The sequence below is a fragment of the Lithobates pipiens genome, unplaced genomic scaffold (assembly GCF_037356315.1).
Source record: "Lithobates pipiens isolate NorthernLeopardFrog02 unplaced genomic scaffold, aLitPip1_a1.2 Scaffold_18, whole genome shotgun sequence".
In the NCBI taxonomy this organism is placed as follows: Eukaryota; Metazoa; Chordata; class Amphibia; order Anura; family Ranidae; genus Lithobates; species Lithobates pipiens.
In genome coordinates, this window is record NW_027507758.1 from 261529759 (window position 1) to 261673937 (window position 144179).

Genomic DNA, 144179 nt, shown 5'->3' on the forward strand with positions numbered 1-144179 from the left:
GAAATTAATACAAACATACAATGCAATATTAAAAGAACAAACTTACCTTCATATATTCCTTCTGCAGGACCCGAATAATGGCAGAACAGGTCTCTGGAATAATGATCCCCAGAGCCTGGGGGGAGATGCCTGTCGAGAACTTGAGGTCCTGAAGGCTTCTCCCTGTCGCCAAGTAGCGCAACGTGGCGACGAGCCTCTGCTCTGGAGTGATGGCTTGCCGCATGCAGGTATCCTGCCTGCTGATATAAGGGGTCAGCAAAGCCAGCAGACGGTGAAAAACGGGGTCCGTCATCCTGAGATAATTCCTGAAATCATCAGGATTATTCTCACGGATCTCACAGAGTAAAGGCATATGCGAGAATTGGTCACGCTGGCGCAACCAATTCTTTGTCCATGAACTCCTCCTCACCCTGTTCACAGACTGGGCTCGGGTCAAAGTATTAACCCCAACACCAAGCCCCCATATAGCACGAACTCGTTCCCGAGTACGTCCACACTCCATGGCTTTGAAACGGTCGGCTGGACAGACAAGCTCAACTGAACGCACTGAAGAACAGCCAGACCTATGAAGAACGACCTGAAACCCAGAAACGAGCGGACCAGAAGCGCCTAATAACAGGTACAACTGATCCACACCGAAAGACAGATACAAACCTCACAGGTAGACTGCGCCGCAGCGAACGGACAAATTAAGCTGAAGTCTGAAAAGCGCGAATCGTCTCTAACCAAACTTCTACTAACGCAAAGTCAGCAGAAGGAGCCCAAAGGGTGCTTTGCTGTGTCTTGGACTTCCTAGTTCTAGTCCCGACGTACGTGACGTACGTCATCACGCACGGTTTCAGCGGACTGTTCGTTCGTCGTGTGTGGCCAAGTCCGTCCATGCTAATTTTGAGCGGACTGTCCGCTGAAACTGTTTGACGGACAAAGTTGAGCGAACAGTCCCCGCGTGTGTACGCGGCCTAAGGGATGCATTTTCTGTTTCGGTGTCTGTGTGTGACTGTAAGGGATGCCCATCAATGCCACTTCACCAATGCCAATCAATGCAGCCTCACCTGTCCCCAACAAATTCAGGCAGTTTCACCAGCGCCCATCAAAGGCAGCCTCACCTGTGTCCATCAAATGCAGGCAACCCCATCAGCACCCATCAAACGCAGTCTCACCAGCGCCCATCAAACGTAGCCTCACCTGTACCCATCAAATACAGCCTCACTCACCTTTGCCCATTAATGGCAATTCACCTGTGCCCATCAAACGCAGTGACACCCATGCCCATTAATGCTCCTTTACCTGTGCCCCTCAAATAGTTTCATATGTGCCCATCAAGTAGTCTCACCTGAATCCATCAAATACAGTCTCAGCTGTGCCAATCAATGCTGCTTCACCACTGCCAATGCAGCCTCACGGGGGGGGGGGGGCTCGGTACATACTTGGCATTTTGGCAAATCAGTGAATATAAATACATATACACACATAACATTTGCAAATTGCATGTCATTGTCAATATATACAATATCATTATTATCTAAGAGAGCAACAGTGTTTACTCACCACACACTAGGTGATGGTATTGGGCTCAGCAAACTTGTATCTAAGGACATGAACCTGTCTAAAATTCATGTGTACGCCTGTACCTGCCTCTGTCTGTGCCTCTTCCAGGCTCTGCCAGGCGCCATGCTATGCTCTCCACTCCAGTGTGACACGGCCAGTCCAGGAGAGCATCTTCGGGGTAGGGGGGAGGGGGTTTGTAGTCATTGGACAGACACGTCAGAGCGGAGAGCGTGGGATGGGCTGGTGCTGCTGGATACATGTCACTGTTACTCAGAACTACTCAGAACTATCTCCGCTCTGAGTCAGAGCGCAGAGCGGAGAGCGGGCTGGGGGTAGGATGGCCGCTGGAATGTGCTGGACAGTGTGAACACATATTATGTCACTGATGTGTCAGTGCGGAGACCGGGGGGGTGGGGCGTAGACCGGGGACCTGGGGCGCTGCTTCACACATGTCAGAGGCTCAGAGCGGCTGTCTGATGTATAGTGCAAGCTCTATGGACAGTGCGGGAGTAGGATAACCAGCGGCCGGCCGCCCTAGGTGGCAGTGCGCCCTAGGCGGCTGCCTAGTCTGCCTAGTGGTAGCACCGGCCCTGTATACATGCAGCGTTACCCCCACAGCAGCTACTGGATAGGATGGATTCTGACTAGCGGGCTTGTGGAATGGCTTTAGAGGAAACTGTTCTTTACTATGCATACCTCCCAACATTTGAACTTCAGCATGAGGGACACTTGAGGGAAGGAATGACCTGCACCGTGGCAAAGTGTAGGTGTGGCCAAAGTCTTACCAGTGGGAGGAGCTTTAGGGACGTGGTTAAACAAAGTCCAGGCTTCATTGTACCTAAAAAAATTATTTGATTGCTTTTTCTGAGCCTATACCTTAAAGAATAACCTCATTAAAATAGTCAGGGACTGCATAGCAACCAGCAACTGTTGAGACAAGGAAGACTTTGGTGAGAAGTATATAATGTACAGTACTGTGTTGGGAGTGCTGCAGCCAGTGTTGGGTTTAAGATGCACAATGCTAACTGCAGGGGTCCAGTGTATGTAATGTTAAGGATCAGGAGTATGTAACGCGCAGAGGATTGTAGTCAGTGATGGGTTTAGGAGTACATGACACACAGAGCAGAGTCCAGGAGTGTTATCCGCAGAATAAAGGGAACAGGAGTGTTATTCACAGAATGTAGGGGTCAGGAGAATGCAATGCACAGAATGTAGGGAATAGGAGTATGCAATGCACAGAATGCAGTGGACAGGAGTATGTAATTCACAGAATGCAGGGAACAGGAGTGTTATCCACAGAATGCAGGGGTCAAGAGTATGCAATACACAGAATGCAGGGGGCAGGAGTATGTATTGCACATAATGCAGGGGACAGGAGTGTGTAATGTACAGAATGCAGGGGACAGGCATGTTTAATGCACAGAAAGAGTCATGTGTACAAAGCAAAAAGAGTGCAGGAGTCAGGGGTGTGTAATGCACAGTGTAGGGGTAAGAAGAGTACAGTAATCCTAAAGCTCCAAGCTCAAGCCCATCCTCAACAAAAAAAAGGACGTCAGTAATCTGGACTCTTGCAAAAGATTTACTTATTCATAAGCTTGTAATCGCATTAAAAAAAAAAAATCTGCTTATGTGGGTTGTAGATAATAAGGGGGCGCTATTAAAATAAGCCTAATTAATAATAATTGTCACAAATAAAGTGCACTAGTGCTTAATAATACACCGTAATATCTCAATGATTTTTAAACCTAATATTGTGCATAATTAAAATGGAAGTAAACCCTTCCAAACAACTTTGACCTACAGGTAAGCCTAGATTAAGGCTTACCTGTAGGTCCAAGTAATATCTCCTAAACCTATATGGTTTAGGAGATATTTGCCCGAAAATGGGCACCGCTGTCTACGGCGCATGCGCCGTAGACAGCGGCGCGCAGGCGCACTAAATGCGGCAAGTCCAAGAATGGATTTGCCAAATTTGTCTACTCCCGTGCGCATGCGCGGGAGTGACGTCATCGCGGCTCCGGCGAATGGCAGCGTCGGAGCTCCGAGACGCGACTCCCGTGCGCATGCGCGGGAGTGACGTCATCGCGGCTTCTCCGCTGTCATTCGTCGGAGCTGCGAGAGACGCCACAACCAAGATGGATGCGGCGGACTACAGGTGACAGCGGCGACTTCGCTGGCTCCTGTGTCAGGTAAGTGACACATAATGAGCTACTATGCGATGCATAGTAGTCCATTATGCTTTACCTTTGCAGGGAAAAAAAGAGGAAGTAAACCCATCAGGGTTTACTTCCTCTTTAAATATATAAAGCAATAATAAATAGTCCAGTATTATATTAGATTAATATCAACAAAATAAATAAACTCAGAAAGTATCCATATTATTGAAGAAAGTTGAACTGAAGTGAGTAGATTCTATGCACCATAACCATTTGGAAGTAATACACAAGCAAATGCATCACCCGGTGGATAATGGTAAGTAGCCTACTCATCAACTCACTATGACCCCTTTAGTTAAAAAGAGTAAGACAGGTCAGGGGAAGCTTTGGCAGATTGAGGAACTGCCACCTTTGGTGGGGAAATTCTGCTTGGATGTACCAGGAGTGTTACTTCAATCTGCAGTTGCTCAGGAAAAAATGTAGGGAGAACGGGACCATGGCATAATAACGTTTTATTTAAAAAATGACATAAAAAACTAAATGGCCAAATGTCCTCTTACTTTAAAAAGTGCCTTGCCTCGGCACTAGAGGTAATGAGCGTGTCTGACCGGGTGGGTTGTGAACTAGCAGTTCCGCTTCCGCTGCTTGTATCAGCATGCGTTCCACCCCCTGGGCTTCGGAAACTGGATATTCGGACCATTAACATGATGACGTTGTCAGAAACTCTGCTCATGTTTCATCTATGGGATAGTGTTTCTGTTTTTTGGTAAAATTATTTTTTTAACTTTGAAGTTGTTTTGTGCCTATTTTTACAGTTATGTGTGAATATAAACGGGCTAGTTATACCTGCTTAGAAATGTGTGAAATGGAAATGAACACTAATAGGGTGTATACAGATAAGTGAAATACAAAGAAGAATTGGTGCAAACTAGGGATGGCCCGAGCATGAGTTTGGGCCGAACTTTGGCTGTTCGGACGTTCTCCGAACAACCAAATTATCGGTTAGTTTGAACGTTTGTTCGGCCTGCTGAATGACCACAATGCACTGCGCAGCCGTACAGTGCAATTGAAAGCCATGATTGGCTGAAGCAATGAAAGCTTTGCCTAATCAGGGCACAGAGCACTATCAGAGCCATGATTGGATGGTGTCATGATGACTGTATCTAATCATGGCTCATTGCTCTTAATCCCACCCCACAATATGAAATTATTCTTTCCATAGCGGCCATTTATAGTGTGATGGGGCGTGGAGAGATAAAACGAGGCTCTGTTCAGTGCTTTTAGACAGTTAATGTGCTATAGTGTGCTATTTTGATTCTATTGTCAATGTAGAACATTAGTTTAATGTGAATCTAGGGATAATTCAGTGTGAGTATAGTGCCACTATTCATCTTTACATTAGTGTGAATGTAGGGGTAGTTCAATCATTGTGAGTGTAATGCGGCCCTTCATCTTTAAATTTGTGTGAATGTAGGGATTGTTCAGTCAGTGTGAATGTAGTGCGACCACCATTTATCTTTACATTAGTGTGAATGTAGGGATAGTTCAGTCAGTGTGAGAGTAGTGACCGTTTAACACAATATATTTTATTGCTTTACTGCAAGTTTAATGCAGTACATTTCTGTGCGTCACTGCACATTTAACAGAGTATATTTCAGTTGCGTCACTGCAAGTTTAACGCCATACAGTTCAGTGCGTAACTGCAAGTTTAACACCATATATTTACAGTATTTGCATTACTGCAAGTTTAACGCCATATATTTCAATGGATTACTGCAAGTTTAACGCCAAATAGTTCTGTGTTACTGCAGGTTTAACGCCATATATTTAATTACATTACTGGAAGATTGACACATTATTTCATTGCATTACTGCAAGTTTAACGCCATATAGTCCTGTGTTTAAGCCATATATTTCATTGCGTTACTGCAAGTTTAATAACATATAGTTCTGTGCATTACTACATGTTTGACACAGTATATTGCAGTATATTATAGTGTATCCGTGGAGTGTGTCTTTATAGTGAATTCTCAAATTAAAGTGCACCAAACACCACTTTCCATTGTTTAAAGTGCATACACGTACACATTTAGACATTTATATTACATTTTGTTAATAAGCACCCCCCCATCATGTCTGGGAGGACAGCAAGGAGAGGCAGATGTTCCTATGGAACTGTAATGGGGCCATCAGCGTATGTGTCCACAGGAATAGGTGGACATGGTCAGTCCCCAGGCAGGGCATTATTTCCTGTTTAGTGATGTTGCCCGTGCTATCCAGCCACAGCATGCAGATGAGGTGTTGGACTGGCTTACTAAACTGTCCTCATTCTCCGTCACCCAAGCAGAGATTAGTGTGCAGTCCCCTGCAGCTGCCAGAGTGGCTAAACCTGCCTCCTTGGCTACAGCTATTCCTGCCATAGCCTCAGCATCAGGCATGGAGGAGTCAGCAGAGTTATTTGAACACAGCTTCAGCCATTTGCTCCTTGACAATACACAGCCATTACTTGATTCAGATGTTGGTTCTGAGGTTGAGTAAGGCAGGAACATGAGCCTACAGAGAGGAGAGAACACTGGTACACAAGTTGGCATTCATGTTCCCCCAGCTGCAGCATTTTGCCAAGTTGTCTAAAGTGGTAATGAGGATGGAGGAGATGATGATGATGAGGTCACTGACTCGACTTAGGTGCGGATAGAGCAGAGGAGGAAAGTGAGGGTGAGGCACAACCCCAATGAGACAGCCATCATGGAAGAGTAGACAACAGCCACACTATTTCATCACTTTGTGGAGCTTTTATCTCCTGGCCCACTTCCCACAGCTCAGCTGTCTGGGCCTTTTTTTTAGTACATGTGCAGCCGATCTCACTGTTGCTATTTGCAAACTTTGTCTCAAGCACATCAAGCATGGCAAAAGCACCAACCATTTGAGTACCACATGCTTGACAAGGTATTTAAACTCCCACCACTCTGCCTGTTGGCAAGAGCACCTAAAAGCCACACAAAAGGGTCACAAATCTGTCCCTCCTTACTAACCTCCCGCTATACCTACTAGCAGCTTCCACTGACAGGGATGATGGTATAGCGCAGGGTGTCCCAATTCCTTACAGCACATCTGCCAGCAGCACACCACCAGCTCTAGACCATAGCCGGAAATTTCTCTGCCCCATCTGCTGCAACGGAAAAAAAATACAGTCCCTGCCACCCACATGCCTAGCGTCTAAATGCAAGCTTGTAAAAACTGCTGGCTCTACAACTTCTGCCTTTCCGCCCGTTGATTCTGCCCCTTCTGTGAATTTTCTGAATCTGCTGTACCACAATGGCAGGTTCCCAGTCACTATTTCTTTTCACGTAAGGCCATTCCAGCTCTCTACCATCACGTGGAAAGCAACGTTGTAGCATCGTTGGGCAAGGCAGTCAGCCGCAAAGTCCACGTTACTGCTGACATGTGGTCCAGTAAGCATAGGCAGGGACTATATATTTCATCCTCAGCCCACTGGGTAACTGCATGCAACTCGGAAGGATGCAGGACATTGCTCAGTGCTGCAGCTTGTTGTACCCCCACATCTCCATACAGCTGGCGATGATGCCAGATTTGTCAGCTCTACCCCCCCCTCCTCTATGCCCACCTCTGCTGAATTGTCCTATGAACCTCAAGTACTCCCTAAGTGTTCAAAGAGCTATTCAATGAGTGAGGCTAAAAGGCACCATGCAATGCTTCAGCTGGTGTGTCTAGGGGACAGGAACCACGCCGGAGCAGAGATTCTTGCAGCTCTGAAGGGAGAGGCCCAGAGGAGGTACATTCCACACCAGTCGGAGCTATGAATGATGTTGTGTGATTGTCGTGGATATTCCACTACACACTTGCGCTAATAAGCGCTCTTCCACCATAATGGTATAATGCAGCCTTTTGATCCCATGTCCTCCCTGGTTCCCCATTCCCCAGTAAACAGATATTACCACATTCTTACGTCCTCATCTCAGCATCACTGCCTTTTTTAGCAGCCCCCCTTGCTATTATTTCCAACATCACAAAAGCTATGACAAACAGGAAGACAGCCAACAACAGCCAATAACTCCCTCAATACATAATGACATCACAGGAAATTACCATATGACATGACCAAATAAAGACATGACTTTCTACACAGGAAATACAACAACCAATGAACAATGACTACAGGAGTCTAAATTGGCGTGTCTGGGGGGGGGGGGGGGGCATCATGCACATCTCCAGCCACCTGCCTCTGATCACAGGAAGCCAGAGACTATGAACACCTCCCCCGACCACAACGATTCACAAGAATCCCGTTCTTATCGGTTGTGAATCCAGAGAACGACAATTCTACTGTCCTTGTGGATGAGAGATTATCGGCAGGTGTACACTCATGGGGCCACAAATATGTTGATCAGGCATACAATGGTGACACGAGCGCACACTCGTTAAACCGATAATGTCTGTGCATCGCACAGGGGCCCTTAGCTGGCGGACATGTCCCCACTCCACAAACACTTCTCTACATCCCCAAGGAGCTTTTCACTACCAAAAGGATCTCAACTAGAGTCAGTCTGCCCCAATCAGCTCTTTAGAGTGGGCCAAGGAAGCGCTAACACTGGGAGACTCATATGACAATACATTAAAGTACATCTTCATAAAATTTCCACAACAGCCCCTCCTCTTTGTCATGTGATCCCATGTGTCCCTCGATGAAACTTGATCTTCTTCTTACACCTGGAAATTAATCAGTTCTTACAGTCCATATGAGTCCATAAAAAGGAAAACACAGCTAGACATGTAGACTCTGTTCTTCAGGAGAGATGACATGGTGAGCGGTAGTAATCGCCAGTCGGTCTGGGATCCTCTGTGCCTTGTACGTGGGTTGAGCTTTGGGGTGTCTCATCGACGAAGATGTGGTCATCTGCTCGGGCCCTGGTCACGTGCCCAATCAGGCAACAGGAGCACCTCATCATGGCATATAGAAGGAATAGAAACAAAAACAAGATGAGTAAATATACCCCTACTTCCTTCAACTATGATCCACTGCAAAATAAAAAATGAAATCCCCAACAATTCCCAAATCCTTAAAAGGATTCCAGCCTTCACTAGCTATAACTCTGGCTTGGCCTTGCAGGGATCTAAGCCTTATCCATATGGGCCTGAACTTTGTCACTAGTATCCCCGATCCAGGTATAACAATCTTTACTTATGAATTCCCAGAAACCCCCCTTGGATTGTGGGAACTTCCTTGTAGCTTCAACAGTTACATGAAACATCCCATCCTCAATGGATGAGAAATTGTTCAATCGTTTCATAAGCTTAAGCCCCCATCATGTACAAGCAATTCCCTTCCAGCTGTCCCTGCCATTCTTACCTTCTCTCGTGCTATCAGATCCTCCCGATTGGCCAAGACATAAGATGCTGGGACGAGTTTCACCAACACACATGAACTTGTATTAGGGAGAATTACCTTATAAGCTGTAGATCTGCATTAACACCAAATTAAAGTTGACGCACACTTGTGGGCTACCTAATTATCCTGATACCAAAGCTAGCAAGAACCAGAGCCATTGTTAAAATTATAATGAATTTTACCCTCCAGAAATGTATCATTAAGTTCTATTGACCAGTCTGTTTGGATTTTACTAGTTTCTCAAAACTCCTCACACCAATATAAACATCACCTATATCATGTACCGCTGTCATCGCTGGGGCACTAGAGCTCAGTGGAAACTTAGAGTAGACCCAACCATGTGTCCTGTTAACTTTCTTAGCTAATTTGGAAAATACACATTAAAAATATAAATAAAGATACTCCTTATCCTTGTTGTCCCGTTCTTCAAGCTTCTTTACAACAACCCAGTCACCTGCCACAAACTTGTTTAGAATTAGAGCGGTTAGTATTATTGGTTTGAAAATTTGTCATTCTCACCACTATCACCCCCCCCCCCCCCCCTTTTTTTCTCCTCATTACAAACTGGAGGAAGACATGCAGGGTTTAGAATGGTGCAGTAAAAAACTGTGAAATAGCCTATGATACGTTTACCTTCTTATACACATGCTTTCTATGTACATACACTTTCAGAAACTTCTTGGACCTGAAAAGATACTTATAAACAAAAGTTATTACTCTATCCTACATATTTAACCTGCAAAGAATGTTAAACAATACAACATTCGTGTACATTGGTAAACTGTCAATGATATTCCTCAAAACCAACAACCAACTAAACCCTCTTTCACATTCTTTTCACATTCTTACTAAAATACAACAGCTGCGACACGTAAGAGGGCTGTCACGGTAGGTTCAAACATATTCTTGTTACTACATACTAACATTGAGAAGACTAAAACATGAGACAAACATTTCAATACAAATGTGGGGGAGAAATTTTATAGTTCCCAAAACAAAAATGAAAAAACAAAAACGACCATATGGAATGCTGCCTTCACTAGTCTAGTGATAAAAAATAAAATACAATGGTAAAAACACAAGAGCAGCTTGAAATATTTGCATGGACCAGGCACACAAAGTTCAAAAACAGGCCTGTATATTTTTAATCACACAAATGTGTACTACACATCCATCAATCCACTCATTACAGATTTCTGAAGCCATAGCTGAACTACTTCCAAGGTATTTTTATTCTGGGGTCTCGTACCTCCAGACATCAAAAGTACCTTCCAAAGGAATACACCTTACTGTACCCTCTGACCGTATATGCCAAACTTTAAGGGATCTCATGTCCGGAGCCCCAAACCCAGATCTCATGTAGTATGCAGCTGTCTGACTGGTGTCACCCTTGCACTAACTTTCAGAGCAGTACTGCCTAGTGACTATTTTTACAGTACTGATACCCGGCATCTCTAATTATTATTCACGGCCTCTCGGTATGCTAGCGTACTAGTCCTCAAGTTTAAAATGTTCTGTCAGACAAACTACAAAGCCCAATGAAATCCTCCACTATTCAAAACAATATTATGGCTTCTGCGGTAGGTGCCGCCGATACTGTGTTTCCAGCGCGATGCTGTCGCGCTGGTTCCCGGCAACAGGCTTCTCTAACCAGCGCAATCCCGTCGCGCTGGTTATCATGCTGGCTGCAATAGGAAAATGTAATTTTCCTATAGTAGTGAGCGAGAGAGCATCGATAATGTCGCCTCACTAATGAAGCCTGCAAGCCTTTGGGGGCATACCAGGCCCTTAGGACCGGTAGGGATTTTAAGGGGAATCCCCTACGCCAAAAAAAATGCACATAGCACATATTGCAAAGGAGGTTCTGTTCACCCATACCGTGGCCCGCCATTTACTGTTGTGGATATTCTATTACACTCTTGCGTTAATAAGTGCTCTTCCACCATAATGGTACAATGCAGCCTTTTGATCCCATGTCTCCCATGGTTCCCCATTCCCCAGTAAACAGAAATTACCACATTCTTTTTTTTTGCAAATATAAGTTTATTCAAGGTTTTCACATACATGGGGTAGATCCCCCAGGGAAAAAAAAGAAGAATAAAAAGTGACAATAAAGACAATGAAGGTCGCAGCCTCCATAATGTGCAGCATAGTAACAGGAAATGCGACTATCAACTACATAATACACCGTAAATATGGAATCGACCTCATCAGGAGTCCCCCCTCTGCCAAGGCCAGCAAGGGGGTCCACAAATATACCAAGTACAGTGAATAACTCAAGGTCTAGATCCAGAGGCCGAACTCGCGGCCACTGTAGATAGTCAGTAGGTCGCATATATAAGGAAACGGTTTGCAACGGTGCATAAACATAAGAAAAAGAAAAGAGGGGGGGAAGATGAGAAAAGCAGAAAAAGATGGGGGGGGGATGATGTAGAGGAAAGAGATAATGAAAAGAGGGGGTGGAGAATTTAAGGAAAGGGAGGATGAGGGAAGGAGGGGCAAGGAAAAGATTAGGAAAGGGTAACGGAGGAAACTCGGAGTCCCCCGCCCGAATGCCTGTCAGTCCCCCCGACTCCCCTTAGTGCCCTAAAAGGGCTCTACCTTCTGTCGAGTACACAAACACATTCCAGAGTGACCACGTTTTCCGGTAAACTTCCTGCCTATCCTGAGCAGTCAGTATCAAATCTTCCATTTTGTTAATTTCTTCCACCCTCCTCAACCACATGGCCACGGAAGGGGGAGTTTGTTGATTACCACATTCTTACGTCCTCCTCTCAGCATCACTGCCTTTCTTCTTAGCAGTCCCCCTTGCTTTTATTTCCAACATCACAAAAGCTATGACAAACAGGAAGTGATGGTAACAACAGCAAATCACTCCCTTAATACATAATGACATCAAGGAAATTACCATATAAGGACATGACCAAATAAAGACATGACTTTCTACACAGGAAATACAACAACCGATGAACAATGACTACAGGAGTCTTATGGGCAGGTCTGGGCAGGGACAGCGTGCACAATCTCCAGCCCCCTGTCTTTTATCACAGAAAGCCCGAGACTATGAACACTTCCCCCGACTACAACGATTCACAAGAATCCCGTTCTTATCATTTGTTTGTGGATCCTTATTCTACGTTGTTCCAGAGAGCAACGTATACCCGGACTATTCTACTGTCCTTGTGGATGAGAGATTATTGACATTCGTTCTGTGCATTGTACAGGAGCCCTTAGCTGGCAGACATGTCCCCACTCTGCAAACACTTCTCTACATCCCCAAGGAGCGTTTTACTACCAGACAGATCTCAACCAGCATCAGTCTGCCCCAGTCAGCTCTTTAGAGTGGTCTGCGGGAGCATTAACCCTGGGAGACTCTTATGACACTACATTAAAATACATCTTCATAAAATTTCAACAACAGTGATAATAACACAAACCTCCTGTCCGCCCTTAGACAGGGAAAGTTGACACATGTGCCATGCCTGGCACATGTTCTCAATTTGGTGGTGCAATGTTTCCTAAATAGGTACCCAGGGTTGGAAGATCTACTAGGCCAGAATAATCTGTAGCCATTTCAGGCAATCATACACAGCCAGTGCTTGGTTGGCTAAAATTCAGCAGGAATTCCACCTGCCCATAAACCGTTTGATTTGTGACATGCCCACCAGGTGGAAGTCGACTTTGGCAATGCTACAGCGGCTGCACATGCAGCAGAGGGCCATCAACGAGTACCTGTGTGAGTATAGCACAAAGACAGGCTTTTTTCCCCACACCAATGGCTGCTCATAAGGAATGCTTGCACTGTACTGAAACCATTTGAGGAGGCCACAAGGATGGTGAGCCGTGACAATGCATGCATCAGTGACACAATGCCTGTTGTGTTCCTGCTAGAGCAGACTCTGTGTCACATTATGGACAGGGCACTCGAAGCAGAGCAGCGGGACGAAGAGGGGGACTTCCTTTCCTCCCAAGACCCACTTTATGCAGAGACCATTGTTCCTATGCCACAGAACACACAAGAGGAGAGAGAGGAGGGGGATTCTGGCAGTTTTGGAGGTATTGATCAGAGAAAGACATATGTCAAACAGTGAGAGAGTGTATTCCATGATCCCTAGAATCCTTTTGAGTAGTATGTGGGTGGGAGGAGGTAGTTCCGGATACTGTAATCCTCAGTGACCCCAAGGAGTCTGCTTCTTATGCCTCTGCAAATTTGCAGTGCATGGCTTCCCTCATGTTTCAGAACCTGCGACAGGACTCCAGAATACGTGGTGTAAAGGAAAAGGATCTCTATTGGTTGGCAACCCTCCTTGACCGCCATTATAAGCACAAAGTCTCAGAACTCATCCCATCCCCCCGTCCCCACAGAGAGTGCAGAAGATGAAATCTCTTGAGGACACCTTAAAGAGGAGTTTATCAAACGCTTTTCCAGACTCTGGTAGGTTACAGTGTCGGGGAAAATGTAGTTTTGAGGCTTCTGTTGGTCAAGAGAGGAGCTGGGAGAAGGTGGCTGTATAAGTAATGCATTTTTCTATTTTTTTAGTCCTCTCCACCCAGGGCTGTCAGCTTCCACATCCCTTCGGCAGCATCTGCATCACATGGTGGACAATTATCTAGGGGTGAAAATAGAAATGGAGAGCTTTCCAGTGGACAATCCACTGGCTTACTGGGTCATGAGAAAAGACCGCTGGGCAGAATTTGCCCAGTATACTACTGAGCTGTCTGGCTGCCCTGCTTCCAGCATACTTTCCGAACAGGCATTCAATGCTGCAGGAGGTTTTGTTACTGATCATAGAATGCATCTGTCCACAGACTCCGTGGATCGTCTGACTTTTATTAAAATCAATCAGTCCTGGATTACCAGCAGCTATGAAGCCCCTGATGGCAATGTCGCAAATTATGTGTTTTTGGAATGTGGAATCTCTGCAGGATTTCTAGGCTGCCTAGTGTCGTGGATGTTGATTTAATCTGAAAGAATGTCTTTTGCTGTAGCTTTCATGGGCACAATTAACACCCAAAGACCAATGTTTCCACACCTGTTTGATAGGTGCATATCATTGCAATTTTTGACAGCAAGGCCAATTCTTGTTTTCATTAAGAGTACCTATATGGTTACAGTGTGAAGACACCACGACAAATTTCTGCACCCGTTACTTCTATCCAAAGTGTGGTAGAGACACCAGAATTGATCCAAAAAATGTCTAATCTTGTTTCCAGTGCCACATTATACAGGCTGGCTCCCCAAGCCGTTGCTTACAAAATAAAGAAAGCTTCTAGGGAAAAATTCATTTTTTGAGCTTTATAAATGCAATTATTGCTGCAGCAGCTTCTTAACACAGTACAGATTTGCCACTATACAGGTAGACTAAGGAGACCCCCGGGCACTATATTGAAAGGAATTTTTCATTTTTATGCTTTCACTTTAAGCATCAATAAATCGCTGCTCATTTAAAAATTGTGTTTTTTTTATAACTTTTTTCAGTGAAACATGTCCCCTAGGACAATACCCGGACCCCCATAATCATTGTATGTCCAATTACTTCACGTTTGGATCTCATAGACTTCAATGGGGTTCGTTGTTTTGTTCCGAACCGAACAGGGGGTCGTTCGTCCCATCCCTAGTGCAAACCTTGTCTCAAAATAAGGTGCAACTCGTAACCATGTCTGTACACTGGTGTGAAGTCATGTTAGAGCAGGAAGGGGCCATCCCCAAACTGTTTTCACAAAGTTAGGAGCATGAAATTGTCCAATATGCTGACATGGATGAGTGAGTTTGGGGTGGAGGAAATTGACTGGCTTGCACAGAGTCCTGACCTCAACCCCCATAGAACACCTTTGGGATGAATTAGAGTGGAGACTGCGAGCCAGGCATTTGTGAGGTCAGTCACTGATATGGACGAATATCAGTGACTGACCTCACAAATGCGTTTTTGGAAGAATGGTCAAACATTCCCATAGACACACTCCTAAACCTTGTGGACAGCCTTCCCAGAAGAGTTGAAGCTGTTATAACTATGAAGGGTGGGCCAACTCAGTATTGAACACTAGGAACTAAGACTGGGATGCCACTAAAGTTCATGTGCATGTAAAGGTAGGTATCCCAATACTTTTGGTAATATAGTGTATCTACAATACTAGCAGGTAACGGAGATAGGATAATTATTGCATTATGGAAGTAATGTTCTTTTTTTAACAACAAAATACTTCTCCCTAAGCAGAAGCGCGTCACTGATGCTTAGAGACTGCAATCTATATCAAACTATTTCTTGTAAAATAGCAAACAAATCTGCAATTGAATCTGCAATAATAATGAAAAGTACAATGTCACAATAACATGTTTAACTTAATCTAGACAACCCAAAGGGACTGGATATTTTATAAAGCTTCCCTATCCATTTTTGACTAGATCACTTTTCTTTATAACCCATCATCGAGTAGATGTTCATTTACCATTTAGGGCATTGATGTGTGTTATACCAGCAGTCAGTTGTTCAGACTATTCTTTGATGTTGTCAGAGCATGAGCTTATTGCTTTCAAAAGTTTTGTAAACTATCCAAGAGAATTTTTCATTATCTCGACAAAGTCCCTGGAAAGTTGTGAAGCATTGCATTAAAATTTAAATGGCAACCTCATGTAACAGAGAGATGTAAAGATACTTGAAAAACATTACCCACTCTTCAATATCTTTTTGATATGAAACAAGTTGACTACTCTTCTGTTAAGTGTTCGAATCAAAACTATTATGTATACTTATACAACGGAAAATTTAGTTGGCTATGGTATGAAAAAAAATGGTGTGGGGGTCCATACCAGACTCTTATCCGAGCATGCAGCCCAGCAGGCTGAGAAAGGGGGGGAGTGAGCACCCCCCTTCCTGAATCATACCAGGCCCTGGTCGATGATGTCACGAGGGGCAGGGTCATCAGGTGGGCCTACTTCTTAATTATTTGGGAAATGTCAAACAACTGAGATATCAGGCGGCGGGAGCCTTCACCGATGCAGAGCTCTTTTTTTGGGAGTCAGCAGCTGGTGTTTATCGTGATTGACGTTGGATCTACTTCGGAGGGGGACATTTAAAAAAAAAAGGACTTGTCAAAGCTGGTGTTGTGTTTCTATTAACTTTGACTTTTTTTTAGTGAATGAGTGCTATGTACCCCATACTCATTCGCATGTGGGGGCAGGATCTTCCAGTTTCTGATAAGTCACCCCCCACACCCCCACAACCATCGAGCCAGGGTTATCTGAATTTGAATTGTTCCTAAAAATTTGTGTGCCGTTGTTGTTCCTTACACTGCTCTAGTGTGTTCTGGACTGGTTATTTCATAGGCAGCTGTGGGGAATGACCATCATAGCCTTGGTAACTGTGTCAGAAGTTAGACTGTATGTGAACTACTGTTGTAAAATTGACCAACCTATTGTTTTGTTATATTGCCTGTTTGACAAAGCCAGCTCTAGGTGCATCTAGACAAAAGAACTCATCTTGCCAGCTGTTCCTCTGGGCAGTGTTACATATTATGTACACGTTACATTTGTATGTACCTTTAATTGTGCAAGGACCCCCTATGGATACAATTATATTGCACTATAAATGACTCTAATAAAACTGGATCTCTAAAACTCTATTTCTGGAGTTTATTTTATATATTTACTCACTATGGCACCACTGATCTAAAAGTACCAATATTGACTTAGGATAAGACGACTCTTCTGGTAATGATGGTTATATTACATGATAACTTCCGTATTATTAGAACCCTAGTGTTCATTAGGGGAAACAATAAGAGCCTGTTACTATGCCTTTTTGGCAGATTTTTTAGCTATAACATTTCATAAGTAGTGTTTCTCTTAACTGTCCTACCTTCTCTTTAAAGTCAATAATAATAGAACAGTTTCTTATCATATTCTGGTATTGACTGTATAGGATACTCCATATTAATAGTGCAGGATGTGCACTTGTTTCATGTAAATAAGTATCGCTCACCATCTGTAGTGGGTAGTAGCTATAGATAAATCTTCCTACACTATAATCTTAATATAAAGAAAGTCCTCTGCTCAAGACAATTCATAGTAAAGTTAAAATTAAAATTGTTGAAATTTAGCTGGTACATGAATATCTGTACTTCCTTTTAAGCACCAGTCTAAATAACAAATACATCATCAATGTACTTGTGTCAAAGGAAAACGTGATACAGGTACATTGATAAATATTCTTCTGAAAGGAGTTTACGTCCCTCCAAAACAAGGCTGTTGTTAGAAATCACGGAGCCCATACAGCCTACCTGATAGCTTGATATCAAAACAATATTTTCACAAAACATATTATAAAATCATTATTAACGGACACAAACTTTAAGTGTTACTAAACCCAGATCCTGCAATTACTATATCTGTTCTTCCATGTTACATAGAACATGGAAATGCAATCGTTTTAGTATAAATTATATAAATACCTTTTTTCATCAGCTGTATACAGCAGTTATTGCAATCTTGTGACTTCTATCAGTGTGTGCTGAAAGTTTGTAGGAGTTTTCATTGCTCCCACAATTGTCCTTTCAAGCTTCAAGACCCCTGATTCCCTGTCTGGACATGTCTGGACAGTGCTGATTGGCCCGGTGCTGATCACTTGCACCCTCCAAGATAAAAAACTCTCTAGCAATACAAACCAAACTGAGCAGCCTGACTCTATAGACTCTGTAAATAGTAGGTTATTTTTTGGAGTCTGTGAAGGAAGGAGATGGTCAGAGAAGACAGGATCCAACAGCCATTTTATACAATTCAGAGGATTAACCCCTTAGATTCCACATTAAGGGGTAAAACAAGCACGCTTTACTGCATATACAGACTGATTTTACTATTGCAGGTTTAGAAACACTTTAATCATTCACCTGGGGTGGCATCTTTATTGTTAATATAGTGTTCTATATTTCAATAAGCCCCCGTCCACAGACCACGTTACCCACCAGCACACATTTGTGGGGAAAAGACCCTTGTCCTCTCAACATTGGAATAAGCTGCTTTGTCTGTTCAGGTGTTTTGAAGCTGGCAGTGGGTTATAAGGGGATATTAATGAGAGTGCTAGGGTGTTAGCAAGGCAGCAGTAGGATGCCAGGTGTGATGAGGATGAGGATGTCAGGGGGTAGGGTGTTAGCAAGGTGGTATTGGGGTGCCAGGTGTGATGAAGATGACAGGAGGTAGGGTGTTAGCAAGCTGGCAGTGGTGTGCCAGGTGTGATGAAAATGATGATGACAGGGGGTAGTGTATTAGGAAGGTTGCAGTGGGGTGTCAGGTGTGATGAGGATGAAGATGACAGGGGCTAGGGTGTTAGCAAGGTGGCAGTGGGTTGCCAGGTGTGATGAAGATGGGGTGGGGTGTTAACAAGGTATCAGTGGGGTTCCAGGTGAGATGAACATGAGGATGAGGATGACAGTGGGTGGGGTGTTAGGAAGGTTGCAGTAGGCTGCCAGGGGTTATGAGGATGAGGATGGGGATGACAGGGGTGGGGTGTTTGCAAGGTTGCAGTGGGGTGCCAGGGGTGATGAACATGAGGATGACAGGGGTGGAGTGTTAGCAAGGTTGCAGTGGGGTGGCAGGTGTGCTGAACATGAGGATGAGGATGACAGAGGGTGGATTGTTAGCAAGGTATCAGTGGGGTGCCAGGTGTGACAAAGATGAGGATGACAGGGAGTGGGTGTTAGCAAGGTTACAGTTGGTTGCCAGGTGTGATGAACATGAGGATGAAGATGATGGGGGTGGGGTGTTAGCAAGGTATCAGTGGGGAGCCAGGTGTGATAAGGATGAGGATGACAGGGGGTGTGGTGTTAGCAAGGTATCAGTGGCTTGCCAGGTGTGATGAAGATGAGGATGACAGGGGGTTGGGTGTTAGCAAGGTATCAGTGGGGTGCCAGGTGTGATGAACATGAGGATGAGGATGACGGTGGGATGTTATCAAGGTTGCAGTGGGTTGCCAGGTGTGATGAACATGAGGATCACAGGTGGTGAGGTGTTAGGAAGGTTGCAGTGGAGTACCAGGTGGGATGAGGATGACAGAGGAAAAAGAGAGAGGAAAGGCACAGAGAGAGAAAGAAGGATCACAAATCTGAAAAAAAAGAAAACACATTTTTGGCACAATCTGTATTATTAATGAATTTAGAAATTGGGAAATAAATCAAAAGTTTAGAAATATCTTTTACCTCAATATGCACGTCTGCAGGCTGTAACTGATGCTGTCGAGAGATCATAAAAAAAACACTGCAGATACATGTATAGTGGTGTTATCTTGTTTATGGGAATCACTGCCTCTTGAAATCCACTACAGTCTGTGTCCTCATGCTGTTGTGGGAAGCGGATCATCCATCAATCAACATGTGACATCCCACCCATGGGGGTTATTTACTAAAGGAAAATCTACTTTGCACTGAAAATGCACTTGGAAGTAAAGTCACTGTAGATCTGAGGTGGATATGCAAGGAAAATAAAAAACTGCATTTTAGCTTGCATATGATTGGATGATAAAATCAGCAGAACTTCCCCTCATTTTAGATCTTCTCCTTAGATTTAGAGCGACTGCACTTCCAAGTGCACTTGCAGTGCAAAGTGGATTTGCCTTTCGTAAATAACCCCCACTGTGTTCTTTTTTAGTTAGTGGGCATGGAGTAGGAGGGAGGGACCAGGATGTGATTTAGGATCTGTATCTAGGATCACATTCAAATGTGTGATGTCAATATCACGTGACCTGAACAACTCAACTGAAACAGGAAGTGTCTTTCCAGCAATAGAGACCAAACTTAGCATGTGCAGCAGGACTACCCTCACTATGTCTTATCTGGACTTGTCCAGAGTGAACGTGCAAGAGGGGAGGATCTGTGCATACAGGATCAAAAAGCCCTTTTACACAATGCAGAGGATTAATCACTTAAATTCCACAGTGAGTATAACAAGTATGCTATTCTGCATATACAGGCAGACTTTATTGTTGTGGGTTTAGTAAAACTTTAACATAACTTACAAAATGTATGCTAAATCAAAAAATAAAATCTAAATTAATGGGGCAAAAAATCAGGGGTCACTCACTGTGTTCAACCACTAAAGGAAGGGGCCGGTAAATTACATATGTATGTAAGCAAAGTTGATGTCGTGCTATTCTTACCCTATTCTGGGTAGGGGGCTGTTACACCTTCCACTCTATCTAGTAACATATAAATGACTCTCAGAAGATATATATTTGAATATATGATATCTTCTATATGGTTCTATATGATTAGAAATTCATTATGGTGTAGGTATTTTATAGAAAGAACTATAGAATAAGGTGCCAAGGAAAGGACTACATTTTAAAAGTTAAAAAACCATAAACACACTTGCAGAGGTGCTAACACCCTGTAGGAGGTAGTGGGATTTTTTTTAATTATTGGAATTTTTTTAAATATACTGTAATAGCAGCAAGATAAATTCGTCTTTTGTATTCCTTTCCTTTTGTTTCCTAAGGAATGATACAATATAGAGCTTTAATAGCTATTGCTACCAGCAAAGCTCCTGTTAGTATAGTCATCCCATCACGTTCTTTTACAAATTAAATTGTAATTGCAGAAAAAAAGGTTTTGGGTCTTCAGGGGCTTTTAGCCAAAATGTGCCAGTATGTACAGCATATGGTGGACTTACCAATCAACACAATCCCCTCTAGTGCTGCGAGATCAGAACTCCTATCCATCACCAGTGCTACCATCATCTTCTTCTAGGTTCTAGCGATTTGATTGTGCCAGATTTGCAATTTCTGCCACATGTGTGTGGGCATTACTCCGTCCCAGCATGGAAACATGCTGAGTTTGTATCATATGTACATCTTAGTGTACATTTACAAAAAAAGTGTTGACAGGCAGGAAGAAACATCTGTGACAGAACAGACATACACAGTCTTTTCTGTCATAAAAAGCCAACCTGCTAGCACTTTTTAAAAAGTTAATTGGTATTGGTAAGTGTACATATTCACCAGCATACCATGGATCCCTTGCCTTGATGCACAGGACCTCACCATTAATCAGGCCCATAGAATCGCCAAAAACGCACACCTTCCTCTAGATACCCTAAACGATATCCTGGCATGGATACACTATTTTTTAATGTGAAGGAACAGATTCTGCAGATTCTGCCAAAACCACTAAACTTTTACCACCGACACCGTACACCAACATTATGCTGTTCAGTGATCTCTCCAAAGCTACCATGGAAATGCGCAGAGCCTTCACTCCAATCACCTCCATCCTTCAACAGCATAAATAAATTTTTAAATGGGGCTTCCATAACAAATTGTTGGTCGCTAACAAGCAACAAATAATACATATGCTTAAACCAAAAGATGGGTATAAAAAGTTGACCAATTGGGGGTTCTTTCCTCTCCCAACCAACGTAACAGAGCATATGGGCTCCCAGCCAAATCCACCAATCTCTTGGAACCTGGCACCGGATAAGGACAGAGAATAACCCCCACTAACACCATCGGTCCCAAACCTGAACCGGACCCAGCATGGGCAAATATATATCTTTGAACCCACCCCCTCAGGTTATTGTGTGCTACGCACACCAGTTTGTTGTTTCTTGTTGATATTGTTGCCTACTGAAATACTGTGATACATTTTCTAACATGTTATAATAATTTCCACTTGTTTACCTTATGACTAACTGCATATCTTATCCCTAATCTGTATATAGGTACTATGATTTGATACCCCTATTGCACTAAGTTGACAAGCATCTCCAGTGTGGTCTCGTACCCTCTGTTCCCATCCTTAGGTAATATCTATTGCCATGGCCATCACCAGTACCTTGCTTAATGCCAAGAGATCGAACTCCCCCTTCAAACGTCACCTCCTATGGAAGGAAACCCTACTGCATCAAGCAGAGGTGTTTTGTGTGCAAGAGACACATAAACATTACCCACATTGCTTTTTTGCTAGCGCTTTTAAAAAGAAAAGAGGGGTCATGATCTCAGTCAGCTCCTCTGTCTCTTTCATATTACACCATTGTCAGTCAGATATGGATGGCAGATACTTGATCCTCTTTGCAACAATTGAAAATCAACGCCTTACTTTAGCAAATCTTTCTGTGCCCAACACGGCTCAAAAATCTTTTTAAAAACTGATTTCCAATCAAAAGAATGCCTTCCACACTATCCTCTTTAATGAACAAAGAGGACTTATATGATCACTAGAGGTGCTTACATGGTGAAGAGCGAGTCTGCACCTTTTATTTCCCACCCCAACACTCTTATTCTTGGATTGATCTGATTCTCACAGACAAATACTTGCTCCAATCAGTTACAGAAGCAAATATAGGTGTAATTACCTGGTCTGACCAGGTAGCAATATCAATTAAACTATTCACCCATAACCAATCCCCAAGACATGCTGTCTGGTGACTAAATTCCTCCCTTCTCACCAGCCCAGCACATGAAAATAAAATCCAATCCACGTTTGAGAGCTACTTTGGAAAGAACATACCTTCAATTGATGATCATTCTATTATTTGGCATGTGCAATAAAGCTTTGCTCTGAGGCCTGTTCATAAAAATGGGGGCTCAGAAAAAGAAAAAACATTTAGCCACTACAGAGAATTTATTTAAAAAAAATATGTGACCTAGATAGCATAAACAAAGAATGCCCATTCCTCAACATATCCCTAGAGCTAAAAAATCTCATGTATCAAAATAGTGAACACCTTCACAGAAAATGTAACTACTATATTAAACGACTGAAACTCCAAATCTATGCCTCAGCCAACAAACTGGGAGCATTCATGGCCAAACAATTGAAGAGACAACTAGCCAAAAAGAAAGTCCAATTTCTCACAAATTCCCAGGGCAAACACTTAACCAAACCACTAGAATTTAGAGCCTTTTAACCAATCCCAAATCATCCCTCTTAGCTGTACAACAGGTCCTAGAAAATGATATTTCCGTCTCTCGCTATAAAATCAATAACAGTAAATAGACTATGCTAAACCTAGGTATCGACCCACAAACCAAACAAAATATCTCAGAAAGAACCCCCTTCATGTGGTCCTCTATTTGCTCACTCCCATACCTGGGAATTCGCCTGACCGTCCCAAGCAGGACATTATTAAGAGTAAATTATGATGACCTTATCATCTTAAAAGCTCATGTGCATATCCAAAGACTTGAGCCATTTTGCTGTCTCATGGGCAGGCAGAATCACTCAAGTGAAAATGTATCTGCTCCCTAGGTATACTGTATATATTTAGCACAATCCCTCTACCCTTTCTCCCACGCAATTAAAGAAATTACAAGAAATAATAAGCACATTTATATGGCAACATAAAAAACCCATGGCAACATAAAAAACCCATAAAAAACCCAGGCTCAAGAAATACACTCTCCTCACCCCTACACACCACGGCAGAATGGGAGTCCCAAACATCCAGACATACTATAGGGCAGTGATCCTGAACCAAGAGAATGGTGGTCACCTACCTCCAACAAAACATGGACCCAAATTGAAGCCACAGTTCTCAACATGGACACAAAACATCTTACTGCTGCTCTACTTAACTTCAAACTACAACACCAATACTTAAATTCAGCAAAACGGCAGCACTACGGGTATGGTCAACCTCCACACAACAAATCAAAGTCCATTCTCTATCGACTACTCATTAAAGACCTGTCCCTTACAGCCTGGATACTCAAAAGACTTAACAACCTAGGGCTACTATTCTCTACATCAGGGATGCACTCATTCTTCCACCTGCAACAGACATATGGCATGTCCTCTAAGACCTTCTTCTTGTACCTCAGAATCAGATCAATACTTTCTAAAGTGAACCTGATGGATAAAGACTCCTTACCAGTTACTCTCTTAAAATTCTATGGAAACCCCCATTCTTTTAGTCAAAGGAATCTCCCCTGCATACAACCTGTTAACCACATCTCTATGGATCAGCCGACCACCTCAATCATCTTTGGTCCCCACTCACAGATACTCCACCCCGCCTAAATGATGGCACTGGGCCGTAAACTTGCCCCTTTGCATGTCACACTGAACTTTCCATTGGAAATCCACTCAAAAACTATTTCAGAAGGGTTTATTACCCCAACAACGATGGAAATTTACCCCAAGACTTCACCTCAATGCTGGAGGGGATGTGCCAAGGATGTCCCAGTAATCCAGCGGTATATGGAAGGCCTGCCCGCAGAATCCCTATCCTAAAAGCTAACCGGTACACAAGGGTGCGCGTTAGCGCGAACGGGCGCACGCTGGTGCGCGATGGCGCAAACGGGCGCACGCGGGTGCGTGATGGTGCGAACAGACACAGGCCGGTGCACGCAGATGCACCATGTGACAGTTTTTGGCGCCCAAAAGGCTATTTAAGGGAATCTGTCACTGTGCCTCCTTGCTGTCCAGTCTACAGCGTTTCCTGTGATCCTGCTTCCTGTTACAAGTTTACTTAATTCCTGTCTACCCGGCCTGCTCCTGACGACGTCTGTTTGCTGCCTGCCTCCGACCCCGGCCTGCCTGACTACGCTTCTGCCTCTTCCTTTGGATTGATCGCTGCCCACCTGTTACCGACCCGGCCTGTACCTCGACTACCCTTCTGCCTCTGTGTGGTACCTGCTCTGCCCGCTAGTATTGATCCGGCCTGTCTGACCCTGCCTGTGTTCCTGCCTGACCTCTGAGTACCTTCCTGCCACCTGCTGTTCCAGCCTCCTGCCGTACTACAGGACACCTCCTCGCTGTCAGCTGTTTCAGAGTTCCTGCCAAGCTCAGGCATCTCCATACTTCCGCTGTTCCTGTGTTCCTGCCAAGTTTCTGTACACCACTTCGCAGCCTGCAGATCCTGCGCTCCTGCTGCACTACAGAACTCCTCCCAGCGGTCTACGGTGTTCCAGTCACAAGTTCCAGCTTGCTGTTCCTGCGTGCCTTTCTACTGCTACTTCAGAGGTCCGGACCAGTCCCACATCTGCCATCTATCAGGCACTTGTGCCCTCTGAACTCTTGAGTCACTGTCTCCTCTACCAGGGGTTCTCAAGCCAGAGGCTTACGAGAGGGCGCTCCCTGCATTCTGGGCTCCAACACCAGGTACATGACAGGATGCAACGAATTAGGAATCCTACAGTACGCCATATCTGGCCTGACATCAAAGCTGGCAAGAAGTATCTATCTTCATTTCTAATATTTGCAATGTCTCCTTCCCACTAACCCCACTGGATCTTCTCCTAGGACTCTCAATTCTCACTTGGTCTGTTCAAATCTGAATACTAATAGCCGCACGCCTAGCACTTGCAAAGAAATTGAAATCACCACAATCACCCACAATGTCAGACCTTATCAGACTATTTAATACACACTTTCAACTGGAGTTCTCCTTCGCCAAAGCCAATTTGACCACCTCTTCCGTTTACTGGGCACCTTGGATCGCTGGTCAAAGAAGCACAGCACTCTCTTATTCTCCCCCCAGTTCCATACCACTCCCGGTGGTACGTGAAGGTTCATGATTTTGTCAAGCTTCACAATCTCATTTCCAATCAAAATATAAACCTCACAGCGTAGTACAATATGCTTCCACGTCCATATAGTCCAATGTTACTGGCTTTGTTTCATTATTATTATCTTTATTATCAACCAATGATACATTCAGCAACATCACTGTAAGCCTTGTACACACGGTCGGACATTCCGACGGAAAATGTCCGATCGGACCGTGTTGTCGGATAATCCGACCATGTGTGGGCTTCATCTGACTTTTTCCGTTGGAATGTCCAACCAACCCAGTCCATTACCAGGCTCTTTGGGTCTAGTATGAATATTAAGGGGAACCCGAACCAAATTTAAAAAATGTGTGGGGGTCCCCCTTAAATCCATACCGGGCCCTTCAGGTCTGAAATGGAAATTAAGGGGAACCCTGCACCAAATTTTAAAAAAATGGTGTAGCTGCCCCCCAAAATCCATACCAGACCCTTAAGGTCTGATATGAATTTTCAGGGGAACCCTGCAGCAAAAGAGGGGGAACGAGAGACTGCACCCGCCTGAACCGTACCAGGCCACATGCCCTCAACATGGGAAGGGTGCTTTGGGGTCTGAACCCAAAGCACCTCGTCCCCATGTTGATGGGGACAAGGGCCCCATCCCCATAGCCCTTGCCCTGCGGTCGTGGGGGGTATGCGAGTAGGTGGGCCTCCCCTCCATGTGAATTGGTAATGGGGTACATTGTTCCCCTACCATTTCACAAAAGAGTGTCAAAATGGTAAAAAAGACAAGGGACAGCTTGGGACAAGTCCTTTATTGTCCTTTATAAAAAAAAAATGTCCCGCAATGTAAATTCACGCCGCCCGACGGACTGATGCTTGTTTTCTGTGACAGTTCTTATATAGCTGAGGGAGGGGCCACCCGGTGGGGGCAGAGTCACCCATTTACGTCACTGGGTGGCCCTACCCTCAGCTATATAAGAATTGTAACAGAGAAGAAATGTCAGTCGGTGGGGGCCTTCCATGGAGGCGGAACTGTAGCGCCTTTTATTTTCTTCCTTTTCCAATCCGTCGGGTGGCGTGAATTTACATCGTGGAACATTTTTATTTTTTTATTTTTTAATGAAGGACTTGTCCCTTGCTGTCTCTTTTTTTTTACCATTTTTGACACTTGTTTTTGTGAGATGGTAGAGGTACAATGTACCCTATTACCAATTTACACGGGGGCAGGATCTGGGGGATTCTGGAATCCCCGTTGTTAAAGGGGGCTTCCATAATCCGATAAGCCCCATACCCCCACACCCTCCAGGCAAGGGTTGTGAGGATGAAGCCCTTGTCCCCATCAACCCACGACACAGTTAGCTCCAAAATGGGGTGTCTGAGTGCAGGGGCAGTGCTGCCACCATACAAATGGTACTAACACCACATTTACTGTTCAAGTTTCAGTACGACTTATGTTATATCAATGTAACAGCTAATGATCTTCTACTGTACGTTTTTTATGAATAACAAGAAATGTCATTGATTTTTATTGATACTATGTGAAAATCTTAATAAAAACTATTGTTAAAAAAAATAAACTCATCATAAATGGCTAATACCCAGGGAGCATTATCAATTGGGGCTAGAGATGTGCCATTAAATGTACCTGTATTGACAATACCAGGTTATTGTCATTAAGTGTCAGTATCGATAGTGTCCTGTACTTTGGGATTTTTTTTTCCTTACAGACTTAATTTATATTTAGAAATGAATAGAAAACGTCCTTGGCTGTCTTTTCCCTTAATTATAAAACATCTGCTTTGGTTTGGAGAAAATAAGATTTCATTGCCAGGATAGAAAGACATTTTTTAATTGTAAGGGTTTTAGACCTTACAATAGTTTGCAAAGGTCTTCCAATTGAATTTCAAACTGAAATACTTAGTAGAAAGATATAATATATTACAATTTGTGATTATAGCATTGATTTGATAAATATGCCTGATAAATGTTTATATGATCAGTAAGGATTTTTTTATTCAACCTGCCTCAGTCGAGGTTTTTTTTTTTGCCATCTGATAAATCAACAATGTTTAATGGTATTAGAAAAAGTTAAGCCTAATGAGCTCTTTCTTTTCTCCAACCTTGCTAAATATATCACTGTAGCCACTAGTGGTTTTCAAATCTTTCCTTCAGCACCTCTAAAGATAATGTCACAGGGACTCATATATCATATTCAAATAAGAACTGTCGTTTTTCCACAAGCTAAAAATCAGTCTGTAACTTTTTTATTCTAATCATCCATTCCCACAGCAGGTTTTCAGAAAAGCTGCAGTAATTTGGTGGTTAGTAATCTGGCATTTTAAATGCAATTTCAGGCACATCTTTATAAATGTCCACGATGACTAAAGCCCAGAACAATTTAGTATGCAAATATCAACTTTAGCTATGAAGTCTGTCCTTTAGCATAGCCTCTTTGTTTCTCATGTCTCCCTATTGCTCAGTGAAGTTAACTACCATGTTGCTATGCCAGTATTGAGGCATGAAAGACAAGAGTCGGTGAGCTACATTCCTAGCTAATGTTGGTATTTGCCCCAAGTTTAAGTGCTCTCTGGACTCATATAATTGGAGGAACTTCACTCAATCCTCAGATTTTTTTTTTATCCCCACCTTCCTGTTGTGCAGTATTGTCCTGGATTCAGCTGCTTATCTGCCAAGCGGATCCAGCATTGTCCTGCAGCCCGAGTTCTGCACCAACGTCCTGATCCCTCTCTGTCGACAGAAGCTGACTGCCTCTTCAGGGTTCAGGCAGCCAGCACCTAATGAAGTGCACCAGCTCCACCCACCAGGCACCCAGTCCAGCAGCATCCTGGGATATGTGATGTGGTAGTCCCAGGAGGCTGAGGGAGAATATACTTGTCATTCTCACCTGGCTGAGTATGGCGATGGGTGGTGGGGCCAGACAAAATGTGTAAAACAAAAATAATCAGAAAACAATTAAAAAAGCATTCATTTGCAGTGAGGAGGGAGGAGAGAGTGAAGGGAACTGTAGATGCTTTAGGGGGGTTAAAGTCAAGCTGAATCTACATACAGCACCTTAAAGTGTTTGTTAAGCCAAAAAATAAATAAACAAAAGATCCTGTTCTTTTAAAGCATGTTAAGTGGCCGTGCTGTGTCATTTGGCCCCCTGTATCACCTTAACATACCTGACTGATCCTGCCAGTTTCTATCCTCCACTCTCTGCGCTGACTCCGATGTATCAGGGTTGCTGAGCTCTGACATTGGAGTCAGCGTACATGTCTCCGTCATCCGCTGTCTGCTCTCCTGTGTCTCTCTTTGCCCTCTTCCCCCTCGCCTCTATGAGTGTAAGCTCCCCCCTGCTTTTTTTTTCTACAGTTCCCTCTGATATAGAACAGTAAGCTCCGCAGTGCATGTCATTTATAAAAATATGCAATATAATATATAATATAATATATAGCTCATATGACTGCCTGCCGGTTTCCTCGCCTCCTCTCCTCTTCCTGGCTGATGTCAGCAGGGGTTTCTCAGCACCTCCCACTGCAGCTATTACATCAGGACAGGAGACCAGCAGGCAGTCAGCTGAGTCCCAATCGGCGATTTGAAGTAAGCTATTATACAGCATATTTTTTATAAATTACATTCACTGAGCAGCTTACTGTTCTATATCAGAATGAAGTATAGAAAAATAATTGCCTGCATTCACGTAGTGGGTCACTAATGTGCATATCACAAGTACACTAAAAATCTGCTTGTGGGGCAATAAAAATGCCTTTTTGCTACTAACTTTTTAAAGCAGAGCTTCACCCAAAAGGGGAAGTTCCGCTTTAAGGACTCATTCCCCTGCTCCTCTTGAACAATTAGCATGTTTGAGGAGCAAGAGAGGAGCAGATACCCAATTTTGACAGGTACCCTCTCCTCCCACTTCCGTTCCAACTGCCGCGGTGCTTGGAAATCAAAGTTCCCCTCCCTCCCTGACGCTGACAGGTCCCAGAAGACTGCATCCACCATTCATGATATGCAGCGTGACTGGCGCATGCGCACCTGGCTGTGAAGGCGCAAACAGTGAAGATGCCGGCACCAGGCACCAAAGACAGCGGGTGGGACAGGTGAGTAGCTGTTTTTTAAAAGTCAGCAGCTGCAGTTTTTGTAGCTGCTGACTTTTATTTTTTCCACAGGTGCCTAGTACTTTCAAATCAGTGCTTTGAAATGCTTTTTTTTATCCCACTTATCTCAACCTCCCTGGTGGTATGATTATGTCAGATTTTTTGCATCTCAAAGCGGTACAATTGTTTTGCATAGAAATTTGGCATTTTATATTGTAGGCCTGTAATTTTTAGTAATAACACTTAAATCTGTCCAAACAAGAGTCTAGTAAACACCCTGGGTATGATAAAGTTTGAAAGACAAAATCATAAATTATAATATAATAAATAATTATAAAAAATAATAATATAATAATAATAAAATTAATTTCCCCACGATTCACTATCGCTCAATTCTGCAAGTGTTCTAATTTACTATCACTGTTTTCTAGCTGGTCTAAAACCACTTTTGACATAAAGGGACACTTTTTGGTTGCTATGGACAATCTCAAGTTTCCAGGCAAAAAGAACAGTATATATAATATAAAAGTGCATGCAGGGCACTGGACAAACCACTAGGGACAAAAGGGTTGTGAAATAATTTCATACATTAATGTAATCTGTAAAATTACAGTGTACTGTATGTATTATGAATTTTCAATTTTTTAAAATTTGTCACCAAACTCCGCCCCGTGCGTCGCGACACTCGCAGGGAATGGAGCCCGGCACACAGAGGCATCAGGCAGAGGACAGAGGCCATGGACACAGCGGGGGGACATCACAGGATCCTGGGGACAAGGTAAGTACACTGCACCAGGATCCTGAAATGCAATCCCGAGTGTGGCTCGGGGTTACTGCTAATGGTACTGAAATTTAACCCTAAGCCACACTCAGGAAAACCTCCAGGGAAGTTAAAATAGGTAGAGTAAGTTGATGAGATCTTACAGTGCACCTAAATTCCATGTATGACAAGGAATGCTGTATTAACTGTATTTTCAAAAGAGTATTTTTGTTGCTGAAAATGATTGTGGGCTTGAAAATGCTTGAAAAAAAATATATAGACAAAAATATGTGGACACCTTGCTATCACACCTACACAATCTGGTTGGAAGCATGTGGACCAATGACCATGCTCCAAAATATTGAGTTTAGATATGTCCACTGAAAGGTACTGTTATGCTGCATACACACGATCGTAATTTCGGCCAGCAAAAGACAGATGAGAGCTTTTCATCGGAAAATGCGACCCTGTGTAGGCTCCATCAGAATTTAGCTGGCCGAATTCCTGCCAGCAAAATTTTGAGAGCATGTTCTCAATTTTCCCCACAGAAATTACAATCGTGGGTATGCAATTCCGACACACAAAAACTAACGCATGCTCAGGTTCAACTACAAGACGGAAGCTATTGGCTACTGGCTATTGAACTTCCCTTTTCTAGTCCCGTTGTACGTGTTGTACGTCACCGCGTTCTTGACGGTCGGAATTTGGTGTGACCGTGTGTAGGCAAGACAGCTTGAGCGGAATTCCGTCGGAAAAACCATTAGACCCTTTTCCGACCATAATTCTGATCGTGTGTACGTAACATAAAAGTGATTATAAATGAATACCTTCTAAAACAACCAATTCAGTTTAAAATAGAAATTAAAGGCAAAACATTTTTTGTGTAGAGTTAAAAAAAAAATCTAGATACCTGCTTTTCTTTTTTTTTATAAGCGATCACATTCCCTCTGTTCCCAGCTGCATAAGTGCTGGGGGGGGGGCAAAAAAATGTTGCTTTAGGTGAGTGACTTACAGAGTCCTACGTGTGGACAACGTTGCAGATTTACGCAAGCGAGTGCAGGATGCATTACAGAAAATGATGGCAGAGGATGATGTGGAGGCTTTCCTCACAGTTTTTGAGAGGGTGGCAGAGTGTGAAGGGCTACCCCCGGACCAATGGACTGAGGTCCTTGCTCCCTTTTTGAGCAGGGACCCACAGAAGGTCTATTATGATCTAAATGCTGCTGAGGCCCGGCAATATGAAACTCTGAAAACTGAGATTCTGGCCCGCCTTGACGGAACAATGGCTGTGAGATCTCAGTGCGTCCATGCTTGGCAATTTAAGGTGGACCAACCTGCAAGGTCACACGGATGTTGTTACAGCCAGAGGTTGTCACCCCAGCCCAAATCTTGGAGTGAGTCGTAGTAGGCCGCTTTGTGAGAGCCCTTCCAACCCCAATACAGCGGATTGCCGCGATAACTGATCCTAAAGATACCATTGCCTGTATCTATCTGACCCTTTTGGCAATAAAGATGACATCGAGATAATTTGGAGTACCAGTATGTGACCAATTCCTTATTTTGTTCGTTTTCCACAGTGGTGAGCCAAAGTCTGCACCTGTGATCCATCCTGCACCTGATTTTGCCTGGAGCGGTGTGCTTCTCTTTGTTCTTTACTGATCCTAAAGATTCCAATGAATTGGTGGCCCTCATGGAGCGGGGTGTAGTACCCACAGAATCCTTCTCCAAGTGACAGAAGCCCACCAACCCGGGAAAAAGTGATCCTGCCCTAAAGTGGGAGAAAAGGGAAGTAAATGCAATGGAGGTTCCTGAGGTACAAGGAGTGAAGAGGCTCAATAAGTGAAAAGCAAAGTGATTAAATAAAATATTTTCCTTTACAATCACTTTAATTACCCGTGTAGCTCTGGCCATAATATTCTATAAGGCTTGGGCTGCATGGCCAATTAAACATGTTTTCTACTTACAGATTTAAATGGATGTAAACCTGATTCAGGAAATTTGAGCTGCAGTGTTTTCTAATCTCTTATCAAATCACTATGTCCCATAGCTGTCTCCTGCTCCATTCTTCTGTTATCAGCCTGATAACTTCTGACAAGTTCTCTGTCACATATTATAAAAGCAGCCAGAGTTTTGTGTTGGGGAGGATCAGGGCCGTCTTTCCACATGGGCACGCTGGGTGGTTGCCCGGAGACCCAACTTGACTGGGGGCCCCACCAGCCCAGCATCATTCTGCCACATTATGCCAATGCTGTGCAATGGCGTCATCAGCGTGGGGCCTGATGGGGCCATGACCCCCGCAATTTTACTCTGCGTTGCACCGCAGCTGTTCAAGTGTCCACTTGCTGATTACTGAATGACTCATTCAGTGGCAGTCTGTCAGGTGACAACCGCTGTTGTTTATGGGAGTTGTACAGTAGGTGCCGCCGATATTGTGTTTCCAGCGCAATACTGTCGCGCTGCTTCCCGGCGACAGGCTTCTCTAACCAGCGCAATATCCCGTTGCGCTGGTTCTCGCACTGGCTGCAATAGGAAAATGTAATTTTCCTATAGTAGCGAGAGCGAGAGAGCGACGATAATGTCGCCTCACTCATGAAGCCTGCATGCCTTTTCAGGGGCATACCAGGCCCTTAGGTCTGGTAGGGAATTTAAGGGGAATCCCCTATGCCAAAAAAAACGGCATGGGGTCCCCCCAAAATCCATACCAGAACCCTATCCGAGCACGCAGCCCGGCCGGTCAGGAAAGGGGGTGGGGACGAGCGAGCGGCCCCCTCCTGATCCGTACCAGGCCGCGTGCCCTCAACATGGGCAGTGCTTTGGGGAAGGGGGGCTGCGTGGCCCCCACACCCCAAAGCACCTTGTCCCCATGTTGATGAGGAAAAGGGCCTCTTCCCGACAACCCTGGCCATTGGTTGTCCGGGTCTGCGGCGGGGGGCTTATCAGAATCCGAGAGCCCCCTTTAATAAGGGGGCCCCCGGATAGCGGCCCCCCACCCTATGTGAATAAGTATGGGGTACAAAGTACCCCTACCCATTCACCGCCGGCCTCTTCTTTCGACTTCAGGGGGTCTTGTCCCCCTCTTCGGTTCTTCTTGCCGGGCCACTGCTTCTTCTTTCAGCTCTTTTGCTAGCGGTGGCCCGGTCTTCTGTCGCCGCCGCCTTCCGTTCTTCTTCTTCTTCTTCTGGAGATGTTGACTCGACGCTCTCTCCGGCCGCAATGCCAGGGATGCGGTGGGCGGCAACTTATATAGGGGCAGGGTCACAGGTTGATGTCACATGGTGACCCCGCCCCTTATGATGTCACAGTCCCAGCATCCTCCGGGACTGTGACATCATAAGGGGGCGGGGTCACCACATGGCATAAATCGGTGGCCCCGCCCCTTGTCCCTATATAAGTCGCCACGCACTGCGTCCCTGGCATTGCGGCCAGAGAGAGCGTTGAGTCAACATCTCCAGAAGAAGAAGAAGGAGAAGAAGAAGAATGGAAGGCATCGGCGACAGAAGACCGGGCCACCGATAGTAAAAGAGCTGCAAGAAGAACCGAAGAGGGGGACAAGACCCCCCGAAGTCGGAAGAAGAGGGCGACGATGAAGAAGAAAGCTGGGCTCCTCCGCTAGTAAAAGAGCTAGCAGAAGATAGCGGAGGAGTCCGGTGAGAAGACCCCCAAAGACGGAAGACCCCTGGAGCTGTGCAATAAACTATTTTAACCCTTGTGTGTTGTGTTTTTTTTTTACATTTTTTTCACAGGTGAATTACGTAGGGGTACTTTGTACCCCATACTCATTCACATAGGGTGGGGGGCGATATCCGGGGGCCCCCTTATTAAAGGGGGCTCCCGGATTCCGATAAGCCCCCAGCCCGCAGACCCCGACAACCAATGGCCAGGGTTGCCTGGAAGAGGCCCTTGTCCTCATCAACATGGGGACAAGGTGCTTTGGGGTTGGGGGGCCGCTCATATGGACAGAAAGTAAAGGAAAACTTTCCCAATGAGACACAGAGGGCAAGAAAATAGTTTTAACTGTTCCTCAAGCTACACAAAATAATATAAAAGATTTGGCTATAGTTATACTTTAAGCCCTTCTTGGCAATCATCTCATTTGCAACATACTAAAAATGTGATACCAATGAGAACTGCCAACAAGCAGTTAAATCTCTTTGTAGCAAAGAGGTTCCATCTCCTGTGTAGCCCTACCTTATTACCATGAATATATATTTGACAGTAATCATTCACCCACTATGATAAAGTTTTAACATAACACAGAAAGTTTGTAGCCAAAAAAAATGTAGAATGTTTCAGAGAAATTAGGTTTGGGTGCACCCAATGTCACACATTGATGATATAGACATTTCTGACTAAAGAGTCTGAAATCTGAAGATGGTTAGTTTAAAGGCAGGAAAAATCTCATGCCATAAGTTCAGTTGTATTCAGCATTATCAGCACTACTTTTAGAGGAAGGCTGCCATCTGATCTTTACCTAACATTTTACAAAAATGTGTCATTCAGCAAAATCAAAGACTGCTAAGACACATATTTAAGAGGAGAGTGCTGGAGCTGTATTGGGGCCGTGGCATGCTGTGTCTCAATGTAAACAACTAGAAATGAAGACCTTATACTTGCTGCATAGGAGAAGCAAGACTGGGAAATGCAACCAATGCATAAATATATGAATGCAAAGAATGTGGAACAAAGAACACACCAAAACATAGCAACAAGCAACAAAGGAGAGAAAATCTTATTTGAAGTTGTTGCAGGACCAGCATTACTATGATTAAAATCCAAGGAGAGTTCACTTTTTATTTATTGTTTTTTTGAAGACAACATCACATTGTGCAGCCAGCAGCTAGATAAAACCTGGTATGAAGATTAAGCTGCTGCAAAGGCAGATATTAGAACAGTAATGAATGCAACATCAAATGCAACTGTTAATTTACTGCCTACTCATGTGAGAATAGAATGTGCTATCATTTTGTCATGGTAATAAGCTAATTCCTAAGCCATGAACAAAAGTGTAAGCATAGATAAAAGGCTAGAAAGTGAATCTAATGCTTTTAATCACACATGATTATGCACCACCTGCCTATGAATTTCTGGAAGTTTTAACAAAATAGGTAATCAGCCAAAACATCAGACAGGAAGTAGCTGTTACTTGTATGTAACGGGGGTTTGACTGGTGGTTCGTCTCGTCCCGTATGCTTCCCACTCATTAGGTGCTAAGCAAAGGTCACATAAGAGGTTCCCTCTTGGGGTGGGTTCTTGGACTATGCCAGGCATGGAGCAGGGTGACTAACCCTTGTGCTTCACCCAAGGGCATGCTCACCTGTTATCTGGGGACCAGCAGGAGCCGTGGTCATGTAAATGGTCAAACATTAAGGCGGTCTCCTAACTCCATGATGAGTCATGTATGGGCAGTACCCAGGGTGTGGCATCTCCCATCTGCATGTGGTAGGCGATCCCTATCACAGGCAGATACCAAACCCCGGTGTCGGTGGTAGATGGATTCCTCCATGGCAGCTGCTGTGCGGGCATAGTGTCTTGTGCAGGATCATTCTGGGTTGTCTTGCTATATACTTCCTATCAACTTCTCCGCCAATCCAGTGAGAGTACCTTGAGCAGGAGCCAATCAGGAAGCAGGCATTTGCTATTCATGTGGGCTATCATGGAGCAAACCTTGGCAGATTCTAGAAAACGAACTACAGCCATGGTCTCTTGGGGAGTGGCCTTCACAGTGCATGGGATAAGCGTAACTCCACGTTGGGCGCCAGTTGATTCCAAATCATGTAGAAATAAGCTAGAAATGTTTTGCATGTATGTAAGTAGGGATTCTACACTGAACACCAATGTAAGAGGGGATTTACAGTGACCGCTAATGTAATGGGGAGATTTACGCCAGTTTTGCCACAAAATATATTGGTGATCTTCAGGGGTGGAGCAACTTTAACCGGTTCCCGACCGGCGCAGGCCGATGTACGTTGGCAGAATGGCACGGCTGGGCAAATGGGCGTACATGTACCTCTCTTTAAATTTGCCACTGTGCTATCGCATGCGCACCGCTGGCCGGGACCTCCATGAGTCGGTTCACAGGTCCCGCAGACTCGATCACCATGGGGTTAACTGTGATCATCTCATGGGGGGAAGAACGGGAGATGCTAATGTGAACAAGCATCTCCCCGTTCTGCCTAGTGACAGTGTCACTAATCTCTGCTCCCTGATCGGGAGCAGAGATCAGTGACATGTCACACTTAGCCACTCCCCCCACAGTTAGAAATATGCCCCAGGACACACTTAATCCTTACCCTGCCCCCTAGTTGTTAACCCCTTCACTGCCAGTGTCATTTACACAGGAATCAGTGCATTTGGTCCCAAAAAATGTGTCAAATGTTCGATGTGTCCACCATAATGTCACAGTCACGATAAAAATCGCTGATCGCCACCATTACTAGTAAAAAAAATAATTATTAATAAAAATGCCATAAAACTATGCCCTATTTTGTAAACGCTATAACTTTTGCGCAAACCAATCAATAAACGCTTATTGTGTTTTTTTTGTTTTGGGGAAAAAAATGTAGAAAAATACATATCGGCCTAAACTGAGGAAATTTTTTTTTTTATATATATTTTTGGTGGATATTTCTTTTTTACAAAATGTAAAAAATAATGCGTTCTTTTTTCAAACTTGTTTCTCTTTTTTTGTTTATAGCACAAAAAATAAAAACCACAGGGGTGATCAAATACCACCAAAGGAAAGCTCTATTTGTGGGGAAAAAAAGAGCGTCAATTTTGTTTTGTTTTGGGAGCCACGTCACACGCGCAATTGTCAGTTAAAGCGACGCAGTGCCGAATCACAAAAAGTGCATTGGTCAGGAAGGGGGTAAAATCTCCCGGGGCTGAAGCGGTTAAGGAAAAATTTGGCCCCAAATGTGTTGAATCCATCTATTAGAACTACTTTTTTGGCAATATGGATGGTTATAATCTCTGTAGAAGATGTGGGGTTTGCAAGATAAATTATTTTAGGGGAAGGAAGTTGACTAACTTCACATCCACACAAACTGGTAAATCCTAATATATGTGCTTGTTTATCTCTTGTATCCCAACCCATGTGGCTTATTTGTTGCAGTGTACGTTTGCAATATGTGGGGCGTACCACACAGGCACTGCAGATTTTTTTTATTGAGCATATTGAAAATATTAAGAAGGGCTATAAAAGCCACAGTGTCTCAAAGCATTACGCCTTGCGACATAACAAAAATCCAGCAGGCACCATGTTTGTTGCCATTGAGCATTATATCTCAAATTAGGGGGGAAGTAATAATGGAATATAATTATAATTCATTATTAATATTAATGGAAAGAGGAATATTTCTAGATGTGAAACCAAGTGTATATACCAACTAAAAACCTATGCTCCTCTTGGTTTAAATATTGAGTGGGACATTAATTTTTTTGTTAAACAATAGCTAGTTTTGAACATTTTCCCCTTTTGATAACAGTTGTTCCTTGTATCCTTCTTGATTTTTGCTAATGCCTCATTAATCTGACTGTTTATGACATATTAGAGTTTTTTTTTAAATTTGATCTTATTTGCAATCTAATTTCTTTTTTTTTATTTGTATTAATTTTTTTTTTAAATGTTGCAAATGATGTTGTTCTGACCAAGGAGGATCGAATCCAATTTTTGTCAATATTTTTAATAAAGCAAGGTTTTATATGTATTATACTATTTTTGAAGTGTATTACAGGCAATTAATAGAGCCGTGTCAAAGTGTTACTAAAACCAGGACCGTGCATTCACTATATCTGGTCCCCCACAGTACATAGAACATAGAAATGCAATTATTTTAGCAAATATAAACTGCTAAATATCTTTTTCTCTTCAGCAGCTACAGCAGTCTTGTGACTTTTATGAGTGCCTGGTTAAAGCTTGTAGGAGAAGTTTTCATTATCCCACGATTGTCCTATGAGAATGCTGTCTGTCCGGATAGTGCTGATCACATGCACTCTCCCAAGAAAAAAAAAACTCTTTAGCAATATACTCAACTGAGCATGTTCAGCCTGTCCCCTGGCTCTGTAAATATCAGGTTATTTTTTGGAGACAGTGGAAAAAGGGGAGGGTCAGAGGAGACTGGATTGAACAGCTTTTTTTAACACAAGTTTCCACAGTGAGTATAGCAAACATGCTTTACTGCATGCTTTATTGCATATACAGAATGATTATACTGTTGTGGGTTTAGTAACACTTTAAGTGCTTGTGTTGATCCAAATAAGCCATGGATATCATTGGTTTAACTATCTGATTGGTGTTTCACTTAGCCAATGTGATCCCCCTTGGCCAGATATGTCTATTTAAACAGCTCAGTATGGGCGTGTATCCGTGCCCCTGATAATGTAATTTGTGATGAAGCCAGTAGGGCGGAACCAGATACATGCTACTGAGCATGTGTGAAGGAATGGTGGCCATCTTTAAAGCTGGAATTCTATGTTGCTGTACCATGTGATATGCTGTGTTACTTCTGGAAATTTGTAAGTGCTTGATATAATAAATTCCTTTTCATAGGTGGTTTTATGCTTTATGAGGTGTCTCTTTTATCATATGTGCATTGGGCCTGCTGAGCTAATCCCAGTGGTGCAGCGGTTCCCTACAAGTTGTGGATGTATATTTAGTGGGAATGCTTTAGCAGTCCCACTATTGTTTTTTTTTTTTTTTAACCAGAGTGAAGTTTATTGAGCATAAAAGAAAAAAGATGACATAACAATACTCAAACAAAAATTAGGCGCAACAGGCGCCGCACACCATGAAAAGGGATACAATCCATGTCCGAAGTGTCAGGTAAAGAAACACAGCGTAAACAAAAATCATGAATATGGGTAATACATGTATACACACAGTAAAGCGCCCAGACAGAGTTGGTAGAGAGGATTGTTGCCACCCCCCAATGTACATCATCTACCCAGTGCAGCTAAGGGGAGTATCCAGCCACACATCCCATATTTTATGGAACTTGACAGGGCACCCTCGGTTGGAATAAATAAGTCTTTTGTAGGGTATAGTCTGGTTAACAGCTCTCTTCCACTGCTGGAGCGTCGGGGGGTCTGGTCTGAGCCACAGTCGGGCTATCTGCATCCTAGCAGCGAAGAGAGTCTCTTGTAAGAGTATCCTAAGGTATTTACTTTCGTCCTGAAGGGGGAGGAGGCCGAGAATGCACTGGCGTGGGCAAAGTGTGAGGGGGGACCCCATATGGCCATGCAGGAATTGGATTATTTGAGCCCAGTACCTCTGAATGGGGGGACAAGTCCAGATGAGGTGATAAAACGTACTGGCTGGGTCACCGCAGCGGGGGCATGCAGGATCAAGTCCGGGTTTGTACTTAGCTAACCGTCCCGGGGTGACATAGGAGCGATGGAGTATATACAGGTGAGTCAGCCTATCCGACAACCTGGGGGAGACCTCCGTCGACACCGACAGCATCTCACCCCAGTGCTCATCTTCTATCGGTCCAATGTCAGCCTCCCATCTGGGTTTAAGACTATAAGCATGGGCCGTAGCCCGAGGAGTGAGGAGGTGTGCATAAATGGTGGAGGTGAGTTTATAAGAATCACTGCCAAGAGCCAGGCTCGCAAGGGGGGCACGCGCCAGAATCAGAGGCGTAGTACCAAACTGAGCTTGCAGTGCATGACGGACCTGCAGGTAGCGGAAAAACAGATGATTCGGGAGGCCAAACTCATCCTTAAGAGCCTGGAAAGTCTTAACACCGTGATTCGCATAAAATTGAGACAGGTATATGACCCCTTTACATATCCATATTTTGTAGTCCGGTATACCCAGCAACTCCGGGATGTCAAGGTTGTCCCAGAGAGGTGTATGTGCATGCAAGGAGGGGGCCCCAGATCTGGACTGCACCACCCGCCATAATCGGCAGTGGTGCGCAATCATAGTGTGCTTATAAGACAAGTAGGGGACAGCTCTATGCCTGCAAAAGAGTATTTGGAAGGGATGCGCAATGACATCTGTAATCAAGGCACACACCAGGAGGGAGTACCTTAGTTTGTCATACGTGTTCAAATAATAAAAGTGGGAAAGCTGGGAGGCCAAGTAGTACATCTCCAGGTCGGGGAGGGCAGCGCCGCCAAGACGAACCGGGCACTTGAGGGTCTGCCAGGCCAACTTGTGCCTGGAAGAGCCCCAAACAAAGGAGTTGAGAATCGATTCCATATCACGGAACAGTCGCGACGGTATATGAAGTGGGGCATGCCAAAAAATGTAAAGGAGTTTGGGGAGTAGAATCATTTTAACGAGACCCAGACGGCCCATGACCCCGAGGGGGAGCCTGGACCACACCTGGGTCTTCCGTTTCAAAAGGGGGTAAAGGGGCTCAAGGTTAAGGCCGACGTAGTCCGCGGGGGAGCGAGAGCAGTGTATACCAAGGTATTTAATGCGGTCCGTACACTCGAGAGGCAATAAGGTCTGCGCCCTCGTGGGGGCGGTGATATCGATGGGGAGAATTTGGGACTTGGACCAATTGATGCGGAGGCCCGAAAAAACACCAAAACGGCGAACCACCTCCAAGACCGCCGCCAGGGAGGGGCCAGCGTCCTCCAAATATAACAACATATCATCCGCATAGAGGCTGATAACCTCCGATAGCTGACCCACGCGGAGGCCACGGATACCCGGATGCGCTCTGATGGCAATCGCCAGGGGCTCCACCGCCAATGCGTACAACATGGGCGAAATGGGGCAGCCCTGTCGCGTGCCCCTCGCCAGGGAAAAGGGGCTGGAGATCTGGCCATTGACAAGAACTCGGGCAGTGGGGGCCTGGTAAAGAAGCTGTATCCAACGCACAAATTTAGGGCCAAAGCCAAAACTGTGCAAGCATTCCCACAAATACCCCCACTCCACCGAGTCGAATGCCTTGGCAGCATCCAAACTAACAACAACCCTGGAACCAATATTGTCATGAGAGGCCTGTAGGTTCATAAACAGTCGTCTTAGGTTAAAAGCAGTATTTTTCCTGGGCATGAAGCCCGTCTGATCCGTGTGTATGAGATGGAGTATTACCTTGTTAAGTCTGAGGGCGAGAATTTTGGCCAAAATTTTAACATCCAGCTGCAGAAGCGAGATGGGTCTGTATGATTCGGGGGAGAGGGGGTCCTTACCCGGCTTAGGAATGAGAACAAGCAGCGCTTCGTTCATGGAGCGAGGGAGTACGCCGGTATCGAATATGTGGGTGTATAGCAGATGGAGCTTGGGGATCAGGGCCTCCTGAAACTGGGTGTAAAACTCCCGAGGAAGGCCATCTGAGCCTGGGGCCTTAGAAGGTGGCAAGCAAGCTATCGCTTCTGCTATGCACTCCTCTGTGATGGGAGCCTCCAAAATCTCCACTTGGGAGTCCGTGAGAACCGGGAAGTCAACCGTCTGCAGCAGGGCACGCAAGTCGTCCAAGGAGCCGTCGGCTACAGAGGTATATAATTCGGCAATAAAAGCGCCGAAACTCCTGAGCCACCTCCTGTGGATCCGACAGCGTGACTCCCGCCGCAGACAAGAGCTGTACCACAACCGGAGGGCTGTGATCCAGATGTGCCATGTAGGCCAGCAGTTTCCCAGCCCTCTCTCCATATTCATAAACTCTTTGCTTGCTGAAAAAGACCTTCCTCTCCGCCCCAGCTAGGTGCAACTGATCGGTGAGTCTAGACTGTAGTCTCAGTTTAGAGGAGTTGGAGGGAGTGGGATGCGCAAGAAACGCGCTCTCCAGCTCCCCCAGCAACTCCTCGGCCTGTCGCACCGCCAGTCCCGAGGATTTCTTAAACTGATTGACACGAGTAGACATAAACATGCGGGCATGCAATTTAAAAGCTTCCCAAACCAGCCCAAACGGTGCAGAGTCCATATTAGTCCGAAAATAATGAATCCACTCCCTCTGAACGGCCTCCAGATCAGGGAGGACCGTCAGCCAGAACGGGTTCAACCTCCACAGGCGGGACACCGAAGCGGAGGGTAGACGAAACCGGGCCCAGCAAGGTGAGTGATCGGACAAGACCCTAGTCCCAATCCCAGCATCCAAAAGGCATGGAAGCAGGGTAGGGGAACACAGGATCAGGTCTATCCTGGACATTGCATCATGCGCTGGCGTGAAGCAGGAGTACTCCCTACGGGTGGGATAACTATACCTCCACACGTCTGTCAAAGCAAACTCGGCAAGAAAATTGCCGAATCTAGTCCGACCCGAGGGAGAAGAGGGACCAGGGGAACGGGTAAGTCTATCCAGGACAGGGGACACTACAGAATTAAAATCGCCCAGCCATAAAGCCGGCAGGGAGGGATGCTGCAGCATAAAATCAATTCCCTGTTGGAGGGCCTCAAACTGAAAGGGTGGGGGAATGTAGAAGGCTAACAACAAAAATTCAAGACCCCCGATCGTGACATGCAGAAATAGAAAGCGACCCCGTCTATCGGATTGTAAATCATGTAGGCGGAATTGGACAGATTTGGCCACCAGGACAGCAACACCACTAGAATTGTTAGTATAGGGAGCATGATACATCCATCCCACCCACGTTTTTTTAAGGGATAACTGCAACTGGCCCGTGACATGCGTCTCAGTCAGAACCATTACATCAGCCCGTAGCTGTTTAAGGTGGGATAGCACCGCAACCCTCTTAGATCTCTCCCGCAGGCCACGCACATTCCACGTGACTACCTTAAGGGTCGCCATAGCAAATGGAAGGCACAGTGCAGGATAATGAAACAAGTGGTAACCAGAATGACCCAGCCGCCCACCTGTGGGAGCCCCCGCGAGGGGCGGCATACAGGGTGAGAGCACCACCGCCACCCATCACAGGGGCTACCCCCATAGCACAAACACATACCAGAGGCAGCACAGGCAATACATGAGATACATGAACAGGTAGCAGAGTATCTGCCAGACATGGATTGGTAAATTCAGACAGAAAAAAAACATGGTGTGTTAGCAGCAAACAAGAACTGAAAAGAACAAAGAACAACAGAACAGTGCCTACACTGGACCGGCAGGGCAAACCAAATACACAGTAACCCGCAAAACACAGGGGAACTGAGGCCGGCCAGGGAAACATTTCTTGAAATGGCAGTGGGGAACGCGCCCGGCCACCATGGGCAGCGGGAGAGGCGTCCAGGAGCGTATAACATACGTGACCGGGCACATTCCCAGCCGGGAGTGGGGGCGAACAGAAGTCAACTGTGCAGTGCGGCCGGGTAGGAGGGTTCGGCATGGGAGAGTCTTCGCCAAACACGGTGTCCATGTTCCCGGCTGCAATAATGTTTGTGGGACGAGGGGACCCAGGGAAAGCAAAGTCAGGGCGACATGCAGCACATGCAGGGGCATGCAGAGTACAAGTAGAGGCACGCAGGCTCTGTAAAGTAGCAGGGAAGAAGGGGGGCCCAGCATGCCAGGGGAAGGTGACAAGGGATCAAAGGTACTCACGGCTAGTGGCACGGTTGACGGTTAACTGTTACGGAGAAGGAACAACTGCAGGGCCACGTAGCTGTCACACAGAGACCAACAGGGTCAGGCGGGGGCATCGTCCGGACGCTGCTCCAGCCAGGAAAGAGCAGCCGAAGGATCTTCAAAAAAGTGAGCCTTGCCATCGCGCACCACGCGGAGCCGAGCAGGGAACATCATGGCATACACTAGATGACGGATGCGGAGTTGGCGCTTGACTTCCGTGAACTGGGCCCTCTTCTTCTGAATCTCTGCGGAGAAGTCCGGGAACACCGCGATACGTTTGTCATCGTAGGGGATATTAGCCTTCTCCCTGGTGAGGCGCAGGACCGCGTCCCGATCGCGGTAATTGAGCATCTTTGCGATGAATGTTCGCGGTGGGGCGCCTGGAGGCGGAGGTCTTGAGGCTAGGCGATGGGCACGCTCAACAGTGAAGGTGGACGAGAAGGCCTCACGACCAAAGTTGGCAATTAGCAGGCGTTCAAGGAATGCGGGGGGGTCAGAGCCCTCTGCCTTCTCAGGCAACCCCACGAAGCGAAGGTTACAGCGTCGCATCCTGTTCTCGAGTTCGTCCTGTTTGCACAGGACAGCGGTGAGCTGGTGCTGCAGTCGTTCGGTGGAGATCTGGAGGGGAGGGATGTCATCCTCTAGCTGGCCCAGCCTGCGCTTCGTTTCACCGACCCTCTCCCTCAGTTTGTGCACATCCTGACGGATGAGGGAGATGTCAACCTTCACCTCCTCGATCCTGGAGGTGAGGGAGGTTCGGCAGAGGGTTACGGCCTCGAGAATGCGCGCCGTGTCGCCTGAGGGAGGATTCTCGGCGGCCGGGCCCGGAGCGGCGCCATCTTCCTCCACGAGGTCCGGAGCGTCCGCGCTGAACTTTCCCAGCTTAGCAAGGGCTCCCTGAGATTTCTTTGGCGGCGACATGAGCGCGGGTGGTTCTCCCGAGGGAGGCAGAGTAGTGTAGCGGGTAAAGGAATCTCTCGGGTCCGCAAGGATGGAAGAAAGGATGATAGGCAGCCGGAGCTCACAGAAAGAGCGTCCTACACCATGCAGCAGCAGGCCACGCCCCCCAGTCCCACTATTGTTATTTTTTTTTATTAGTGGGAATGCTTCAGCAATCCCACTATTATTATACTTTTTTATTTATTAATCATCATCATCATCATCATCTTTTTAATTTTATTATTCAGTACGTTTTTTGGCTCTGCATAACTTCTGCATACTTTCAGCTATTAAAGCCATTCAACTTTTAAAATGTTCAGCTCTTTTGGCTGATGTGTGCTCTTCTTCAACTTTGTTTCTACTGTTTATACTTTTTAAAATATTAAGCTTTTTCACACTTTTTTTAACATTGAAGTCAATGAGAGCATGCTTAAAATTCGTAAAATCCTCTCTCCCTACCAAAAGTTTCAGCTCTTTCATACTTTCACCTACAGATGCCAAACAAACTTTAAAATGTTCACAAAATGTTCAGCTATCTGGCTATATCTTTTCAGTTTGATATCTTTTACAGTTTTTGTGAAAAAGCTGTTTACGTTTAGTGATCATTTCAGGAAATTTCATTAAATTTAGGTCAGCCAGGCTTTTGTTGTCTGTTTTGTTTCCATGGTTACCAACACTTCTTACACACAGTGATGGTCAATGGGGGAGAGCACAGACACACCATGTACTGATTTATAATAGAGGAATATGATCGGCAGCTTTGATGGGGGCAATATGATGGGGACATTTTGATGCTATTGAGCACTCCCACGCATTTTCTCCAGGAAATGCATTTTCTAGTTTATTAAGCATCATCATCATCATCATCTTTTTAATTTTATTCTGTACGTTTTTTGGCTCTGCGTAACTTCTTCATACTTTCAGCTATTAAAGCCATTCAACTTTTAAAATGTTCAGCTCTTTCAGCTGATGTGTGTTCGTCTTCATTTTTTTTTCTACTATTTATACTTTTTAAAATATTAAGCTTTTTAACACTTTTTTTTTAACACTGAAGTCAATGAGAGCATGCTTAAAATCTTTAAAATCATCTTTCCCTACCAAAAGTTTCAGCTCTTTCATACTTTCACCTACAGACGCCAAACAAACTTTAAAATGTTCACAAAATGTTCAGCTATCTGGCTATATCTTTTCAGTTTGATATCTTTTACGTTTTTTTTTGAAAAAGCTGTTTAAGTTTAGTGACCCTTTTAGAAAATTTTATTAAATTTAGGGCATTCAGGCTTTTGCTGTCTGTTTTGTTTCCATGGTTACCAAAGCTTCTTATACACAGTGATGGGCAGTGGGGGAGAGCACAGACACACCATGTACTGATTTATAATAGAGGAATATGATGGGCAGTTTTGATGGGGCAGTTTTGATGCTATTCAGCATTCCCACACATTTTCTCCAGGAAATGCATTTTCTAGTGGATGCATATTGTGACAACTGACAGAACAATTCCTGGTGTCTCTGTGGATAAGTGGAGGCTGGAAAAAATCACACTTTCCCTGGAGGAATTTTTACTATGTGCCTACTCACTTTTATGGAGGGTTGCATTATTTGGTAAGTCTTGTGTGTGAGCAATGACACCTGGGAAATATTACATGGTTTGATGGTGACAGCCTGAGGAGCTCATCCTATTTTTTTCATCACGGCTTGTGGGACTCTTTTTTTTTTATTCTATCCTAGTGTATTTTCTGCTCAATATTAATTCCTGGATTTAGGCACATTACTGATTTATTTTTATTTATTACCCCAGTATTAAAGTTTATGTAAAGTTTATGTAAAGCATTTTGATTACACATATTGCTGTTAACAACAGACATTGGGGGAAAGGCCTATGGCCACACCACCCTGAATGTGTCTAATCTTGTCTGATCTCGGAGGCTAAGCAGGTTTGGACTGGGTTAGTACTTGGATGGGAAACATTGGGAGCAAGATCTTAGTGATTCGTAGGATTCTTTTTCATTACTATTTATTTTTTATCATTATGGTTTTGAGTTTTTGGATTGCTGTACTGTTATATACCTATATCTGTTGTGCCGAGTATCTAGGCATAGTGCAGACAGCTAATATATACATAGATTCACCTGAGCGCAGATGTTTCACTTCTACTTTAAAATGTAATGGGGAGAGTTACTCTAACCACCAATTTAAGAGGGAATTTATACACTTACCACCAATGTAAGGGGGAATTCAACACTTATCACCAATGTAAGAGGGGCATTTACACTGACCACCAATATAATGGGACATTTACATTGACCACCAATAGGGATGAGCCGAACACCCCCCGGTTCGGTTCGCACCAGAACTTGCGAACGACCCCCGCGTTCGGTACGAACGTTAGAACCCCATTGAAGTCTATGGGACTCGAACGTTCGAATTGGAAAGTGCTAATTTTAACGGCTAATATGCAAGATAGTGTGCTAAAAAGGGTTTGGCGACCTGCCTCCTGCCTCAGGGGACATGGGTCACTGCAAAAAAAAGTTTTAAAAACTACCGTTTTGGCGGGAGCAGTGATTTTAATGACGATTAAAGTGAAAAAAAAAAGTGAAATATTCCTTTAAATATGGTGCCTGGGGGGTGTCTATAGTATGCCTGTGAAGTGCCACGTGTTTCCCGTGTTTAGAACAGTCCCTGCACAAAATGACATTAAACGGAAATAACACCATTTAAAACTGCTTGCGGTTTTAATGTTATATCTGGTTCCTGCAATATGGTTGAAAATCATTCAGAAAAATGGCATGGGTAGCCCTCCCTGCCCATTACCAGCCTATTTGGGTCTTGTACACATATTAAGGGGAACCCCGTACCCATATTAAAAAAAGGAAATGCGTGTGGCCCCCAGGCCCTATATACTCAGAACAGCAGTATACAGGCGGTGCAAACAAGACAGGGACTGTGTAGGTTTGTTGTGTTAAGTTGAATCTGTTTGTCATTTTCAACCGGTACATTTTTAAAGTGTAGCTCCAGTCAAAAAAAATATCTTTAAGCTTTTTGGAAAACATAGGGAAGGGTTATCACCCCTGTATAATTTTGTTTTGTCGTCCATCTTTTTTCATCTCACTTGCTGCTGTCTCCTTGCGTTTGCAAGTAGGAGATGTTTGTAAGTTGGATGTTTGAAAGTAGGGGCCTGCCCTATATTATAGCGGTATGTACTGGGTACAGAGCACGCAGACAGCACGCACTATCTCCTAACACTACTGACTGCAAGCTCTATTATTAACCACTTGTTAGCCCAATTTTTGCATAAAGTGAAAGATGAAGTTATGCTGAGTAAATAGATATCAAACATGTCACTCTTCAAAATTGCACATGCCCGTGGAATGGCGCCAAACGTCGCTACTTAAAAAATCCCCATAGGCGACGCTTTAAATATTTTTTTACTGGTTACATGTTTTGAGTTGCAGAGGAGGTCTAGGACTAGAATTATTGCTCTCGCTCTAACATTCTCGGCGATACCTCACATGTGTGGCACATGCGAGCACATGGGGACATGGGCGCTTTAATTTTTATTTTATTTTTTTATTGTTCATTTTACTTTATTTTAGTTTGACATTTTTTTTCCCAAAAATATATTTTTGATCACTTTTATTCCTATTACAAGAAATGTAAACATCCCTTGTAATAGGAATATGGGATGACAGGTCCTCTTTACAGTGAAATCTGGGGCGTCAATATGACCCCACATCTCACCTCTAGGCTGGGAAGCCTGAAATAAAAAATAAAAAAAAAGATTCTGGCTTTGATCGTACTGGCGAGTTGGTAGAAGCACCAGAGGGCGGTGAGGGGTGGGGGGCGTCTATGGCTGGGTACTTCAGGGTATCACCGAGTATGGCTGGGTATCTCTGAGTATGGCTGGGTATGGCAATTTATGGCAGGGTATTACAGAGTATTGGCGGGGTACTACAGAGTAATAGCAGGGTACTGCAGAGTATTGGGGGTACTGCAGAGTAATGGCGGGTACTGCAGAGTATTGGGGGGTACTGCAGAGTAATGGGGGTTACTGCAGAGTAATGGGGGGTACTGCAGAGTAATGGCGGGGTACTGCAGAGTAATGGCAGGGTACTGCAGAGTATTGGGGGGTACTGCAGAGTAATGGGGGTTACTGCAGAGTAATGGGGGGTACTGAAGAGTAATGGCAGGGTACTGCAGAGTAATGGCAGGGTACTGCACTGCAGAGTAATGGAAGGGTACTGCACTGCAGAGTAATGGCGGGGTACTGCACTGCAGAGTAATGGCGGGGTACTGCACTGCAGAGTAATGGCGGGGTACTGCAGAGTAATGGCGGGGTACTGCAGAGTAATGGCAGGGTACTGCACTGCAGAGTAATGGCGGGGTACTGCACTGCAGAGTAATGGCGGGGTACTGCAGAGTAATGGCGGGGTACTGCAGAGTAATGGCAGGGTACTGCACTGCAGAGTAATGGCGGGGTACTGCACTGCAGAGTAATGGCGGGGTACTGCAGAGTAATGGCGGGGTACTGCAGAGTAATGGCAGGGTACTGCAGAGTATGCACTGGTATTGCAGAGTATTGGCAGGGAATTGAGGGGTTAAATTCGGTGAGCAGCGATGTGGGCACTGCAGATGCAGCCCACATCGCTTCTGACACCGATCTCTTTCCCCTCCGCTGTACCGATCGGTACAGAAAGGGGAGGGAGGAACAGGCGTCATAACATGACGCCAGTTTGTTTCCAAGTGATCACTCCGTCATTTGACGGAGCAATCACGTGGTAAACGGCCGCTATGAGCGGCCGTTTACCGTGATGCGCCGGGTCTTATGGACCCGGCGGTCACGGATGCTCTCGAGTGCGCACACCTCGGGGCACGCGAGAGCAGAATTCTGGGAGGCCGTTAATTAACGGCCTCTCTGAGTTAAACAACCGCCCTGAAGCCGTTAATCGGCAATGGGCAGTTGTTAAGTGGTTAAAGCTAGATCACTAGCTATATAGGTGAGGTGAATATAGTGGTGTATACTGCAGTCAGGGCACAGACAACAACCACTACACAGCAGCAAGATAGGAAATCAGCCAAAAACGATTGGTGTGTACTGTGTTGAAGGTACACAGAACACCCACTGCTTCAGATGCAAAGTAACACACTACAGGAGGCCGCCTTAAAGGCGGCCTTTTATAGTGTGGGGCGTGCACTACACAGTATGAGCTATGATTGGCCACAGGCAGGATGCCTGTGGCCAATCATGGCTCTCCTCGCTGCCGGCGCTGCGATTGGCCAAGCATGCGGGTCACAGTGCATGCTTGGCCAATCATCGGACAGCAATGCACTGCGCCAACGCAGTGCATTGTGGTCCGCGCGCGCGTCACTCGAATTTTGACGCGAACGGCCAAAACGTTCGGAATTCGCCGAACGCACGAACAGCCAATGTTCGAGTCGAACGTACGTTCGACTCGAACACGAAGCTCATCCCTAACCACCAATATAAGGAGGGATTTGCACTTACCACCAATGCAAGGGGGATATACACTGACCACCAACGTAAAGGGGATTTACACTGACCACTAATGTAACTGGGACATCAATGTAAGGGGAGGATTCTACACTAACCACAATGTAATGGTAAGAATTACACTGAGTCACTTTGGAACCCAAATAGAAACTCCCTTCACTTTGTTTATCTCTTTGGCAGTCCTGCTGCATCCTTGTAGTTCCGCAATGTCTGGTGTCATTCTCAGTGGCTGGTAGGGCTCAATAGCCTGCCAATGATTGTTTATATTCCCCTCCAGGAAAGCATATTGTCCAAGGTAATAGTGAGCGGTACATCTGTTGGATGGAATTTGCATATTAACCACTTCAGGACCGCCGTATTGCCATTGTACGTCAGCACAATGGCACAGGCAGGCACAATCACGTAGATTTACGTGATTGCCTTCCAGCGGGTGGGGGGTCCGATCGGACCCCCTCCCGCTGTTTACGGCGGTCCGATTCGGTCCAGGAGCGCTCCGTGATGAGGGGATGGCCGTTGGTTTTCGGCCACCCCCTCTGGATCGCTCCTGGCCAATGAGAAGCTTCCTCCCCTGTGTATTGTTTACACAGGAAGGAGGAAGTGATGTCATTCTCCTCGGGGCGGTCTTTTTGACCGGACTACGAGTAGAAGACTAATAGTAAGTGTGCACCAACACTACACTGACATGTAGGTACACACAGGCACACAAACCCCCCCCGATCCCCCCCCCGATCGCCCCCCCCCGATCCCCCCCGCCCCCCCTCCCCCCCCAGTCACAGTGTCACTGATTGCATTGATCATTTCTTTACTGATCAATGCATTCAGTGTCAGTTGTGACAGTAAAAACTGTCAGGACAGTTAGTGTTAGGTCCAGGGTAGCCCCCTATCACCCCCCAATAAAGATTTAACCCCCTGATTGCCCCTAGAGTTAACCCTTTCACCCCCTTTTGCCAGTGTCACTAAGCGATCATTTTTCTGATCGCTGCATGTGTCGCTAGGTAGCTAGTTATTTTTTTAGGTTCACCGCCAGGTTTTTATATCGCTAGGTACCCCGATATACTACCCAATAATGGTTTTAACCCCCTGATTGCCGCTAGTTAACCCTTTCACCCCCTTTTGCCAGTGTCACTAAGCGATCGTTTTTCTGATCGCTGCATTAGTGTCGCTACAGTCGCTAGGTAGCTAGTTATTTTTTTAGGTTCACCGCCAGGTTTTTATAGCGCTAGGTACCCCGATATACTACCCAATAATGGTTTTAACCCCCTGATTGCCGCTAGTTAACCCTTTCACCCCCTTTTGCCAGTGTCACTAAGCGATCATTTTTCTGATCGCTGCATGTGTCGCTAGGTAGCTAGTTATTTTTTTAGGTTCACCGCCAGGTTTTTATATCGCTAGGTACCCCGATATACTACCCAATAATGGTTTTAACCCCCTGATTGCCGCTAGTTAACCCTTTCACCCCCTTTTGCCAGTGTCACTAAGCGATCGTTTTTCTGATCGCTGCATTAGTGTTGCTACAGTCGCTAGGTAGCTAGTTATTTTTTTAGGTTCACCGCCAGGTTTTTATAGCGCTAGGTACCCCGATATACTACCCAATAATGGTTTTAACCCCCTGATTTCCGCTAGTTAACCCTTTCACCCCCTTTTGCCAGTGTCACTAAGCGATAATTTTTCTGAACGCTGCATCAGTGTCGCTAGTGTCGCTAGGTAGCTAGTTATTTTTTTAGGTTCACCGCCAGGTTTTTATAGCGCTAGGTACCCCGATATACTACCCAATAATGGTTTTAACCCCCTGATTGCTGCTAGTTAACCCTTTCACCCCCTTTCACCAGCGATCACAGTATAAGTGTCACTGGTGACGCTGGTTAGCCAGTTAGTTATTTAGGTTCCCCGTCAGGTTTTTATATAGCGCCAGGGACCCCCATATACTACCTAATAAAAATTTGAACCCCCTGATTGCCCCTAGTTAACCCTTTCACCACTGATCACCGTATAAGTGTTACGGGTGACTCTGGTTAGTTTGTTTTTTATATATAATCCGGAAGGCAGTGCTTGGTTTTCGGGGTCCCGTACGTGGCTAGGCTCCCAAAAAGTCCCCCACATGTGGTATCCCCGTACTCGGGAGAAGCAGCAGAATTTATTTTGGGGTGTAATTTGACTTCTGCCCATAGCATGTGTGAGCAATATATCATTTAGTGACAACTTTGTGCAAAAAAAAAAAAAAGTTTGTAATATTCCCGCAACTTTTGGCAAAATATAAAATATTCCATGGACTCAACATGCCTCTCAGTAAATAGCTTGGGGTGTCTACTTTCCAAAATGGGGTCATTTGGGGGGGTTTTGTGCTATTTTGGCATTTTATGGCCTTCGAAACTGTGATAGGTAGTGAGGAGTTAAATCAAAAATTTGCACCCTTAGAAATCCTGAAGGTGGTGATTGGTTTTCGGGGTGCCGTGCGCGACTAGACTCCCAAAAAGTCCCACACATGTGGTATCCCCGTACTCAGGAGAAGCAGCAGAATGTATTTTGGGGTGTCATTTCACATATGCCCATAGCATGTGTGAGCAATATATCATTTAGTGACAACTTGGTGCAAAAAAAAAAAGTTTGTAATATTCCCGCAACTTGTGGCAAAATATAAAATATTCCATGGACTCAACATGCCTCTCAGTAAATAGCTTGGGGTGTCTACTTTCCAAAATGGGGTCATTTTGGGGGGTTTTGTGCTATTTTGGCATTTTATGGCCTTCGAAACTGTGATAGGTAGTGAGGAGTTAAATCAAAAATTTGCACCCTTAGAAATCCTGAAGGTGGTGATTGGTTTTCGGGGTGCCGTGCGCGACTAGACTCCCAAAAAGTCCCACACATGTGGTATCCCCATACTCGGGAGAAGTAGCGGGATATATTTTGGGGTGCAATTCCACATATAACCATGGCATGTGTGAGCAATATATCATTTAGTGACAACTTTTTTTTTTTTTTGTCATTATTCAATCCCTTAGGACAAAAAAAATAAATATTCAATGGGCTCAACATACCCATCAGCAATTTCCTTGGGGTGTCTACTTTCCAAAATGGGGTCATTTGGGGGGGATTTGTACTGCCCTGCCATTTTAGCACCTCAAGAAATGAGATCGGCAGTCATAAATTAAAAGCTGTGTAAATTCCAGAAAATGTACTCTAGTTTGTAGACGCTATAACTTTTGCGCAAACCAAAAAATATACGCTTATTGACATTTTTTTTACTAAAGACATGTGGCTGAATACATTTTGCCCTCAATGTATGACTAAAATTTAGTTTATTCGATTTTTCTTATAACAAAAAGAAGAAAATATCTTTTTTTTTCAAAATTTTCGCTCTTTTTCCATTTATATCGCAAAAAAAAAAAAAATCGCAGAGGCAATCAAATACCATCAAAAGAAAGCTCTATTTGTGGGAAGAAAAGGACGCAAATTTCGTTTGGGTGCAATATTGCATGACCGCGCAATTACCAGTTAAAGCAGCGCAGTGCGAAATTGCAAAAAGACCTCTGGTCCTTAAGGTGTTTATTGGTCCGGAGCTGAAGTGGTTAATGAGTCAGATTGTACTTTATACATTATGCATGAGTTCAGAACGTATGTACGTTATACATTATAATGATGTTTAAAGTTTACATTCTTGAGACATCACCTATTCTCTATTCCTCTCTATGCAGTCAAACCAAATCATGGTTGAAATAAGGATACAATAGAGTGATATACATTGTGTAGAGAGGCGAGCCTGTGCCACATTTTATTTTAGCAGTTTGGGTCAAGTTTTGCAGAAAACATGCACACTAATGAGCCAGGTGTGCACTGGGCTCATGTTAAAGCTAGGATCACAGGTTAGTGGCTCCACCCTCCCGAGGGGGTCAGTCTGTGAAAGGAGCAGGTCCCTCCGTTCTGTCCATGCTGGGACAGTGAAAGGCAAAGCCTGTGAGAATGTAGCAGCAGGGAGCTGCAGGAGAAACATCAGAGTTGAGGAAGGTTCAGCATTTAGTGCACAAGCACTGGGGACTGTGTGGTGTCTGGAGGGCCAAGGCAGGACGCCTAAGCAGAGATACTGCAGAGAAGAACCACAAGGTGGAGTACTGTTTGTTTGTCACATTGATGATAAGAACCACTGGGAGGGAAACTATTTTGATATGAACTTTTACTTTCTTTTTCTTTTTACTTTCTTTTACTTTTTCTTTTTTAATAAAAGTGGGCAGAAAAAGCCCTTATGCTTTGGAACTACCAACAAGCTAAAATACCCCAAATCATCACAATAGCTTTCACAAAATTAGCAATACCATGCCTAATGAGTTGTTTTTTGCATAAGATGTAACACATTTTGAAAACATGCAAAATATTTAATATTTAATTAAATTAGGAATGTGCCGGAAATACCAATCATAACAAAATATTTATAGCTTCCCTAAAATTGTTTGCGTGTAGGGAAAAAAAGTACACTTGTTTTAAATGTTTCACAGCCAAAGCTTGTCTCTCTAAATTGTCTTAATAATATTGTAGATACAGTATGTCACAAAGGTGAGTACACCCCTCACATTTTTGTAAATATTTTATTCTATCTTTTCATGTGACAACACTGAAGAAATTACACTTTGCTACAATGTAAAGTAGTGAGTGTACAGCTTGTTTGTATAACAGTGTAAATTTGCTGTCCTCTCAAAATAACTCAACACACAGCCATTAATGTCTAAACGCTGGCAACAAAAGTGAGTACACCCCTAAATGAAAATATCCAAATTGGGCCCAAGTGTCAATATTTTGTGTGACCACCATTATTTTCCAGCACTGCCTTAACCCTCTTGGGCATGAAGTTCACCAGATCTTCACAGGTTGCCACTGGAGTCCTCTTCCACTCCTCCATGACAACATCATGGAGCTGGTGGATGTTAGAGACCTTGCGCTACTCCACCTTCCATTTGAGCATGCCCCACAGATGCTCAATAGGGTTTAGGTCTGGACATGGCCAGTCCATTACATTTACCCTCAGCTTCTTTAGCAAGGCAGTGGTTATCTTGGAGGTGTGTTTGTGGTCGGGTATGTTAGAATACTTCCCTGTGGCCCAGTCTCTGAAGGGAGGGGATCATGCTCTGCTTCAATATGTCACAGTACATTTTTCTCATTCATGGTTCCCTCAATGAACTGTAGCTCCCCAGTGCCAGTAGCACTCACACAGCCCCAGACTATGACATTCCCACCACCATGCTTGACTGCAGACAAGACACGCTTTTCTTTATACTCCCCACCTGGTTGCCACAGCACACACTTGATGCCATCTGAACCAAATAAGTTTATCTTGATCTCATCAGACTATAGGACATGGTTGCAGTAATCCATGTCCTTAGTCTGCATGTTTTCAACACTGTTTGCAGGCTTTCTTGTGCACCATCTTTATAAGAGGCGTATGGTCTGAGCACTGACAGGCTGAACCCCTCCACCCCCCCCCCCCCCCACACCCCTTCAACCTCTACAGCAATGCTAGCAGCACTCATACGTCTATTTCTAAAAGACATCCTCTGTATATGACACTGAGCATGTGCACTCACCTTCTTTGGTCGACCATGGCAAGGCCTGTTCGGAGTGGAACCTGTCCTGTTAAACTGCTGTATGGTCTTGGCCACCATGCTGCAGCTCAGTTTCAGGGTCTTTGCAATCTTCTTATAGCCTAGACCAGTGATGGCGAACCTTGGCACCCCAGATGTCTGGAAACTACATTTCCCATTATTCTCAACTACACTGCAGAGTGCATGAGCATCATGGGAAATGTAGTTCCAAAACATCTGGGGTGCCAAGGTTCGCCATCACTGGCCTAGGCCATCTTTATGTAGAGCAACAAATAATTTTTTTCAGATACTCAGTTTTTTGCCATGAGGTGACCAGTAAGAGAGAGTGAGAGCGATTTGGACATTTTCACTTAGGGGTGTATTCACTTTTGCCAGTGGTTTAGACATTAATGGCTGTGTGTTGAGTTATTTTGAGGGGACAGCAAATTTACACTGTTATACAAGCTGTACACTCACTACTTTACATTGTAGCAAAGTGTAATTTTTTCAGTGTTGTCACATGAAAACGTATAATAAAATATTTACAAAAATGTGAGTGGTGTACTCTCTTTTGTGAGATATATATTTTTGACAACATTCGTAACAATAATGCATATAGATGCAAGATAATTATATTTTGGCTAATGCAAAAATAACAAATCCCATGTAGGATGTGCAGGCAGGGGTTTAACTTGGGCTATTCACATTTGGCAATGCACTGTTAGAATTTTATTTTGTAAAAGAGGGCGGACCAATTCATTTTTATTTCAAATTCATTATCTTTATTTTTATTTTAAATCTCTATCCATCCAGTCCTCTTTGTCATAATGGCTATGATTATATTGGCTGAGAATAAGGTCTATAATTGTACTTGTTCTTGGCCACTAGATGACGTGGGCTTCAGTGGTGAAAGGTAGTAGTTATTTCCTTTGGATCACTAGGGGGAGCTTTTTCATCATACATTTTTACATAGAAAGAATAGGTCCACACTTCTCTTAGGTTTATATATGACGTGCGGTGTAACATGCACCCGTACCCCTTTGTTCCACACAGTACATTAGACAACATACCACTGAGTGAATATAATTTATTTTTTTATTAGAACCGTATTGTAATGTAGTGTATTTATGTACTTAGTCACAGTAAAGGGTGGAATGTACCCCAATTAAGTACTTATACTTTATACATATAATATATAAAAAAATAAATTTCAACAAAGGAAAAAGATTAAAAAGTCCCTAGTGAATTGCTATGGGAACATGCACCGCCAATATTAGCAATAGGCAGCAGTGAGTTCTCCAGAATGGTGGGTTAACACCACCGGCATATGTATGGAATTTAAGAAGAAATGCTGCTTATGTCAGAGAAGTGGGAAAACTTGCATAATTTTATTAGCCACTTGCTAAACCTGTGCATTTCTTGTTTTAGTCACTTATATTCATTTAAAGAGCAGCACCACTTTTGTTGAGAAATGGATGGTCAATGTATATTTCAGGGATTTTACCAAACTTTGTAGCATATTCCAACCTTTTGTTGCTGTGAAGGAATAGCTGTTTGTTCCACCATACTGATTGCAAAGTCATTCTAAATGGAAGTAACTGATTCATTATAATAAGATAATGCATTTTCTGTGTTCTAATGAGGAAGGCCTCATTCATATGGGTGCTTACACCCATAGTTCATGAATGGGCTGTTTCTGTAAAGCAGAATTAAGTCCATCAATTTAATGGCTTCAAAAAGAGTTATATTCCCAGTATTCTAGGAAAGTTAACGGTCACATTTGTTTGTGCTATAACCAAACTTTCAAACCTGGTATCATACCTGACCACATGTGCACCATCATTGCAGATACAGATCATACAGAGGCTAAGATGGCAGCTTTCTTGGCTGAAAAGGATATAGTCCATACAGCTGCTGTCTTCCAACAGACATGAATGAGCTGCCTGCATGCAGCAACTGTTGGTTTCAGCCACCTAAAATGGAACTAAACACTCCTATCATGCCATTCATTTTTTGCAAGCTGCGATTAAGCAATGTGATCACATGGTACAGACCGGGCCAATCACAGCCCATCTGTACCATGTAATTTGGTCTGACCAATCACAGCTAATTACGAAAAAACAAACTGAATCAGTTTCATTCAGTAAAATGCTTGCTTATAGCAATGAAATTCACTGCTACAAGCAATCATAATGTGTACAAAAAATAATAATAATAATAATAATAATAATATATACAGTATATATATTCTGATCACTTCCCCAGAGTAGTACAATGTTATTATGGCTATATTATTGCTCTGGTTACAATGTGTTTAAAAAGAAAAAATGCAAGAGACAAAAATGGAATAAAATTTTTATAATTTTTTTTCGTACTGTCACCAGTCAGTGTCCCTGATAACTGACACATCAATTATATGATGATGTTGTACTGCACTGGTGACAATATGTAGGAAAAAAAACTTTTTTTTTTATTTCTTCATTTTCCAAAAAATGATAGCAAAAAATTACAACTTAAAAAAAAACACCATGCATCTTACTAAATACCTTGGACTGTCTACTTTCCAGAAAGGAATCACTTGGGGAATATTTGTACTGTCCTGACATTTTAGGGCCTCAAGAAATGAGATCGGCAGTCAGTACATCAAGATTGATTGATTTTCAGATATATACTATAGTTTGTAGACTGTATAATTGTCCTACAGACTAAATAATATACACTGATTTGGGTTATTTTCACCAAATAAATGTAGCAGAATACAGTTTGGCCTAATTTATGAAGAATAATTATTTGCAAAACTTTATAACAGAAACAAAACACATTTTTTTCAAACTTTTCAATCTTCTTTCATTTATTTAGCAAAAAATAAAAACAGTGGTGATTAAATACCACCAAAGAGAGCTCTAGTTGAGTGAACAAAGTTATTAAATTTTGTTTGGGCACAGTGTTGAATGACCACGCAATTGTCATTCAAAATGCGACAGCGCAGAAAGCTGAAAATTGGCCTGTGCAGGAAAGGGGTAATAGTGCCTGATATTGAAGTGGTGATAGCCTCAGATAGGTTCAATTGGAATTGACTGTGGACTGCTGTGTCATTCCATCCAGATTCTGGGGCACCCCTGTGAAACTCTAAATAAACATATCGCAACAGAGTTGGCCCCTTGCTGTAAATTATGCAGAGCTGATTCAGCAGCAGCACAATTTGGTTTATCATATAACAAGCCCATGGTTTCAAAGAAGGCATGCACTATTAGCAGAGCCAGATGGTTTGGTTCCAGACTAAAGGCCCAGTTATAGAATCCTCTACAGTCACCAAAATATGATCAGGCAAGGGAATCTTCAGTTCAGGTGGCAGTGTATTGGCAGTAGTAGTAGGAGGAGGAGATTGCATCTTAGTGAGCTGGGTTTCCAGTTCCTGAACTTGCTGGTGTAAACAGCCAAGTTCTTGAGCAAAGATCTGAGCTTGTGCAGAATACATTAAGTCTCCATCCTCTTTAATTGTTTGGCTTATATAGGCTTGCCACCTGTTCGGGATTCACCCGGACAGTTCAGGTTTTGAATCATGTGTCCGGGTTTCATTCCACCTGAAACTCAGACACAATATTCAGACAGGAATTTGACTCAGAACAGGGTCTGATAGGAGGGTGAGGGAGCACTGTGCACGCCCCATTACTATTCTCTATGGAGCGCCCAAAGGTGTCCCAGGTCTGTTACAATCATATAGTTTATGCAAAAAAAAAAAAATGTTGCTGTGCGCCACTAAAGTGTTTGAGTTTGGTTTGAAGAAAAAGTGGCAACCCTAGGCTTATGATAATGTCAGGTCAGGAGTACGAGTAGCAGCAAAACAATTTAGAAGTGCTACATATGCAGACAGTTCAATATCAGATAGCACATACCATAAGCAGAACCGTATATGGAGCAGACTGGCAGGCACTTGTGTGTAGGTGGAGCAGGTCAGAGCAAGCCAAGGAGTAGCAGAGCAAAGGAGGGTCAGGAAGAAGCGTAATATAGATGAGGTGGGTCATACACACAAGGCTGCTGTTAGAAATCCCGGGGCCCTGTATAGCCTACCTGACACAGCCCCCCCTCCCTAAAATGTCAAATAATATTTTTGCTAAAATGCCATGGCTGCAATGCTATGCTTTGCAGCCATGGCAGAAATATTATACCCCCATCGATCAAGACAAAGACACAGTCAAATGAAAAGCGCTGCTCTGCAAGCACCCTGCAACAGAACGATCCAAATGCTAACTGCTCTTTAGATAACACAGCACATTTGAACCATCCCTTCATTATTTTATTTTTTATTTTTATTTTTTAGAATATTATTTCATTTTTTTACTTTTTCTTTTTTTTTTTTTTTACTGCCCTGTTGGGGTGGGAGTGCTTTGGTGAAATAATTGGACTCCTGATATGTTTGAGACAGAGAAAGAGAATGAGGACATATTCATCAGTCCCTTTTCTCTGCAGCTGCACTGGACTGTGAATGAATGGTAAGCGATCAGAAGTTTCCTGTTGATTTACACTGAAGCCTAGTAAACACAGTTTTCTATGTTTTAGTGAGGAATGGATGCAGGAGCGATACCGATCACTCACTGTGTTCATCCAGGAAAAGAAGGGGCCAGTAAATATGAAAAATATTTACAGACCTCCCCTACTCCTCTAACCCCCCAGTATCCACCCCCTGCTCTCCAGGGAGAGGTGCACACAGGAGGGCCCAACAGCAGGTGGAAGGGGGTAAAGAATCTAGAACTGAGGAGTAGAAGCTGGCAGCGTTTCGGGGGAATCCACAAGAGTTTTGTGTAAGAAAAATGTCAGTACAGCCAGCCCTCCTGCTTGGCATGTGCTGGGGCCACCCCTTTGGACCTGGGCCTGGTACGGGGGGGGGGGGGGGCAGCTGTACTGCCTTATCAGCAGCTCTGTATACACAAGTAAATCAGAGTTTAAAATGGTACAGAAGTGCAATAGAGAAAGCAGGGTCAGCATAAGACGAGTCAAACACAATATTTCACAGAGCAAATATAAGCTGGGTCAAGCAAGAGCACATCAGGTAGCAACTGCTGTCATAAGCGCTGGTGGTGTGCGTAACAGGTGATTAAATGAAGGGCGGCAGGGAGCTGGCCAATCACTGTCACTTCCAGGTAAGAGCTGTCTCAGGAAGGCTTTTTTCAGTCTTGAAGAGACAGCCCGAAACCCGTTACTGACACCAAGATATTCTGTGCTTTAGAAGTTTTTAAAGGTCCACTTATGTTTGTGATCACATTAACTTTATTGCCAGTTTAGTCTTTATTTGTAGCTACACAATCAATAACTGTAACTGGGAATTAGAACATATAGTATGTACATAAAAAAAGTATATGGAGATGCATAGCATATAAGGAGTCTATTATACTGCTGGCATTTAGAAACTAAGGTGTACAGATTTATTACTGTATCTCGGAAAAAAATGATAAAATAAATAGCAACAAAAATAATTCTCCTGCCATGAAAATTCTGTTCACACTATATAAACCAATATTTAAAATATTGTAATTATGTGGCGGGCCTGTCACATACACACACTACAGTCAGTTTGAATAGAATATTTATTACATTTGAGGCATGTAATCTTGGTGTTAGGTGTAACATTTTCTGTGTGCTTTTAAGAACGCGTACAATTAAATATTTATAAGGAATACTACTGATATTCTTCTGGTGTCTTATACCATAGCTAGAGAATCTGTTCCAGCTAATTAACCTGTACAGCCAAGCACAAAGCTTTGACATTTTCCTGATGTCTTGTTAGATTTTGTTTGGACTTTGCCCTTCCTAACCTTGTAAATGAAAAGGGTAACCTACTGAGCTAATTTAAATAGAACATTCTGACTATGTAATTATATAGCATGGTCCTCATACATTGCAAAGATGTATAAAACTTTACAAAAGTGTTCCAGCCCTTGTGTTCCTTTTAATCTGATGTCATAGTAAATACAGATTGGTTTACCTGGAAAATAGTGTTCATTAAACTTATAATGTACCAGTACTGTTGCCAACCATTGACAGTTTATAGAAGGCAATGTCAAATGGAAGAGGAACGACACTTTCTAAGTGCAGTAAAGTGGTAAATTTTAATAAAATTAAAAAAAATCAATACTCACACAAAAGTGCTTCATAGATGGTTATTGTAATAATTTCAGCATCCACTAGTCACCGTCAGAGAGGAGAAGCCATCAGCTGTAAATCTGAGGCCCGGAAACAACGCTGGATACAATGTTTCCGGTAGTCATGGAGAGCAAACACTAAGCGCCAGCGCTGGCGGGGATCGGCGTCACTTCAGGGTTCGGGACATGCGTGTCCCTTCTTCAGGCTTTATGGCGGCCATTTTAGATAAGGTCTTTTTATACCCCCTATTGCAGTGATAGTGAACCTTGGCACCCCAGATGTTTTGGAACTTAATTTCCCATGATGCTCACCTACACTGCAGAGTGCATGAGCATCATGGGAAATGTAGTTCCAAAACATCTGGGGTGCCAAGGTTCACCATCACTGCCCTATTGTTACCATAGCAGCATAAGAAACAGGAAGTAACAAGAAGGGCTCTATATAAAAAACAACAACGCTGGTAATGATGAGTATAGAGTGATGAGGGAAAGAGTATACATACATGGGAATAAACATAACTAAGATATGAATTGTTGGAATGGTAAAACAGAGGGGAATAGCAAGTGAGATAAAAGTAATAATAATAATAATAAATGATGATAAATGTAAAAATGAAAATAAATGAGAAAACCTTAAGAGATATACGGATGTGATGGACTATAGATATTACTTATGTTTAATGCGAATGATGACTAGGACATGTCTAGTTTAATTTTAATTTGATTGTGAGGAAATTATAAGTTGAATATGGGGAAATTTTAGACGTTTTTGAATATAAATATAATTATGAGGGATAAATTATATACCCGTATTTATCGGCGTATAACATGCGCCGGCGTATAACACGCACCCCAAGTTTAGGAGGGAATTTTGTGGAAAAAACTTTTAGGAGGGAAATTTAAGGAAAAAAAAACTTACATTTAAATGCCCATCAATGCAGCCTTATCAGTGTCCATCTGAAGCCTCGTCAGCGTCATTTGCAGCCTTGTCATGCAGCCTGTCCTCATTGCAGCCTTGTCATGCAGCCTGTCCTCATTGCAGCCTTGTCATGCAGCCTGTCCTCATTGCAGCCTTGTCATGCAGCCTGTCCTCATTACAGCCTGTCCTCATTGCAGCCTGTCCGCATTGCAGCCTTGTCATGCAGCCTGTCCTCATTGCAGCCTTGTCATGCAGCCTGTCCTCATTGCAGCCTGTCCTCATTGCAGCCTTGTCATGCAGCTTGTCCGTCTTAGTGCATTGTCCGCTTATGTTTTTAAAAATGGCGCCGCCGAGATGTCCCGTGTATCTCGGCGGCTTTAGGCCGCTCTCGGAACTTCTCGGCGGCAGCTTTCGGAAAGCCGCCGAGAAGTTCCGAGAGCGTCCGAAAGCCGCGAGAAGGGCTCTGGGTGGCTGAAAGCCACCCAGAGCCCAAAAAATTGTGCTGAAATCGCGGAGTATTGGCGTATAACACGCACCCGCGATTTTCCCCTGATTTTAATGGGAAAAAAGTGCGTGTTATACGCCGATAAATACGGTAAATAAATGGTAGTATTTCAAAACAGTTGTATAATAAAATAAAATAAGTGTGGGAAAAAAAAGCTTTGGGCTTAATTTTAAGTTGCTTCCCAGCTATAATTACCCACATGCATCAAGTTCAACAGGGCATGTGGTCTATGGCACGTTCTGTAGTGATATAAGGGTTAGAGGATGGAACCAGATTGCACAGATGGGTACCAGAAAATAAGCACTTATAGAAGTAATATATTCCTCTCATTCTTCAGCCAGCAGTTTCTCTTCAGTACAGCAGAGATTGGTGGTGCAGGAAGTGGAAGAGATAAGTATTAAAATAGAACTGAAGTTAAATATGCCTCTCAGAACTCTTTCCATAATGAAAAAGTATGCATATTATGGCACACTTGCCCTTTAGTGTGCCCTCTTCCAGCCATGTGAGGTTAGTGCTCCCCTTCTTCTCTTTGTCATCACCATTACCATCCACTTCTGGTCTTCTTTCGGTTACTGGTCTTCTGTCTTATACTATTCACCATTACCATCCACTTCTGGTCTTCTTTTGGTTCCCGGTATTCTGTCTTCTACTATTGGTCAGCCACAGATGTTTCTAATGCCCCGTACACACGATTGGGTTTTTTGTGACAACTAATTTTGGATGTGAGCTTGTCGGAAAGTCCGACAGTGTGTATGCTCCATAGAACATTTGTTGGCAGAAATTCCACTAACAAATGTTTGAGAGCAAGTTCTCAAATTTTCTGACAAGAAAACTTGTTGTTGGAAATTCCGAGTGTGTGTACACAAATCAAGCAGAAGAGCCGCACTGGCTATTGATGTCCTCCGGAACTGTGACGTCATAAGGGGCGGGATCACCATGTGACATCACCCGGTGACCCCCGTCCCTTGTCCCTATATAAGTCGCTGCACAACGTGTCCCCAGCATTATGGCCAGAGAGAGCGTTGTGTCAACATCGGAAGAAGGAAGAAGAAGAAGCAGAAGGCGGCGGCGGCGACAGAAGACTGGGCCAACGCTAGTAAAAGAGCAGGAAGAAGAAAGCGGAAGCCCGGTAAGAAGAACCGCAGAGCGGGACAAAACCCCTGAAGACCGGGACAAGGCCCCTGAAGTCGGAAGAAGACGGTGGCGGTGACGAAGGAGAAAGCCGGGCTTCTCCGCTACTAAAAGAGCTAGCAAAAGAGCAGAAGATAGCAAAGGAGTCCGGTGAGAAGACCCCTGAAGACGGAAGAAAAGAAGACCACCGAAGCTCTCTAATAGAGTATTTTAAAAAACTGTGTTGTGTTTTTTTTCTGTATACTTTTTTTCACCAGGTGAATGGGTAGGGGTACAATGTACCCCATACTCATTCACATAGGGTAGGGGGCCAGAATCTGGGAGGCCCCTTATTAAAGGGGGCTCCCGGATTCTGATAAGCCCCCCACCCGCAGACCCCGACAACCAACGGCCTGTGTTGTCAGGAAGAGGCCCTTGTCCTCATCAACATGGGGACAAGGTGCTTTGGGGTGGGGGGGCTGCAGGGCCCCCCTTCCCCAAAGCACCCCCCATGTTGAGGGCACACGGCCTGGTATGGCTCAGGAGGGGGCCGCTCGCTCCTCCTCACCCTCTTTCCTGACCGGCTGGGCTGCGTACTTGGATAAGGGTCTGCTATTGACTTTGGGGGGGCCGCCATGCTGCGTAGGGCTTCCCCTTTAAATCCATACCAGGTGACGGGGCTAGCGAGGTGTCAATCTCGCTGATGGATGGCAACATTCACTTCCTTCGCTAGTTCCATCTACCTGGAGCCACGTTCAAAATGAATGGACTTTTCTGTGTGTGTGGGCAAGTCCATTCATTTCAAAACTCCGGCGGACTAGCACACAGACGGACGGATTTTGAGTCAAAACTTCTTTCTAAGTCTGCTGGACTTTTGGGAACAAAAAGTCTGCCGGAGCCCACACACGGGCAGATTGACCAAGTCCGCCGGATAATTTGATTGTGTGTATGCGGCATGAGCGGACATGCATTAACACATCTCAATAATGTAATTCGGTCCTCAGTAAAAGCCCAAACAGGTTTGAATGACATTATGAGGTGACCCAAGATTTCCAAAAAGCATAAAATGTATCTATGGCACTCTGAAGGCAAAAACATTTTTAAAGTGGATGTAAACCCTCATATATACCCAGTGAAGTGAACAGCCTCAGATGATACACAGAAATGAAACAAATCTCCCTACATAAGTTTTGCTGTCAATTTAACCTCACCAACTATAAGGGAGTGTACAAAAAATAAAGGAATTATTAGTGTGGTAGAAAAATATAGTAAATTAATTAGTTAAATATATTAAAGAAATGAATTAATATTGGAAAGTGCTGACGTGCAGTATTAATAGATGGTATTAGTAGGCAGTAAACCATTAGTGAAAAGTAAGGGCGACTATTAAGACTATTATAGCAAGACTCACCAGGTAATACAAATATATATATATATATATATATATATATATATATATATATATATATTATATTGGGTACTACCATCTCTCCAGTATATCGAGGAGTGGAGTCCTAGGGAATTTAAATATTCCTGCTATTACTCTCGCTCAATACTTTTGAATTATACCTGTATGATGGCAGACGTTTATCCGCATATTGGAATATACTCTTATATTTCTGCCTTTGGATTTTTTTTTCTATAACTATAGAATTTTCTGGAGCTTGGCAGCACCATGTTTTTAAAGTACATACAGATATGTCATAAGAGAGAAATATGGAGGATGCCATTGCTAAATTCCTCCATTTGAGAATGTTTTGGCTTTGAAGGTTTCTGTGTTACTGACCAGGAAAATTGGCAGAAATATGGAATTCTGACACATTACAGCATGCTGGTTCTGCATCTGTGACTCAAATATTAAAGCCAAACACAAACAGGCAACTTGCATTTTCTTTACAATATGTTTATTGATTTTTGTAAAAAAGAGCTAGATGCCCATAAACTGAGCAAATGGAATCAACAACATTATATCAAGTGAAATATAAACTGCAGTCCAGTAATGTTTGCATACAATCAGTATAGTATGCAGAAGACAAAATATGGGCTGTAAGGCTGGACAGAAAGGCTGACGGTAATGTTGATTTTGAGGCCTTTACCCCAAAATGCATTGGCTGTATTTGATGTTCTGAACTAATGAATGTTTCAAAAAGACTTTTACGTGATATGGCTTTTGAAATAGGTGTACCTCAGTACCAACTCCAGTGGTTTTGTACTTGTCACAAAGAATGACATACTAGAATACTCCAATGCCAGGGCATCCATCACTCCACTGAGTGACATAACCTCATGTGCCACCACTCAGAATTCCACAGTGTTCCTTATAGTAAGAACATACAACTAGATAAACACCAAAATTATGTTATATAAAACAATCATTTGAAATCGTTAAAAATTTAAACAATTCATACATATAATTATTCTATTATGTGAACCGAAAATGAAAATGTTCAAGAGTCCAAACAAAAAGCAAAAGACAAAAGATCAATAAAGTCTCTTTGTGTAAAATTATCCAATCCCACGTGTGTAGTCAAATTCACATTCCACCTTCCTTGAATATGAAAAACATGCAGACACCACGTGACATTCCCACCACCGTTTGCGATGCGGGCTTACCGGACGTATTTGACCCAAACTAATGTATATTCGAAGGATCACATGGGCTCGTGTAGTTTAAATTAATTCACATTCACAAGGTTGAACTCCCCAGGGAAACTTCAGAAACGATCATTCCACTCATGTAATGAACAATAGGTTATCTCCAGCTATATGATCCAGCTCAGATTGTTGGATACATGTAATAAGAAAATGGGGCCATATAGCGTAATTCCATTTAAAAAAATTTTTTAAATAAAAGATATGGTAATAAACTCACATTTTTACAGTGAATCAAGCGCTTTTTCAATAAAAATTTGGCTGCAGTAGAGTCCCGACACGTTTCGTCCTCATAGACGTCATCTGGTAATTTTTTTCCTGGCACGGACCAGCAGTGTAAGGGACACTACATACTTTGTTCTGTATTTTGTATTCTGTATTATATGCTACTGAACAAGACACTATATACACTGTGTTCTTCATTACATACTCCTGACACCTGGCATTCTGTAAGATCTATTATAGATTACATACTTCTGACAACTGCATCTATATGCTATGTTGTACATTACATATTCATGTGCTGTATATTACCTATTTGTGACCACTGAACTCTATATACTGTGTTTCACATTTCATATTCCTGACCTTTATACTCTACAAAATTTGGTGCACATTACCGTACATACTCCTGGCTCTGAACTCTATATGCCAGTTGCATGTTACACACTCTTGGTGACTCAGTTCTGTAAGCTGTGTTGAGCATTGCTTTACTTGCCAGACCAAAGAGTTTCACAGTAATTAAGCAATATTTTGTTGGCAGAGAGACTGCCACATACTGTATGTGTGCATGGGATATTGTGAGTAAGCTTGGATTCTTTTTAACCATGTCCACATGCAATATTCAGCACATCAATTTTTACCACTTATCAGCTCCACATTGAAGTGTCATTCTTTGCCAAGCTTTACAGTTTGGAGGTATGCATTACACTGGTTATTTCTATGTTTGCAAACAAAGATTGTCAGTTTTGATCAGTCAACACCAAAATGCTACTGGGCTTAAAAATTATATTTTTATATGTCAGAATATGTTGTCTAAAAAGTGAAAGTGCTGCATGCACCACAGCAACAAAATATTTCATATGGTGATCAAATATTCCATCATATATGTATGTATGGATTAAATATACTAGAAAAGAACAAATGTGCTCTATTAAAACCCTCACACAATCTTTTGAAGGAACATTTTCCCCTAGCAGCTACCAAAGCAGTGTACTCTTAAAACATCCACATTGAAATTAATATAACATTGGGCAGTACTTAAAAACATATATACATATTTCAGCAAAATTTTAATGCAGTGTATAAGTGTTTATAAAATCACAAAAAAAAACTCACAAGGCCTTTTAAAATATCATACAAATCCAGAAAAAAAATACTTGACAAATGTGAAAATGAAAAATAAAGTGCTTCATTACAGTGATACATCTTTTCTTTGTGTCTTCTTAACCAGTTGTACTGCGGCAACATGGCTCGGCTGTGCGAATCACCATTATGTTAGGTCACTTCCCTTTTTGGCCATTAGGGGCGCACACGCGCACCGCCGGAGACACGCTTGTGCCCCTTACTCGCCCTTGGAGCAAATGCGAGTGCCCGGCGGTTGTGATCACCGTCAAGCTCCCCCGATCGATCAGGGCACACCGACAACCAGGATCTGTGTGTGTGAACACACAGTTTCCGGTTATCTGAGAGGAGAAGAGACAGATCGTCTGTTCATACAGAGTATGAACAGCGGTCTGTCATCTCCCTATGGGACTCGAATGTTCAAAATAAAAAGTGCTAATTTTAATGGCTAATATGCAAGATATTGTCCTAAAAAGGGTTTGGGGACCCGGCTCCTGCCCCAGGGGACATGGATCAATGCTAAAATTTTTAGCATATCCTCCAACAGGTGGACAAGAGGTACAGTGTCACTGATGCATGCACTGTCACTGCTTACCATCCTCATGGCCTTCTCAAATGGTGACAGGACAGTGCATGCATCCCTGATCATGCCCCACTGGCGTGGTGAAAAAAAACGAGCTCCCCTGACCCTGTCCTGGTGCCGTATTCGAAAAGGTACTCATTAATGGACCTCTGCTTCATGTGCATCTGCTGCAGCATGGCCAATGTTGAGTTCCACCTGGTGGGCATGTCACATATAAGGCGGTTCTTGGGCAGGTTCAACTCCTTTTGGAGCTTATCCAACCAAGCACTGGCATTAAATGATCGGCCAAAATGCACACAGACTTTCCTGGCCTGCCTCAGGACATCCTGTAAGCCCGAGTACCTGCCCAAGAACCACTGTACCACCAGGTTAAGGATGTGAGCCACACAGGGCACATGGGTCAGTTGTCCCTGTCGGAGGGCGGAGAGGAGGTTGGTGCCATTGTCGCAAACCACCATTCCTGGCTTAAGCTGGCATTGCGTCAACCACCTCTCGGCCTGCCCCTGCAGAGGTGATAACATATCTGCCCCAGTGGGGCTCCTGTCCCCCAAACAAACCAGCGCATGCATGGCAGGGCATCTTTTTGCCTGCATACTTGCGTAGCCCCTTGAACGCCTACGGAGCACCGCTGGTTCCGAGGACAAAGCACTGGAAGAGGCCATGGTGGAAGAAGAAGAGGAGGGTGTGGAGGAGAGAGGTGTGTCACAACCAGTAGTAGCATTTTGGAGGTGTGGTGGCGAAACAACCTCCAACACTACTGCACCTTGTCCTGCATCCTTCCCAGCTGCCAGAAGAGTGACCCAATGGGACGTGAAAGATAGGTAACGTCCCTGTCCATGCCTGCTGGACCATGAGTCAGCGGTAATATGCACCTTACCGCTGACCGCCCTGTCCAGCGAGGCATGGACATTGCCTTCCACATTCCGGTAGAGAGACGGAATTGCTTTCCGTGAGAAAAAGTGGCGTTTGGGGACCTGCCACTGAGTATCTGCACAAACTCACAGAAGGGGGATGAGTCTACCAACTGAAAAGGCAGCAGTTGAAGTGCTAGAAATTTAGCCAAGCTAGCATTCAACCGCTGGGCATGTGGATGGCTGGGAGTGAACTTCTTTCGACGGTGCAGCAGCTGGGGCAGGGAAATTTGCCTGGTACAATCGGACATCGGTGTACTGCTAGCAGAGTGCCCGTAATTACTTGGCTATGACACACCTAATTCTACACCTTCATTCCTCTCAGTGCAGGTTTCAGAGAGGACTGAAGGTATAGTGGGGTTGGAGATCCCAGCTGAAGAGGTGCAAGGAGAGGTCTGCTTTGTTCTTTGGTGTGGGACTTTAAGGTACGCTTGCCAACGAGCTGCATGGCAGTTCAACATATGTCTGGCCAAGCATGTTTTGGCCGTGCGAGATACGCTTGAGAAATATGTTGCAGATAGCAGTGGTGTGATCTGATGCACTTGTCTCAAAAAAGGCCCATACCAAAGAACTTTTGGAATAACGCACAGAGCCAGCGCCCTGCACAGGCCGAGCTCTGCGGTGTGATTCAGTCGGTGTGCTGCCCCTAAGCTGGCCCCCGAAGGGCATCCTGCATCATTGGAGATGTGCCTCCTCCTCTTACTCTCTCCTATCAGGCACCCACGTGGAGTCAGTGACCTCATCCCCTCCCTCTTCATCACTGGAGAATACCTGGTAGTATGCTGCAGCTGATGGAACATGACTGCCAGATTGCTCTCCTTCTTGAGCATCCCCTCTCTCTGCGCTCACACTACTGCCTTCCTCTACCTGGGTATCATCATGAGAGCCTTCAAAGTGCTGGGCATCCTCCTGGAGAATGTACCCAACAACAGTTCGGGAGACTCCTCAGGAGGACATGGTGGGTCTAGGGAAGGAGTGACTGATGATATTGAGACGAGGGAAAAGGACGTTTTAGGCAGCTGCCTTTTAGTACCCTGAGCCTGGCTGAGAGAGGATGAGGAGGATGAGGAGGGCTTGGTCATCCACTCTACCAAGTCTTCGGCATGATGTGGCTCAACACGTCCAGCTACCGAAAATAAGGACAAGCGTGTCCCATGGCAACGTGCTGATGAAGATGCGCCGTGTCCACGACTAGTACTGTTGTCTCTAGACTCAGAGCCTGCTTGCCCTCTTTTATTGGCTCATGACTGTCTGCCTCTCCTTGTTGGCCTTCCAGACATAGTAATGGCCTGCAGGGAGATGGGAAAACCAGCAATTGGGTAGCTTTAGGTGCACACTGAGCAGGTGACACAGTACACCGACTAATTACTGCAGCTGCCTGCCTCTGTTACAGAAACAGAACAACACCAGCAATAAGGGCTAGCTTCAGGTGTATACTCTAAAGGAGGCACATGACACCCACTGTAAATGCTGCAGATGCCTGTATTACAGAACACCAATAATCAGGTTCAGGTGTATACTGTGCTGGAGGCACGCAACACCCACTTTAATTGCTGCAGATGCCTATATTAGAGAACACCAGCAATAAAGGGTATCTTCAGGTGTATACTGTGCTGGAGGTACACAACACCCACTTTAACTCCTGCAGATGCCTGTATTACAGAACACCAGCAATAAGGGGTATCTTCAGTTGTATACTGTGCTGGAGGCACACAACACCCACTTTAACTCCTGCAGATGCCTGTATTACAGAACACCAGCAATAAAGGGTAGGTTCAGGTGTATACTGTGCTGGAGGCACACAACACCCACTTTAACAGCGCTAGGTTCACAAGAACTGCCTATCCTGCTCTCTCCCTGAACACCGCAACACACTACACAAGGCCGCCACACTGACGGCCTTATATAGTTTGGGGCGTGTACTAACCCCCCTGAGCTATAATTGGCCACAGGGATACTGCCTGTGGCCAATTATGGCTCTCCTCGCTACCGGCGCTGAGATTGGCCAAGCATGCAGGGTTACAGTGCATGCTTGGCCAATCATGAGCCAGCAATGCACTGCGACGGCGTAGTGCATTGTGGGCCGTTCGCGCCACACGAATATGGTACGAACAGTCCACTAAGTTCTGAATTCGCCGAACAGATGATCGGCCGGTGTTCGAGTCAAACATGCGTTCGACACCGAGCTCATCCCTACTCCTTACTTATAACAATACAATAAAGGGAAAACAACAAACTGAACAGAGTATATACAACTCCATATATCTAAAAGCATGGTTTTTGGGTTTTGGGTTTTGCTGTCTGTGTCCCATGGGGAAGATTTTTCTTTACTTGCTGTTTTGAGCCACAATAGAGCATGAGAGGAGAGCTCTTCCAGATAAGGAAGATGCTCTCCTAGACAGCTGTTGACACAAGTGGAACATATGTTCTCATTAAGAAATTTCCCTTTACACCTGATCCAGTTGCAACTCAGAAATATAGATTTTTTCCCTTACCTTCAGTCACCAGAAGAAACATAGAGGGTGAATCTCCACTAGCATCTTTGCATTAAGGTAAAAAAAAACCTTCTGGGTGCATCCCCCCCCAAGCCCCGCCTTATACTTATCTGAGCCCCATCTCGATCCAACAATATGCATGAGAACAATAGCTCTCCCGGGTCTCTCTCTCCTCATTGGCTTACACAGCAGCGGGAGCCATTGCCTGCTGTCAATCACAGCCATTGAGCCAAAGAGAAGCGAGCAGGGGATGGGGCTGAATCATGCTCTGTGTGTGAATGGAGCAAGGCTTGAGAGTGAGCCTGTTCAAGTCCCTCCATAGCCAGAGGCTATTGGCAGGGTAGAGGAGCCAGGCAAGTCAAGGAGGGACCCACAAAGAAGAGGATTGGGTTTGCTTTCTGTACAAAACAATTGCACAGAGCAGATAAGTGTAACATGTTTGTTTTTAAGTTAAAACCATTATGATTACTTTAAGGTGGCTATACACTACACAATCTGATTGTACAATCTCCTTTAGACTTTACAAAACAATGTAAGGTGAGGACACACCTAAACAATATATTGCATTTGTATGATATAAAAAGTAGGCCATTACACTATATAGTTATTGGTAGAACCAAAGTTATTACCGTGAGCTTGAAATACTTGCATTACAATTTGTTGGCTATTGCAGCCTGTTTTCCTGCTGTCTTGGGCCCCCCACGGTGGTGGAATGCCAGGGCCTGGTCACAAGGGTGCTACCTTTGCGACCCTGGTAGTTCCACCACTGTCGGGTCACCAAACCCAGAACATGCTGGACATAATTGCTACTTTTTCAGGTTAAATGTTAAATGTTATGTGTTATGTATTATGTGACATACAGAATAAATATTTCAAAAGTGCATTTAACTGTTTGGTTTGTGTTTAGCTTTATCTGATTTCATTAATTGTCCATTTTAGGTCTGGGCTAGGAAAAACATAGTTTCTCAATCAAAGTCACATCAATTAGTGTAAAGTATCTTGTGTGATATTGGCTTAACCACTTGACAACTGGGCACTTAAACCCCCCTCGTGACCAGACCAATTTTCAGCTTTCATCGCTCTCACATTTTGAATCATCAGTCATGTAATACTGTACCCAAATTATTTTTTTGTCCCTTTTTTTAATACAAATAGAGCTTTCTTTTGGTGGTATTTGATCACCTCTGGGTTTATATTTTTTGCGCTATAAATGAAAAAAGACCGAAAATTGTGAAAAAAAATGCATTTTTTTAGTTTCTGTGATAAAATTTTGCAAATTATACATTTTTCTTCATACATTTTGGCACTGATGTGATGACATGTGGCACTAATATGTGGCACTGATGACACGTGACACTAATACATAGCACTAATACGTGGCACTGATGACAGATGGTACTAATGACAGATGGCACTTAAACGTGGGACTGGGGACAGATGGCACTGACAGGGGGGCACTGGTGACAGGTGACACTGGGGACAAATGGCACGGGGGACAGATGGCACTGACAGGTACTGAGGATACTTTATTTTCGCTGTCTCTGTGTGAGGAGGGAGAGCTGGCAATGAGAGATGATCTCATATGTTTACATTTGAGATCATCTCTCATTGAACACTCAGATTGAGTGCTAAATTGCTGTTGTGATTGGCCCTTTAGCACGATCTGTGATTGGCTGTATGCAAGGGACACGGCCAACACAGATTTTCCCTGATATGCGCTCACGGCGGCATGCAGAGGTGAAATAAACGAGAGGATGTCCAGGGACGCCCTCCCAGAAATTGAAGTCTGCACTGTAGCTGCCTTTCGGCTATAGTGCGGACGCCTAGTGGTTAAAGAGAATATTTATCTTTAAAAAAAAAGGTTAAGTTTGGCTAATTATTAACATCACATTTGCATTATTAAAAATTCTAACTTTATGAAATAAAAGAATGCCTTGGGAAGAATGCCTTGGGAAGAGATTATATTTACTGGACCACATAACAATAGAAAATGCTAATTATATGTAGAAAATGTCTGGCACTGAGACAATGCAACAGATTTTTAGGCTCTTACAAGTGATTTCAGATTTTCAGCGTTTTGTAACTGTTATTTTATGTTAGAATGAAAATACCAACAACAATAACGAAAAGGGTTTGTTTACAAATTATTTAAGCCTTTTGCTGCCAGGCCCGGCCTTTCATTTTTCAATTGACCATTTTTGTTATTTATTACATTTTGTTTGCTATTTTTCACTATCTGTCAATTACAGCTTTGAAAGTTATTAAGATTCCTCAAACTAAATATTTCCTGAAAGCACAGGGCCTTCAGAATTTAACAATGGTGTTAATGATTTTGTACATCCCATCATAATGTTTATCAAACTATTGTTTAAATAAAATTACTCTTGAATCATTAATAGCATACACATACAAAAGAATTACTACAACTGAAAGATACTAGACATGTGCAGAACAAAAAAAATTTGATTTGTTTAGTTTCGATTCATTGTTTACATAAATTTGTTTGTTAAATTTATTTAATCTGTTAAATTCATTTTCAGAATTAGTTTAATTTATTCGGGTTCGAATTGATTAGAGTTTTTGGAAAATCAAATTCGAATAGTTTTCGAACCAATTGTGAATAGTTTTGAAATTCGAAAAGTTCTCAAATTTGAAACGTTTTAAAATTCAAGTTCAAAAAGTTTTCTGTTTTCCAAAGAGAATAAAATAGAATAGAAAATAAAGGAATATAATATAAAAAAAATAGAATGGAATAGAAAAGAATAGAACAGAAAATAAAAAAATAGAATATAATAGAGCAAAACAGAACAAAATACAAAAGGAAATAAAAGAACTGAAAAGAATCGAATAGAAACAAAGAATAAAAATAGAATAAAATAGAATGCAACCATCTTCTAAAATTTGAATAGAATAGAATAGAAAAGAATATAATTCAAACAACAGTAGAATAAAACAGAAAACATATATAACCATTTCCCAAAATTCAGACAGAATCAATTCAAATTTTAACAGAATAGAAACAAATCGAATAGAAAATTACAAGATAGTATAGCAGAAAAGCAGAAAAGAAAAGAGAATATAACTAGCTTCCTATTCTTTTTTTTTTTTTTTTATCTTTTATTTATTTCAAGAAACACGACAAAAAGAAAAAGAAAGCGGAGGGAAGAAAACGCACATATTCTAACAACAATTCAACTATATCAAGTTGACATCATTTGTCTTAATCATACCCTTCGAAATACCACAACATATATTACATAGTGACTTTTTCTACCCCTCTTACCGGACAACCGGGCATCCCACATTGTTCCTCTATACCTCAGTGCATATTCAATTGCTTTAAACCCTTTGCCAACAATATTACTGTGTCTCAAATTTTCTCATATTTAATAAAATAAATAAAATAAAATAAACCAACAACAAAAAACAAAACAAAAGGGGGGGGGGGGGTGGTGGTAGTGAGCGTGCTCCCCCCCAACCTAAAAGGACCCTGTTATAATTCCGTTTTTATTTATTTATTTTTCTTTCCAAAAGGCCCCTTAATTTTACGTTTATTTAATCTACCCTGTCCCTTTCAAATAGGGTCCTTCCCTCTTCAGAAAAAAATATACATATTCCATATTGCATTTTTGATGGCGTTTGGTAAGGATTAATTCTTCCATTTTCTTAATTTCCTCTATCTTTTTAAACCACATACCTAAAGAAGGCGCCTTTGTAGATTTCCAACATAAAGGGACGCATGCTTTTGTTGCATCGAGAAGATGTTGAACCACTGTCTCTTTATAGGTTTTATTAGGTTTATTAGATGCATGAAGCAGGAACAGAGCCGGGTCATTAGGAATTCTACTTTCCGTAAATTTGTTGGTTATTTGATTGTTTTGTCTTCCAATAATCTTCTCATTTTAGGCATAGCCAGAAGACATGGAGAATTGTTCCCTTGTCTTCCTGACATCTCCAGCATGATCACTCGAAGATGCATGAATATATGAAAGAGTCGCCCCAATACAAGACTCCCCATAAGTGGGGGTATGCTTTGAGACCCCTCCTTACTACAGTGACAAAACACTCCATATTTGTAAAGAAAGAAAAAAAAGAAAAGAAAAACCCCCACCTCCAAACCCACCCCATCCCTACCAAATTGTGTTACACTTACTTAATCTGTCAACAAATAAATAAATAAATAAATAAAAAATGACCACACAGAAATATGAGTGCTCGCATTCACAGTGCTCGTGAGTGCTCACATGCTCGACCCAGTGCTCACCTCTCCATAAGTGGAGGCAAGCACTAAGATCCCTCATCTATCCAGTGAAAAAACACCCCATATTGGTGAAGAGGTGAGGAAGAAAAAAAAATGGGATGGGGGAAAGAAAAGGAACCAGTCAACTAAGGGTGCAATAGATGCGTTCTATTTACCCGTCTTAGAGGGTAATCATGGTTCGCTTAATTTTCCAGCAGGTGACACTTGTAGTCCTCAAGAACCTCTTCTAGGCCTGTGTGTACTGACATTTTGGTCACTCTGAATGGTAGAGGGGCCTGATTGACCCATTGGCCTGGGATTAGTCTGAAGCCAATTCTGTACTTGTACCGGTTCTGCTCCCAGGAAGGTGTATAAGGTAGGGAGGTCTGCCATGGAGCGTAAGGTAAAAGACAGTTGAGCTTTGCGAAAAGTGACCGCAAATGGATATCTCCATTTGTATGAGCAGTCATGACGTCTAGCTAGGTCTAAAATTGGTCATAGTATGGCTTGCCTTTGGAGCGTGGCTATTGAGATATCTGGAAGTATCCTCACCACCGCCCCCTCTAAATCTATAGCCCCGTATTCCCATGCTTTCTGGAGGATAAGTTCCTTCTGTTGATATCGATGTAACCTACAAAGAACATCTCAAGGTCTATCTGGGGCTGCAGGCCTAGGCCCGGGTGTTCTATGCACTCTGTCCAGCTCCAAAGTAGGTGGGGTGGTCCCCATTATCTTTTGAAAAATCCCTATAACTGTCACTGCCAGGTCTTCTATTCCTATCACCTCTGGTATCCCTCATAGGCGCAAATTGTTGCGACGGCTACGGTCTTCTAATTTCTCCAAAAGAAAGCTGCATATTAACTGTTGTATCTACCTATAAGGCCTGGGCACGCTCCAAAGCAGAGACTCTGGTCTCCAAGGCAGTTACCAATACTTCCCCTAATTCCACCAACTCCACCCGACTAGTGAGGGCTTTTATTTCTGTCTTTACCTCCTGTATGTCCCTACTATGGGCTTCCTCTATATGGGAGATCATGGCTTCAAAATTAGCTCGCGTTGTGAGAGCCAACAACATAGCTCTCAGATCATCTTCCATGTGATTCTGCTGTGGCATAGGGCTTGCCATAATTTCCCTGAATAGGGCTGCGCTCCCTATGTCAATATCAGAGGCTAACTGCATAATATAATCTGATATGTTTCTTATGCTGATTAGCCCATATTTGACTTTTATTTTTATATATTCTTCTTGATTTACCGCTGTAGACTGCCAAGATAATCACTGCTGAGACTGTACCACCTTCTGACATGTACTGTACAAACTTAATAAAATCTTATGTTAAAAAAAAAAAGAAACAGTATGTGATTTAACTAAAGAGAGCGCACCCTTATTTTCCTTATTTGGACTAGGTATAACCACCTCAATGGTCTCTTGCTGTATATGCTGAGGCAGTGAAATCGGGGCTATTAAGGAAGAGACAGAGTCACTGTCAGCGTTAGGTCCACTTACGGCTGTAATAGGGGCTCCGGGCAGCAGACTATGTCGTCCGGGAGCTGGGAAAGTAGAGCAGTAACCTTGTATCGGGAGCGCACTGTCACCCCCGCTAGGTCTTCTGGACATCAAGATCTCAGACCTCCGCTCTAGGTTTATGTGATACTGTATCACTGGCTGTATGACTGGCTTCCGAGGGTAGATGCCGTGGATCTCTAAATATTTTTTTTATTCTGCTCTGCGGTGTTAATCGAGTGTTTGATCTATTCCCTTTATCGGTAGATCTCGTTTTATATTTTCTACCGGTTGTCATGCCGCATTAAAACCGCATCCACATGTAATATGAGTGGTATGGGAGCACAGGAAAGCTGGAGGCAGCCTGGAGCTTCACTGATGTGCTTCCTGATGCAGCCATCTTTAAGCCACATCACAGCTTTCTATTCTATCTATTTTTTTTATTCTATTCAAATTTGAATTGAATCTATTTGAATTTTGGGAAATGGTTATATTGTTTCTATTCTATTCCATTTTTTTAATTCTATTCTTTTTCTATTTGTTTATTCTATTCTTTTTTATTCAAATCAGAATTTATTCTATTAGAATTTCAGAAGATGTTATATTCTTTCTATTCTGTTTTTTTCTATACTATTCTGTTTTATCTATTCTATTCTAATCTACTCTTTTCTATTTTATTCAAATTTGGAATTGATTCTATTGGAATTTTGGGAAATGGTTATATTCTTTCTATTCTATTTTTTTTATTTTATTATTTTCTCTTCTATTATAGTCTATTCTATTCTTTTCTTATATAGTCAAATTTAAATTTATTCTATTTGAAATTTGATTTTCAGAAGATGGTTATATTCTTTTTTATTCTATTCTTTTTTTCTATTCTATTTGATTCTATTCTATTCTGTTCTTTTATTTTCTAGTTTCTTCTGTTTTACTCTATTATATTATATATTTTTTTCTACTCTATTATTTTTTTCTATTTTATTCCTTTACTTTCTATTCTATTTTGTTCTCTTTGGAAATTGGAAAACTATTCTAAAACTATTTAAATTAGAAAATTTTTCTAATTTATATTTGAAAACGATTCGAATTTGAAAACTTTTTGAATTCAAAAACTATTCAAAATTGATTAAAAAAATATTTGAATTGATCCAAATTCGATTTTTTTTGTTATTTCGGATTTGTTTAAATTTGCTACTATTGTAATTCAGAGATTTGGATACATTAGAATTTCCAAAAAATTAAAATATGTCCAAATTTGAATTTGGAACAAAACAAACTGCACATGTCTATACCTTACACCTTTTGGTGAAAAGGGGAAAATCAAGTGTACACAAAACAGTAAATAAGGGAATTTAAGCTGGCCATATATTATACAATTATTTTATTAAATTTCCTTTAGATTTACCTTCAACTATGTAGTGCAAAGGCCTGCCTGATTGTATACAAATTAAAAGTATTTAGGTTTGACCTCATATTATATGGTTACAGTAAATCTAAAAGAAAATTGTATAAGAAAACATAAAAAAAAAACATGATTCTACATACACCTCAAGTTAAAAAAAACTTAAATAGATCTATTAAAAAAAAAACACAACAGTGAAATCTGTCTGTATATACAGAATAGCATGCTTGTTATACTCACTGTGGAATTTAAGTGATTAATCCTCTGCATTGTGTAAAAAGGCTCTTTGATCCAGTATGCATAGATCCTCCCCCTCCTTCACCGCCACTCTGGACAAGTCCATATAAGACACTGTAAAGCCTTGTACACACGGTCGGAGAATCTGTCGGAATGTGTCCTATCGGACTGTGTCATTTGTGTCATTTGTATAGCACTGATTGCTGTATAAATCACAATGGTCCCAAAAATGTGTCAAAAATGTCCAATGTGTCCGCCATAATGTTGCAGTCACCATGAAAATCGCTGATAGGCGCCATTTAAAAAAATATATATTAATAAAAATGCCATAAAACAATACCCTATTTTGTAAACGCTATAACTTTTTCGAAAAACCAATCAATAATCACTTATTGCGATTTTTTCACCAAAAATGTGTAGAAGAATATGTATCAGCCTAAACTGAGGAAAACATTTTTTTTTTTATATTTTTGGGGGATATTTATTATAGTAAAAAGTAAAAAATATTGTGTTTTTTTTTAAATTGTTGCTCTTTTTTTGTTTATAGCGCAAAAAATAAAAACCGCAGGGGTGATCAAATACCACCAAAAGAAAGCTCTATTTTGTTTGGGAGCCACATCGCATGACTGCGCAATTGTCAGTTAAAGTGACACAGTGTCGAATCACAAAAAGTGCTCTGGTCAGGAAGGAGGTAAAATCTTCCGGGGCCTTAAGTGGTTAATTGGCTTGGGTTTCAGTTGTCCCCTGTATATGAATGTGAGTTTCAGGACCTTAGATTGTAAGCTCCTTGAGGGTATGGACTGATGTGAATGTACAATGTATATATAAAGCGCTGCGTCAATTGATGGCGCTATATAAGTACCTTAAATAATAATAATAACCAAGGTGAACCAAATGAAAAAAAGCTCACAAAACCCTACAAATACCCTCAGACAGGCTACCCCCTTGGCGTTTATGCCAAAGTTTGTAAATTCAGAATTTACTGGTTCATTGTGCATCAAATTGTTCATTACATTCCGTTCTTTCCTGTTCGGAATAAAGTTGTTGTTTTTTTAAACATACAATTATGCATGCGGAAAATTACAACCATGGGAAGTGCATGATGCAGGCAATTTAATATTCCAGTTTAAATGGAATTATGAACCCAATGAACTCGCTTTAATAAAAAGTCTGAAAAATTATGGAATATGAGGTCAGATAACTCCAATTCAATTGCTAATGAGAGTATCCAGCAGAATACATGGGAAAGGAAATGATTCATCTAACTACCACTACTTAGAGAGTACAAAACATTAGGAAAAAACATTGTTTATTAAATGTACCATGGTTTCATGCAGTCAATTACATTTATTTCTTAGGACATACAAAAACACAACTTTTTGTTTTATTTAAAGGAGAAACCCCAGTTAGGAGAAATATCAGTAACAAACTTCTAATATATATACGATTGTGAGCTTCTTGTTTCTTTTTCTTTTCTGAGCTGCAGAAGAAAACAACTTCTAATTAAAGGAAGTGCTTGTGGGAAGATTCAGTATTGAATTATTGTGTATTGTGACTAATGACTACTCTGTTGTACAGAATCTAAAGAGGCAGCATATTGCCAAAGGCAAACTTTATTTCTTACCACAGTGCAAACTGAAATCTTTATGAGCCAATATTTTCTATCAAACAGTACATTAAAATCATAATGGTTAATCATTTTCATTTACATATTTATGACTTGATTTTTTTTTAATGGGATCTACATTCACAGAGTGCAAGATTGCAGAAGGACTAAGCAAAACCCAGTAGAGAATCTATGCTAAGGTCTTGTAAAATGTGCAGGCCTGGGAATCTGCTGGCTTTTTACCTGATACCATGCAATTTGGATAATCAGTATGACAGTAAACCAGTGTGGAGAAATGATTTGCATCAGACTTTAGACCCAGCATACTGTACTCCTACTCCTAATCACTCTGGCCTCCCAACATTTCACCACAATGGAATCTAATGTTGTTGCAGCACTATGGGGGTTATTTACTAAAGGAAAATCCACTTTGCACTGCAAGTGCACTTGGAAGTAAAGTCGCTGTAGATCCGAGGGGGACATGCAAGGGAAATAAAAAACAGCATTTTAGCTTGCACATGATTGGATGATAAAATCAGCAGAGCTTCCACTCATTTCAGATCTACCCTTTAGATATAGAGCAACTGCACTTCCAAGTGCACTTTCAGTGCAAAGTGGATTTGCCTTTCGTAAATAACCCCCTATATATAATGTATCTCCAGTATAATGGACTGCCTTTTTTGGTGGAGAGCACACATAGAGACATAGGGGGTTACTTACTAAAGGAAAATTCACTTTGCACTGAAAGTGCACTTGGAAGTAAAGTCACTGTAGCCGACCTCAATACACTGTCTAATTGGGCGACTATGTGGCAGATGAGGTTTAATGTTGATAAATGTAAAGTTATGCACTTGGGGGCTAAGAATATGCATGCATCATACATGCTAGGGGGAGTACAACTGGGGGGATCCATAGTGGAGAAGGATCTGGGGGTTTTGGTAGATCATAAGCTCAATAATAGCATGCAATGCCAAGCTGTTGTTTCCAAAGCGAGCAAAGTCCTTTCTTGTATTAAGAGAGGTATGGACTCCAGAGAGAGAGATATCATTTTGCCCCTGTTCAAATCATTAGTAATACCTCACCTGGAATATGCAGTTCAGTTTTGGGCACCAGTTCTCAAAAAGGATATTGGGGAACTGGAGAAAGTGCAGAGAAGGGCAACCAAACTGATAAGAGGCATGAAGGAACTCAGCTATGAGGAAAGATTAGAGGAACTGAATTTATTCACTCTTGAGAAGAGGAGAATAAGGGGGGATATGATCAACATGGTCAAATATATTAGGGGTCCATATAGTGAACTTGGTGTTGAGTTGTTCTCTGTACGGTCAACCCAGAGGACAAGGGGGCACTCTTTACGTCTAGAGGAAAAGAGATTTCATCTTCAAGTACGGAAAGGTTTCTTCACAGTTAGAGCTGTGAAAATGTGGAATAGACTCCCGCCAGAGGTGGTTCTGGCCAGCTCAGTAGATTGCTTTAAGAAAGGCCTGGATACTTTCCTGAATGTACATAATATAACTGGGTACTAACATAGGTAAAGTTGATCCAGGGAAAATCCGATTGCCTCTTGGGGGATCAGGAAGGAATTTTTTTCCCTTGCTGTAGCAAATTGGAGCATGCTCTGCTGGGTTTTTTTTTCGCCTTTCTCTGGATCAATTGTGGGCATAAAATTGGGTATTTGGATTGTACAATTATTTTTTTATTATATTTATTTGTTTTTAAGGTTGAACTGGATGGACTTGTGTCTTTTTTTCAACCTGACTAACTATGTAACTATGTAACTGTAGATCTGAGGGGGATATGCAAGGAAAATAAAAAACAGCATTTTAGCTTACACACGATTGGATGATAAAATCAGCAGAGCTTCCCCTCATTTCAGATTTACCCCTTAGATTTAGAGTGACTGCACTTCCAAGTGCATTTTCAGTGCAAAGTGGATTTGCCTTTCGTAAATAACCCCCATAGTCAACAATATGTTATAGAAGAGAATCAGTGTATATGCAGTATTACAAGAATTTCAGCTACTGCAATTATATGCTGGGCCATGGGAAAACAGGAACACTGAGGAGGCTGGGACATTTTAATAATATATTTTCAGGAGGGGCATGGTATTTTATATACATTATACATTATTATTATACCTTATACACACATTATGTATATATTATATATTTTATACACATTATATTATAAAAAGGGATGTTACCTGTTCAGTCTTTTATAATCTCTTAAAACATGTTGGCTGTAGAGATGGGAAAACTGTTTGGGCCAAGCATTGGTTTGGCCATGAGCAGCATTCACTTGGGTGTCCACTGAACTTGCCGAGCACACCTCTGGGCACACAGTGAATAGCTGCCAGTTGTTAAGTAGTGAGCCGGGAAGCCGGCCACCACGTCCTTAACAGCAGATGAGTCATCAGCTGAAAAAAGGGCATGGGGGTCCCCCCAATCCATACCAGTCCTTTTGGGTCTGGTATGGATTTTAAGGGGAACGTCACGGCAATTTATAAAAAAAAAAAAACCCTGTACATATTATATATATAGACTAAGTTTTCAAAACGTTTAGTGCTGCTGTCCAAACTTCCTACTTGACTTTGTTGCCATGGATGTAACATGTAATAATAAAAAAAAAAACGAAGGGCGCGGGGTCCCTCTCAAATTCTATACCCGACCCTTATCCGAGCATCCCAGACCCTTATCCCAGCATGCAGCTTGGCAGGCCAGGAAAGGGGGGAGGGCGAGTGAGTGTCCCCCTCCTGAACCATACCAGACCACACGCCCTCAACATGGGGGGGTGCTTTGGGGCGAGGGGGAGCTCTGCCTCCATTACACCACAGCACCTTGTCCCCATGTTGATGGCGATAAGGGCCTCTTCACCTTGGGTGGGAAAGGGGCTAATCAGAATCTGGAAGCCCCCTTTAACAAGGGGTCCCCAGATTCCAACCCCCACTGTGAATAAATATTGGGTACACTCATTAGATGGATGGGTGGGTCGATGGATACATGGGTTTGGATGGATGGGTGGATGGATGAATGCAGAGAGGAAGGGGATATTTAATGGAGATGGTAGATCTATCTGTCAGTGTTCTGATCCAGTACGGATCGGTGTACAGTGAAGGAAGCTTGTCTTCCCCTCCTGCTGTCATCTCCTGTCCTCCCAGCACAATGTCACCATGCCATCCAGTATGATCAGGGGGGTCTCTCAAACCTGAAGAGTACAATGGTGCCAGTATTAGCCCATTACACCCAAACAGCCCAGAGTCCTATCAGTGGGTGCTCCAATTATCCCAGCCACTCCGAATGAATGGATCTGTCATTGTCTTGCAGTGAGAATGGTTGCTGCACATTGTTCTTATTCTTCCCCATGTAATGCCTCCTTCCTCCAGGGAAGCCTCCATCTCCCCTCCAGGGAAGCCTCCATCCCCCTGACTTGACGAGCAACACTCTGATCCCCGCACCCACCTCCAGGCTCCGGCTACACCGTACTCCATGCCGGGCTACACACTGCCAGCTCCGCACCCATCTGCCTCATCAGTGTGATCCTCATCAATGCTCCGCTCCCGCCTCACATCAAACAGGGGAGGTCACTCAGCGCACACTCCAGGTACCAATCCCTACCGACACCTTCCTATCCATGTGCCCTGCCCTTTTCAGGATGCCGAATGCATGGACTCCTATGGCAGCGTGGGATTGGGTGATTTTTTTTGAAGCACCTGATCAGAGCCCGAGGCTCTAATAGGCTTCAAAAAAGGGTGGGCTCGGGGCGCAGAGAATGAGCTCTGATCCCACCCTGTTGTGTGACCATAACAAATCGCCGGGCATATGCACAGCACTTTGGAGTAAGAGACACACAGGAAAGAAAGCTGGAGGATCGGACTCCACCGCCACTGCTGCTGACACAGGAGCAGACTCGGTAGTGTGTGCACTGATGTGTTTATCAGGGTGATATAAGGATCAGCGTCGGCTGGTGCTGAACATTTTTGGGGATCACAAACAAACTGAAAAATTCGGATAAAAAACATCAAATGCAACCACTGTTCCATCAAACACAGCCACTGTGCCATCAATTGCAGCCATTGTGCCATCAAACTCAGCCACTGTGCCATCAAACGCAGTCACTGTGCCCATCAAATCCTGCCACTGTGCCATCGAATTCCACCAGTGTAACCCCCGGCTCGCTGTCTTGGTGGGGCAAGGTGAAGTACCTGTAGGGGGCGATGCACCCCTTACTCATTCACATAGGGTGGGGGGCTGGGATCTGGGGGCCCCCTTATTAAAGGGGGCTCCTGGATTCTGATAAGCCCACCCACCCGCAGACCCTGACAACCAATGGCCAGGGTTGTCGGGAAGAGGCCCTTGAACTCATCAACATGGGGACAAGGTGCTTTGCGGTGGGGGGCCGCAGGGTTCCCCCCTTCCCCAAAGCGCCAACCCCCCATGTTGAGGGCACGATGCCTAGTACGGTCCAGGGGGGGGGGGGCGCTCACTCGTCCCCACCCCCTTCCTGACCGGCCAGGCTGCATGCTCGCAAAAGGGTCTGGTATGGACCTTGGGGGGACCCCCACGCTGTTTTTTCAGCGTATGGAGGGTTCCCCTTAAAGTCCATACCAGAACTAAGGGCCTGGTATGCTCCCGGAGGGGGAACCCATGCCGTTTTTTTATTTAAAATTTGGCATGGAGTTCCCCCTTGAGAGCTCATTATTCTCTGATTGGCCATGGCCAAAGTCGCCTGGCCTGGGGCGACTTAAAGTCGTGTTGTAAGTCGCCCCAAGTCGTGTTGACAAGTCGTGTCCAAGTTGCCTCCGAAAGTCATGTTGGAAGTCGTGTTGCCCCTGTGTGAACCGGCTCTTAATTGAAAAATATTATCTTTAGATAGGGTCTAACTCCTCCCAAATGTATTTATGACAAAACGTGAAACATTTACTGACAGAGCACATTTTTACTGATATAAATATAATAAATAATATAATTAAAAAATGTTTTATAAACACTAAACAATCAACATTTAAACATGTAAAGACACTAAAGACACACGAGTGGAATGTCCAACAAAAAAAAGTGACATGGAAACAAAATGATAAATGGTTTTCAAAATGTTTTACAAATACATATCTGAAAAGTGTGTTGCATTTGTATTCAGCCCCCTTTACTCTGATACCCCTAACTAAAATCTAGTGGAACCAATTGCCTTCAGAAGTCATCTAATTAGTAAATAGAGTCCACCTGTGCATAATTGAATTTTAGTATAAATACAACTGTTCTGTGAAACCGTCATAGATTTGATAGAGAACCTTAGTGAACAAACAGCATCATGAAGGCCAAGGAACACACCCGGAAGGTCAGGCATAAAGTTGTGGAGAAGTTTAACCAGTTGCCGACCGCCGCACCACGATGTACGTCAGCAGAATGGCACGGGTAGGCATATTAGCGTACCTCTACATCCATGCCTGCCTGCCGGGCCCCCCCAGTGCCTATGGCAGTCGGATTATCTTCAGGAGCGATCGGTGATGAGGGGGAGGCCAATGATTCATGGCCACCCCCTCACGATTGCTCCTGACGATTAGAATGTTTCCTCTGCTCCTGTAATGTAAACAGGAGTAGCGGAAGTGATGTAATCTCTCCTTGTGTCGATCTTTTTCGTTCCGGCGCCGAGGAGAGAAGACCTATGTGAGATGCACCAACACTACACATTTAATAGAACACGCAGGCACACTATTCATCCCCTGATCCCCCCTCGATCACCCCCCTGCACCCCCGTCACAGTGACACCAATAGCAGGTTTTGATTTTTTTTGATTATTGCATTGGTGTAATTTGTGACTGCAATAACTGTTAAGGCAGTTAGGGTTAGCCCCCTTTAGGTCTAGGGTACCCCTCTAACCCCCCCCCACAATAAAGGTTCAACCACGTGATCACCCACCGTCCCCAGTGTCACTAAGCAATTGTTTGTCTGATCGCTGTATTAGTGTCACAGGTGACGCTAGTTAGGCAGGTAGGTATTTAGGTTCACCATCAGCTTTTTATAGTGTCAGGTACTCCCATATACTACCTAATAAAGGTTTTAACCTCCTGCTTGCCCCCTAGTTAACCCTTTCACCAGTGATCACCGTATAACTGTTACGGGTGACGCTGGTTAGTTAGTTTTTTTATTGTGTCAGGGCACCCACCGTTTATTACCTAATAAAGGTTTAACCCCCTGATCACCCGGCGGGTGATACAAGTTAGGTTTTAGGGTCTGCGTCGTCCCAGGCAGCACCAGGTTAGTGCCAGTACCGCTAACACCCACGCACGCAGCATACACCTCCGTTAGTGGTATAGTATCTGAACGGATCGATATCTGATCTGATCAGATCTATACTAGCGTCCCCAGCAGTTTAGGGTTTACAAAAACGCAGTGTTAGCGGGATCAGTCCAGATACCTGCTAGCACCTGCGTTTTGCTCCTCCGCCAAGCCCACCCAAGTGCAGTATCGATCGATCACTGTCACTTACAAAACACTAAACACACATAACTGCAGCGTTTGCAGAGTCAGGCCTGATCCCTGTGATCGCTAACAGTTTTTTTGGTAGCGTTTTGATACAGTCGCTGACAGCCTAGTAGCTTTTTTACCTGTGCTTCTCACTAGTGTACCACTAAATTTAGAGCACAAAATGGCAAATCGAAGGTACACTAGTAAAGAGGCCTACACGTTTCTGAGCATGACAGATAGTGAAGAGGAAGTCACTCATCTGTCAGATTCAGGCTCAGAATATGATCCTGTAGACGACAGCGGCTCCATGACAGATAAATCTGACCACAGACTTGTAGTCCCTTCCAAGGTCAGGCGTACCAGACCCCGATCTTCTTCTTCTGTTGTTGAGGTGCAAGAGCCGCAGATCCCTCGTATGGAGCAGAGAAGTACTAGTGTCGCTATTCCTTCTGGTGAACTGGCAAGCATCAGCGGCCTAGTACACCCTGGTCGTACATACAGCACTGCAGTAGCACTTGGTGATGTGGCGAGTCCCATAAGTGCAGTTCAAGCTGGTGAGGTGGCGAGCACAATTAGTGCCCCGCTGCCACCAAGAAGACAAAGACAGGCCCGTCGTGCCCATAATACCCTTCCTGCTGCATTCGGCAATCCTAGTTTGGGAATACACCACTTCTACGGCACCCGTACTTCCCCCATTCACTGGCCAACCTGGGCATTCACCTGGAAACAGTTGATTTTACGTCACTTGATTTTTATTCGCTGTTTTTCGCCGAAGATCTCTATAGATCTATTGTGGACCAAAGCAATTTGTACGCTGGTCAATACATCGCCACTAATCCCCAGTCCTCCCTTGTCTGAGATTGGAGACCAATTGCGGTCTCCGACCAATTACGGTCTCCAAATTTAAGGTCTTTCTGGGCCTTTCCCTCGACATGGGCATAGTTAAAATGAAAATGAATAAAATGACAATGTTCCATATGCCCGTGTTCTCTGCTTCCATGGCCAAGGCAAGATACGAGCAGATTTTGCGGTTCATGCACTTCAATGACAATGAACTCTGTCGTCCTCGTGGAGACCCTGAATACGATCGGCTCTACAAAATTCGGCCCCTCGTAAACCACTTCAACCAACGTTTTGCAGACTAGTTTACGCCCCATCAAGTTGTCTGCGTTGATGAGTCCCTGATTAAGTTTTCTGGTTGGTTATCATTCAAACATTACCTTCCCAGCAAGCATGTTAGATATGGGGTCAAGATGTATAAGCTCTGTGACAGGGCCACAGGCTATACATGTAGTTTTATGGTTTACGAGGTGTGGCGGTAGGACCCTGTGCTACCTGGGGGATTGTTGTTTTATGCCAGATTTTGGAGAGACAGGCACGCTGATTGCACAGCTGTGTGCTGGGATATTTAGTTTTGACATGACTATGGCTCAGTGTTCCACCTAACAGACAGGAAGTCTGTGCATGGGAGTCAGGTGGACTCCCATTCCTCTGAGAGGAGCCAGAGGCTGCATGGGTGTAGCCAGAGCATTCATGTCTGCAGGAGGCAGAGGTACTTGGTGACAGAGCAGCAATACGCTGATCAGGAGTGAGCTAGGAGAAAGCTTAACTCTAGGAAACTCTTTTGGGTCTGAGGAGCAGACCCAAGGCCTAGGCTAAAGGCCTGAATCAGACGTATGGGAATAATGTAAGCCAGGAGGCTAAAGTATTAAGTGTGCAGGATACAGTAATGGTGGAACCGCCCTGTGTGGGTACTGATGTCTTTGTGAACTTTTCTGTGCTTTTAAATAAAAGTGGGCTACCAGGCCCTTAAAAATAACAGTGTTGTACTGGTGTACTCACTGGAAAACGCACCTACCATTTGAGTCTGATAACCCCAATCTTACACGTGGTGGAGATATTACTTCGGGCAGATTTTGAAATGTTCCAGATCCTCGCATACCAAAAACAGTGAGTAGCAAGAAACTGTGTTTTTCAGCAAAGCTGTGAGGATCAGCTAATGTGAACCAGTGGAGTCTGCATGTGAAACTGTGCTGTTTGCAAATCTTAAAGAAGACAGTACGCATAAAAAAATTTCTGTGTTAAAAGGAACTGCATTAAAAAGCGTTGTGTGTGCCTGACTGCAGCGATGGGTCCGTCAAAAAGGAAGCAATGTTTGCTGAGATGAGAGACAGAACCCTGTGGCTGGAGGGGTTGTTACCTCCAGAACAAGCCCCAGACCGGTACAAGATGCACTTGGCTGCACTGGAGCAAAGGAAAATGAAAAGAAAGCCGTCACTTGTGCAAAGAGTGAGCAGATGGGTGTAGTTGCCCATCTCAACAAAGCAAAAATCCATACAGCTGACTTAATATGGCCTATGCTGCCTTCTGAACATGTTGAAGACTTTTTGGATAATTTTGCGATGATTGCTTCCTACAGAGGATGGTCCAAAAGTCACTGGGTTGAGTTGGTGCAACCTTTTCTGATGGAGGAGTACCAAGAGGTGTACCGTGGGATGTATCATAACCAACATGACTACGACAATTTCCTAGGAGCAATACAATCTAGAGAGTGCTGGAAAAGATCAGAGGGGAGAATGTGGTCTTCCATAGCAACCGGAGAAAGTCTGTTTGCAGAAAGGAGGAGCTACAGCAGAGATGTGGCTCAAATTCTGAGTGAAGAGGTTTGTGCAAAAGTGTCCATTGTCACCCCTGGAAATCGTGAAGGAAATTTTGTTCAGCCTGCAGGGGGTGATGGAAAGCACAAGAAAGTAGTGGTTTCAAGTTATGGCTGCCTATAATTAAGTGGTCAGCCTAGAGAAGAAGGCACAGTATCCAGCATCCTGCAAGGGGTATGACCATGTGTGTGGGTCTGCCGTTACCCCTGGCAACAGGAAATCTGCTTAGCCTGCAGGAGATGTTGGAAAATCTAAGAAGGATGCAATGTTGCCCCGTGTCCGGGGGCATTAGCTTGTGAAAGCACAGCAAAGAAGGGAAAACACCCTCAATTGAAGCTTTCAACACCTGCCAAATGGAATGGTAAGACTGTTGCAGTTCCAAATGTGAGAAAATGCAATTGGGGAGGCCCTGTTAAGAAACAAGTGCGCTGTTTGTGGTGCAGTGAGTGGGGGCATGCAGTCTCCAAGTGCCCTTTGTCCCAGGTTCCAGTGCAAAGCTACCTAGCAAAGCAATGGTCTGCATCTGTGCTTGAGAAGCCTGCTCTGAGTGTCAGGAGAGAGCAACAGGCTTACCAGACGTTTGAAAGGAGTTCAGTTGCCCATAGCAACAGCTATGGTGTCAGGGCGGAGGACCGCAAGACAAAGATATTGCCTATAGAGGATCGTGGCAAGTTTAAAGCGACACTGCTTTATAGAAAGAGTGGTCTACATGTTTGGGAGAGCCAGAAAAGTGCAGCTGGGAGAGCACTGTTTCCATTAGCAACCAGAGAAAATGTGTCAATGAGAATGAGGAGCTACAGGGAAGAGGTGCCCCACCATCCTTATAGAGATGCCAGTGAGATCAACAGGATTAGCAACAGGAAAAAGTCGCCAAGTAACATGCCAGAAATTTGGTCAACTGGGGCATGGAATCTTTTCTTGTCTCAGCTTGTGGAATACAGCTGCTGATATTGTTGCTTGGCTTAAAGAGGAAGTAAACCCTTCCAAACCACTTGGACCTACAGGTAAGCCTAGATTAAGGCTTACCTGTAGGTCCAAGCAATATCTCCTAAACCTATATGGTTTAGGAGATATTTGCCCGAAAATGGGCACCGCTGTCTACGGCGCATGCGCCGTAGACAGCGGCGCGCAGGCGCACTAAATGCGGCAAATCCAAGAATGGATTTGCCTAATTTGTCGACTCCCGTGCGCATGCGCGGGAGTGCCATCATCTCGGCTTCGCCGAGTGGCAGCGGCGGAGCTGCGAGACGCGACTCCCGTGCGCATGCGCGGGAGTGACGTCATCGCGGCTTCGCCGCTGTGATTCGTCGGAGCTGCGAGACGCCACCAGCAACATGGATGCGGCGGACTACAGGGGACAGCGGCGACTTCGCTGGCTCCTGTGTCAGGTAAGTGACACATAATGAGCTACTATGCGATGCATAGTAGTCCATTATGCTTTACCTTTGCAGGGAAAAAAAGAGGAAGTAAACCCATCAGGGTTTACTTCCTCTTTAACTCTTCGCCTGCAAGCCCGGATTCCTGTGTTAAAATGCTTGCAGTCCCCCCTGGCAATAAAGAGGAAATTCACTTTGTGCCTGCTGGAGTTTCATCCCGTGGCCACCAGAGTCGGCCAGTAGAAGTGCAGTACAAGAAAGTCAATGTACTCAAATGAACATGGCAAGACCTGTTACTCGGATGGGTAAGACTGTTGCTGTTGAAGTCATGGGAAAGACTGACTGTGGGATTGCTCACACTGAAGTGGAAATCACCCCAGAAGGGAGATCCACTGTTGGTGCAGAAAAGGACTTGCCTCACTGCATTGCCTTGTTCAGTGGGGAGGCAAGTGTTAAAATTGAATGTGATGATGTGAAACGTACTAAAGAATATGTTCATACTGGTATTGAGTTAACTAATGCTGATAATGTGATGCTTAATGAGATAGGGGTGATCGCTATGCGGGATATGCTATTCCCCCTAGCAACAGTATATAAGGCTGCAGAGGTGTCCCTGGACACCTCAAGGGAGCTCTGTGTGTTGGAGCCAGAGGTTGCCCGGGACAACTGTTGTGCCACTCTGATGGATATGAGGGTACTTGACCTTGGTAATAATGTGTCAAATGGTAGAACTAAAATGACTGAAATTACTTGTGGTGATAATGGGTCACTGCAGTCTGTCACTGCTGATAGCAAAAGTCTTCATGAGTTTAATGAAACGCCACACGAGCAAGGTGGTGAAGCTATGGTATTGCAGCCTGCTGTGTTTAAAAATGTTTTGCCACAGGTTAGTTTAAACAAAAGTGATATGTGCAAAGTGCCTGATGTGGAGCCACTCTGTCCTGTGTCTCCTTCGGCAGTTGGAGCGGTACTGCGTAGTACCTCTGATGGGAGCCCAGAGAAAGTAGATTGGGACAGATGGGCAACAAGTCTGTTGGCTTTATTAGGGTACTTGACCTTGGTAATAATGTGTCAAATGGTAGAACTAAAATGACTGAAATTACTTGTGGTGATAATGGGTCACTGCAGTCTGTCACTGCTGATAGCAAAAGTCTTCATGAGTTTAATGAAACGCCACACGAGCAAGGTGGTGAAGCTATGGTATTGCAGCCTGCTGTGTTTAAAAATGTTTTGCCACAGGTTAGTTTAAACAAAAGTGATATGTGCAAAGTGCCTGATGTGGAGCCACTCTGTCCTGTGTCTCCTTCGGCAGTTGGAGCGGTACTGCGTAGTACCTCTGATGGGAGCCCAGAGAAAGTAGATTGGGACAGATGGGCAACAAGTCTGTTGGCTTTATTAAAATACATTTCTGAAGGTAATAGTAAGCTGGTCACTATTGCTGCTGTGACAAATGGAGAGGCTGCAAAGCCAGTAGACATTGGTGCATTGGCTGCGAACGCGGCCAAAAGTTCAGTTTGCGGCGGACTCCATTGACCTTAATGGCAGGCGAACCTTAAAACCCTCCAGGTCATATTGTCAGCCACAAAATACTTACTATCTGTGCACACATAGTCCCACAACATGGACACTGACATAACAAAAGTATTAAGTGAATCTGGTATCGACAACGACAAGCATTCTTTTTTTATCTGTGAAATTTTGACAATTCAGGAGCGCATGAAGGCCATGGAGGAGAGGCAAGGTCAGGGCAGGCTATGAAGGGGGTGCAGGAGATGATCAGCGCTACAGTCAGGGCAGCGCAGTCCTGTGTCAGTGTCCCAGTGTGCCAACTTGTGCTTGAGCCCCTCCCTCTGCCAGCAGGTGACTAGTACGCAGAAGGTCTTCTGAAGGAAGAGATGCCCGTGCAGATGGTCTTGGAACTGGTAGAAGTAAATGCCTGCCAGGGGTTCTAACACCTGGAGTGAAGGCCGAGGGTCAAACACAGGTATCAGTCCGTGAGACAGAGCATATTCCAGAGGCAGACCGATGGTCAAACACAGGTATCAGTCTGTGAGACAGAGGATATTCCAGAGGCAGGCTGAGGGTCAAACACAGGTAACAGTCCGTGAGCCAGCAAGGCTAAGTGCAGAAAACCGAGGATATTCCAGAGGCAGGCCGAGGGTCAAACACAGGTATCAGTCCGGGAGTCAGCAAGGCTAAGAGCAGGAAGTCCGTTAAACAAGCCAGGGGTCAGATCAGGAGAGAATCAGAGTAGTCTTCAAGCAATCCGGGTCACAACAGGAAGTGGTCAACAGGAACAGGAAACAGAGGAACACAGGTGAGCTGAGAAGACAAACCAGCAAAGACACAGAGCACATTGATCCCTTTTATAGGCCTGTCAGGCCAATCAGGTAAGGCCCATAGCCGTGTGCACAGGTGTGCACATGCGCGTACGACATTGTATCGTATCACGCATATGTGTACGTCGTTGTGCAGCTCTTCACCGCAGGCGCACGGGGAAGAGCCGACGTTGAAGTCTGGTGATTCTCTGACAGAGAGCACTGACACCAGCACCATGATAGAGAGCACTGAGACAACACCAGCACCAAGATAGAGAGAGAGCACTGACACCACACCAGCACCATGATAGAGAGCACTGACACCACACCAGCACCGAGATAGAAAGAGAGCACTGACACCAGCACCGTGATAGAGAGCACTGACACCACACCAGCACAGTAATAGAGAGCACTGACACCACACCAGCACCGAGATAGAGAGCACTGATACCAGCAACTCGCTTCGGGACCCAACAATATGACACCGCTCAACCTCTTCAAACAGGAGGGTACGGGCATATAGTACGGTGTGCTTTTTTTGTACAAGGAAGTGAGCCAAAGGTAGAAAAAAGGTCTGTGTGCTAGATTATATAAGTTGTTTATAGAGTTATGCATATACATGGTCTACTGGTCACATGTGTTGAATTCCTCCGTGATCCATGCCTCATTCATTTTTATAAATGTGAGGTAGTCAACACTGTTGTGAGCTAGGCGAGTGCGCTTATCTGTCACAATCCCCCCTGCTGCGCTGAACGTCCTTTCGGACAGGACACTGGATGAGGGGCAAGCCAACAGTTCCATTGCAAATTGGGCAAGCTCTGGCCAGAGGTCAAGCCTGCCCATCCAGTAGTCCAGGGGTTCATCACTTCTCAGAGTGTCCACATCGGCCGTTAACCCGATGTAGACGGACACCTGATGGTCTAGGCATTCCCTGATGCTGGATCCACATGAGACCTGTCGATGGGTCGGTTGAAAGAATGATCTCATATCAGAAGTGACCAACACATCTTCAAACCGTCCTCTTCTTGCAGGCGCTGTTGGATTGGTACCAGCAACTCTTTTTCTGGGAGTGGGAATTCCTCTGCCAGTGCTTGAAGCAAGGGCTGTAAGTGCTCCATTCTGACAGCCCTCTGTGATGGTGGTAACATTTCCGCCATTTTGTGTTTGTACCGGGTCTAAGTACGTTGCCACCCAGTACTGGTCCTTGACCTTTATGCTTTTTATACGGGGGTCCCTGTTAAAACACTGGAGCATGAAGGCCCCCATTTGAACTAAACTGGAAGCGGTGTGGTGGCCTGGCTCCTGCTCATCAACCAGGATAATGTCGTCCTCCTTGTTCTCCTCTCCCCATCCACGGACAACAACAGGGATCCCAGAAAGGTTTAAAGCATGCTCTTCTTGCTCCTCCTCATCCGCCCCGGCACCATCCTCCTCTAACTCCTCTTCAGACTCCTGTTGTTGACTTGTCTCTAGAGTAGCCCCCCCTGGGAATTCATCCAGCATTGCGACTTCTTCATCTTACTGCTCCACCATGGCTTGATCAATGACACGACGCAATGCACGCTCCATAAAGAAGGCATAAGGCACAATGTCACTGATGGCACTATGGCTGCGAATGACCAGTTTTATGATCTCATCAAATGGCTGCAGAAGTCTGCATGCGTCGCACATGAGCAGCCACTGGCGCAGTGAAAAAAACCAAGCTCCCAGAACCTGTTCTGCCTCAGAGTTCGTACAGGTAGTTGTTAATTGCACGAGCTGGAGCAGCCTATCAAGCATATAGAAGGTTGAGTTCCATCGTGTCGGGCAATCGCAAATAAGATGTCTGACCGGCAGATTGTGTCACCGCTGAATGTCAGCAAGGCGAACCATGGTCGTGTAAGATCTGAAATGGGCAGAGACTTTCCTTGCCTGCCGGTATTTGACAACGAATCGCTCCATGACCAAGTTTAAGATGTGTGCCGTGCATGGCACATTTGTAATTTTGCCCTGTTTCAATGCACTAAGCAGATTGGCACCGTTGTCACACACCACTTTACCAACTGTCAAATTGAGCGCCACTGATCTGCCTGTGAACGCAAAGCTAAAAGGAGTGCAGGGCCAGTGTGGCTCTTGGCTTCCAGGCACAACAGACGCAGCACAGCATGGCAACGTCTCACCTGGCCTGTCGATTAGGTTCTGGGGATCTTGGGCAGCGCAGCGGAAGAGACGCTAGCAGCGGAAAAGGAGGAGTCAGCCGAGGAGGAGAGGGAGGATGGAGTAGGAGGAGGAGAAGAAGAGGCAGGCCTGCATGCAATCCGTGGCGGTAAAACCAAATATATACGGGTGCCACAAGTTACATGCTTGACGGCCGTCAGAAGGTTCACCCAGTGGGCAGTAAAAGTGATATACCTTCCCTGCCCGTGTTTTCTGGACCACGTGTCTGTGGTCAGATGTATCTTGGCACCGACACTGTGTGCCAGAGATACATTCACTTGCCGCTGAACATGGCCATATAGCTCTGGGATGCCCTTCTGTGAGAAATACTTCCTTCCTGGGACCTCCCATTGTGGTGTTCCAATGGCCACAAATTTTTGAAAGGCCTCCGAGTCCACCAGTTTATATGGCAGTAGTTGGCGGGCTATCAGTTCTGACAAGCCAGCTGTCAACCGTTGGGCAAGGGGGTTATCCGGCGTCATCATTTTTTTACGCTCGAACATTTGGCCCATGGAAGCCTGCCTTTTTCCAGAAAAACGTGAGGACGGCATAATGGAAGGTGGAGTGGAGGACAACTCTGAGGAGAGGGGAGAAGGAAAAGTAGAAGAGGCTGGACGGTGAGAGCCTGGAGTGTGGCTTTGTGGGTTCCGTTGCTCCGACTGGGCTCGGTGATGGCAGCTCATGTGCCTTCTTAAGGCGGTCGTCCCTAGGTGAGTGTTGGGCTTACCGCGACTTATGCGTTGACTGCAAAGGCTGCAGATGGCAACACTATTATCAGCAGCGGACACGTTAAAAAAAAGCCCACACTGCGGAGCCATGTACCGGCGTCCTGGGAGCACCATATGTGACCGTACATGGTTGATGCCTCGCTCCTGATTCATTAGCAGTCTGGTTTGTCCCTCCTGTGCAATGTAAGTTCCGCCCGCTTCTCCTCCCTATCTGCTGGTTCATATCTCCCTCTGAACTCCCCTCCTCTTCCTCTCTTGTGGGCACCCACGTGACATCACTAGACACGTCATCATCAATGTCATCTTCCCCACCGCTGCTATAATTAGAGATCTCGGAGTAGGCAGCAACACTGGGGACCAACCTCCTCCTTGGGCTGATCTGGGTACTGTTGTCAGACTGCTGAGTGGCGGTTGTTGCTACCTCCTCTTCCTGATCCAATGCCAAGAGTGGCTGCGCATCGGCAATATCTTGTGATGGATCGGAAAATAATTCCTGTGACTCAAGCGGAGGGTTTATGGTGGTGGTGGTGGTGTTGGTGGTAGTGTCTTTGGATGAGACGGGCCGCCTTATAGATCACTACACTGGGCATTTTTGACTCTGTAATAGAGTCCTAAAAATCTGGTAAGAGTCCATCTTATCACAGTTGGGAATCACGTGGTGGAAGCAGATCACTTATGCATTTGGATTTTATTGATTCCATGATTGCACAGACACTCTTCTTTCTTTGGGCCTTATATTTAATCTTATTTTTTTAATTACTAGTTTGGACTATTTATTTTGATGTGTCATTTAATTTTTTGAATGCACACTGTTTTTTTTATTATTAGCACTGCATATATTTTATACCATGTAAGTAAAGTGCCATGATGGTACGGTTGTTGGTGGCACAGCAGGTAGAAATGCCAGTACATTATATGATACTCAGCTCCTACCAAACAGAAGACTGAATGGACAGAAGTTCAGAGAACAGTCAAAGTGGCTTCTCCAAGAAGACCCCAAGAAAGATGAGGATCCCAAATGCCTGCACAGCATGCTCTTGTTGGATTGAAGTCCTCAGCTCTCTTGTATGATCTCAGCAGAAAGACCAGTGATGTCACCCTTGCTTAAGCTAGTGCTATTTTTTTTTTCACTTTAAGCTAGCTTGCATTTTCACAAAAGGCCCACTTTAAAGGTTAAAAAAAAGACATAAAGCTTTACTTGTTGACTATAAACAATGTCTATGAAATATACATATGTAATATGTCACATTCAATTCAAAAATAATATTAAATAAAATATACGAAAACACTTTACACTCCTTTTAGGTCAAACTATGTTATCCAAGCCATTGACAAAGGGTGTATCTGTTATGGTTAGAATGATAATGCAAAATTAGGCTAAAGAATTTTTTTTTATATTCTTTCATAACCAATATAGTTAAAAAAGCTCTGTAACAGAATCTGCTTCAACACACAATTATATTCTGTATTTTTCTATTGGCAATCTAGGAAGACATTTATATACAGTAACTGTCTACTACAAGACCTATATGGGATAGATAATCCTTTTGGGCCCTTGCTAATGATGTAAAGAAACAGAATATCGTATAAATTGGCCGTGACCTACAGTATTCCTCTGTAAACGCTTGTTGTAGTATTAACATAAATAAAGTTATTAGAAGCATAAAAATAAACACTGCCCTATAATATAGATGGTTTATTTTAATTTGCATTAGTCAATATAAACCTATTCATGCTATATAAGCTTAACTAAATTAAATACTAATAGAACCCAGTTATGGAACATCAATTTGAATAGTGTATTTTAAATCTACTGCTATGAAAACATTGACATATTGACGAGAGCAGTCAGTGCCTTCTGCACATTTATTCACTTTATAAATGGATTAAATGAATAAATAGATTAAGAGCATTTTTGTCATAACTCCAGATTAACATCCTAGAATAATCCAACTTCAAAGGAAATGTGTGACGTTATTGTTGAACTCCTTTTGAAAATGTTAGTTGCCTTGCTGTTATGTAAGTGTAAATCCTTTAATTCTTCTAAGCCACTGACTGTCATAAGTATGTAGACCAAGAGTTCACTAGTTGCATGTCTGCACTGGGTCTGTGACACAGGAAATGCAAAGCCAGGCAAGCAGCATTTTCTGAATAATGTAAAAATGTCAGTTTCCATATTTTGCCTACTACTCAGATTTTCTAAAGCTATGCTTTGGTTGTATAGCTGCACAGCCAACTGCCTATAAAAGGATGAAGGAATCTGAAATAAAAAATCACATGCACACTGAGAGACATGTTTTGAGCAAATTATCAACAAACTTAGACACAAATTATTTACATATGTCCTTACGTCAGGTACAAACACTTTGTTTTGTAAATGAACAAAATATAATTGTATTCTTTCTATCAGGATGACAACAATTTAACAAAAATTACTAACTGTATCTATAATACATATTGAAACGTAGTTGATTTTTTTTAATTGCTTACTTTCTAATTAAAATTTTGGATAAGGTGCAGACATGAATTGTATTACAGTTTATTACGAAGGGTGTTTTATGGTGCTGAACAACTGGTATAATTAGGAATTATTATACCACAAATATGGTTATCCTTTATGGTGGAAGCAACTACTTGCACATGGATCTGTCAATACTTGGGAAGAGACCTGGAACATGATCTGCTGGCAGCCTCATAAGTGAAAAAGCCTGTGTAAAAGCATCTAGTGTGCTAGGGTTGTAAGTAAATAGGTTTTGTCAGTGCAGGCAAATTTATGCAGGTTTGGCTGGCAGCCAGGCCTGCTTGTTTTTATTTCCTGGGTTGGCAGAAATCCAGGAAGAGCTGGATGACTCAGAGGCAGCATCACTAAGACCTTCCCCTTATTTCCAGAATGTGCTTGAACCTTCTGGAAAGATAAGAAGAGAGGTGAGGTGGAGCTGCCAGTATTCTGAGGGCCCTGACCAATCCCCAACTTGGATTGGCAGGGGGCAGGCCTCCTCAAATACTCAGGGTCAGCCCAGTTATGGAGTTGTTTGGGTGGAAGTGTTAGGCTGTTGTGGCCTTTGAGGGAGCTCCTCAGTTTGGGAGTGGTGACTTTGGGCCTGGGCATGGGTGCAGACATGACCTTCCTACAACCAACAGAGGTGTCCTGGACAGGAGGCCTGGGAGTAAGGAGGGGACAGTGGGAGAACACTGCCAGGCAAGTCTCCAGGAGGAACAACAAGGTGCAGCTAATAAGGCTGGTGAGTGACACACAGAAGGACTGGGAGGCACGCCTGAGAGGTCTGGGTTCAAGCAGTCTGGGATGGGCGCAGAGCCAGTAAGGAGGACTGCGGTGGCAAGAGCAGTGGAAGGAGGCAGGATGGCTGGCAAGGCCTGAAGAAGTGGTACTGGGATCAGTAGCCATGTGGGACAGCTAGCACTAGGACTACAAATTTTGCTACACCATAGGGGCCCACAGTCCCTGCCTGCAAAGGTCACTCTCAAGAATCAAACTGAGTCTGTGTTAGATCAAACCAACAGTGCTAACTGGTCCTGGGTATTTTAGTTCTACAAGCAAGTCTGTGCTGGAGGTAGAAGTGGAGAAGTGTGTATATACCAGTGGTGTATATAGTTCCAGTCCCTAATTTCCTATCTGCAATCAAGTGGGCATCCTATAAGTACTCTGTTGCCATCCAAGTTAAATCCCCTAAATAAAAATAAGTACAAGTATTTCTTGACTATTGGATGTCTGGAAATTCGTGTGCCTGGCTGTACAGAATGAGCGATGGACCACAACTACCAGCAGCCCTTATGGGGATACAGCTACATTTGGGGGCTTGATCCCAGACTGTCTGCTCATGAGTAACCTGCCAGCCACTGCCTCGAGCAAATGAAGTTGACTGAGACAGAGAACTGTACTTCTTTCAGTGAATGTGAAGGGATTGAATCTAGGAAAGGACTTGTGTGCTCTGCCTACCTACAACTAACCACAGTAACCAAGTGCCCTTGTCCATAGCAACCAGTGGGAGCTGCCATTAAGTCCCGAGTATTGTTTCTAGTGTCTGTCCAAAGTATTGTGGCCCTGTTTACCTACTTGCCCCAACCACAGCTGGGACGGACACTTGCACTAACCTGCAACTCAGCGAACTTTACCATGTGCTGTCACCCATGACAAACACGGCAGGAGACTGCGCCCATGGATAACAAATATGTCTAGCAATCTGCTAATGCTGGACATTGTAACTTTATGCTCCAAGCTCCAAACTTTATGCTCCAAACTGTACTGAAGTTTGCATGCCTTCTGATGTTTGCTGAACTTGTCCGGACATGCCACTCAGCACCCACTGTGTCTGAGCAACTTGGAGCAGGTGGCCGCTGACTTTCACTGTAGTTGCCAGTAGCAGCGATAATGTTTTTAGCCCATGTCTCACCGAAGGGAAAACAATCAGATCAGGCCCACAGGCAGCCGCTGGCTTACCCCGATCACCCCAAACAACAGTAGACATCTCCATGCACACTGTCTGGGGTGATCGGGGTAAGCCAGCGGGTGCCTGCGGGTGGGACTGTTCTGATTGCGTTCCCTTCAGTGAAACATGGGCTAACAACTTTATTGTTGCTACCAACAACCACTGTGAAAGTCACCTGCTCCCAGTTGCTCAGGCACAGTCAGTCCTGAGCGGCATGTTTACACAAGTTCAGCAAGTATCAGAAGGCCTGCAGTACAGCTAACAAGGGGTTACAGCCATGCTCACTGGAAGAGGCCTGCTTATCAGTTCTTCAGGCACCATCTGGAAGTGAGGAGACGGAGCTACGCCCCAGAGAAAATCCAGTGTACCCTGCTAGCAGATATACAGAGAGGGGAGCAAGATGGTGGCATGTGCTTGTGTGTTTCCTGCGCTGACCTAGTTTCCTGATCTGCAGGAGTGGATACTGGTGGACACCAGTGCCCACCGGTGTCTACCGGTGTTTGGTTGGAGCATGGCTGGTGATTCACCCTTGGTATGATCAAGGGGATGGAGTGACTGTGCCTGCTGTGTCCAGAATGCTGGATGCCGACCACGGTGGTCAGTGCCTGGAATCACTGTGGGCATTGCGGCGAACCACTCATATGGCACTGTACTATAGTGTGGACCTGCAGTCAGGACTGTGCCAGCTACAGCCGCAGAAGTCCCGGAAGGCCTGAGTGGGCCTTGGATCATGTACTCAAGGCAGTGTCAAGTCTGAGCATGGTGACTCCCCTGCTAACACCAGCGACCTGGGGGAAGAGAGATCTGTCATGGCCTGTGGCCTGCTAGGAGACCTGGTAACTGTAACTACTTCCCGGCAGGAACCATAAAATGTCCCTGAAATACCCCTATGTATTCTGCTTACCCTACCTGGAAGGAGTCAGTGCAGGAGTGAGATGTACCCTCAAGTGAACCAGGAGGGAAAGGCATGGACAGGGCCATAGATTGTGATTTTCCCAGATAGCAAGCGGAGTTCGGGTCCCTGGAAGAGATAGCAGATTCGTCATCTCACAGCAGCTCGGAGGAGGGATGGTAGGCTCCCAGGTCCAGGAGATCCAGTATGAGTTGGAAAATGTGCCAGATCTGGCTGTGGGAGCTGAACGAGCTGCATGAACCCCCATCAGCAGCTGACAACTCAATTTTCAACAGACCCTCCACCAGAACAGCTGAATACAGGCAGTGTACAAAAAAAACAAGTCCAAGGACTATTTCTTAAATGTTGGATGTCTGGGAATTAGTGAGCTTGGCTGTGCAGGGTTAGAGAGGGACCACAACTACCAGTAGCTGCTACAAAGGTTCAACTCTGTGGAGGTCAGGCCCAGGCAAAATTCTGCCATAAAGAGGTGGCTAATCCGATATCATTCTGTGTACCAACCCAACCTGCTGTCTCCCCTCAGCGGGAAAACTTCACACACATGCTTACCTGCGCATGCCCTCAACCTAATGGTGCATCTATTGCTAGTTAGATAACCTGGCTTCCATCATATCTTGTGGCATGCCACTTTAGGCAGTCACATACAGCAAGTGTTTGCCTGGCTGAAATGCAATGAAAACACAAGCTGCCTGCTGACAAACTGATATGCAATACACCCACATACTGGAACTGGACATTGGGCATACTGTAGCGGCTTCAGCAGACCATTAAGGAGTATTTGTGTGAATATGAGGAAAGGACGTGCTCTGGGGATTAACAGTTCTTTTCACCTGATGGACCATCTTCACACCATTCAAAGAGGTGGCAAGAATAGGTCAGGCACTGGAAGCACAGAAGCAGAGCGAAGAGAAGAGCTTCCTGATGTCTCAAGGCTCATGGGATCCTTTCACAACTGACTTGATTCCTGTAAGGCAGAAGCGGCATAATGTGCCACACATCAATTTTCCATTGCTTACATACTGTGACAGAAAAATGCTGCAATAAATTAAATTATATACATAATACCAGCACAGTGTAAAAATTATTCTCAAACATCAATGATTAATAAACATTCAAATCATAAAAATAAAAATCATAAAATAATGCAAATTGAAATAATAAACACATCCACCTACTGTATTTAAAGGATAAGTTCATCTTTGGGAACATTTAGGGTGTAACATGTAACATGTGCCCACTCATGCAGCCGCTCCCTGATCCAAGCCCTCTGTTACATCAGGCCCGGGGATCTTCTCCCAGTATCTGTCACTATTTGAAAACAGTGTGCCCACATGGCCTCGTCATTCATTCACAGAGTTCATTTACAGAGTTCTTTGAATGAATGAACTATAAGTATCGAATCCTTGCAGTTCTCAATGTCTTTGTGAAACTGCCTGCCTGTACGATATACACAGTTTACACTTACAGCATGTAGGAGTCGTTCATGGCACCCGCAATCTGCTGATCACAGGTGCAATGTTTTCCAGGGTCCTACAAAAAAATTGTAAATGCACATTTTTTTACCTGAAAAAATTTAAATTTATTTTATTTTTTTTATTTTAAAGTGAACTTATCCTTCAAGCATGTATGTGAATAACAGTGTTACAATAACTCATCACACAAATGTGAATAAACCAAAAGAAAATGGAAAGCGCTTAGACTAAAATTATAAAAAATGTAATACTATTTAAGCTGCTCCCCTCAAAGTGCAAAGACTGCCTTTGTGAAATGTGGGTTGTAGATAATAAGGGCGCTCTATTATAATAAACCTTAAGTGATGCCAATAAAGTGCTCTAGTGCTTAATAATACCCCAGGTATTTTACAAGTCAATACATGCTTCAATATACATTGAATAAATGAAATCAATCAACTTAAAAAGTGTCCATATACATAAAAATTTGAAACTGAAATGGAATAAATCCTGTGCCCCGTCACCGCTTAGGAGAAATTGCACAAACACGTGCCCCGTCACCGACTCACCATGACCCCTTTATTTAAAAAGAAAGGTCAGGTGAAGTTTTGGCAGGTTTAAGGAGCTGCTGACCTTGATGGAGAAACTCTGCTTAGGTGTACCAGGAGTAATGTTTCAATCCACGTTTGCTCAGGAAAAAATATAAAGAGAACAGGACCATGGCATAATATCGTATTATTTAACCACTTAAGGACCAGGCCTCTTTTTCAGACTTGGTGTTTACATGTTTAAAACAGTTTTTTTTGCTAGAAAATTACTTAGAACCCCCAAACATTTTATATTGTTTTTTTTCTAACACCCTAGAGAATAAAATGGCGGTCATTGAAATACTTTTTTTCCCATCGTATTTGCGCAGCGGTCTTACAAGCGCACTTTTTTTGGAAAAAATTCACTTTTTTGAATAAAAAAATAAGACAACAGTAAAATTAGCCCAATTTTTTTTATATTGTGAAAGATAATGGTACGCCGAGTAAATTGATACCCAACATGTCACGCTTCAAAATTGCGCCCGCTCGTGGAATGGCGTCAAACTTTTAGCCTCAAAAATCTCCATAAGCGACATTTAAAAAATTCTACAGGTTGCATTTTTTGCGTTACAGAGGAGATCTAGGGCTATAATTATTGCTCTCACTCTACCGATCGCGGCGATACCTCACATGTGTGGTTTGACCACCGTTTTCATATGCGGGCGCTACTCACGTATGCGCTTGCTTCTGTGCGCAAGCTCGTCGTGACGGGGTGTTTTTAAAAAAAAAAAATTTTTTTCTTATTTATTTTAATTGATTTTATTTATTTTTACACTGTTTTAAAAAAAAAAATGGATCACTTTCATTCCTATTACAAGGAATGTAAACATCCCTTGTAAAAGAAAAAAGCATGACAGGTCCTCTTAAATATGAGATCTGGGGTCAAAAAGTCCTCAGATCTCATATTTGGGTTAAAATGCAAAAAAAAAAAAAAAAAAGAAAATCTGACATTTAAAAAATATATACCTTTAAGAGGTATGGGCGGAAGTGACGTTTTGACGTCGCTTCCACCCTCCTATGGTATAGAGACGAGTGGGGGCCATCTTAGCCTCACTTGTCTCTATGCCCAGCAGATGAAAGGACCCGATCGCCTCCGCCGCTACCGACGGCTCCGGTAAGCGGCGGAAGGTGCAGGAGGGCGGCGGCAGGGGGGGTGGCACCTCTCCCGCCGCCGATAGTGGTGATCTCGCGGCGAATCCGCCGTGGAGACCACCGTTATCGTACAGCTGACCTCCGCCTGAAGAGATGGATATCTCGGTTGTGGCAGCAGCTGCTGCCGTTACCGAGATATCCCTCTTCAAAAATAGGACAAACATGCAGCGGTCGGCAAGTGGTTAAAATAACATAAAAAAATAAAAAAACAAAAATATCCAAATGGCCTCTTATTTTAAAAGTGCCTTGCCTCAGCACTAGAGGGAATGAACGTATCAGACCAGGTGAGTTAGAAACTAGCCGTGCCACTTCCGCTGCTTGAATTGGCGTGTGCTCCACCCCCTGGATCTCAGGAACCAAAAGTTCGGACCAAACGATGTGACCGGGATGCGCCTTGATGTACGTTTCGTCGTAATGATGTCGTCTGGAAGCGTCCTGGTCACCTGACAAATGATGTTTATATTTGGTCGGAAAGTCTGTGAATGGCTAGGGTTGAACTAACTGCATTATCGCCACCTTGTGGACAAAGAGGTTAATGCACCCAATATATACTAACATATACAAGCCTTTTCACAACGCACCCAGCTTGACCATTAATATACCAAGTACACAAATACATCTAGAGTATAACTAACAATATATTTCTCTCAAATATATTTAAACTAAAATACAAATAACAATATGTTTCTCTTAAAATAATTTTTATAAAACGACTTATACATATACCTCCACCTTACTATGTTACATAACTTCCTTTATATTTAATACCAATAATAACAATGCTAGGGGGCACAATTTAGGTCAACATCAATGCTTAAACCAGCAGGTTGCAAAGTATCTAAAGTATATAACTCATTTTGTGAGATCGCTTTCATAAAATTAGTACCCCTCCAATGTTTTTTTTTATCTTGTCTATACCAAAAAAAAGTGGCTAAAGTGGGGTCCCTATTATGTAATCTTTTAAAATGGTTTGAAAGGCTATGTTTCTCAAACCCATTTTTGATGTTTGTTGATGTTTGTTGATTCTAATATGTAACTTACGTGTAGTTCTACCTACGTATTGTTTGAGACATGGACATTGTATTACATACGTGACATTTTCAGAATCGCATGTGATTAGCGGTTTGATTTTGAATTTTTTCTTAGTCACCACAGATTGGAAACTTTCTATTTTCTATTTTGGGTCTCTTCATGATATTTTAGGAGGATCTGGTATATTTGGTGCAATTTTATTTATTTCGCAGACCTGGGGCTCTCTTGTAAATAAATTGTGGGCAATATCAATTTTAAATCTTTATCTGTTAAGAGGATAGGCCAAAAGTGTCTAAAAATCTTTTCTACCTCCCTATATTGGCGGTTAGGAATGCCAAATCCCCTCTGAAGGTTTTTTTTCTTTTTGTGGTTAGGAGACTTGCCCTGTCCATATCCAGGACTTGTGTATGACATTGTAATAAAGCTTGAGGTGAGTAGCCTTTTTCAATTAATTTATCTGTGAGGATGGAGGATTGGACTTCGTAGTCTTCTACATTATCACAATTCCTCCTAATCCTCATATATTGGCCCTTAGGGATTGCTGTGAGCCATTTGGGGTGGTGACAACTTTGGACAGATACGTATCCCTTTCTATCTGTTTCTTTAAAATGGGTAAGTGTACTTACTCTATTTCCCTTTACAGTTAGCACTAAATCGGTAGAACCACACGTAAGTCATCACACAAATGGCCTTTAATCTGTGAAAAAAAATTCAAACTGCTTCTTTCTTTAACACCTTCTGAACCACCCCATGCAGATATACTGCAGCAGGGCAGCCCTCCTGCACGAAATCATGTACCTGTACGTGATTTTGTGCAATAGATCTGGGACATGCATGCATGCCACCGGTGACCCGCTCCCGCTGTGATTGGACACAGCGGGAGCCAATCAGCTGGTCCGGTGGACTCGATGTTCTCTGCCCCTCAATGAACAAGGCAGGTGGCTGTTCTGTGAGAGGGGAAGAGGGAGATCTTGTATTCCTGCTAAGCAGGATTACAGATCTCTGTCTTCTTCCAGTCAAAGCATCCCCCACACAGTTATAAAGCACTCTCTATGAACACATTTAACCCTTTAATAGCCCCTAATGTTAACCCCTTTCCTGCCAGTGTCATTAGTTCAGTGACAGTGCATTTTTTTTAGCACTGATCACTGTATTAGTGTCACTGGTCCCCAAAAATGTGTCACTTATGACCCATACACACTATCAGATTTTCTGCTGAGTTTTTCCTTCGAGTTTACCAAAACCATGTAGTGCAAGGACCTGCCTGATTGCATACAAATTGAAACTCCTAAGGTTTGACCTCCTATTATATGGTTTTGGTAAATCTGAAGGAAAAACTCAGCAGAAAAACTGATAGTGTGTATGGGGCTTTAGTGTCAGATTTGTCTGCCGCAATGGCACAGTCCCCCCAAAAATTGCTGATGGCCGCCATCACTAGTAAAACAAAAAATAAATAAAATTCCATAAATCTATTCCATATTTTGTAGACACTAAAACTTTTGAACAAACCAAAATATATATGCGTATTGGGATTTTTTTTTACCAAAAATATGTCACGGAATACATGTTGGCCTAAATTGATGAATAAATAAATTTTTTTACATTTTTCTATTGGATGTGTTTTATAGCATAAAGTAAAACAATATTGTTTTTTTTTTTCTAAATTGTTGGTCTTTTTTGGTTTATAGCGCAAAAAATAAAAACTGCAGGTGTGATAAAATACAACCAAAATAAATTTCTATTTGTGGGAAAAAAAGGACATTTTATTTTAGTACAGCATCGCAAGACCGCGCAATTGTCAGTTAAATTAACGCAGTGACATATTGGAAAAAATGGCCTGGTCATGAAGGGGGGTAAACCTTCTAGGGCTGAAGGGGTTAAAAAAATCCCTGCTTTCAACTAAATGGAATTAAAAAAAAAATGTGTTTGTTTTACTGGTATATGTTCCCCCGGGCCAGTGCTCCCCCTTCCCCATTTCCCCAGGGTAGTGTCCACCCCCTTCCCCTCATGCTATTTTCTTATGTTTTATACTTCTGAGCTATGTCATTTGAGAGTTATTTACAGTGGACTCGAATTTGTGGTGTTTGGTGGGGAAAAGCCTTGCATGACCCTAACACATTTATTGCATTTACCATATGCATTAACACATCGGGTCCATCTTATAGGGTGATAGTCTGTCCATTAATGGTGAGGTGGAATTGAGAACTGTGATGTACTAATCCACATACACATATACATCCCATAATAGGTTGCTCCCAAGGCAGACAGAAACAATAGAACAATGGGATACAGCCACACCTCAAACGATCCAGTAAAAAGTCTACAACAGTCTATGAAACCAAGCTCATACAATGTTTTAACTATTTACACAGGATTACTTACACAATCATTAGAGGGCCCAGGAGAGCTGGAAAATGGGTTTCCAAAGCTCTCTAAGGTAAGCTGGGTTCCACAAGCCCCCCACCCAAAATGACTCCTGTCACAAGCACCAATAGTATATTTGCAAGATAAGTTGTGAGAAATCACTGTACAATGACACAAGGAGTGTATATTCGGACTTCTGATAATTGTTCACTTATATAATATGCAAAGTTTCTATTTACATTTTTACTGGTGTGGATGGCAATGTACTATATATTTGTACACTTTAGTTTGTTGTATTAAAATGTAACCAGTTGCCGAACCATGACGCACCTATACGTCACAGGACTTTCAGTGGTTATACTGGGATGATGCATGTTTTTTTTGTTGGAGCACTTTCATGTAAAGGCAATCCTAGTAGCTAAATAGCCTTCTGACACCTTCCCAGGCTCTCCTTTCCCACCAAGTAACCGGGACTGCAGCCAGCAGTTCCAGCAGCAGACCCTAGAGCTGATCAGGGACTATAATGACCCCAATCATCTCTATGGTCTGTGGTCTCCGGTTTTAAACAAACCATTACAGTTTTGAAAAATCACTGGATCATACCGATCTTGGTATGATACAAAGTTTTTAAAGGCAGAGGAAAGATCTAGGGTCTAATAGACCCCAGAGACCTCAGTAAAGAGGAATCATCACTGCCTATTGCTATCACAAGGCATGTTTTCCTTGTGATAACAATAAAAGTGATAAACAAAATTTCAAGGTACAGTGTAAAAATGTAAAAAAATAACCGTAAAAAAAAAGTAAAGTGCCCTGTCCCCCCATGCTTGCATGCAAAGGTGAACGCACATGTCACTCCTTCATCGGTATGCAAACAGTGATTGCAATGCACATGTGAGGTATCACCAAAAACGTCAGATCGAGACCAAAAATCATAGCACCATACCTCCTTTATAACACTAGAGTGGTAACCTGTAAAGGCTTATAAAATGTTGGCTATGGATAACATAATGTACGTAATTTGTCGCTAAACATAACATCATCTTTTATAATTTATCAAACAGTTGGGTATTATATGTGTTTTTGTACATTGGAATTCAATAAAGTGTATTTTTTCCCAACAAATTGTGTTTGAAAAACTGCTGCACAAATACCATATGACATTGCAAAATTGCAACACCCACCATTTATTCTCTAACGCCCCTGCTTTAAAAAATATATAAAATATTTGGGGGTTTTAAGTAATTTTCTAGCAACAAATACAGATTTTTACATGTTTACAAAGAATTGTTTTTACAAACAAAAAGTGACAGAAAAAGGCCTGGTGTTAAGTGGTAAAAAAAAAAAAGAATTTTAATGATATACAATAGTAAATGTGTTTTAAATTGTATCTGTGCTCTACCATATTGAACAAAAATGTTTTTGTTTTACAGTTATAAAAAGATGACATTACACTCTAGTGTAGTGTATCATGTTGCACAATTACCGTAAGTGAATTAATCGAATTTTGTGTTGCACTTAGGCTAGCTTCACACTGATGCTGTGCGAATTGGATGCAACATCACAGTCCGATTTTACAATGTTATTTCTGTTGTGACGGGTGCGATTCTAATGAATGTGATTTCTGAGGGGATTTGGCATAGCTGGAGATAACATTTTCACAGAGCGCACACTAAACTCGCACAAGACCCTTTTTGTAATCAAATTAAAAAAGCACCGCAATGATGTGAAAAGCTTTCATAGCAAACAATGTTCAGATGACATGCAATTCTATGTCTTTCAGATCGGATCTAATCCGCATAGAATGTATATCAGTGTGAACCGTGACCTAAAATATTTTATTTACATGTCAGTGGTGCAGTTTAAAAAATATTTAGCAAAATATTGGTTTTGTATAATTAATTAAAGATATCTAATATCAGTGTAAGAGATTGTAAAATTTTAAGAGATGAAATTAATCACAAACTGTATAGTTTCCCTTCAAAGTAAATTGTGAATGAATACACAGTAAATCCAGGCCTGGGCAATTCAAACTGAGAAAATAAATGTAAAATGCTAAAAAGAGGCATGACAAAAAAACAGGTAAAAAAAATGATTTGATCAAGAGACATGGGAAGTTATATCCAAATATTGGCTTAAGCAAAGGTCAACCTTGTCCCACTCTCCTACGCCTTATTGTTTTTTTTTATATGATGGGCAGTCACAGTGATCAATATAGGGCTTAGGAAGTTATTGGGACAAGGCAAACTTTTTTACTTTTAAAATTTTACTTATTTAATTGTTATTGTTATTAACCCTGTTCAACTGTTTTTTTAAAAGAAATCTTAGCACTTTTTCACAAATAGGAGGCACTTTGTGGGCTTCTTGATCATATGATCACCGTGATTGACTATCAGAGGGATACTGTGATTGTAAGTCTATCCTATCAGCTCTCAGTTCTCACTTTGTGATCGTAAGCTTTGGTAACAGGGCAGTGATAGAGCTGGGGGCAAGCAATAGAGTGCAAAACAGCAACACATATGTAGTATGGCAGTGTGGAAAAAAGTCCACCTCTGTGCTGCCAAATATATGTCTATATACAGCAGGAAGGGGTTAAAGCAGTGGTCATCAACCCTGTCCTCAAGGCCCACTAACAGGCCAGGTTTTATGTATTACCTTGGGGAGATGCAGACTAGAATACTGCAATCACTGAGCAGCAAATGATATCACATGTGATGTATTTCAATTATCTTGCAAACCTGGCCTGTAATTAAGCCCTGAGGACAGGGTTGATGACCACTGGGTTAAAGGACATTGGGCTCAATTTATGAAATTCTATTTACTGTACTGTATTGTACAATTTTTGTTCAATTGCAGTTCACCAAAAACAGTTTGTAAAATAAAGCATGCATTATTCCTGTAGAATATGCAGTATTTAGCGCATTAAACTTTAGTATTATATCGCATGACGTCATATCCAGTGGACGGTCCTTCTTTTCTGGTGTTGGCTTATAAGAATCTTGCAAAAGAAGGAGTGTTGTTGAAGAGTCCAGTGTAAAAGCCCAATGTCCTGGATCTTGTAGAACAAATTATAATGCATTATTTCTTCATATTAACAGATCCATTTGTCTTTGCAGTTGCACAATGGTTTTCTATATTTATGGCACACATGGCTAACACTTCCCTTCATTTGTGGAACACATTTTAATGCAACATTTATGTATATTTACAACCACATTTGTGTTTTTTTTTGTGTAATGTTCTTCTATGTTTTAGGCACACATGGCCAATGCTTCTTTTCACTAAACGCACCTTTGGAAATGTTCAGTCCTTCTTCCCCATATGTTTGGAATAATGGAACATTCTCTGACATGTTTACTGCACAGGGACGGGGATATCTGAGCTACTACCTCCTGTGCATTGCCTGGTGAGCCTCAAGAACTCAGCCTGGGAAGTCTCTGCAAACATTTATGCAATCCATGCAAAAAAGGGACAAATGCTGGGGCCATGGAAGTTGGCTAAAACAGCATTTTATTATAGCATGTGAACAACAGTCAAAAAAGCCAACATGTTTTGGCCATCAGGCCTTAATCTCGTTTCATGCACAGTTCTTTAACAATGTTAAAGGAGAAGCAAACTAGATAGCATTGCAGAAAGTATGTCGGTATAGGTTTTTGAACTACAAATGAGTGGGGAAAGGAAGGCTGAACATTTCTAAAGGTGCTTTTAGTAAAAAGAAACATTAGCCACATTCGACTTAAACATGTGGCTAGAAAAACATTGTGCAACAACAAAGAAGTTAGGGAAGGGGGAGTGAAAGAATTCAATGCTAATGGAAGTATCGATACATTGGGACACTGAATGGGGGCAATGTAAAGGGACACTAGATGTCAGTTGGAGTAATTGATAAGGGCATTTGTATGACATGGCCAGTAATTTATTTAAGTCTGACTCTTTTACTAGATGGCAGTGGCACAGAATATATATATATATATATATATTTTTTTTTTTTCAGCTTAAATCATCCAGCTTTGATACAGAGTTGTCATCAACAGCAGAGTTAGATGCTGTGAAAATGTGGGGAGCACAGTGAATAAGTCGTTAGCACTTCCGCCTAACAGCACTAGGATTGTCAGTTTGAATCTCAACTACGGCACTACCTGCTTGGAATTAGCATGTTCTCCCTGTGCCTATGTTGGTTTCCTTCCACACTTCAAAGACATGCTGATAGGTTAATTTGCATCTAAATTAGCTCTAGTATGTACATTAGGGTCCTTAGATTGCATAAATTGATGGCACTATTGAAATAAATACATTCCAATTCTATGATTGAAATATTTTATTTCTATTGCTATAAAGGTGCATGAAATGTGTTATCTGCTTCTTATAACCATTTAAATATTTTCTTTTAAACAGGAGGAAAACATGGAATGCCCCTCACCTTCATCGCTAAAACATTCATGGCCAGATGTAAGTATGTATTTGTAATCATACCTACTTATGAAAAGCCTCATGGATTTACTAATAAGATTTTTTGGCCAATAGATGGTACATCCCAACATTTCCCAGGACCAAGAAAGGCGTACAAGAAAGAACATTATGAAGATAAGTCATAATTGATTCCTTCAGATTCTAAATGATGCTACTTAAATTGGCCTCTGGTAGATAATGTTTAAAATTTGAATTAGATATGTGTATTTTGTTATTTTGAAAATGTTTCTCATGTTTAAATAATCTTAAAAACTCTCTTTTATTATTAGGCACCCAACCTATTATTAAAACGCAAAGAAAAAAAAATCACATCAGAACTAGGAATTCAGAAGTGCAATAGTTGTTATTTTGAAGGTATTTCATTCTGAAAAAATAAACATACGTCACTTTTGGCAAGCTAACCCTGCTCGATTTGTTTATTCTATTGTAGTTTAAGAATACATTTAAAAAAATCACTCTCAGGAAAAAAATGGATTGATCAAACAAGCTAGGTTTATGGTAAATAATAGACATACGTTTTTAATTTTAATCTTGATGTGAAATAAAGCCTCTTCAACTGAAGCATTTTTTTTTTTTTTTGGTGTTCAAAAGACAAAGCTATCAAAAAAGGCACAAATTCCAGAGTTGGCAGATCCTGCTCAAACTCTGGTTCATCTGGAAAAGACAAAAACAAGGTTAGTAGAAATCTCTAAAAATGTTAAAGTCAAAAAAATTAAATATGTTAGTAATACTGTATGTATTTCACAAACTTCCACCATGTTGGAGAGTAAAAAAGAAGGAAAGTCCAATAGTGAGAACAAAAGAAAACATTGAAGTCCTACTCAACTTAATTATGTGGCTAGCAGTACAGAAATAGATGATGAAGCAATAAACAAAACATACATGCCCTGTGTTGATCAGCAGTCAAGTGACAGCAGTGCAGGCCACAGAAAAACATCTCCATCAATAAAAATGAAACCAGGACAGCAGGAAACATCTAATGACAGCACTCTGAAAAGAACATCCACTTCCCCTAACAAGAAGAGGAAACGTTCAGAAGATTGGCAGTGCAACATGAAGTTTACATATGTTAAACATTTGGCTGTAATATAAACTAAATAAATAGAACAGATTAAAGCAGAGGTCCGCCAAATTATTATTATTATTTTTTTAAAGTCAGCAGCTACAAATACGTTTAGTAATTTAGGAGACCCTGTGCTGATTTACATCATCCAAACATGTTCAGTGCAAAATATTTATTTTGTAGTTTTCCTTCCATGTGATTGTTTATTCTTTGTAAAGTTAAGTGTAACCCTCATTTACTAAGTTCTGCAGCAATGCTACTTGCAGAATATAACTGCACTTTCAAAGCCAACAGTCTGTTTGCTTTTAGTAAATCAATGCCATCTTGCCTTCCTTTAAATTACTGCACCAAGAAGAGGGAATACAACTTTGTTAACCATTTTACAAATGCCTGACCTGCTGTGTGTGATAAAAGAGCTTGCAAGCTCCTAATATGAATGCATCAGTGAGTGGGAGCTTCTCTACTGCGCTATTGAATGTTGTTAGGGGGCAGCCCCCCCTCATTCAGAATACAATGCCGGTTTTCCAACCTATAAGTGAACATATAGCGTCTTTGCTGCAGATGGCTCAGCGCTGGATTTATAGATGACTTTTAGTGAGTTTTTTAGCAGGGGAGGAGATGGACCAATTTTGCAACGTTATCTCCTTTAGTGGCCAAAATACATTCATTTAAATAATGTAGTTAAAAAACACTTCAAAGTTAAGAGTTAATTTTGTAACCAAAATTTGAGAAATAGAAGGGTATGTCTGTTTTACAACCTGCAACATATTGCACCCCTCTGCAGGTCGTAACATGCTTCATGTTTAGCATTCCTTCATTTTATTATAATGTGAAAATTGTAAATTACATTATACCACCAGTGTGTATTAATAATATTGGTTTGGGTAAATATATTTATACTCGTACGTCAAAATTTTATTTTATATCTTAGAGCACTATTTCTAATTAATTTGTGTCTGGTATATTTCAGATACCAATAAAGATCTAGGAACCCTTCTGTTTTTGGAACAAACAGATGTTCCTGGTGTAGTCTTAACTCCATCTGAAATGAATAAGAACAAATTAATGCATTCTACAAAAGTCCAGCCTAATGTAAGTAGTGAGGTTGTCATTCATTTTCCATCAGCATCAAGTTTCAAAACAACTGATGCCAATGTACAACCAATCACAGTATATGTGAATGACCAACAGACATACACCATGGGCATACTATATGTCGCACACAAAATCTTAACTGAGAACAACTTCTTTGTGACCAACAGCAGAGTGAGTGATTCTTCCAAGTTCAAACAGAACATTGTGAAATGTTAGAGGGTCAGTTAATCGCTTGCCAACCGGCCACCGTCATTATACTGCGGCAGGTCGGCACGATCCCACAAACTGTCGTAGCTGTATATATTGGGATAGCATGCTGCACTGTGGGGTGCCAATGCTCATAGCCAGCCATGTGTGATCTCGGGCACAAGAGGCAGAACAGGGACGTGTGTGTATAGACACACAAATACCTGTACTATGAGGAGAGGAGAGACAGATCTACTAGCTAGGAACAACGATCTGTGATTTCCTCCAGTCACTCCCATCCCCCTACAGTTAGAACGCACACTAGGGAACACAGTTAACGCCTTGATCGTCCCCTAGTGTTAACCCCTTCCCTGTCAGGGACATTTGCACAATAATAAGTGCATTTTTATAGACGGGTCGCTGTATAACTGTCAATGGTCCCAAAAATATGTCAAAAGTGTCTGATCTGTCTGCCATAATGTCGAAGTCCCAATAAAAATCACTGATCACTGCCATTACTAGTTAAAAAAAATATATTAATAAAAATGCCATAAATCTTTCCCCTACTTTGTAGATACTATAACTTTTGCGCAAACCAATCAATATATGCTTATTGTGACTTTTATTACCAAAAATATGTAGAAGAATACATATTGACCTAAACTGAGGAAAAAATTAGCTTTTTAAAAAAAATATTTGGGGATATTTATTATAGCAAAAAGTACAAAATATTGTGTGTTTTTTTTTCAAAATTGTCACTCTTTTTTTGTTTATCGAGCAAAAAATATAAATCGCAGAGATGATCAAATGCCATCAAAAGAAATATCTATTTGTGGGGAAAAAAAGGACATCAATTTTGTTTGGGTACAGTGTTGCACGACCACACAATTGTCAGTATCGCAAATAATGGCCTGGTCATTGAGCAGCCAAATCTTCCGGGGCTGAAATGGTTAAAGAGCATTGCAGGTGAAATTAATGGCATGAAGGCATACATAAATGAATTATTTACAAGTATAATAGAGTATTGACAAAGGAAAATTGATTTACTCAGTCAGTGGCTTAACAAGTCTTCAAGTGTTAATCCACCACCTGATTTCTCCTCTCCCGCTGGTCCATTTTCATTGCATTAAACTCAAACATTTCAAGTCCAGTGTATATGATATGTTTATGGAAAAGGGAATATCCAAACGTTTTATGTTTTATTTATATTTTTTAAGTTACTGTAGTGCACTACATTCATGTAATATTTCATGTGATATTTGGTAAAGTCATTGTTATATCTTTGAGCATGTCTGTTTGTATTGCTAGAGATTATTGACTGTGATTCTCTGGCGTTCTTGAAAGTATCATTCTAATATCCATCTGCATAATTTTCAAATTTATCACACCCCTTTCCTAACAGCTCAAGTAACACAACTTTATAAGATTGCTTGTCTATTCCTAATCCACTACCAGCTGTTCTAGTGATTCACCTTTTATCAGACAGATGTGGCCACATGTAAAGTAAACAGCGTTAAAAAAAAAAAATGTGCATAGGAGCCTTGTGCAAATGCCTCAAGATCTGTAATTACAATTAATCCCTGCATTTCAGGTCTAAGCCCTTGTACACATGGTCGGAGAATCTGTCGGAATGAGTCTTATCGGACCGTGTCGTCAGATAATCTGACTGTGTGTGGTATGCATCGGACTGATTCCATCCGAATCTCCGTCCGACCCAATTTTCCAACATGTTGGAAATATTTCCCGACCAACTGGGCCGGACGGACCTAATCCGATCACGTGTAGAGCATTTTCATCGGACCAAGTGCCACGCATGCTCAGATCAAATTCCTACATCAAAGCTATTGGCTACTAGCCTGAATGTAGTCCCATCGTAACGAAATTTCGTCATCACGTTCTGAAAGATCGTATTTTTCGCCAACTTGGCCCGACCGTGTGTATGCAACAGTTTCGGACAAGATCCGACGGACAAAATCCGACGGGCAAAATCCGACGGATTTGGTTGTGGAAATCTCCAACCGTATGTACAGGGGCTAACAATGCGTGGCCTACTTGGGTGGATCACTTTTTTATTTCGTTTTTTTTAATTAATTAACGGTTTTGTAAGAAAAAATAGAATAATGCTTCTGTCTTGCCCTAATTTTCTCTAATGATATCTCCAAAGATATCTGTGAAAAAGTACAGAACTACCACTACAGATGACATATGTCCTAACTAAGGAATAGACAATTGTGTTATGCTTCCACATTGCATTATGCTTTGAGTTATTGTTTATTTATATTTGACTAAATGTAATGTCTTTGTGTTTTTATTCCTATTTTTGTATATATGCATTACTGTTGAGAGACTGATCCAAAAAATGTAGAGACTAATCCAGATTTCGTATCATTTTTTTTTACAGTATGGACTCCCTCCTCTGTCACAGATGAGCGCAACGGACATGTGCCATGTGCAGATCAAATGCTGCTTTTCCAGCAAAAACGTTCCACAGAAGATGAAGTGAGATGGTTACACACAGCTTGAAATTAGTCTGGTTGTTGTGTTCATTTCTAACAACTCCAGCCCTTCAAGAAAAAAACATAGTAACCAACATGATGGGATTTTTAGAACATCAAGGGTTGATGCACTCCTTTCAAAATATTTTTGCATAATGCTCTGTTGGATTTCATTGCCACAATCACCCCAATAGGTTTTAAGGATTGATGGAATAGGGTCCTCATCACTGACCACGACTGGCCAAGTTATGAAGGACACAATACACCAAAAACATGTCACCAATTTTCGGTGGATTTTACCAAAGTAAAAAACCACCAAATAGCGAAATATAGTGGAATCTGTTTTTAAGGACACCAAAAGTATGTTCAGTGTCAGTTCTTGTCTTACTTATTGTAGTATTGTACTGAGATTCAGCAGGTGTGGAGCATTTCAAAAGTGAAATTTGATCCATCTATTGCCAGCCTTAAGCCGCGTACACACGGGCGGACTGTATGGCCAACTTAGTCCGTCAGACAATCCGACGGACAGTCCATCCTACTTTCGAATGAACGGACTTGACCACACACGATGTACAAACAGTCCGTCGAAAGCTTGCGCGATGACGTGTACAGCACGTACGACGGGACTAGAAATAGGACGTCCAATACACAGCAATGCAACCTTTCGCCGTGTAAATCCTTTCTGAGCATGCGCCATACTTAGTCCGTCGAACTAGCCTACTCACGAGCGGACTGTCCGCTGAAACCAAAGTTGGACGGACAATATTACGGAAATTCCGAAATACTTAGTCCGCCAGACTGCACGCTGAAAAAGTCAGCTGAAGCCCACACACGAGCGGACTGTCAGCTGAAATGTGTTTCGACGGACTAAGTTGGCCAGACAGTCCGCCCGTGTGTACGCGGCTTAAGTCAACATCTTACCAAAAACACCATTATCTTTAAAAAAGCATAAACATCTATTGGCATTTCTCAGGGAGGATATTCCCTGGCACAGAGAAGTTTGGGTTGGATTTACAGCAATATATGGATTTAATATTTACAACTCATGGTCTGCAAGTTTAACATGCCCATACTTGAAGCCCCACCAATGCGCCAAAAAAAAAAAAAGAAGATTTTTGTGTTAATGCTGCCCCTTTAAATGAATCAAACTGAACAATATATTTACCCTCTACCTAAAAGTAAATAGTGGTGCTGGTTTCAAAGTGCTATATCTAATGCAATAAATACTACACAATAATAATAACACCCAGTGACAAGTGTTAGTCACTGTATCAACAGTGACTATATGAAAAGTCTGTGATTTAAACAGTCCCAATATTATCTCTGTGAAATGAAATATGCTTCCATAGCGCTTTTGATAATCCAAATTTTCCATCACACCGTGTGTAAAGGTGCTTCCGCTCCCCTTTAAGAAATGCACTCACCGGATACAGATGCCTCACACACTCATGCTTGGCAAATAAACATTTACCCTCATAGGGTTATCACATCCAAGTGATATCCAACCGTGAATGGGGTGTCAGATTCTCTCCACATGGAAATAATTTAGGTGCTCAAATAGTGTGATATCATTTAAAACAATTTAATGCAATAAAATCAAATCTTCAAATATTGCACTCACATAGTTAAAAATAAATCAAGCATAAACAATCCTCCTGCTAACAGCAAGCATAGGTTTATTGTTGTCACAGCGGACCCATGGTGTGTATCCTGTATCTCATCCACACTGACTCATCAGACTCAGATCATCACCTCCGGTTTTATGTCAGACGTCACAGCTGGTTGCTGTACAGCCATGCCCCGACACATTTCATCATCGCGACTTATTCATGGGATTGGCTGTACAGCACGGCAACCCTTCCCTTTATAGTATTACTGGCAGAAGTACTTTAACTGCACATGCGCACACCTTGTGTCCCCGTAACCACAATAGAATCAGCTTCTACGTTGTCTACATTCACATTGCAGGACATCATATTAATTCTGGTCAGCATGTTATTTACAAAGTTCTTATCCATACCTCCTCTCAAACAGCTTTACAGATGCCCATAGCAGGATGCATAGCTACCCACACAGTATTATATTATTGATAGCCTCAGTACCAAGTGTTCAACATAACATGTCATAACATGTCAACATGTCATAACATGAAATTTCATTCTACTCTATGGTGTATATCAATTTAGATGATCGTAAAATACATAATATCAATCATCCCATCCATGATATTAAAGCAGAGTTCCACCCAAAAATGGAACTTCCGCTTTAAGCACTCCTCACCCCCTTACATGGCACATTTGGTATGTCATTTTTTTGGGGGAGAGTGGGGGCTTTGTTAGGAGGGGGAATTCCTGTCCCACTTCCTCCTTCCGCCCAGGGACCACCAAGGCGACTCCTCCTTTCGCCTTAGGTGGCCCCTCCCTCAAGGTGATCTCCTGGGACATGTGACAGGTCCCTGTCCACTCCGGGAGCGCAGTGCAAGTCGCAGATGCACCATGCGTGCTCGGCCGTAAAGCCGAAAGCTGTAACAGCCAGGGGCCCAGAGTGGCAATGGAGGCGCCGGCGGAGAGGAGGGGGAGAGGAGAGACGCTCCGTTCGGCCGCATCGCTGGACCGTGGAACAGGTAATTGTCTGTTTATTAAAAGTCAGCAACTACACTTTTTGTGGCTGCTGACTTTTAATAAACATAAAATCATGTACACAGTTTGAGCCCCTCCATGATGGAAAAACACAATCTATTCCACAAAACTGCAATAGTGTGGGATCTTGATTATGTTTTTCCTTAACCACTTGCCTACAGGTCACTTACACCCCTTCCTGCCCAAGCCATTTTTCAGTTTTCAGCTCTGTTGCACTTTGAATGACAATTGCACGGCCGTGCTACACTGTACCCAAACTATTTTTTAATAATTTTCTTCATACAATTAGAGCATTATTTTGGTGGTATTCAACCACTTCCCACCCAGCCAATGTACATATACGGCCGGGTGGGAGCTCTCTACTTATGAGAGGACGTTCGGGAACGTCCTTCAGAAGGAGGGGGATCGCACGTGCCTGCGCAGCGGCGCGATCCCAATGCACTCGTGTCACCCGGACACGGCGCATCTCGGATCGGCAGGGGGGCTCTGTGATTGGCCCTCCTGATCACATGACGGCCGCATGTGATGTAAACAAACAGCCGGTTGCTAGGCAATCAGCTCCTCCTCTCCTCACACAGAAGTCATCGCTGAGGAGAGGAGAGCAGATCGCTGCAGCCGGCTGATGATCAGTGAGTATGAGCTGTTTTTTACAGCTTTTTACTCACTGATTACTAGCCTAGTGTAAACACACAACACACCACACAGTATAAACACAATATCCCCACATATGTCCCCAAAACACACATGTCCCCAAAACATACATGTCCCCAAATAATAAAAACACATGTCCCTAATAATAAAAACATGTCCCCCACATATGTCCCACTAAAATCACATGTCCCAATGATTATCTGCACACATATGTCCGTGATCACCTGCACACATATGTACATGATCATTTGCGTACACATGTCTTTGATCACGCAAACCAATTATTATACACTTAACCACATTTTTTTTACCAAAGACATGTAGCAGAATACATTTTGGCTTAAATTTATGACAACATTAGATTTTATTGGATTTCTTTTAAAATAGAAAGAAGAAAATATAGTTTTTTTTCCAAATTTCCGCTCTTTTTTCGCTTATATCACAAAAAATAAAAAACGGAGTAGTTTATAAATAACACCAAAATAAAGCTCTATTTGTGCAAACAAAATGATAACAATTTACTTTGGGTACAGCGTAGCATGACCGCGCAATTGTCATTGAAAGTGCGAGAGCGATGAAAGCTGAAAATTGGGCTCGGAAGGGGGTGAAAGTGCCCTGTATTGTAGTGGTTAATCACTGCTGTTTTTTTTTTATTTCATACCAAAAAATGTTTTTAAAGAAATGTTTTTTCCTTTTTTTCTGTCAGTAAATTTTGTAACTAAGTAATTTTTGACCTTCACTGATGAGGCGGCAGAGCTGGGCACTGATAGGCTGAACTGGTGGGCATTGATGAGTTGGCACTTATGGGCACTGATTAGGTGGCACTCACTGATAGGTGGCACTGATGAGCACTGATGGGCGGCACTGATGGGCACTGTGAGGTGGCACTGATAGGCACTAATAGGTGGCCCTGGTGTGCACTGATAGGCTGCACTGGTGGGCACTGCTGCTGACCAGAATTAATATGATATCCTGCAATGTGAACGTAGACATTGTAGAAGCTGATTTTATTGCGGTTACGGGAACACAAGGTGTGCACATGTGCAGTTAAGGTACTTGCACCAGTAATGGACGTAAATACTATAAAGGGAAGGGTTGCCATGCCATACAGCCAATCCCATGAATAAGTCGTTATGTGTGGCCGTACGGCAACCAGCTGTGACGTCTGACGTCAAATCAGAAGTGACGAGGATTTTTTATGCTTGCTTTATTGTGAAATATGTGAGTGTAATATTTGAAGATTTTATTTTATTTCATTAAATTCTTTTATCCGATATCACACTATTTGAGCACTTCATTTATTTTCATGTGGAGAGAATCTGACACCCCATTCACAAATGGATGTTGCTTGGATGTTATAAACCTATGAGGGTAAATGTTTATTTGCCAAGCATGAGAGTGTGAGGCATCTGTATCCAGTGAGTGCATTTCTTAAAGGGGAGCGGAAGCTTTGGAAGATTTGGACTATCAAAATTACTATAGAAGCATATTTGACTTCACAGAGATAATATTGGGACTGTTTAAACCATGGACTTTTCATATAGTCACTGTTGATACAAGTGACTACCACTTGTCACTGGGTGTTGTTATTATTGTGTAGTATTTATTGCATTAGATATAGCACTGACACCAGTGCCACTATTTACTTTTAGAGTTTAAATATATGTATTTAATATTGATTGGGTGTTTTCTTACTGAATAGCTCATTGCAATTTTACTAATCTCTTTGTCTTATTTTAAAGAGGAAGTAAACCCTAATGAGTTTACTTCCTCTTTCATTCCCTGCAAAAGCAAAGCATAATGGACTACTATGCATCACATAGTAGTCCATTATGTGTCACTTACCTGACACAGGAGCCAGCGAAGTCGCCGCTGTAGTCCGCCGCATCCATCTTCTTGGTGGGGTCTTGCAGCTCCGCCGCTGTCATTCGGCGAAGCCGCGATGATGTCACTCCCACGCATGCGCACGGGAGCCGACACGCACGGCAGCTCCGTCGCTGAGAATGCCGCGCTCAGTGCGCCTGCGCGCCGCTGTCTACAGCGCATGCGCCGTAGACAGCGGTGCCTGTTTTCGGGCAAATATCTCCTAAACCATATAGGTTTAGGAGATATTTCTTGGACCTACAGGTAAGCCTTAATCTAGGCTTACCTGTAGATCAAAGTGGTTTGTAAGGGTTTACAACCACTTTAAAGGCTTATATGCATGGTATTGTCATAAAACGTGTTTGGGGACCCGGGTCCTGCCCCAGGGGACATGAATCAATGCAAAAAAAAATGTTTTAAAAAAGGCAGTTTTTTTGGGAGCAGTGATTTTAATAATGCTCAAAGTGAAACAATAAAAGTGTAATATTCCTTTAAATGTTGTACCTGGGGAGTGTCTATAGTATGCCTGTAAAGGGGCACATGTTTCCTGTGTTCAGAACAGTCTGACAGCAAAATGAAATTTCTAAAGGAAAAAAAGTAATTTAAAGCTACTCGCAAGTGCGCATGCGTGGGATCCTGGAGACAGACGTGCTCTGAACGGGCTCCGCACGCTCCGGCCCAAATAAGCAATTACCATCGCAGGCAGAGGGGACAAAGCACTGGGAACGAAAAGATGAACATCCCAGGACTGTAATGAACTGGAGGGCACAAGGCCAACCTAAACGGGAAAAGAGAAAACAGTCAAAATCCAACAGAGGAGTGGGACCCTCCCCCGGACACAGGCCAGAAGCCAAGATGGCGCCGGGGCATCCAGACACATGAGGCAGCACAGCTTCCAGGGCAGACAAAACCCAGCAGATGGAGGACAAGCAGAATCATCCTGATGAAATTCGAGATCCATTCTCCTCACAATCATCGGGAGACATGGAAGAAGACCAGCAGAGTGAGTCCTTATCACAGCCCCCCCCTCCCCAGACGCATACAGGGACATGCGGGAGCCTGTGGACTCCCCTGTGTCCTCCATGGACAGAAACATCCACCCCCTCAGTGATGCAAGGTAAGAGTGCTCTGCCCTATCATGATGGCTAAGACATACTCCACTGATTTTCAGTAATTACCCACAATGTACATAACTTTAATTCCCCAACTAAAAGGACCAAAGCCTTTCATTTTTACCACAGGCAAAAGGCTGATGTCCTCCTGCTTCAGGAAACCCATTTTTCAAGAACCTTGGCCCCTCTGTATTTAAATATCAAATATCAAATATCCACAGTTTTACTTGGCTTATGGCCCTGACAAAAAGGGAGGAGTGGCGGTCAGTTTTTTCAAGATGGACCCCCTTTTCACCCATCACAATAGTGAAAGATAAAAGAGGCCAATATATTATGGCCGTGGGACGCATTCACAATCAGATAGCCTCTTTTATATCATACTATGCCCCAAAAACAGGACAGACAGAGTTCTTTAGTAAAATGTTTAGTATACTAATGCCCAAGGTTCAGGGACAGGTGATCATGGGGGGAGATAGCAATATCCCGCTGGATAGGATTATGGATAAATGTGACCCTACTAAACTGGTTATCAAATGACCACCGACTTGGAGCAGTAAGTTAGCACGTTTGTTTCACCTTCATGACCTGATAGATGCATGGCAGTAGAGCAACCCTACTACCAGGGACTATACGCACTTTTCACAGGTGCACCACACATATTCTAGGATAGATCATCTATTAGTGCGCACCCCCTTACACCCGTATCTAACATCGGTTAAAATACTGTCCACTCCCTGTTCTGACCACTCCCCAATTAAACTGTCCACAACAAGACTCTGGACAAAATCTTCACCCTCCTCATGGCGACTCAATGTGAGCTTAATAAATGACCCAATAGTATATACTGAAATCGAGAAAGAAATACAGGGATACTTTAGTGTTAACAAGCCAACAGACATATCACCCACAATTAATTGAGTACCCCACGAAGCTACGATTTGGGGCAAATTGATACAACTAGCTGCCAGAGCAAAACGAGCCCGAGAACAAACTATTAAACAATTAGAAACGAACCTAAACTTGTTAATGAAAGAACAGCATAGAACTCCTCAGAACAATATTAGACACAAAATAGATGAAGCGAGACTAGCACTCATCTTAAGTCTGACCACACAAGCGGAGAAACATATAAGCTGTAGGCTTGTGCAATTCGTTTCGTAACGAATCGAAATTCGGCCGAATTTTGCATCCGAATGTCCGAATAAAAAAATAACAAATTACAACGAATACGAAAGAAATATAACGAATGAATTCGACATGATTCGAAATTATTTCAACTGCATTCGAAATTATTTCAACATGATTCGACATTATTTCAACTGCATTCGAAATGATTTCAACATGATTCGACATTATTTCAACCGCATTCGAAAATATTTTGTGACCCGACTTTAGGGCCATGTATCTCGGGGTCACTTGGTGCTAGACACTTCAAATTTGGATATGTTGTAGTGCTAGTATTATTGTGTTTGCATACCAAATTTGGTGTTTCTAGCTATAAGTGACCCCGAGATATGTGGCCCCAAATTCGGGTCGCAAAATGTTATTAGTTATTAGAGCAGAGAATGACATTTTGCGACCCGATTTTGGGGCCACATATCTCGGAGTTTCTAGCACCAAGTGACCCCGAGATACATGGCCCTAAACTCGGGTCACAAAATATTTTCAAATGCAGTTGAAATAATGTCGAATCATATTGAAATAATTTCGAATCCGGTAGAAATATTTTCGAATTTGGTTGAAATATTTTCGAATGTGGCCGATTTTTCGAATTTGGTAGAAAACTAAACGAAATCCGAAAACGAATTTAAGGAAGTTAACGAATATAACTAAACGAAATTAATGAATTAACGAATTAAAACGAAATGAAACTAAACAAATTTTTTTCTTTTGCACATGTCCAGTAAGCTGGTCCAAACATGAGTATTATACGATGGGAGACAAAGCGACCACAATGTTAGCCAGGAAGCTAGTACCCCAACCATACACACCTATTCTACCTAAATTGAGACTGTCCACTGGTCACCCTACTCAGAACCCTGAACAAATTCTCAAGGAATTTCATGAATTCTACGCCAGAATGTACAGCCTGCTGACTAAATATGAACCATCTAAGGCTGAAAGGTTCTTCAGCGACATCCAACTGCCCAAACTGATACAAGCCCACACAGAATTGATGAACAACGAACAAAATTTACAGAACTAAAGATTAAGATGGCCATCAAGACCATCCACCCTTCTAAGGCCCCAGGGCCAGAAGGCTTTACTGGCCATTACTATAGAAAATATCAAGAAATACTGACTCCCCACCTGTGCTCTTACTTTAATGACCTTAGGCGGGGAAACAAAATACCCACTCATGAGAATGCAGCATATCTTAATGTAATACCAAAACCGGGTAAAGACCATGGAGACTGTGCAAACTACCGCCCGATCTCATTAATAAACACAGACTTAAAAATATTAGCTAAAGTTCTGGCCCTTAGATTAAATACTTTTCTCCCTAACTAGATGCACCCAGGCCAGGCAAGGTTTGTTCCTAGCCGACAGACATATGAACAAATTGGTAGAATAATAGACCTTATTTCAGAGGTTTAATCATACTGGGACAACAAAGGCCCTAGAAGGGGAATGTTACTTTCATTAGATATTCAGAAGGCTTCGACTCCCTCTCCTGGCACTATTTGTTAGATGTACTACATCGCTATGGATTTGGCGAACACTTTCTGAACCCTCCTTTGAACACTATACTACACCCCGTTGGCCTCATTAATGCTTAGAGGGTACTCCTCTCAGCCCCTTGCTATCAGGAGGGGGACTAGACAGGGATGCCCATTGTCCCCATTGCTATTCACTTTGGCCTGCCAGGTTGCGTGGGTAAGGGTCTGGTATGGATTTTTGGGGGGACCCCACACCATTTCTTTTTAAAATTTTGGCGCTGGGTTCCCTTAATATTCATACCAGACTTAAGGGCCTGGTGGGCCTGGTATGGAATTTAGGGGGACCCCCATGCATTTTTTTTTATTTTGGTTTAGGGTTCCCCTGTGGGGAAATCCCCATGCCATTTTTATCAATTAACTTTTATGTCTATTGCGGACCGACAATTCATTATAGCCGCGAGTAGTTTTAAATTACTTTTTTTTCCTTTAGAAATGTCATTTTGCTTTCAGACTGTTATAAACACTGGAAACATGCACCCCTTTACAGGCATACTATAGACACTCCCCAGGTATGAAATTTAAAGGAATATTATACTTTTATTGTTTCACTTTAAGCATTATTAAAATCACTGCTCCTGAAAAAACTTCAATTTTTAAAACTTTTTTTTCATTGACCCAGGTCCCCATACACTTTTTATGACAATACCATGCATATACGCCTTTAAAATTAGCACTTTTGATTATTCGTGTTCGTGTCCCATAGACTTTAACGGTGTTCATGTGTTCGAACTAATTTTTTTTTGCCTGTTCTGGTGCGAATCGAATGGGGAGGGGGGGGTGTTCGGCTCATCCCTACTTCCGAGCATGCGTCAAATTGTTTCTGAGCATGCGTAGGAATTGCTACAGACGATCGTAATTTCCAGTCTGAACTTTTTCCGGTGGAAAAATAGAGAACCTGCTCTCACTCTTTTGCTGGCAGAAATTCCACCAGCAAAAGTTGGACACACGGTCAGAATTTCCTACCAAAAGCTCTCATCAGATTTTTGCTAGTGGATTTCCAATCGTGTATATGGGGCTTAACTCTTTCTAGTGCCTAGTGATTGTGGTGAAATTTCACTTTGCAAAAATTTCCAATCCTGTGCAAGGAGTATAAAAGAAAGCATTCTTGCTTGTACATGATTGGATGATGAAAGTCAGTAGAGCATTACCTCATTCACTAAGCTCTGAGGAAAGTTCCCTTGCAAAGTGAATAATATATCTGCCTTTAGCAAATCAACCCCTTCTGGTTCATTTTAGGATATATACTATGCAAAGTTGCTTTCTGAATTTTTCTTCTAACGAACAGACTTTGTTGGCTGTGCATCCTACAAGTCTTATTTTATTTTTTATTTTTTTGGCCTCTACGTTTACATTTTACAAATATATTTCTCTCATTAGGAAGTTATTTAATTGTGTTGCTCTGGGCTATAACACAGTTCAGATGTGCTTTCCACATTAGAAATAATTGCATACAGACAGTAGCTTCACAATCTATCCTTGAGCAATGAAAGTAAACAACTCTCGGCCAAGATTTATACTGCATGGCTGTATGTTATAAATCACTGTAAAAATTATTAAGGTTTAATATAATAGGAAAAAAGCCCACGTTAGTTATCTGGTCCTTTTGAATGTTTGGTAGTCACTTATAATTTTCCTGTAGTTTGAGATATTAGTAAATATTCTTATCAGGTATTGCACATTCTGATTTAATGATAGTATGTGTCTCATAATTATATCTGGCAATTTAAAGTATATCTATAATCTATAATAATCTATCTAAATCTATAATAACATACTGTGTCCATACCTCCCAACTTTTTGAGATGGGAATAACAAGGGACTCCTATTAGGGTCTGGGATTAAAAGTACCATTTCAGGCTTTGCAGAAGACACCAAACTATGCAGTGGAATAATGTCCTTACAGGATGTCCCCAATTTACAAGCCAACTTCAATGAATGAATAAATAACTTGTATAGCGCTACATATGCAAACTAAATCGCCTCAGGGTGCTTTGCTGCCAGTGTCCATCTGGGTCTTCAGAAGAGATGGGTCTTGAGCTTATTCTTGAAGACCAGATGGTTTTCTTCCGTGCAGATGTCCGCGGGTAGAGCGTTCCATAGACGTAGTTCTTGGACTGCGACCCTTCGTTCGCCTTTTAATTTATAACGGGTCTTGGGGATGTGGAGGAGGTTCTGGTTAGTCGATCGGAGAGGGTCTTCACAGCTAGCCCATGGAGGGTCCTCAGGGATGGGGTTATTGATTCCCAGGGTTTTTTTACCAGTTACCAGTCTGGCTGCTGTGTTCTGGATGATTTGTAGACGTGAAATTTGGTATTTTGGAAGTCCTAGGTAGAGGGAATTTGCATAGTCGAGTCGGGAATTGATGATTGTTCCAACTACTGCTGCTGTATCTCCTTCCGAGATGAGGGGGATGAGTCTACACAAGAAGTAAAGAAGATAGTGGGATCTGCTGACTACTGATCCTATTTGTGCATCCATCATCATGTTTGAGTCAAAGGTGACTTTGAGGCTTTTGGCTTTAGTGCTGGGGGTGATGGGTTGTGCGAGGATGGTGTGGACATCGTGCCAGGGTTTATTTTTTTTTATTTTTTTTTATTCGTTGAGTTTAAGGGGGCTCTCTGTCATCCAATCGATCAATGATAGACAGTTTTCCAGTGCCTTGTATTGCTCTTTTTTGTTGGTGATGCGTAGGTAAAGTTGGATGTCCTCCACGTAGGAGTGATAAAGTAGGTCCTGGTTTCTGATGATTTTGAGGCGTAGGCGGAGATATATGTTAAAGAGTACGGGCGACAGGAGTGATTCTTGAGGGACTACACATGTAATTTTTCTTGCTTCCGAAGTGAAAGCTCCTAGTTTCACTTTCTGAGATCGGTTCTCTAGGAAGGATGTGAACCAGGGTAAGTCTGAGTCTGCAACTCCAGCTACTTCACTTGTGAGACGAGTGAGCAGGGTTTTGTGTTCTACTGTGTTGAGCACTGCACTGAAGTTTAGCAGTACCAGGAGACACGATTCTCCTTCATCTGCTGCTTCAAGGGTGTCATCCCAGATTTTGAGGAGTGCTGTTTCTGTCCCGTGGTCAGGGTGGAAACCAGATAGTAGTGGGTTCAAGAGTTTATGGGTGTACAGATGGAGTTGTAGCTGTTGTACTACTGCTTGCTCGATCATTTTGGAGATGGTGTTGAGGCTTGTGACAGGTCTGCTTTCATTTGGGTCTTTGGGATCAAGGTTAGGCTTATTTAGGAGGGGTTTCATTGTGCCTTGTTTGATGTCATGATGGGTGCCAAGATGTCGGTACATTCTTTCAGAAGTTTTGTGGGAATAATGTCGTTTGGCCATGTACTGTCTCTGAGGTTTCTGATGATGGTTTTGGTGGTGTCAATAGTGATTGGGACCAGAGTAAATCTTGGTGGTTGTAGAATCTTTGTGAGGTTTTTGTCTTCTTGCTCTGGCCGAGTGGCGTTACTTGCTATGTTCTGCTGAATTATTTCCTGAATGGTTGCAATTTTGTCAATTAAAAAAATCTGATAACTCATTGCAGAAATCTTGTGTTTTGTTTGCTGGAGACTCTAAACAGGTGGGGTTCATAGCCTGGGCTACTAGTTTGAAGAGTGCTCAGGGGCGGTTTATGGCTTTTGAGGTTGTTTTTGGAGAAATTTTCTTTTTTTGCTATGAAGATGGCTTTGTTGTACCTTATGGTGAGTGATTTGTAATTTGTGTAGTTTTCCAGTGTTGTGTTCCTTCTCCATGCTCCTTCAGCTCTTCTGCGTTGTTGTTTCAGTGATGTAAGAGAGTCATTGAACCAGCCCAAATTGTTTTTGCGGGTGGATGCTCTGCGTATTGGTGAGACTATGTCTGCTGTCTGTAATAATGCTGTGTTAAGGGAGTTGAGTGTGTCTTCAGTTGAGTCGTTTTGGGTTAACATCGCTATTTTGTTGGCTAGTGTAGTTTTGAAGAGTTGTGAGTATAGTTTCTTCTGTGATCTTGTCCAGTGTATTGTCGTTGAGTGTGTTGGTATTTGGTAAGTGATGTTTATTTTAAATTTGATCAGGTGGTGGTCAGTCCAAGGCAATGGCATGTTATCAAGTGTGTTACTATCAATGTTTTGTTTGAAGATGAGGTCGAGGGTATGGTCCGAAGCATGCATGGGAGCATTTATCAGTTGCTGCAGGCCTAGTGCTTCCAGTTGGTTGATGCAAGCAGCAGCGATGGAGTCCTGGCAGGAGTTTGTCCAGAGATTAAAGTCCCCAAGTAGCAGGAGATTTTTGGTTTTCAAGGTGTATGTAGAGATGAATTTGATAAAAGGTGTAAGAAAGTTTGTTTTTGGTCCCGGTGGTCTGTAGCACAGTAGTATGTGAATGGTGTCCTGGGGTGTTGTTTTGACATTGAAGAGTGAGTTTTTCCATGAATGGCAGTGAGCTCTGTAAAGTTGGTTTTGTGAACGTGAGGTGAGATTTGTAGATCACTTCTAGGCCCCCTCTTCTTTGACCGACTCTGTGCTCAGTTAGGATGTGGTAGTTCTCAGGCACTAAATCTGCTAGAATGATGTTACAGTCAGATGTTAGCAAGCTATCCATGATGAAGAGGCAGTCTGTGTTGTGGTGAGTGATAAAATCATGAATTCCATGTTTGTGCTTGACTGCTGATCTAGTGTTGAACAGGGTGCCTGATAGGTGTTGTCCTGGATGTGGTGTATACCTGTTTTGGATGGTTGGTTTCAAATTTGTTCTTAAAAGTTGTTCTTTTCGTAATATTGTTTGGGTGGTGGTTGGTAATGTTGTAGCGGTATTCCTTAGGCTGAAGAGGGTGTCAACTGAATAATTGATGGCACACCTGATGGAAGAGTGCTCTGGGGTGCATGTTATGGAGTGAGTGGCTTGAGGTGCCATGGCACCGCTCGGACTCTGTCCTGGAGCAGACTTGGCGGTGGTGGTGGCGGTGATTGGTTGTGTGGTGGTGGAAGTGCTAGCGGCGGCAGGTGCTGCAGGCTGGGGCAACCTCGGTAACGTCGGGAGGAGCTGTCCATTTGAAAAGATAAAAAGTTATAGTAAAAAAAAGTTTAGAAAAAAGTTTAGAAAAAAGTTTAGAAAAAAGTTTAAAAGTTTAAAAGTTAGTAGAGTTCTATGTCCTCTTTTTTGTCCAGGGTGTAGAAAGATGGTCGCCGACACTTTCTATGTCCTTTTGGCTGGTCTGGGTGTAGCAACATGGCTGCTGTCAGCACAGGAAGCTGCAAGATGGCAACAGCCAGATTAATCCAGCAATCACTCAGGCAGACTTAAAAATACAGAGCAGGACCAGAGCAGGGGATGCTGATGTACCATCTGTGGAAGTAGGAATGCTCTCCGGGCCAGCAGGTGTAAGGATGGTGCTAGATTGAGGCCCAGGAGGCCGGCAGACCATTATTGAGTGGAGCTGATGGCAGTCAGGTTAATCCAACAGGCAGGATGTGTTCTATGCAATTAAGCACAGTCTAATTGTGTGAATATGTGGCAGATAAGGTTTAATGTTTATAAATGTAAAGTTATGCACTTGGGGGCTAAGAATATGCATGCATCATACATACTAAGGGAGTACAACTGGAGGAATCCATAGCGGAGAAGGATCTGGGAGTTTTGGTAGATCATAAGCTCAAAAATAGCATGCAATGCCAAGCTGCGGTTTCGAGCAATGTCCTTTCTTGCATTAAGAGAGGTATGGACTTGAGAGAGAGAGAGATATCATTTTGCCTGTTGGTATTCACACAGAGTTCTGACAATTGGATTTCTTTATTATTTCTCGTCATCTCCTGAATAATCTTTCTTTTTTTTTTGTCGCCAGATCTCCATAATAATGTTTATTTTTTTTATAGTGATCTACTTTTTTTTCGTCAAGATCTCCTGAGTTTTTTTTTTTTCAATTGATCTCCATAATATTTTTTCTCGTTTTGTGTGTCAAGTTACCACAACACCATTATTATCTTGTATTCTTTAACCTCAAGGAGATTGGTTGGTGTTGATGTCCATTGTTAATTTGACCTTGTATTTTTGAAATGTACCTGCCCACACACAAACTGTCCTTTTTGAACCAAAACACATAGCTAAGTATTTGTGCAAAAAAAAAATTGACATTTATTAGGGGTCATAACAAAATAAAGAGGAAGGCAACGCTGGATAAACTGGTGAAATTGGCAAAGCCTTTGTACCCCAGGGCACACAACCACTATTTGACAGGCAAAATTGGTAGCCTGAGGAGTCCCTTTAATAGAGAGCACAATCTGGTCCAGGACTCCGAGAGACGAGAGATAAGGAACAGCAGCAGATGACATATATGTTCCCAGGCTGTGATCTTACAACAGCCTGTGTCTTTTGCCAGACCAGACCGACCCCAGGCCATCACTCCCAAGACTTCCTGGAGTTGTGGCAGGTGGTGGAGGAGGAGGAGGATGGTCCAACTCACACAGGTGGATTGTGCTTGTGAGTTCGCCCCTCAACCCCTTATTTAGGGCCAGATAGATCACTTCCTCACCAATGAGGCGTTGGCCCATTTCCTGCCTTTTGCTGGCTACCATGCAGGCATAGGCCTCTTGAATATTGGGGGTGGTTCTGAGGGCTGCAGTAGCCTCCCAAATCAAAGAAAGAGCTGACTCCTCCACGTTCCTCCCCTTCCTGGTACTTTTTGTTGGAAGGTGGAGGGGAGGAACCTGGGATTAAGTCAGGCTACTGGGCATGGCCACCTCCTGGCTGCACTTACCCCGCCTCCTCCTGGCTGAGACTTTCCACGGCCTCTTCCTGGCTGTGACTTTCCATGGCCTCCTCCTGACTGAGACTTTCCACGAACTCCTCCTGGCTGAGACTTTCCTGTGTATGAAAATGGGACATAGTTTTAGTTTGTTGGTCATCAATCACACACAATTGCTCATAACTGTTGCAAATTGAATGTTAACAAATAGAAAAGACTATCATTCTGACCCCAGCATTTTTCATTCTTGTCCCTATCATTTTTGGCTACTATTGTCATTTGATATGTAAACCACTTTGTTAATTCTGAAATTAGTGATCAATACTAACATCTAGTTAGCATCATTCAATTTTTGGACAAGAAATATGTTGAACAATGCTATACCTGTCTCAAGCTAGGCTCCTCCACAGCTTCCTGGGTGGAAGGTCCAGATTGTAAGTCAGAAGCCTCATCTGATGTGGAAGGAAGAGTGGATGGGTTGAGAGTGATGGCCTGATTTCAGTCTGGTCTGACAAAAACGCAGTCTGTCATAGTACCTGAGCCTGGGGACATAAATGTCATCTGCTTCTGCTCCTGATCTCATAAAACCCTGGACCTTTTGTGCTCCCTATTATATGTGCTCCTCAGGCCACCAATTTTGCACTTCAAATAGGGGATTGTTTCCATGGGAATAACCGGCTTCACCAATTCCAGCAATTGACCCAGCGCTGCCTCCCTCTTTATTTTATTATTATAAAAAGGGTGTGTCACCTGCCATAGTGTCATGAAATGGTCCACCCGTTGGTGGCGCTGTTGATCTCTTGGGTTGCAGTACCAGTGTCCACCAGCGGGTGTCTTCTAACACCCAGGGCCTGTAATAAGAGGACATACCTCCTGGTGGCACTATTGGATCCCTGGACTGTAGTACCAGCGCTCACCAACGGGTGTACTCCGGCAGTGTGGAACAGACAGCACCTGCAGCGATCAGCTGTTACGTGAGGGTAATCAGTAGTCTTATAAAGACCCAGCAAGCCCTAACATGCTTGTCTCAGTATCACACTCTCTTCATGTAACCTGAACCTTTGGACCTGAACCTTTGGACCTGAACCTTTGGACCTGAACCTTTGGACCTGAACCTTTGGACCTGAACCTTTGGACCTGAACCTTTGGACCTGAACCTGTACTTTGTATTTTCCTGACTTGTCCCTTCCTGATTCTTAGCCCATCCTGGACCCGTCCCTCTTGTATCCTGCTACCTTGATCCCTGCTCTGCAGCCCATCCATCCGTCCTTACACTTCTACTGTTTTCCCGGTGTTTGACCTCGGCCTGGCTTTCGTTGACGTCACTGGTAGTCCCATTTATTATATATATATATTACTTGTTATGGTTGGTAGTGCACTGTTTGTTTTCATTTTCCTTTTTATTTATAATAAACACGTTTGTTATTGCATTCACATGCGTTTGGGTTTCCTCTGTGCAGTCCACACAGTCTGGTCTAATCACTCCCTGACAGTATACTGAGAACATTCCTGACCAGACGTGGCTGCATTGAGGAACCATCCCGACCTGTTAGTCTGCCAATATGGATTTCAATGAAATCTCGTATTATTCTCTGCTGGCAGAAGAGAATGGTGAATATTGTCGCCAGCTTCTAAAGAGGTGGTCTAGTGACCGGCTGATGGAGACCATCCGATCAGCTCATTCCCTGGTGGATCAGGGCTACATGTCATTTGAGGATGTTCAGCCCTTAATCCAATTATGTGCAGAGCTAGTACTGACATGTAATTCCAAAGTAAGTGGTGATTTTTCTCCCCCCTTCAATTTGAGCCAAGTTGTATCTTTGGTATGGTTGTTAGAGGATGACCCAGCCTATTTCATGGAATGTTATTCCTCTTGTCCTCAGCAGGTGCTGTCTGATTGCATCCATTCAGTGCAATCTCTGGTTAGTCAGGCTGTGTGTGAATCAGTGTTTGTTCAACCTGTGCTACAAGCATGGTCAGATCTCCTGCGTTTAGCTAAACCACAACCTTCCAGCCCTGTCATTAACCACCTGCCTTCCCAAGTATCTACCTCCTCATTGCCTATGGCAACCTCAGCTACAGCCCAGTCTACTCCACTTCCTACCAAATACTACTATCCTGTCACCAAGTGTAGCACCTATCCTGCCTGCAACCCACCTGCCTCTTCTCATCCACCTGTAACAGTCCCACAAAACCCTCCTCCTGCCACTGTTCCTTGGTCTTCCTTTTGCCCAGACACTTTGATTTCTCACAGCCCTGCACCTACATACAAAGCTGCAGCGGCTAAATCAAAAAAGAAACGAAAATTCTTTCCGACCTGCACAATCCTGCCAGTAACCCAACCCGCCTCCGCACCAACCGACCCGGTCCAGCTTGCATGCATGCCAGTTGTATCCGGTGGCCCACCTAAGCCTGACGTTCCAGCTTGCCAGCCTGTTGTCCCACCTTGCCAGCCTGATGTCCCACCTTGCCAGCCTGATGTCCCACCTTGCCAGTCGGATGTTCCAGCTTGCCAGCCTGTTCCAGCTTGCCAGTCGGATGTTTCAGCTTGCCAGCCTGTCCCACCTTGCCAGCCGGATGTCCCACCTTGCCAGCCTGATGTCCCACCTTGCCAGCCTGATGTCCCACCTTGCCAGCCTGATGTCCCAGCTTGCCAGCCTGATGTCCCAGCTTGCCAGTCGGATGTTCCAGCTTGCCAGTCGGATGTTTCAGCTTGCCAGCCTGTTCCAGCTTGCCAGCCTGATGTCCCACCTTGCCAGCCTGATGTCCCACCTTGCCAGCCTGATGTCCCACCTTGCCAGCCTGATGTCCCACCTTGCCAGCCTGTTCCAGCTTGTCAGTCGGATGTTCCACCTTGCCAGCCTGTTCCAGCTTGCCAGCCTGATGTTTCAGTTTGCCAGCCTGTTCCAGCTTGCCAGCCTGTTCCAGCTTGCCAGCCTGTTCCAGCTTGCCAGCCTGTTCCACCTTGCCAGCCTGTTCCACCTTGCCAGCCTGTTCCACCTTGTCAGTCGGATGTTCCAGCTTGTCAGTCGGATGTTCCAGCTTGTCAGTCGGATGTTCCAGCTTGTCAGTCGGATGTTCCAGCTTGCCAGCCTGTTCCAGCTTGCCAGCCTGTTCCAGCTTGTCAGTCGGATGTTCCAGCTTGTCAGCCTGTTCCAGCTTGTCAGCCTGTTCCAGCTTGTCAGCCTGTTCCAGCTTGCCAGCCTGTTCCAGCTTGCCAGTCGGATGTTTCGGCTTGCCAGTCGGATGTTCCACCTTGCCAGCCTGATGTTCCACCTTGCCAGTCGGATGTTCCAGTTTCCCAGCCTGTTGTTCCAGTTTCCCAGCCTGTTGTTCCAGTTTCCCAGCCTGTTGTTCCAGTTTCCCAGCCTGAAGTTCCAGTTTCCCAGCCTGTTGTTCCAGTTTCCCAGCCTGTTGTTCCAGTTTCCCAGCCTGTTGTTCCAGTCTCCCAGCCTGTTGTTCCAGTCTCCCAGCCTGTTGTTCCAGTCTCCCAGCCTGTTGTTCCAGTCTCCCAGCCTGTTGTTCCAGTCTCCCAGCCTGTTGTTCCAGTCTCCCAGCCTGTTGTTCCAGTCTCCCAGCCTGTTGTTCCAGTCTCCCAGCCTGTTGTTCCAGTCTCCCAGCCTGTTGTTCCAGTCTCCCAGCCTGTTGTTCCAGTCTCCCAGCCTGTTGTTCCAGTCTCCCAGCCTGTTGTTCCAGTCTCCCAGCCTGTTGTTCCAGTCTCCCAGCCGGATGTTCCAGTCTCCCAGCCGGATGTTCCAGTTTCCCAGCCGGATGCTCCAGTTTCCCAGCCGGATGCTCCAGTTTCCCAGCCGGATGCTCCAGTTTCCCAGCCGGATGCTCCAGTTTCCCAGCCGGATGCTCCAGTTTCCCAGCCGGATGCTCCAGTTTCCCAGCCGGATGTCCCCGCTACCCAGTCTGCGGAGTCGGGGCCCGCTACCCAGTCTGCGGAGTCGGGGCCCGCTACCCAGTCTGCGGAGTCGGGGCCCGCTACCCAGTCTGCGGAGTCGGGGCCCGCTACCCAGTCTGCGGAGTCGGGGCCCGCTACCCAGTCTGCGGAGTCGGGGCCCGCTACCCAGTCTGCGGAGTCGGGGCCCGCTACCCAGTCTTCTGAATCAGTGTCCATTAATTGGTCTGTTAAGCTTGTGCCCGTTATTTGGCTTGCCGGACCAGTGCCTGGTGTCCAGCTCGCTGAGCCGGGGCCCGTCACCCAGCCTGCTGGGCCGGGGCCCTTTACTCAGCTTGCTGAGCCAGTGCCTGTAATCCAGCTTGCCCTTGCAGTACTTGCTGTTCGGCCTAAGGACCCAGAGATTGCTGCCCAGCTCAAAGACCCAGAGCCCTTGCCCGCTGTCTGCCCTGACGTGCCCTCATCCATGGTGTGGTTTGAGGCCATTAACTGTGGACAATTACACCTAGCTGGAGCGTCCGGAGGCCGCTCCTTTGAGGGGGGGTACTGTCATGAAATGGTCCACCCGTTGGTGGCGCTGTTGATCTCTTGGGTTGCAGTACCAGTGTCCACCAGCGGGTGTCTTCTAACACCCAGGGCCTGTAATAAGAGGACATACCTCCTGGTGGCACTATTGGATCCCTGGACTGTAGTACCAGCGCTCACCAACGGGTGTACTCCGGCAGTGTGGAACAGACAGCACCTGCAGCGATCAGCTGTTACGTGAGGGTAATCAGTAGTCTTATAAAGACCCAGCAAGCCCTAACATGCTTGTCTCAGTATCACACTCTCTTCATGTAACCTGAACCTTTGGACCTGAACCTTTGGACCTGAACCTTTGGACCTGAACCTTTGGACCTGAACCTTTGGACCTGAACCTGTACTTTGTATTTTCCTGACTTGTCCCTTCCTGATTCTTAGCCCATCCTGGACCCGTCCCTCTTGTATCCTGCTACCTTGATCCCTGCTCTGCAGCCCATCCATCCGTCCTTACACTTCTACTGTTTTCCCGGTGTTTGACCTCGGCCTGGCTTTCGTTGACGTCACTGGTAGTCCCATTTATTATATATATATATTACTTGTTATGGTTGGTAGTGCACTGTTTGTTTTCATTTTCCTTTTTATTTATAATAAACACGTTTGTTATTGCATTCACATGCGTTTGGGTTTCCTCTGTGCAGTCCACACAGTCTGGTCTAATCACTCCCTGACACATAGACAGGGCAGCTCCCTGTATTTATCAATGAAGTTGGGGAGGAAGTCATGATCATTGAATCTATCCATTTTATCTGCAAGACACAACACAAGACAAACCCTAATGTCAGGCTAAACTCGCCTAATCTTGTCCCAATATAAGCCTCAATTTACTGTATCAAATTGAACAAGGTGCTATAAATCACAAGTGCAACATGGCCAGAACCTGAACCCCATCCTGTTTTTTTTTTCTCAGTTTCTTCCTTATGGATATATTGTTTGCCTTTTGACAAATAAGATATCAATTTTAATTTGACTTTGTTCTAATCTTAGATTTTCTGTTTACTGTCTCATGTGAATTAGACATACCCCTGATGAAGAGAATTTACTTAAGATCTCGAAACGCGTTGGATTTTTGCCTTCGTCCACTGTAACGTATTGTAATACAGTTGGGCTTAGGAGAAATACAATAAAACAGGATAAGTCATGTTCACTATTTTTGTATGAAATTTGTATTGTAATTGGTATTATTCAAATCATCATAATTAAAAATTATTTATTTTATATATTTTTGTATATTTTGTGTGGCCACCTGCCCATGGTAAAGTCCTTTCCCTAGAGGAGAAAATCTGTTTTAAATATTATCAATTTACTGTATAAGCAGTATAGGCCACTGATGCCCCAAGTTAAAATGGTACATTAGCGCGATCGACACTTACGCTACTCTATCCTCCGCTCACAGATCGTACGTATGACACACGCGTGTTACGCTTTATATACACTGCGCATGTGTGAAACTCCGCTCGCCCCTGACCTTCTTTCTAGTATATTCCCAGCCCCTTCTCTTTCGGAGCAGTGGGAGAGCACATGGCAAAGAAAGAGCAAGTGCCTGCAGAGGAGAGCAGCAACAAGGAGGACGACAAAAGCCTGGAGCCACAAACATCCCAATCCAGGAGATTTAAGGTCTCAAATATGTCCTTTGTGGAGATGGTGGACATCTCGAAGAGGGCCAGTTATGATGGGAAGCATGGACCTTACCCAAACCCAAATGTGAGAAAGGCCAAGATCATGGCTAAAGTTGTGAAAAGTCTGCAGAAGAATTTTGGGGTACGGCAATCCAAGGACCAACTGAGGAAATGATGGTCAGGCCTCAAATTGAAGTAGCAGAATCAGTACAGAAGAATCAAGAGTGCTGCAAAAAAGTATTTTGTTGCGTGCTCCTATTATTATTATTATTACTTTCATGCTGCTCCATGTGCTTTTCTTTACTGTTGTACAATTTAAAATGGCGTTTCAAATGGCAAGTTTCAGGTTTGTGGGCGCAGTATTCATTCGTATTAAACATTGTTTGTTCGCTTACTAATACAATGTTTTTGGAAGATGCAGGTTAACTACATGTGTTCATGCCTATTTGTCTTAAAAGAAGTTTGTTGTCTAGATGGGTTTGTAACTAGAATGAAATGCAAACTTGATTCAGTGTAAGATGAGGACAATCAGAAGCTGTTTACACACCTGAACACAGGAGCACTAGTGTGGAACACCAGAACACCCTTTTTAGGGTGTCCCACACAGATGCTCCAGTGGATACTAGGGGTGTCTCCAAGTAGTATTGTAGCTTTAGAAAGGGAAAAAAATGATGTCTTCAGCTTGGAACTGCCAATTGTAAGTCATTTCCAAGCAATGTTCCATATTCCTAATTCTGTCCTCAAATATCTGTGTGCTAAGTATACCTTTTTTTTATTCACATAGGGGAGAAGGGTCTTGGGATATCAGAGGACACCAGGGACCCCCAACCTCATAAAGAAGGGGAAGTCACCACGCCACACTCAGAATGTGGAGGAAGGAAAGGTTTATGAAGTCGGGGAAATAGTGATCACAACAGGTGAGTGTCTGAGACCACTGTTTCAGGTAATAGATGTATGCCTGCATATTTATAATACATGGTGTGTTTTTTTTTATTTTTAGGTGATGTGCATGTTGTGGAAGAAGAATCTCATTTCACCAGTGCAAGTGCATACATCCTCATCAGGGAGATCATTATTGATGTTTTAGGCAAAATCTAAAACACACAAAAATTGTACCTTTTTTGTGTAAAGTTTTATTTGAAATCAAGTTTTAAAGCATTTTAAAAACCAAATTTTGAAGATGCACACAATGTGTCAACATGTGCTATCTGCCATCACGGGATATCAATGTACGCGTTTTGTGGGTGCAACCCCTTCCTCGCAACTAAAGTAGATGAGAGGAAGGGGTTGCACCCCCGAAACAGGTCCATTGATCCCCCGATGATGGGAGCTAGCACATTTTGACGTTAGGCATGAGATCAGGAGGGAAATCCACATTTTGACTCGCAATTTTTGTGTATCTTCAAAATATGGCTTTTCCAGGAGTGACATCACCCCATCTGATGAAGGCAAGATCAACACAGTTTGGACATACTAATGTCTGATATTGCCTTCACTTTGTCAAAGCTGAACTTTGTAAGTTCCTGAGTTGTGTATGTTTTATGGTTTTAAACATGTCTGTTTAACCCAAAAAAGGCTATTTGTACTGTCAAACCTAAACATTTTATAAAAAAATATGTTGGTTTGTTCAAAAACCCTTTTCTAACGCACATGCGAATGTTCTTTGACTAAAATGTTTTATACTCAACAATGTGTGGCTTCTTCTTTCAATGCTCAATACCAATTTTCGGAGTAGGTTGGTGTTTACAGTGACAATGGGGGTTATTTACTAAAGGCAAATCCACTTTGCACTACAAGTTCAGTTTCAATGCAGTTGCAAGAGTACTTGCAGTACACTTGTAGTGCAAAGTGGATTTGCCTTTAGTAAATAACCTTCACAGTGCTCTAAAATTTGCCAAAATCAGGCCATTTTCGGCACTCAAAACAATTAATAATTCATGGTGCTGAAAAGGATGCGTTTTTTTATCATTAATGCATTGCATACATTAAAACAAAAACAAGGTGTGAGTGTGTAGAAGACCCACCACATAATAGTCATCTGAAGAAGAGCTTGTCACCTCATGTATCAAATAAATTACGTTTTCACTATTGAAGAAAATAGCCAAAAAGAAAAGCCCATTGGAGAACTTAGGTAACAGCCAAAAGAAACACAAGCAGTAAACCAAACTAAATATTATTTCAGTTTAAAAAAAAATATTTTAAAAATGTTTCTCAAACATTTTGTGGCATAACAATGGCCCCCCTACCTGCAAAGTATTCCAGATATTTTTGATGGCGCTTTGGGGAGGCAAGCCAGGACAGCCAGCTTCAAGCACTGTAAGGGTTGACTGATCTGGCAATCCTGTCTCAGGCCCAACTGAAGCCACATAGTTCAAAGCATTTTTCCTTAGAAAGTTGTGCATAATGCAGCATGCAAGTACGATATGGTTTATTTTGTATTCCGCCATGTGAATTGGCATCAAGAATAGGCAGAACCGGCTGGCCATTATGCCAAAACATTCTCCACTAGTGATGGCCGAACGGTTCGCCCGGCGGTCGCTTTGCGGCGAATTTCGGCTGTTCGCGGTCCGCCCGTTCGGCGGACTATTGGCGCTGTTTGCCCAGCGGACTTCCGCGTTTACTGTGTAAAAGAACTTTGACCTATGATGACACATCCATCATGGGGTACAGGACAGCCAATTGAGACATTACAGCACATGGACACTTGGACATTCCCCCTAACCTATAAATACACCTGATCCAGCGGCCATTTTACATTCTTTCTTCTGTCACTATAGGGAGAGGTTGCTGTGTGGAGCAGGGAGAGATTACAGTGACCCAAATCGCTAGCTATTTGGTACACAAAAGTTCTTTTCAGGACTGGTATAGGTGTTAGGTGTAGTTCAGGATAGGCAGTGCTGTGCTAGTGATTGTTGCAGCAGCCTGAGTGTCTTTTGTCAGTTTAGAGAAAGGGACAGGACGGTGTGTCTGCTGTAGGGACAGTCAGTTTAGTCATCATCATTAGCTGTTACTATCAGCTCCACAAAAGTGCTATTCCAGTTATTGTTCCAGTAGCCTCTGTTTTGTCAGTTTATATAGGGACAGGCAGGAAGCAGTGTGTGAGGCAGTGAGGGTCAGTTTAATCAGTAGCTGTTACTATTAGTTCCACAAAGGTTCTTTTCAGGACTGGTATCAGTGGTATTGTAATAGGCTTGTACACGTATAATATTCTTTCTTCCAAATATAGAAAGAATATTATACTTGACTGCTGCCCTTCTGCTGCAGTCTGCTAATCATTCACAACCCACTTGTTCCACAAAGCTCCTTATAAGGACTGGTAACTTGGTCTGTCTAGGGTGCTACAGTACATAGGGTTGAGTGAGGTACAGTCTGCCATTCTATAAGGACTGGTATCGGTCCACAATACGTAGGGTTGAGGTGCACTACTGCTGACCGCTGCCCTATACTGCAGCAGTCCTTCATCGGTATAGGGACTGACATACAGTCTGCTAATCACTCACACACAACCTACTTGGCCCACAAAAGTCCTTATAAGGACTGGTAACTTGGTCTGTCTAGGGTGCTACAGTACATAGGGTTGAGTGAGGTACAGTCTGCTATTCTATAAGGACTGGTATCAGTCCACAATACATAGGGTTGAGGTGCACTACTGCTGACCGCTGCTCTATACTGCAGCATTACTTCATCGGTATAGGGACTGACGTACAGTCTGCTAATCACTCACACACAACCTACTTGGTCCACAAAGGTCCTTATAAGGACTGGTAAGGTATAGGGTACTACAGTACATAGGGTTGAGTAA

At 43.3% G+C, this 144179-nt stretch overlaps 1 long non-coding RNA gene across 1 annotated transcript; it reads left to right on the forward strand.

Moving 5' to 3' along the window:
• The first annotated feature begins 54322 nt into the window (after window positions 1-54322).
• LOC143990132 (uncharacterized) lies at window positions 54323-114138 on the forward strand. Its single transcript, XR_013277171.1, has 3 exons — window positions 54323-54467; window positions 113663-113716; window positions 113792-114138. It is a non-coding gene; the product is annotated as an uncharacterized LOC143990132 (long non-coding RNA).
• Window positions 114139-144179: the final 30041 nt, after the last annotated feature.